Source organism: Typopeltis vanoorti, chromosome 4 (genome assembly GCF_054136105.1).
Source record: "Typopeltis vanoorti isolate ZY-2024b chromosome 4, IOZ_Tvanoo_1.0, whole genome shotgun sequence".
In the NCBI taxonomy this organism is placed as follows: Eukaryota; Metazoa; Arthropoda; class Arachnida; order Uropygi; family Thelyphonidae; genus Typopeltis; species Typopeltis vanoorti.
The window spans coordinates 84,825,974-84,953,955 of NC_143552.1; the positions used below are offsets into that span (position 1 = coordinate 84,825,974).

At 34.5% G+C, this 127,982-nt stretch overlaps 1 protein-coding gene across 2 annotated transcripts; it reads left to right on the forward strand.

The window, feature by feature from the left end:
- The first annotated feature begins 7,870 nt into the window (after nucleotides 1-7,870).
- On the forward strand, nucleotides 7,871-112,935 carry LOC150107467 (potassium voltage-gated channel protein Shaw-like). 2 transcript variants are annotated; one of them, XM_090391316.1, is made up of 5 exons: nucleotides 7,871-8,301; nucleotides 31,016-31,659; nucleotides 49,549-50,464; nucleotides 95,628-95,840; nucleotides 112,026-112,935. In XM_090391316.1, the coding sequence occupies exons 2-5, from the start codon at nucleotides 31,147-31,149 to the stop codon at nucleotides 112,202-112,204; spliced, it is 1,821 nt and encodes a 606-aa protein (XP_090247442.1). In that variant the 5' UTR covers nucleotides 7,871-8,301; nucleotides 31,016-31,146; the 3' UTR covers nucleotides 112,205-112,935. The 2 variants fall into 2 exon arrangements, with proteins under 2 accessions (XP_090247442.1, XP_090247443.1); XM_090391317.1 differs by having other exon boundaries at nucleotides 95,628-95,827; nucleotides 112,026-112,225.
- The last annotated feature ends 15,047 nt before the right edge of the window (nucleotides 112,936-127,982 follow it).

Here is a 127,982-nt window from a genome sequence, read left to right on the forward strand (position 1 = left end):
AAGACAGCTAATAGAAAAGATGATAGAGTACAACCAAAGTTGCTATATAAATTTCATAGACTTTCATCAGGCATTTGATTAAATCCGTAGAAGAGAAATATGGGAAACTATGAAAGAATTTGGAATTCCCAATAAAACTATAAGAATAATAAAGAATCTATACGAGAAATCTGAAAGTGCAGTACGAGTGGAGGAAATCTTAACCAACTGGTTCCACACAGAGAGTGGAATAAGACAGGGATGCAATCTCTCAGCAGACCTGTTTAATCTTACACTGGAAGAAGCGACCAGTAAGGTCTTACACAAAGAAGACTCAGGAATCAAAATATATGGGGAAAATAAAAAAAATGTAAAATTTTTCAGACGACATTGCCTTGCTTGCAATCACGGAAGAAGATCTATAACGAATTTCTGATAAAATAAAGGAAGAATGTATAAAATTTGGAATAAACCTAAATGTAGACCAAACAAAAATTATGTAAATGGGAAAAAGAAACAGCAGTCTGAAAATTGCAATTGATAGTAAGAATCTAGAGCAAGTAAAAAACTTCACCTACCTCGGAGGAGTAATTGAGTACAACGGTGAAATAACAAAAGATATAAACAGACGTCTGTTTATATCTTTTGGGTTCCAAACTTTTGGACGACTAAATAAAATATGGAAGTCAAGCGACATCAAACAAGTAATAAAAGTAAGCATCTATGAGACAATGGTCCCCCAATACTTCTCTATGGAAGTGAATGCCGGAATCTCAAAAAACGCTGATGATAAAAAAATTATTAACTACTGAAATGGAATGGCTAAGAAGATTACTTGGAGTATCTTTGCTGGATAGACTAAGAAATGAAAATATATGGAAACGACTAAAACACGAAATTACAATAATAGACGAAATACAAGAAAGAAGACTGCGATGGCTTGGTCATGTGACCAAAATGGACACAGAAAGGTTACCAACTAAAGCTCTGTATACAACGATGGAAGGTAAAAGATCCAAAGGGCGGCTCAGAATTCGATGACTAGACAAAATAAAAGAGGACCTGAAAACGAAATCACAACAAGCGACATCAAGCTGGACAGAATTGTTCAGACACCCCAGAGACAGACAGAAATGGAAAGAGCTTATTTTCGGCCTCATCATCATCTACATAGATGATTGAAGGTAGAAGAAGAAGCAGTTCACCATTGCTTTCCTCAACTTCCCCAATTTTATCCGGACTCGGGACTGCATTTGGGAGGCACGTATTCATGACTGTAATCCATGTGTATTCACGGGGCCGGTTTACCTGTTGGGTGGGGACGAAAAATTCCAGTTTTCGCGTGAAACCCGCCACCTCCGTATGAGACCGGCTAACTCACCTTTAGTCAAAAAATAAATGCTCCTCACTTGATGGACGGGAATCGAATCTAGGCCTTTCCGAACCAAAGGGTTTCGTCTGTACTGACTGAGCTACGGAGGCACCTTTTATACAGTAGACAGCCGTTATTTTTAAAATATATCCAAAGCTACAGTTTTGAAATACATAGCTTTTTTGTAGGGGAAAAGATGGTCCCTGATCATCTCCTTAAATACAACACTGTATGATAAAAAAATTCTGTGCGTTTAACTTAATAAAGTTCTAGAAGTAGGTGAGATACATTTCGCCATATTAAACGAATTTAGGAGAGAGATATTCAGACCCGTTTAGCTTTAATCATATGAGTTCAACTGGGTGTCGGGAAAATTCCAAACGTTACCTCCAATCCATTTAAGGAGTATGGAAAAGTGAAATGAGAAACTACAGGCCTATAATTCTAACATCCGTAATGGATTAAATAACGGAGTTCTCTCTTAAGGATAGCCTACAGGCGCATTTACATGTCAATAACGTTACACGCGAATACAACAAGACAGTTTGATCACTGGAACCTGCAAGAGCTAGTTCTGATGATCAAACGTAATTTAATTGTAGTGAAACATTCGATAATGTGCAGCACATTTATCTTGTTTGCAAATTTAGGAAATATGGCATTAAGAAAGGAGCAGTTTAAGTAATTAGAAGAATGATTAAAAGAGCGCTGACAAAGCGTAAGAGTGAACGATCATGTTTTCGATAACTAGCATTGCTTTATAGATAACTGATGCTCATCAATGATTAAATCATCAATGGGATGATTAAATTAAAAGTGTATAATGCAGTTATCATTGAAAACAAAGGTCTATTGCTTCAGGTGGATCTAACAGCGTATTTCATTAATATTCATATAATCTTCATAATAATCAAAATTTATATTTTGCACGTACAGTTTTATCTATGAAGGGTTAGAAACCTTTCATGGATAAAATTGCAACAAGAACTACAAATGGGATTTCTTTCGTTATTCTTGAAGAGCTTTGCGATTAGATATTAAGATGCAATTATTCTCCTCTATAAAAGAAGATTAGAAGATTTAGAGAATTGTATTCGCGTTTGGAATCACTATTTGAAAGGAATCACTATCAGAAAAAAAGATATGCTCGAGAAAGTAGAGGAGAGCGACAAGAATGATATCTGGAATAAATAGCTACCGTAACTACTTTGTATAAGAGAACGACTTCTTAACTTTAGCACAGTCGTGAGGACGTAGCTACATTTGCCTTTCTGTTAAGAAAAAAAAAAACACTGAGCTCAAATCTCGTCTAAGATGCGAGGAAACAGTATAAAGGTTTAAAAGTGAGTTAGCTAGTCTCGTATGAGAGGTGCTTTTATTTTCGTCCTGGAAACTCCGGTTTTTCATTCCAGAAAAAATGACTTGGAAAATCCACCCAATTACCCCGTCATCAGCCTATAAATACAGCTTCATTTCTTTCGGTTCATTTTGATTTCACTGAAATTATAGAGGAAGCAACTAAATCTGTAAGGGTAGTGTACTGTGTCTATTAATTGCAAGGGGTTCGAGTTTATTTTCTTTTTCAGAGTTTGCAGGAGACAAAATGCTACAAACTTTGTTTTGCGACTGACCAAACTCAGATGCAGTAGAATTACGTTACATCGGAGATGATACCATCCGACCAAACTCTTATGACGGACGACTTCGATTTTATATTTTACAGACTTCAGCAGCAAGACGAATATGAGGTAAGTAACTAAAATTTAATAAAGCTGTTACAGAAAAGAATAAATAAAATTACTAACGCATTTTATATTTGTCCAACAGGTTTTTATGGAATACAAAATTGTAAACAAATTAAGGGCGACTTCAGGTTAAACTTAATCAAAATTCTTTTAGTGAAAGAGTAATCACACTGAAATTAACTACTGAATAAGGATTGTAGCAGTGCCGGATTAAGAGGCGGGTTGATCGGGCATCCGACCAGGGCGTACAAACGTAGGTGTCAACACTAAGGTCGGCACCAGGGCCTTAGAGCCTGCGCTCCTTCCAAAAATAATGAAAATAATGATTCAAATTCAAAAATGACAGTTTACTTCCGTAAAACATCAATTCGACGTTAGAAACTTTGTAAGTTTTAAAAGCAAGCAATTTGCAGAATGTCGTTCCAAATACGTGGGTCGCATTGAGAATTTTGCTGACAATTGCTATAACGGTAGCAACAGCTGAAAGAAGTTTTAGCAAATTAAAACTTATCAAAACATATTTGCGATCTACAATGGGGAGTGAGAGTTTAACTTCTTTTGCCTTGTTATTTATTGAAAATTGGCATTTTCAATAGATAACAAAATAATAAAAGCTTTCGCAGATTTAAAATAAAATAAAAATATATCTAAATTATAATTGATTAAATTAAAATTAGAGTGTAAAATCAATAATTTTGGTTTGTAGTCATTTTTATTTGTTTCTTTTTTATGTCGTATACCTGAGTGAATAAAAATGATAAGTACAAATAATGAAGTTATGAAATTAAATTTGAAAAAATAATTATACTTAGAAAGTACTTAGGTATATATATATATATATATATATATATATATATATATACAGTATATATAAACCTAGGGGCATCACACACGGAGTCTGCCTGTGGCGCGAAATTATCTTGGTCCGTCACTGATTGCAGCAGCAGCAACAATTTAAAGAAATTCAAGTAGATCTTAGACAATATTTCAAATAATTGAAATTGAAATTTTTTTTTTTATCAATACAGTAATTTTATTTTGTATGATTTTGTTTATCTCTGTACAATCGTTTTATTGTTAATGATCGCTTGATTTATTTACTTTACTTCGGTGCAGGACTTTTATTGTGAATGGCTGCATGAGCCCATCAGAGATATTTGAGAATTTGTTGTGTTCTGACATCGATGCCGTTATTAGCTCTGTTTACCTATATCTGATAAAATACTAAAAGTGTTCTTTGTAGTCGAATAAGTTATTCAACATGAATCAAACAGGTATCACTCTATTCATTACAAACAACTTGTTACGATATTTTTTTATCAAAATCTAGAACGCTAAAATGAGTAAAACGTTTAACAAAAACCATTTAAGTCCTTCTCACTGTTGTCAAAACAAAGTACATGTATTTCCTTAGCCAGGGTGAGAAAATAGCCTAAATATACGTTGACGATTTTTCCCCATCACTTCCACAGATTTCTCATCGGAATAAACATATCTATGGATATTGAAGATATTTGTACCTTACTCCTTTCGATGAGCTGACAAACACAAGCTAAAGCGTGTTGAATTCAAGGAATTTGGATCGTCGAATAGACGTAGGCTTTTTCTGATTATATTCTAATTCTGTTGCTATCCTTTCTTGTTATTTCATTCGCTGAACGATGGCAATGGGATTTTAATTGTCTTATGAATACTTCTTCAACGCCTTTTATTATCAGCAAGAATTCCGGACAATTTAAAATTTGACAAATTTTATGAAGTCATACAGATCATGACTAAGAAATTCATTAACTCTGCATATTTAATATGCATGACTGAATAGTAGCAGAGTTCTGAAGGTGACTTATATTCTTATATCCTCGTATGTTCGTTCTTGTAGTTATATTATATTACATTATATTCATGCAGTTATACAATTATGCAGATATTATTTTGGAATCGAAGCAGTGGATATTGAAGATATTTGTACCTTACTCCAAGTGTATAAAAATCTAAAGCGCGAATCGTAATGTGTGGAGATTTCGATTAAACTACTAGTAGAAAACTCAGAAAGCTTAGATAAACATGGCAAGTTGTCTAGTAAAAAGTCACTCTAACCAGACCCGACAGTATACATTAATTTTTTGGACTGAATCGATCTGGTCATTAAGATCTCTAGTACTCATGTAACACGCAATTAAGTGGTCGGAATTTACTATTCTCAAGTAATATTACGTTTGTAGGAAGCCAAGTAACTTGGCTCTGACTGGCCAACCAGCCTAACACGAAAGCGAAGATGGGGTATGTACGAGTATAACTAAATATGTACTTACTTTTTAACTTCTTGTAAGAAAGCTTAAAATTTATATTAAGGAAGATGTATCACAAAACTCTCATATGCAATAATTTCATTAGGCAGACCCAGGCATTTTATAGACCCTTGCACTCTCTCTAATCGATCAACATGACGGACTACATGTTTAGTTTGATTATTGAGACAGATGCAACGTAATATTTCCATGGTAACAATAAGTTTTACTTTTAACAGTTGGATAATAAAACACGCACTGAAATGCTCATTACAAATGACCTGTGTTAGAATAAGCTCTAATTCTTTTGAATTCAGTGGCGATATTTTAGTATCAACGCTTTGTTTTTTTAGCCTTTGTCTCATTTTAGGTAATCATATCTTTATCTTTATGTGGTAGATGAATTTTTTTTCTCTTGGTTTGAGACCATCACCCTGTTTATTAAGTGCTGAAATTGCTTTAAAATGTTTCACGTTTGGTCTCTAGAGTGGCACCTTGTCTAATTCTTGGTCTATCCACATTGCTAAAATACGCTACTACAACGTTTTTTAAGAAACACTACCATAAAATATACAGTTTCCAGTTTTACTATTAGTTTGTTCGACTTCCTGTTTTAACTTTATTTACATGTTTATTTGTTGGCTTATTAGTTTGTTTTCTTTTCATTTGTACTCAGTTTCATTTTATAGTATTGCTTTTCCTTATACTTTCTAAACTTTCTGATGCATCTTAAAAAATGCACGCGCACGCACGCACGCACGCACACACACACACACACACACACACACACACACACACACACACACACACACACACACACACACACACACACACACACACACACACACACACACACAGCGAAATTCAAATATAGAACGTCTGGTGGAAGTATCAGCGAACATCTTACCACTTAGCTAAGGGAGTCACACTTATTTCATTCTTGATGACATGACAAACTCAGGCAAACTTTTTGTTTCCATGAAAACACGTAATATTACGTCAGATCTGTCTTACTCAAACGAAACTCTCGTATACAGTCGATTCTCACTGCAAATAAACACCTATAAAAAACCCATTCATAATTCCCCCCCCCCCCTCCCCAATTCTATACTAAAAGAAATTCAGTGACAACAAACTGTCCACTGGAACAAAATCTCTCCGTGATTCCTCAGTCTAAATTATGAGTAAGCAAGGTTACAATGGCCGACGCGTTAAACATTATATTTCTAAATTGGATGTGAAGACATGAAATAGTATTCTGCATGTTAATAATATATATAATTAAGTCCATATGAGAGTACATACCGCATTGTTTGACAGGTAACTGTCATCCCACATAATTAAACGGAATTCATGTTTTGTGAAATTTGTGTGTGTGTGTGTGTGTGTGTGTGTGTGTGTGTGTGTGTGTGTGTGTGTGTGTGTGTGTGTGTGTGTGTGTGTGTGTGTGTGTGTGTGTGTGTGTGTTGAAAGTTTTCAATTACCCTGTGATCCAATTTATTTTCTGTTCCCTGAATTAGAATCATTATCTCAAATTCAGGAAATTACAGATATAATTAAAAACATCCCCCCCCCAAAAGAAACCGTTTGTATTTAATTCCTTTTGTACTTAATTCCTACAAACATTCATTTTATTCTTTGTCTGATATCCTTTTATTTGTGAATTATGTGAAGCAAATCTCAACCCATCAATGCACAATAAAAACCTAAATCCAATTTTAAGAAGAAGGGTTTTCCTGTGTGTGCTCCTATATTTCCGTTTTTCTTAATACTACACAGTTTATGGGTTTAAGGGAGCTGTACAGGAAATGGGAAGTGATCACCGGGATTCAATGTACGTCGGAGTCTCTGTTAGCTTCTTTTGTAACATACCTTAGCATTAATGAGGAGAAAAAGATCCACAAAAGAAAGCCTTTGTTAGACGGAAAGCTTTCGCATTTCTAGAAGGAACTTCTCTAATAGTGTCTTAACAACAGATGATGATTAATTGACTGTTCCTCTTCCTTCCTTGTGTCATCCGATGGGGGAAGGGGGGAGAGACGCAACTTCCTGTGCGTTCACGTTTAGTGAAAATATAAAATAACACCGTAGCTAATTATGAAGTTCTTTCGACGCATCTACCATCTTTTAATTACCGTTTCAGCACAAGTCATATGCCGATGTACTTTTCCTCGGCGCTTTGTGGGATTCTGTATCTCCGCTTCCAACTGCAGATCTCTGTTTCCTTAGCAACGTAGCCTGGTTGTCGTGTGTGCGCACGCGACAACCGCAGAACACAGGGAAGGGAAATATCGAGCGTCATTCAAGCGAGTCCGTGAGCCACTCATTGAGCCTCTATCCTCCTACGTCACCTAGCAAAGGGTGATGCTGTGACCTACGTGCGATCTCTGTTGGCTGTTTGGGGTTGCTCTACCGTTGGCCCTGTGGCGGAAACGGCACAGCATCTTTAAGTACAGCTTGTTGCAGTGTGAGTCAGTACTTGCGTAATGACTTTTACCTGATTTTTCTTGTGCCTTGAAAGATAAAAAGAGTACTTTGGGGGCAAAACTAAAACAGCGGTGAAGAGAATCTCTGTGCGTGCGTGCGTGTGTGTTTTTTTCTCTCCGAACGATTGTTTCTTTGTATTCCCGCTCTTCTTTAACTGTCATAAGCTACGTATAAGGAAATATCAAAGAGAAAAGGGGCAAAAAAAATGCAAAGTTGCTGGAATATTAAGCTGTAAGAACAGGATTTCAGTGAGTGAACGGAGTAGATGACGGAAGACCTGCGCTCAGCATCTTTAGCTGACAACCAGGATGAAAGAAGCCGAATGCAGCGTCCATGGAGATGCAGCTTCTGTGGCCATTACAGGCTTGGTCTACAACCACCTGTATCTCAGCTGCACTGGTAGCTGTGTGGGATTGATTTAAAAGAAACGGTAAGTTTTTTCTAAAAGCGTTTTCTATTAATTCGTTATTGTAATATGGCTACCGGAATAATGAGGATGTTTGGAAAAAGGCTGCCGTAGACAATACTAAAATATGAAAACCTCCTATTCTTCCCTCTCTCCCCCCTATGGTTGATGAATCGGCACTGCCTAGACGTAAAATACGTTTTCGACTAATACAACGCATCTGGATGAAAGGTCATCGACGACATTACGCTGCAAAACTCCTTTACTTGTTGCTCCCTCAAGCAAAATGGCGATCTTGAAGAAAGTGAACCTAATAAACTAAAGATATTTCTCAAGAAAAGCCTCTTGACAGCAGACGTCTTTGAGAAGCGTCCAAATATACGAGAGCCAGGTTTGTGGACATTTCTTCAAGATTTCAGTATAGTAGACAGCCCGGTAGTTCTACGCTATTCCACATTTGCAACAAAAAGAATAATACTGCCTGTATTTACCATCATATCGTCCAATACCCGACACGTTTATGAGATGTTTTCTGCAACTGCAATATAACTATAATAGCCAATCGTTCAAGATGGGCATTTGGAAAGCGATGTAAACACAAAAAGTAATCTCTGCTTCTAGATGCTAATTTCCGCCAAGAAAAACAGAAAATAAGAAAACAACACACACACACACACACACACACACACACACACACACACACACACACACACACACACACACACACACACACACACACACACACACACACATCATTTCATGTGTTTAGAAGACAACATGGCTTTATTTTCCGTATTCAAAAACAGTGCTCTCAATTCCACTCCACTCTCTTTTCTATTCTTTCTATTATTATAATTTGCTTTCAGTGCACCTTCTTTATGTAATTTACCAACCCCTTAAAAATGCGATCTTGTATAAATTTCTATTTTAGCGTGAGTTTAGAAACTCAGTACAAAAAATGGAACGTATATCGACATTTATGATCAATATTTTCACAAATTTGAAAGGTTCACATCTATAATAGACCTCTTAGCTATAAAAAAATACGAACTATATGGCACAGATTGATCACTGAATACTTAAAAATAAAAGCCGTGTTAAAGGTTAAGTCTATAAGTTGCATTTGAACCTAAAAAAAAAAAAACATAATGATTCCATAGTAAACCAAGTAAATAAATAGAGAGACTAATAAAGTAAAGAAGGTTGAACTATCCTCATGCATACTCTTGACGGCCTCACCACCAAGGTCATAGGTGTCGATCTTAATGCAGTTGATTAGAATAATGAAGAGGCAAGTAAGGCAAGCATACTGTCTATGATAATTGTATGAGTTTCCATTCGGTTTGTCTCTTTCGATTTTTCATAAGGAAAAGATCTCCATCACGCAATTCAGCTTCAGTGGCAAAGCTCACATAGCGGTTCCTTCTTTCCTAGATGAAATTCGAATTAAGGTGTTTCCAACGGAAGGACAAATGAATAATATTGTCCAATGGTCTTATTCATGGACGTGGAAATTGAAACTAGACTGTGCGAAAACGCAACTGGCCCACCTAACTAAAGGATGCCTAATGATGTACCAAAGCAACCGCTTACAAAGCAGCCTGTAACGCTATGATATTAGCAAACGTTATCTGCCCATTATATCCATTGAATCGAATAATCTAGATATCAGTTCAATCAACGGTGGTTATAGTGGTCATCGTTAAATAAATCTCCTTGATGCTAAGTATTATGGATATTTATTTAATTCTGTAGCGTATAATATCGTATTATTTAGTTAAAATTTGGTAATAAACTGGGTTGAGAGCAATAAAATTAACCGAACTTGACAAGTTTTTAAAAACATATGCTATAAAGTGTCTTCTATATTTACTATTCATGAGTACATTGTACTGTGAAACTAGTTTTAAGAAAAGATTTATTGATAGTATACCACCCAAATGCACGTATGCATGAATGCACCAATAACCTTATAAAACACCTATTCAGATTGAAAATACCAGTTCTAGAATCTTGTCTCGGATAACTGCGCTCGCATGTTTTTGTTTCTCATGCAGAAAACAACGTCATACTTGCAAGTGAAAATATCATGAAGAATTAACAATTACCGATACAAATAATACTACCATTTACTGATAACAATATCCTGATGACCAAGACATATACTGAACAGCACAACAAGGGCTATGATGGAGCACTTCTTTCAGACATCAGAATTGCTGTGAGAGAGTGAAAATAAGCTTCCAAATACCAATGATACAAAAGAACGATCCTATTTATACTTAATAAATTTATTTTATCTCCAATCTCCATATATTGCACAAATTAAATGCGAGTGATATATAAAAATGTATATTCCCATCGATTTGAGGAGAGATAGTTTTTGTCAAATTGGAGGAACACACACACACACACACACACACACACACACACACACACACACACACACACACACACACACACACACACACACACACACACACACACACACACACACACACACACAATGTTTTAACAGAGTACAAATGAAAGTTTCCCCCTGTGACGAGAAGTACTATCAAGAAGGTACTCTTAGTGCAATGGGAGATTCGAACCATATATTTTCTATCAAGAACTACGAGCTTTTTGAGTAAGTTATGGGCTATTCTGAAACAGAAGGTTTTTTCTTTTGCTTTCCATATTTAAAAAATGCTATTACTATAGTCATATTTCTGTTAAATGCTGGTAATCAATGAATCTACAAGCAGAAGTGTTGTGAAGATTGCTGAACTTTTGCACAACTTTGTTAATTAAAAGAGATTTATCTGATATATATCATTAATGTTTATGTTTGTGATCTACTGATAAATCGCTCTTGAAACCCGTTTCATAGCAAATTTGTATCAATAAATAATAAATATAGAAACAGTTGTCGGAATGACTTTTAAAACTTGTCAAGTTCCGTTCATTTTTTGTTGAGATTAATGAAGTTATTACCAAAATGTTACACTATAATAATACAATACGAAAGTATATTCATTCGTGATTACTCTTAGCGTTGACATTTGTAGGTGATAAGATATTTATCGTAGAATTATTAATTACTTGTGTATAATCTAAAGGTTATTGTTTTTAATGATTAGCCCTTGTTAAGTCGTTGGTATATTATACGTTCAGTATACATGTATAATGAATTTTTTATTTAACTTCCTAACCATGGGTGGTTGTAATTAATCATAGTGGATATTAGTACCGAGGTTAGGCTAAAGAATTTTTTCTATTCTTTATCAATTTTATATTTTTTGGTATTTTTATTTTATTTTTACTCAGTCTGGAAACCCTGTTCAAAAGACCAAACATGGAACTTTTATAAGCCGCTTTCGCCCTCCTATAAGCTAAGCAGTGGTCTGACAACTGGTGATGATATTCAGATGAACTAAGTTATAGCCGTCGAAAGGTTTGAATGATCCTTATCTTTCTTGACTTTTCGTAATTGTGAAATTACTTCACATCGCAATAATACAGTCCTATCTCACTACAGTGAAATTGTAGGGACACACGAGTAGTCCCTTATAGTGCACTAATTCTGCTTCACCCCAACTCTTCCGGTGAGCCATTTTTTTGTCTTTTCTTTCGTTCTCTGCCAAGTTAATTTAGGCCATCCCCTTTTCCTTTTTTCCTTCTGAGATTCATGTTTAAGCCACCTCTAGGAATCACTCTGCTGTTCATTCTCAGGGTGTGTCCAATTCCATTTCCATCTGCGTTTTTTTTTTTAATTCACCCCTGATACGTTTTTGCTCAGTCAGATTATATAAGTCATTGTTTGTTATACGTTGGACAAAAAAAATATATATTTTTTAAATATTTTACGCCTACACTTTGTTTGAAAGCTATTCAACTCAGCTTCCTATTGTGGATCATTTTCCATCTCACTGATTCATATAATAATATGAAATTAACATTGTTACTGAAGGAGTTTGTTTCGGTTTTATTACAACATTTGGATAATTTCCATATATTATTTAATTTTTTAGCTTTTGTCAATATTTGCATTATATCCCTGTGAGTTCTGCCTTCAGTATCAACATTAGCTCCCAAGTATGTAAAATTCTTAACTTCTTCTACTGCATATTGATCAATTTTTGTTTCTTTGTGGTATGTTCTGTTCAATATAAGAATATTTGTTTTAATTATGTTTATTTTAAGACCAAAATTTTCACCTATTTTATTCAAGGTTTGCGAGTTTGCTTGTACGTTGGTGTATTTTGATGATATCAAGACTATGCATAATATAGACCTTCCAACTCGATACAGGATCTCATTTCATGCCTCTTCTTACGTCCGTAACTTTTCTCATACTCCAGTCAAGGCCACATTAAACAGTAAATTAAACATTGCACAACCCTATCTCACACTGGTCTGAGATTTTTTCAAACTCGTTCTGATATTGTTTGCTGTGTAATCATACAACTTTTATTTCCTTTATACATTTATTTTATTATTCTCACAATTGTTACGCAGTAGCATACAAATAACTGTATTTGTATGCTACAAAAATATCCGTTTCTATGAAAAAGTAGCTGTTTTTGCATATTTGATCTTATTAAGAAGAAGCCAGAGATTTCTTATAATTTCATTTAAATTAATTTTCTTTATTTCAAATGATTATTCTGATCAACAGACATAAAAATAAAAATATATATCATATTATAGATTTTGTTAAATAAGGCAAAAACCATCCAAGACCTGTGCAATCACTTATAACTAATACACCATAAGAGCAACATTACTAAAAATAAAGTTCATTCATACTGATGTCGAGCTTCAATCTTCAGTGCTTTTTAATTTCACCTTTTTAGCTCTGCATTAGTAAAACGTTAGTGAACTGTGGAATCATTATGTACAAAAGGTCTCTCAATATACGGATGTTTGCTGGGTTTTAGGACCTAGATATAGACTGGGCCATTCTCAATATGGGCTTCAGTTGCTCTTATAAATGGTTGAACGATTTCATTCCATTTCTCTTACAATCTGCTTAAAACTATATCGTTGAAATAGCGGTTAGATTCATGGAACCTAATCAAAGCTAAGTGGTCCTTTCCGACTGCAAGTGATAACAAACGACTTCAATTGTCTTCTAGCTTACTAGAATATTGGCTAAAATATAATATAAAATATTTTAATACATTAACAGATGGCGGATGCCAAGTGCCTTGATTATGCACTTGGCATCCGCCAAGTGCCTAATCAAGGGTCAAATTTTCTTAGGGTCAAATCGAAAAGGAATGCAGAATAGTCGGCACATGAGTGTGAAGTGAATACTTCTTATATCATTTCTCAACAGACATAAACTTTATCCAGTTTTCTTTCATCTAATTATAAATATCATAATCCATTTCTTTTGCTTTTCAGAACTCTCTCACACAAAGTATTCAGACTACTTCGTGCGAGAATAGACTATTCAGAATACTCTACACTTTCTTTACAAGCCAAGCTGGTTAATAGCAATATCACTTTCGCAGTAAAGTTTTGTCAACTACTTGCCTAATAAACCATCGTTCATTCTTCTTTATTTCACTCACTTGAACCACCTTTGCCTACTGTGAGTAAGAGAGATTAACTATCAATAAAAATAAAATGAAATCAACCCATTTCACTGAAGTCAATCTTGGATCTTCAGAGAGAATTCAAACGAAATTTCGTTAGGTTCTGGCTGTAATAAATGACTCTGTCCTCAGAAGCAAAAAACGAATAATAACGTTTTTTGTCTTTTCATGGTTTTTGAAATTACCGTATCGAAACAGGTATTTGATTATTTCCATATTAACTTCATCATTGCAACAATTAAACTTAGAGGAATTTTTGTTCTTAATTTTGTCAAAAAAAAAACTGGCCCATTTGAAACCAAAAATTGAACGATCAATTTTGGTAGAATATCTGCTTGCTAATTGTCATTAGATTCCATCCAATCATAACGGAATTTAAACAAAAAAACAACAAAAAAATAAACATCATTCAGTTGCTTAAGAAATTTTCATAAAGTTACCAAATACAGCGCTTCAATTAAACCCGTTCGGTTATACGAGATAAATACTACATTTTAGCGAAACACACGTGTGATTCAATTTGATTTCGGTTTATAAACAAAGATAAGAACTGTTTACGATATGAAATTCATGGAGCTTAAGAACCAAATTCTGATATTAAATGGTATAAATGCTTCTCACAAAACGTATTTCGTAAAATTTCGATGTCTTATCAATGGTTGTACTGTTTAGAATACATTTCAGTTATTAGTCCATTGCAGAATAAAAATATGCTTTGTGTGAATGTCGTTTATAATCTAATATCAGAATTTGTACAGTTTGGGCAAATTTGGATGAATCAGAAGAAACTCTTTTCTTTTTGATTATATAGCTTTCAATCTTCGTCTAAATATTTTCAAAAATTAATTTGTGTTTACTGAACAATAAATAGAAATTGGCTATTAGAAATCCAATTGCAACTATTGTAAGTAAATGATATATAAATTTTGCTTTTTTTTCAGAGTTGCCAATTTTACTGGAATCTTTGAAAACTTCAATGTAAACGTTAACGTTTTGATTAACGCCAACTTAATCCGATGGCGACCACACGCACAACATTATGGAACCCTCAAGACAGCTGTGTATCTTAAAATATTTTGATTAATTCTGAAAATACACAGTTTGATATGACACGAGGAACTTGTAATTATTTGGCATCGTCTGTGACTTAATTGATCTCGGAGTTTGGTCGTAAACAAACACAGTGGTTCCCTTCACATCTGACCTTCTCAAAATGACCCTCATAACTCGAACTCATTTCCGGGGAACGAATAAATATAGTGAAGCGGACAGAGAGAGAGAGAGAGAGATTTCAAATCTGTTTCAATTTCCTTTAACTAAATACTTGGAAATATTTATGCGCAGAAAGATTATATTCGATCTTCTACATTCTCTCTCTCTCTCTCTTTCTCTCATGTATGAATTTAACAGTTGTAGTTCTAAAAGGTAAAACTTTAAAGTCAGCTTAATCTTAATTAACATTATCATCTATAGTTTTAATTCGTAGTTTACATTTTTTTTCTCCTTCGGCACTTTCAAAACTGCCCAAAGTACTCTCATCTTCGTAATAGTAATTTAGTCTAATATATGTGTAGTAGATAATCCCATATCTGTTCCAGGTTATGCGTTATGGGACTTTATTATCTTCTACACATGTGTGGACAGACTTATGTGTTCGTCGAACATGTTGTTTATTATTTTAACGGTATAATAGAACACAGAAACTAAGTAAATAATTGATTTATTAACTTGATGCTGATATTTCGCTGGTATTATAACCAGCATCTTCAGAGCACAAAAACACTGTTTGTCACAATACGCGAGACTAAAACAACATGGTGTACATTAACAAAATTGTAGCAGCAACACAAAGACTAGAGTCCTGATTTTGGCGCCCTCTATCTGAAAAAAAAAAAAAAAAAAAAAAAAAAAACGCTATCATATATTGCTAGAGTCCTAGCAATATATGATAGCGTTAGTCCTAGAAAAGTGCTAGAAAAACTAGCACTTTTCTAGGACTCTAGCAATATATGATAGCGTTTTTTTTTTTTTTTTTTTTTTTTTTTTCAGATAGAGGGCGCCAAAATCAGGACTCTAGTCTTTGTGTTGCTGCTACAATTTTGTTAATGTACACCATGTTGTTTTAGTCTCGCGTATTGTGACAAACAGTGTTTTTGTGCTCTGAAGATGCTGGTTATAATACCAGCGAAATATCAGCATCAAGTTAATAAATCAATTATTTACTTAGTTTCTGTGTTCTATTATACCGTTAAAATAATAAACAACAATATCTTCTACACAATTTAGACCAAAGCCTGCTTTCCACAGAATTTGATTCTTGTTGAAACCGTGGTTTAGATTTCAAATTCAAGAAATGAAGATCATGAAGTTCATTTTACCTTAACCTTGACAAAAATTCTTTCATTGTTTTTCTTATGTTGTGATTTGTGCATATTTCGTCTTATTAATTTTTGCATTAGTCTATATTTTGCAAAAATTGAAAAGCATTTATTTCTCTAAATAAAATTTTCGCAGACTTCTGTTAATATAATATATATATATATATATATATATATATATATATATATATATATATATATATATAAATTTTGATGCATGCACGCACGCACACACATACACATACTGAATAATACATCTTGCGTGCATACCCACTATCATATTATCCATCCTGCAAACCGTGAGTTTAAATCCAACAATGACACGAATATGATGAACATACTTCCTTGCTTTCGGAGGCCTGAAATAGTTTAAAAAGTTCCATGTTGGGAGTGTAGATAACAGCAGGATTATTCCCATGTGTGCAAATTAATGTATTTATTAAACGAGATATAAGAAATGGTGTTTGACAATTTATTATTTTTTATAATAAAAACAAAGTAAAAGTAAATCGAAAAAGTAAATAATATATATCTACTGAAGAGCCAGTTTATTTACTTTTATCAATGATATTGATCAAGAGCTTCACTGGTGTGACGTTATTTTTCAACTGTCAGTCAGTTTACTCAGTAGGAGGTTAAATATTTCTGGACGATCAGACAAGCCTTCAATTTGTTCTTTCGATATTGCATTTTTTTATTTTCTTCTGCAGTGAAACTATGAAATATTTCGACATCTCTTCTTGTTTGTGTGATGTCCATATTTGCTTCTATATTTCAATAAATGATCAAAAATAATTGCATTACAAACCCATAATTGTTATTTTTTCTTGGATTCCTTGTGGATAATCCGTGTACGTAATAATAATAATAAGAAGAAGAAGAAGAAGAGGAAGAAGAATATGCTAACGAATCTATATTCTTAATACTGGGGATAGGTTTTAGCTTTTTCCATCAAAAGCATTTGTTGAGTCTGTTTCATTGATTATTTAGGCAAGCATAAAGAATCCCGAAGGGAATTTCCCCGAATCTATCTGCCCCGCAGCACACTGCTCGGAGCTTCATATCAGAGTGAAAGTGTAAGAAATCGAAGTTGTAAAAATCTGATCAAAATTGCTGTAGGCAGTTAAGCGAGGCCGTTTGCGAAGTCCAAGAAAAATATTAAATGGAGTTGTTAGAGTTTAGAATAAACGTCAAACTTCAAAATTAAATTCCATAAACTTCTGGTGCCAAAATGATTTCTAATATCGTATCTGCCTAAAGTAAAACTTTCAGTCTAAGTGACATACAAACGTGTTATCACTCTTAAAACAGGGGGAAAATGTATACCAAGCAATTGTTTTCTGAAATGAAGTTAATCAGATCCAGGAAATGATAAGCTAGTTTGAAAATGATTTACAAATGGCATTGTTCATGGGATGCCACCTTAAGTTTATCAGCATCAGACATTTTTAAGGTAATAATTCTAATGATTTTCAATCCCTTGAGTAATCTCTCTACATTATAAAAAATAACGGTTTGTTTGTTGACTAAGACGACATGGCGTTATGCTTCTATATTCCGAGAACAGCAGCAGTAGTTCTCTATGCATATATACCAGGTAGAAGAGGATGCTACGAACTAAGCAACTCGCCGAAGCAGTTAAGTGTCAAGGTTAACAAGAACCGAAAGCTTTACTGATAACGTTGTATCATCTTGGCGTGCAATGCATCGTGCTTTTATATTCTTAAACGAGATTACCCTTACTAAGACATATGCACAAGTCTAACTGTCCTGTTTTATGAAGTCCACTTTCAATTATGCTTAGAAGTTCCGACTTTTTATTCCTAAAAAAAAACCCTATCAGGTAACACAACTACCATTCATCCCATTCTTCCAAATGGCCTATCAATTTTTCGTCCACCAAATGGCATTTAAGCACTCATTTATTCAGTGTCAGCGAATGTCTAATCTGGATTCTTCTTTCTAAGATTTGACTCGTATCTCTCTTATCCTATTAAGTATCTTATTGTGTATATTAGTCCTTAAGTTCTGCAAGATCATTATAAACAGTTCATCACTGGATTAATCAATGAAGATTTTATCCTATGAAATTACTCAAACAATACAGTCATCTTCCTTAGTGAATGGGTTCAATTCCATAGATTCAACTGGCAGAATATTTTCTACCAACTATGGTTAGTGCACACCATAAATATAAAGAAGCTGTGCAGATTCCCATAGGTCAATTAGAATTCACGATACCAGTTGATTGGAAAAACCTTTCGAATTCCATCTAGAAAACAAAGAACCGTTTAAGATTTCCAACTGAAGGTCACCAACTGGTTCTAAATAAGGATGTTGAAGATGTTTTCTGCTCGGAAACTCGGGTTTCTTTTCTTTCAAATAAGACTACCTGGGAATATACACAACTGACAAGCATAGTAGACAGCATTAATCGTCCTGTTAGTGCATTAATTAGGATTCTATATAGCCAGATAACTTTTCCATGGTGGGCCATGGGCATAACACGTTCATGAGAAGATGAGATGATATTTTAGGCTTGTAAATACCATGACATTAAAATATACAATAAAAATAATTCTTATAATTATAATATTCTAAATCAATTTCTAAAATATCACGTTTCTTAGAAAAAAATAAACAATATATATTTTTTTATGAAAAAGTTCATTAAATTATATTTAAGTTTTATATTTAACATATTTTTTCATAATCATTGCTTATTGTTTGTGAATGTACAGAAACGAACCACTTTTTCTCCGCTTTGTACATATGTACGTATTATGGTAAAAATTGAATCATCTTCGTCAGTTTTTATGGTCCACAGTGGTCTTCGGTTTCTTTAAATATACTTTTGATGATCAAATAATTAAAAAAAAGATGAGTCATTTCTACCTGTAGTATACTGTTTTACATTTCGAAAAGATCTCCCTAACGGCTAAAAATTTAATTGCAAACAATGCAGTGTTGTGTTTATGCCTTGTATATTGCATATGGAATTTATACAGTTAGTTCAAATGTTGTGCAAACTGCTGCTTAGTCTTCATTTTTTATTAATTTTAATGATATTGCCTAATATATCTTACAGTATCTCCAAAAGTTTAGATTGTTTTGGAGTAATGACTAAAACGGCCTCGTCTACTCCTTATAAGGGAATAAAAGACGTTAGCTGATTTTTTTTTCGATGCCTTAGGATTAATAGAACCCTAAAGTAAAATAAAACCTTAAACTAGGAATAAAGAACAGCTTTGAAATCTATGGATTACATTGTGCTAGTCTCGACACAGGTAAGATATTCCTGTTTGTTTTCAGTGGGAAATACAGTAAAATGATAGTAATAATAATTCCTAGTTTCGGGAATTATTTTCCCTGTATAAAGAGTACAGATATATTTTTAAATATTATTGACTTACTCAAAAACATTTCGAGTTTTAAAAAAAAAAAAACTTTCGGACCACTTCTTGCAGTCCACTACAATGTTGAAGATTACGAATAGCAAAAACATTGTTCCTATGGGCAACCACACTTGACAAAATACGTACGTAGAAAAACTCTGACAATACAATAAATCCATGTCAGATCACGTTAAGACATCCACTTGAGAAATAACCGAAGGATGGCATGTATCATACAAAAGATTTCAAACAACGGACATCACAGAAGTTTTTGTCTGCTCACATAAATACACACACACACACAAACATTATTGATTTGCTTTATAATAATAATCGTCTTCCCTTTTCTCTATATTAAGGAAAACTGTAAGAATTTCACAGTATAACAGATCGCTTAATTGATTTTTTTATTGGCAAACAGTCGATTTTAAGATTCTTTGATAGGATAAGATTGTGATATCTGTGATAGGCGAATATTCAAGAACATCCAAGTTGGATATTTTGAGAATCCCTATTTAAGATCGACTACTAATCCGACCTTTGATTACTATTTAAATTATAAAATTCACTAGGATCTGTTATTACACGTGTAAAGACAGGAAGATGAACTTATTGTTTCGAAAAGTATTTTAATGAATGAATAACAAAGGTTTATTGTTATACCTAATATTTACATAATACAATTAAACCATATTATTATATTTTCTATTAAAATAAAAATTCATCACAGAATGCTTACATTCGTTTCTTCCATTGCACATAACAATATTGATATGAATAACAATGTGTTAGTAGAAGTCGCTAATATTTATTAAATACATATTTTCCAATGTTTGTCATATAAGAATATGTTTGCAGGTGTAACTAAGATACATAATGCTTAATAATAATAATAATAATAATAATAATAATAATAATAATAGTTTGTAACAGATGGTTACATATTTGATTAAATCAGTATTAACATATGCAATTTTTAGTGGACATATTATGAAAGTGCCGGAGTAATTTTTTCTCTCTTTTTTCAGAAATAAATATGCCTATTCATTAGAGTAAGTTCTGTATATTTAAGTCAGGTTTCATTTTAGCTTTAATAATTGACAATTTTACCTGCAGAAGAGAAATAGATTTCGAAATATGACTAGTTTAGTATGAGGCATTATTTATTACTAGTTATTGAGTACATCGTTACAAAGCGCCCTCTTTAGTACACATTGATGATAAGTGACTTAAATCATATTTGTTCAATAGATCTGGGACGCAGAAATGCCTCGTTTATTTACCATATCAATTAGTTGAATTACTTATGTGTGCTGTATTCTGAGGTCTGATTAGGTATGGAACGGTTATTGTAGTCTGATATTTTCTAAAAATGTGATATCTTGTATGATATTGAATGAATTTTTTTCCATGCTTAATTATAAGTCTTGTCTTATGAGGATTATATGTTGATATTCTTGCATGAAAGTCTACTAAGAAGTTCACCACATAGTCTTCCGCTAATGAAAATCTTCAATATATTTTAACTTCGTTTTAGGAAGGTTGCAGGATTGAGTGTCTAATGTATAACGCAAGTAAAGAATTATATGTTCAATGGATCACTGTTGTGTTGAAAAGGGCAAGCAGTTCAACCCACTGCGCTATCACCATGGCAATCGGATAAAATTTCTCAGCTGTACAAATGATTGACAATGCGATTTCATTTAGAAACCAGATCACACTTAATGTAATCGCATGACTGCATTTAGCGGGAGCTGCTTTCTTTGGTGTGGAGGCTTGCTGGCATATACGTTCTCTAGTCAACAAGGTGTGGGTTCGAATCGTACCGTTCACATGTGAATGTCCTTAAGTATTCAAGGAGCTTCATTGCTCATGTAAAATTACTCTTGTTATTGGAAGCCTAAAGTGGCATAAAATGTTTTATGATTAGCCTCTAGAGGAGGAGGAGAACTAGATTATGATTAAGACGAAATTCATATTTTAAATATATTCTGATTGGTTAATTAATCGGAACGGTTAATATGTTTATCGGAACGGTTAATCGGAACGGTTAATAAAGATGAACGGTTATCAGTTTTGTATCTAATGGAAAAAAACAAAAAATAAGTAAATTGAAATATAACTTAAGAGATTTATAATGGGACTTTGTATAATGGGAAAGAATGATATTTTAATAAGGATATTTTTTTCATCTTTAAATTGTGTTAAAACCTATAAATATAGGTTTTAACACAATTTAACACAAAAATAGATAATACAATACTAGAACAAGTAAACACTTTCAGATACTTGGGATGTGATCTATCATACGAAGAAGAAAAAGACATAGACACTAAAATATCAAACTTTGTCAAAGTAAATGGCATAATAAACAATGTATTTAAGCCATCCCTGGTACAAAAACACACTAGAATCAGACTATATAATGTCTTGTCAAAACCAACTCTACTATACGGAAGCGAAACATGGACCATGAAAAGGAAAGATGAAAAACGAATTCAAACAGCAGAAATGAAGTTCCTCAGAAAAACAGCTGGATATACCAAGTGGGACCACAAAACAAATGAAGAAATCTTACAATCCCTAAAAATCAAACCAATTAATTACTACATAAGACAGTATAAACAAAAATGGCTAGAACATTTAAATCGAATGGACAACAGCAGACTACCAAAAATATTATACAGATACAAAATAAGTGGAAAAAGAAGAATCGGAAGACCAAGAAAGAGATGGCATGAGACCGGAACAGGCCACATGGCCTATATTCCATGATAGGAGGAAGAAGAAGAAGAAGATTACTCTAATGTATAAATTAGCAAATGAATATCCTGCAAATTATAGCAGTACTAAATTATACAAAACTTGAACGAGTTGTCTCACAAGTTGTTGCTGCTGTATGCACTATACGGAGATAGCTCCCTCAAAGGTGGCTCAAGTTGTACTGTTTCACATTTGTTTTTCTTTTGTTGGTTTTAAAGTAGAATTTTATTCCATTTTAAGAAACTCATATGCACACGTATCCATGTACACATATATCTACTGTTTTCGTATCACGTAGCCAACCATTTGTACATTTGTACTAAAACAGCTAGATTTCTGAAAGTATGAATACAAATTATTAACTGTATTATTATTATTATTATTATTATTATTATTATTATTATTATTATTATTATTATCATTATTATTATTATTATTATTATTATTACGTGACATCTCCAGGGAGTCCAAGGACTCATCGTGGGAGGGCACTCTTCTACTGTATCTGTACTGTATCTCCTGGGTTGAATAGAAATATGTAGATCGTTATGGAGAGGGGAGAAAAACCTTTATGGATCAACCGGCATGCATTTTTTTTCCAGCATAATATTCGATTATCTTCATTTTGTTTCTCAGCTAAATGAATTCACGGAAGTAAATAGGTAAATAAAAATAAAAAAAAATCAAATTATATAAATGATTCGGGATTGGTAAACAATGACGACAGCGTCTCTTTCTATGAAACTTCAAAAATGAATAAAAGGGGAGGTTAATACCTTATTCAGAATATCGGTGGTGATGGAAATGTGTTGCTCGCAAGAAATCGCTTTACTTCGAAATCAAAGAAGAGTACTTTAAGTATCCAACTTGCCTAGCAATATCCATAACGTCATTCTTCTAGTATATACTATTGCTTCTGTATTAGATGTATACAGCCAGCCAGCCTAAGCAATATAATAAACATAGTTTTCAGTGATAACTCGAATCACTCCTTTTTTGTTTGCTAGAATATAATATACGTCATTCCGTGTTTAATACAAGAACAGAAATATAGCGCAGACGTGCTTAAGTGTGTGTATGAGAACTTCTCAATCAGTATTCGTGATAGCAAAGTAACGCTTATAGAAAGTTGCACCCTTATCGAAGATGAACCCTGCCATCTCCAAAGCAAATCGCTCACAGGTCGAAAAACTAATCGGTGAAGAATTTCGAAAATATCGTGGCATTCAAGAAAGTGCGAACGCCATAATACTAAGAGAAAGGTAAGAAAAGTATTAGACAACGTAAAATAATAGAGTAATATTTTACTCTATTATTTGACGTTGTTAGAGTAAAATGCCAAGAGATGTCATATAGTGAGTACTGAGAAAGGAGAAAATAAATTAATATTAGTAGGTTAGGTAGCGTTTGTTTAAAGATTATACTAAACCCAAGAACTTTGAATCAAGTTGATTGTGTTGGTTGTGCGTGCGTTCGTCTGATCTCTGGACTGTTTGCATGTTTTGTTGAATGACAAACTAAGATTCTAAAGTAAAAGATTTGCAAACCTGACTAACTCACCTTTAGATGAAACTATTTAAATGTTCCTCCTTCTATTATGACAAGAATCAAACTCAAGTCTTGGGAATCAAAGACGGTATGCTGAGGCGCTGGTACTTGTAGCAAAGGCATGGCGTGAAGATACAAACATATTCTTCCAAATAAACAAAATTTGATTTCAAATTTCTCGATTATTCGAATTTTTAATTGCGCATCGTTTATTTTATTTTAAATGTTCTAAATTTTAAAGCTAAATATTTTTGATTTATATATTCCTTGACCTTTCGTCGTATTTTTCCCAGAAATGTTTTTTTTTTTTTTTTGCAGTCGTCTTCAATCGACCACTTGATAACCCATTTCTGCTTATTTCACTTTACACGTTAATTAATATTAAAAATCTTTTAACATTTTCCCCCATTAGCTATATTTTTGTTACTTAATGTTATATAAAGATAAAAAGCATTGTGAATGTTTTCGAAGTCTACAATAACATCTTTTTTGCCAATACTCTTCTTTTTGAGTGTCTGACATTGTAAATGTCATTGTTAGTTTTACTCAGACGAACGGAAATGAATGTCGTTCAATATTTACCGTCTTCCTTAAAATCTCATCTGCTATTCTTTCCTTGATCTTTAGCGAATTAGTGTTTTGTTCTGTTAGTGTTATAGATCTACCATTTCAGTACCTCAAATCTACTTGTTTGTTTGTACTTAAACAAACTGAAGTTATTATATTTTTTCTGAAATGGAAAAAATTAAGTAGTTTACAACAGTTTTATTGTGTCATATTTAAATGGTATACTCGAAATTCTGAAACTGTTAAAATCTAATAAAGAAGAATGTATTTTTGAAGCACATCATTCTGGCTCAATATGTAATTCTGACTGTAGATGGATCTACTCGAACAGACATTTGAAGTAGGCGAACTGTTCCTGGATCTCGTTGCATTAGTAAAGGGAGAAAAAACTAGACAAACAACAATTAAATTACATTTTAGGTTCATTCTTCTGATAAGAAAGAAATTAGGTTGCTTTTAAGCTCTGATAACCGTGTATGCGACCATATTGACTAGAATGTACAATATTATACAGTACAACCTAGTGACCTAATTCCTGTCCTATAATCTGTCTAGAATAGACGAACAGAACTACCGGATGAGACGTTCTTCTGTTTTAGAAGCGGACGTGTGGCAGGAAATAGTTCAGCCTACTACGAAACTGCTCATATCAGAAGGTTCGGTAAATTTAAACCGGCTAACATGAGCTCTGAGGCGAAATAGATCACTTTTTAAGAACATGCGATCACTAAGAAGGTTGGTTTTGCCTCTGCCTACAGAGGTTTGCCTCTGTAGTCAGAGAGAGTCAGACATTCACCTTTTGTTTGCAAAGAACCTCACTTCGAATTCTGTATATAAGCAGAGGAACTTTTATAAGAACTTGTCCTTATAAACGTTTCTTGCATTCTAGTAAGAAAGGACTGTTTTTTAAATGGAAACTCAGTTTTTCATTCTGAAAAACTGAGTTTCCATTTGCAAACAGACAAACCAATGAAATTAGCAAATATCATGCGCTAATCTCGCATTATGCATATTATAATACACTAATCTCAATCCTAGTTGCAAAACAGGCTTGAGAATTTGTTAGAGGAGACAAGGGCGGACTGCTTCTGTTTTGATGATGAGGAATGAGGAATCTTTCATGAAAGTATAGCCAAACCTCTTCCCAACGGATAATAATTTAAGAAAAGGTCGACTTTAAAATGTCAAATGAATTATTAATGACAACCTGCATATTCCCGATGGGCATCGTTATGTTTAGTAACAAGGAAGTCACCATCTAGTATGCGAAGCTAAATTAACTTTTGTATAATGAAAGTAATACTTTAGAACTTTCGGGACTTAATTCACATAATCCAGGTTAAGAAAGGATCATATAGGATAACGACGATAATATTACCTCAAAATTTCTTTTCCTAATCTCACTCATACTGCGTTTGTTGAAAACTTTGTTTTCATTCTTATATAATAACTCACATGAGCATTCTTTAGGGTTGGGAAGGAGGGGACAAGTTACTATGATGTTGCAGTGTAGCAGTATTTAGAATTTCATTACAAAGAAATGCGTCTTATCATTCTAATTTCAGAATGAAATGACTACAGAATAAAGTCTCAAAGGATGAAGGATCCCGAGAAATAAGATACAGACCAACAATATAAGAAACTGAAGAATAGAAAAATATGCTTTTAAATAAGCGACATTCTAAATATATGAAAGATTTTACATACTTTTTATACATTTAATTCACCCTGCTGCCGAACAACTGAAGAATTTAACTCAGAGAGAGAGAGAGAGAGAGAGAGAGAGAGAGAGAGAGCAGAATGTTTTAGTTTCAAAAATTTATGCAGCACTATTTAATATTTTCTATTTTATTTAAAATACAAAGTATCTTAGCACACAAGGATAATTATTTTAAATGTACATCATTCCATTAAACCTCATACACTAATTATTGATTACGTTTTAGAAGTGTTTCGAATGTTTTCGATGGCTTACCGAATTAAAAAAACATTCAGTAATAGTTGCCTTGGTTTTGTAATACTAAGTTCCTTTTAATAAAAAGAAGTGAAAAACATTTTAAAGATCTTTTCTCCGTCATTTACAATTTACACATCAATCAATAATTTTCATTTGCGAAAAACATAACATTCAAACTTGAGACGGAGATGTAAGTATTCTGGATTTTTACGTGATCTCTCAGAGGAGCAACGACTTTCAAAAATAGTGACATGTGTGTCACGTCAGTGGAAGACTAGACCCTTCGGAGTTGATGCCTCAAGTATTGTTACAATATCGAAGTAACTCAAAATGGAGATTTAGTACTTCGTAAAACTTCCATCCTTTTTCTAACTTTTAAATATAAAGTTATATATATATTTATATATATATGTTTTTAAAGTGTATAAAATAAATATTTGTTATATTCTTATTAATGATATTATTCGTTGTTGTTTTTAAGCTCTTTCTTTATTCTTTCACAATAAATTCATAAAGTAATAATAAAATATCGTTGTTAGTACGACTGTTTGTCTTAAGGAGTTCTATTGAGTGGTCACGTGAGGATATGTACAGACATACTTAAGCACATGTGTTTTTTTTATGTAAGAAAAAGACTGATCTATAAGTACTTCCATTGAACAAGAAGTGGAAAATAGAAAAATAAAAGACGAAACGGTGTGCAGTAGATGTCGCTGTTGCCTTGTAAGGTTAAAAGAGCAAAAATACCGTTCACAATTTTTCCATGACGTCTTCATGTGTCTAATAAAAACAAGCAAGTTTAAAAGTGCGCCTTCTATATAAGCAGACCTTGGTTAAAATAGGTAAAGGTGCATCTCATATATACTAAGGGTCTTTGTTCACATCGGAAGTTTTATTGGAATACTATTTTTATCTTGAAGCACTGAATCTTTTGAGATCCCTTCGTGTGCTGGTTTGTCTCGTGTTACGCCACCCCCCCTAGGAGACTCAAGACAAAATAAACACATCACTCTCCATGACTGCTTCCTTAGCACTTTCTTTACCACATCAGCCTTCTTAATGTAAATATACTCTAACACTTGAGGAAGTCGTGGAATCTGTGTCGTCTTTCCTGTGCAGAGAAAAAAAAAATGGAAATTATAGCAGTACTGGTTTCCATAGAAACGAGAAGTGGCCACTTGAAAAATGTTTGTAGAAAGTTAAAGTCCCATTAACCCTAACACGAGAGATTTAACAGTTAGTGTTCTCAAAGATCATTAAATTAAAAGAATTAAATGGGTTAAAAAAATGCGCATATATTTAACAAGTCCCAAATCAGTTTGATATATCTGTTTTCCTATTATTTCGTACTATAATTGCTTTTAGTTTGTATCCAAGCATCGGATTTCACGTTTAGATAATGATCAGAGAGAACCATTATAACAATATTGTATAGTATTTTGTAAATAAATTATTAAAATATATAATTTTGTATCCATAAATTTATCGGATTTTTATTTATTTCATAAGATGGAAAGTTCTCTTATATTTTAGGATAATCCTCAAGTAATTGTAATCATAAACAGTAGAACGTCTTTTATTATATTCATAAAATACATGCAGCAGTATATTGTAATAACCTTCGGTTTTATAGACGTAATCTGAGCTTGTAAATATCGGGAGAGTCAACTCCGGATTAAATAGAAAAGTTTGAAGACTCACTAGGCTAGAAATAGAAGCCAATAACGTGTTCAAGCTATTATGTGTGCTCCTGATGAGTTAATAATGAAACAGATGGAATTAAGTGGAACAAAATAAGGATCTAGCTATCGATTACGAATATTGCAGAATAGGGAATTTAGAAAAAGAAAAGGAGAAATAGAGCAGTTAGAAAAATGGGTGCACGAGGAAGTTGTGCATTTTTCATTTGAGTTTTTTCGAATTCAATTGTATTATACCATTCGTAAGAATAGATAGTTTTCTTCACGTCCAAATAGCATTTTGATTTCAGTTCCTTTGTTATAAAAATCTGATACAAAAGTCCACTGTCTTCCACCCTCTTTTGCATCAAAACGATTTTCTGACACTGAAGAAAGTTTTTTTTTTTTTTTAATCTGTTGCCATCTTATTTCTCTAACTTAGTAGGATCTGGGGGGGGGGGGGAATCATCCGATCTCTGAGCTCATTTTAATCCTGATCATTCTAGTTAAAACGCATTGATTACTTTGTATGAGCTACGCTAATTGTAATGCAGATAAAGTTATCCAAACTCATCCTAAATAAAGGTTATTTCTAAAAATAGTGTCAAAATTCAATTAAGCTGGTAAAGTTTTTAACCAAGCCTATTTGACCTCCGCTCCAACCTTGAAACTTGTAAGGCGCGTTAACTTCACTCTTTATAACTATCATAATACAGCTATCACTCCCTAGAGAAGTCACGACGAAACAGTTAACAGTTATTCGTACTAATTTGTATTTGCGGCATATCTTGTTTTAAAAGATCTATTCTTGCAGGCGATAATAAATCCTTAACACCATCTTTATTAAATTCGCGGAAGCCTCTTACAAAACAACAATATATTGTTGCACGTGTTGCAGTCGGAAGTTCTGAATTTCCGTGTGACATTTCTCTAGGGCTTCTTAAGTGAAGCTGAGCTAAACTGTCTCAGACAAGAGTTAGCAGGATTTGTATCTCGGAAACGAAGGCTATCTTGCTTGAGGCAGGATAAAAGTCAGAAAAGTCATCCGGTGGACACCTAAATGACATATGTCTTTAGCTGTCTTGTCAGTAATAATCCACCAAACTTCGTATTTTACACTTTTCTTCTCGAAATACAGAATCTAAACTCACTACCAATACTTCCCGAAATAAGATCCACCCTGTATCAAACAATTTAACTTGTATACGTTATACCATTTAATAACTTTCGTATATTTTAAAACTCTTTAATGTTAGCTAAAGCACCGTATGATTTGACAAAATCTCTTTGCAATTACAACTGCGATTAAGATCTTGTTCCAGCAAACGAAAAACAAGAAAAAACTGCACAAAAGTTCTTCACCTGCTTTTCACGCTTTGTACACTCCAGTGGTAATGGCGCTAATGAAGGGAATTTAGTTTAGTTGGGTGAATAAGAACGAAATAATTAACCTTTTAATGATTGTTTTCAATTTCAGCGATGTATTATTCTTTTCTTGTTCATAACTTGAGACTGAGCTAATTCTATGAGCTAATTCACACAGAAACTTTGTCACAAGAGGACAAAAAAGCCGTTTATTTGGAAGTGGCAAAGGGAAAATTTTAAGGCGTCTGTGCTGTGTTTGTTATGAATCATTGTCTATTCATAAGGAAAAACAGACATTTCCAATTCTTCTGGGAGACTTTTATTCAATCCAAAAACACCCCTTCCCCTTACGTCTCAGACTGAATCTTTGCTTTATATGACTCCCACCCACCAAATGATGAAAACCTATCGTTCATTAGTAACATAAATGGGCAACGGCTAAATACTCATGTTAGCATCTCAGATACATAATTTTTGTAACCTTTACAATCCTCTGCTGCCCAAGTAGGTGTCGAAATCACACAGCATGGTAATAAAATGCATCTGCTGCCTAAAGATAGTCACAAATATCCATGCCTGTAGTGGGATTAGATCCTACCACCAATTGTTTGGACTAGAAAAACCTTACTCAATCAGGCCGGCTAACTTACCTAATCGTTTTTATTTATGTCATTTACTGCAACTAAGAAAGCATAAGCCAGAACATTCTATTAACCGTGGGTATTATTTGTTCGGTTATCTGGATTCGAATTATGGAAAATAACTGAATTGAGAAGGATGATATCCTTGTGCTTAACGAACGATAATTTCGAAAGATGTAAATTTGACTCGGGTCCAATCCTGATGCTCATTCCTTCAGTCTACGCAATCACGATTTGGCTATTTTACACAATGCGACGGTGAACATCCTAAATTTTTTTGCCGTTTTATTTCTCGAATAGAATTACAAATTATTACAATTTCAACGAAGGATTTTAAAAAAAGTCTTCGATGATGATTATTGTTTTTCACACAAGAAATTTAAGTATAAAATATAACACTCTTACATGTATAATTTGTTTCTTCGTTAACCTTTCATGGTAGATTGAACTGTAACCATTCATATTAATGAGAACTTCCTTCCCAACGGATCGGCTACTTGGAAAAACATTGAAAATAAAGAAATACAGCTTCAGTAAACATGACTACAAAGTCGATCTCTTTACCGCTTTAAGAATGGTTCATTATTTATGAATCCTTCAATATATTGAATGGATATCAGGATATTTCGAAGATGGATGACGTCCTTCACTCGTATGCTGTTTGGTAGACTCAAACATTAATAATACTTGGAATGAATAAATATTTTAAAATGATTTAGCCAATATGCTGATTCGATATTTGTATTAATAGTTCATTGTAAAGTGTAATCTACTTTTTTTTTACTTCTTTCTCATGATGTATTTATTCAAGTGTAGACTTCTGTAATGAGATGTTTATACTCTTCTTTCTGTTCCGGCAGATGTGAGATGTGGCGTTTATCCGAGCCATGAGGATGGACAGCAGAGCACACGACACTTCCCCAAAGTGTAGATCGTATAGTACTCGCCTCTCTATTCCGTCAGTACGTCGACTTCACGGATCTGTGCGGAAATGAATCTGGACGCTGAAAACCGAGTGGTGCTTAATGTCGGAGGAATCCGTCATGAAACTTATAAGGCGACTCTAAAGAAAATTCCAGCCACCAGGTTGTCTCGCCTTACAGAAGCCTTAGCGAACTACGATCCTGTGTTGAACGAGTACTTTTTTGATCGTCATCCAGGAGTTTTCGGTCAAGTCCTTAATTACTATCGCACAGGAAAGCTGCACTATCCTATTGATGTGTGTGGTCCGCTCTTCGAGGAAGAACTCGAGTTCTGGGGACTCGATGCCAATCAAGTGGAGCCATGTTGTTGGATGACGTACACTCAGCATCGTGACACCCAGGAAACGCTTGCGGTTCTCGATAGGCTTGATCTGGATACGGAAAAACCAAGTGACGAGGAAATCGCCATGAAGTTTGGGATGGAAGAAGAATATTTAGCGGGAACACTAAGCTGGTGGCAGAGGATTAAGCCTAAAATTTGGTCGCTGTTTGACGAACCATATTCTTCCACTGGAGCCAAGGTGAGATTTACATGCGTGGCAACAAGTTTTATTTTATTTTTCTCAGTTTATGTTCTATTTATTCATTCCCATCAAACAAATACATATGACGTCATTACTGTCGTCAATAAATCTTAATTACAACACAAATCTCGTTAAATTTATTGTAACATTTACAATAAATCAAGATTCGTAATCTTTGATAACATCGTTTGTATTATTGCCAAGTGTGTAATCAAAGTTGTTGCTCACATGTACTTGTTCTCTTTGCAATCATTTGGACATTTTATTCGTTTAAGATTAGATTATTAAATGAGGAGAGTCAGTATTAAGATAGAAAATAATTATAAAGAGAATTGCCACTGTTAGGCTTTTAACTACTTGAATTCTTTATTTATAATGCAAATTAAATTTCTCTCTTGTAGCTCATATAACGAACATGGATTCTGTACAGAAAGATGAATGCATAAAGTGTGTGGGGGGGATACACTGAAAATTAATAATACTGAGAATACAGACTTTTAAATAATTGTATAATTTTTAGAAGAAGTGGCATAAATTTGCGTAACAGTATATGTGAATTGTTAGTCAGAAACGGATGTTAAGATCATATTTTAGACATAACATAGCATATACAAATTTTTCTGCTAACCTCACTTTCCTTGTTGAAATATTTCAAAGGAAGGCTGGCAAAAGCCAGTATTTTTTTCAAAGCTTACCTTCCTGGTTGGAAGTTCTCTGTAGAGCAACTGTAGTAACTGCTATAGTGGTGAGCTTGGAAAGACCAAAGTTCTATTCTCTGATATCATGAAAGGAACGTATAAATGTTCCTGGGGGTAACGAGATGTTATGAGAGTTTTTTAGTTAAAAATTAGTTCGCCAGTCTCACACAACACTAGTGTGATTTTTCTTCCCTTCGTGACATGTGACCGAAGGACCTTTAGCTCTAAGCTTGACACGTTATATTCATCGATAAAATCATCCATTAGCAGCTCTTGTATATTAAGATAACATGAACTCTGTTCAGAAACGGAAGCATACGTTTCGGTTGATTTTTATCTTATCATATAACAGCGCCCTGATAAAAGGATGCGTTGTTTGTAGATATGAAAGACTTGAAACGAAAACAGTAACTTCTAAAATATGCCATTAGGTATTTTGCGAAAACTACTTCTATTTACTCTGATACTCCAGTAAACTTTGGTTGGAATTTTTATTAAAAATTGTGTTTATCTCAAATTAGACTTAAATCGGGCCATTTTAGCAGCAAAACTAAAAAAAAAAAAAAATAGATGAGGTAATACGAAGTTTCGTTTTGTATTTCTAATATTCCAACGTGTACTTTTTATTGCAATGTATAAATTTAAGAAATGGATTTAAAACATTCTATTTTAGTACGACATTAAGTATAATAATTTAACAGTTGAAGTAAATTGAATAAGTACATCGAAATTTGGACAAGAAAATACCAATTGAGAGTATCAAAAGAGGTTCTTAAAATCATTCTTGTTTTCTATTGCTCAAGTTACAAAGTTATACTTTTAAAGGTCATTAATCACTGCTATTCTCGCCAATAATACTTTATTATTGGTTTAAGTAACGTGGTTTTGTAAGGCAGCAAGCATTAGATGGTGAGGTGATGGTAGAAGATAAAGTGGGAAAAGATCTGCAAGCATAAAAAAAGGTTTAGTTTGCAAAACCACTCCATGTTGGTGTATAGCGCACAGTAACTGAACCAAGAGACGTAATAAAATTTGACATTTAGAGTGTACACTAGAATTGGTTCATTGGTGTCAAGCAGATTATTTCAGTTGCCAAATTAGACAAAACAAAATTATGCTGAAAAGTCCGACTGTATCATAATGAAGACATAATCACAAACTTTATGATTATGCCGTTTCCTTACTAGCAGTCATCATATGAACTGATAAATAGATACTCTTGACTTGCTTCGAATTATTTTGCCTCATTTCGCCGCTAAAATGGCCCAGTTTAAACTATAACTGAGAGGACACCACATTTTGGCCAATAAATTTTCAATGAAATCTATCCGTCTAGAGTAAAGTTATTATATGCAAATGCATGAATAAAAAAACAATGTAATACACGAGTATGGTTCGCATTATTTGAAAATTATCTAATTCAGGTAGAATATTAAAGACAAAATTTTGAAAAGTATTTCGTGCTTATTTGATTAAAGGAAATTTATGTGATAAGAAAAAAATGAAACAGGGTTCGTCTACTAAGCTAAATTTAGGAAACGCCGTATTGTGAATTTATTTTTTTATTTATCAAATTTTTTATCTTCGAGAAATTTTGCGAAAAACCGTATTTCTAAATTTTAGCACAACAAGCAAACAAACACATATTATATTAGACTTAGTGTGTGAAGTGAGTCATTAGATACAAAACGAAGAGAGCGGTGCGAAGCTTTCAATGATTCACAAAGAGAGATGGGAATGGAGATCATTATTTTCCCACCAGATGGAAATAATAATAATTACCGTTCTTCTCGTATCTGAGTTGTTTGCTTAACCTTGTGGCTTAAATAACTCTAATCGTTGTTTACTTTTAGAAAAAAAAGATGTTCATCACTCGCCAAATGGCCTTCTACGATTGTTTATTCTTCTGTGTTCATCATTATGACGACATCGACCGATGATGTTATAATGATGAACCCAGCTCGTAGTCTTAAAGCTCCTCCCACTTGCAGAATGATTATTTCCATCACGTTTTTTTTTTTGGGGGGGGGGGATACAGTACTGTACTTGATATTTACATCATGTACCAGCCATGTAGATTTCTACATTCTTCATTGGAATCACATCAACAGAATACGCCTAAATGAAGCATGACAGACAGGTTGTGTATTATTAATAACAATAGAAATAATCACACAGACTACAATGATGATCAATGCTTAGACTTAAGTTATTAGGTTTGATTAAGCAGCAGTAAAATTTGAATTATCATTTAGCACCAAATGAATGTTTTATATTAATTCTAGTATTGTTTAGGAAACTAATAATCTGATAATGTGGCTAAAATTGCATATACTCCCACCCGAATTAACAGGACAGTTACTATCATTCTGATAGAATGCTACTGGTGCTCGTGTGTGTGTGTGTGTATTCATTTTTATGGAAGGAAAAACTCCTGACCCCGTGTACGACTTAATTCGTGTAACACTTAGCGTTGCATGTAAATTCACCCGTCACCCCTAGTAAAAATGCTTTTCACCATCTTATTCGTGTAACACTTTAGCGTTGCATGTAAATTCACCCGTCACCCTAGTAAAAATGCTTTTCACCATCTTATGCACCACTCCCTTTTCTCAAATTTCAAGGAAGGCCTCTAGTTCTTGCCACTGCCTCTTGTTACTACGGCAGATGAATACCTCTCTGCCGCTCAAACGTCTCAATCATATCATCCATTCGCCTTCTGTTCTGCCTAACCTGCATTACATGACTTCAACCTGTCCTCATAAACAACATTCCACAGTCCTGAAATCATTTTGTCAGCCGCCTCTTCGCCCTCTCCAAAGTGGCCTAATTATGACCTTAGACAATGGAATCACTACAATTTTATCTCTGATGATTAATGTTCTTAATGTTACAACAATCCACTACGTTGTCTTTAATACCTTTGCAACATGCCGCTTCACCACAAGATCCTGTGCTTCCTCTGCTTCCTGCAGTACACTTCTACATAGAGAGTAAGCAGTGTTCCATCTACAGATGACAAAATTCAAAGCTTATGCTTAGCGACGTTCAACTTCTCAGTTCATCCGCCCACATTTTCAGCATATGGAGATCCTCCTGAAATGGTTGATTAGGGAAATGAATACACTGTCCTCTCACAGCACTACATTCAATAATTTTTCCCCGCTTCGGGTCATCTGCAAACAACTGAATATCCCCCTGAATTCTGGTGACTATATCGTTGATATAAAGGTTGAAAAGTAGGGATCCCAGCAGAAAGTCCTGTGGAACTCCACTGGTAACTTTCTTTTTCTCTGATATTATTGCTCCGTACACAACCGTTTAATATCTATCAGCCAGCCAACCAGCAATCCACTTCAGCAACTTCATCAACAAACCCATACGTTACAGTTGCATTACTGTATTTAATTAACTATCAGGTGACCCCTTCTGTTCTCTCGCTGCTTTTTCTATTTTTTGCTGCAGATGGAACTTTTTCTTTTAAATGGGAGATGAATTTCTTCACTCGGTGTGAGTCCAGCCCACTTATTAATACAAGCCTGAAGTTCTTGAAGAGATAAAAATATACAAAATTTAATAAAACAAAATAGGGAAAAAATCCTTTGCCAACCATAGTACAAATGTATTATCGGATTACAACCTTCTGTATGCCCGATTACATTAAAAAAAAGATAAAGTTTCTTCAAATTCCACCGTCTCCTATAAATCTGTTCCTATATTATTCACATGTTTAGTTTCCCTTCGTTATTAAAAGAAAACATGATCTTGCAAGCGACTTTTTTTGTCATGTTCCAAGCAACTCTTCTTGTGCGTTTTTTTTATTAATTTGTTTATATTTGTCTTCATTCTGCATTGATATCAGAAGAAACGGGAATTTGAGTTGAATATTCATATAATCTTTATTTCGATATAGATTTCTGATATAGATATGTACTCTTTTCTTATAGATTTCGAATACTATCGTTTTGGAGGATGTAGTTTATTTTCCGTTTTTTTGCTCTTTTCACTGGAATCGAGTCGTATTTATGTTTTTCATCTTGCGTACATGTTTTTTTTTTTTTGAGATTACCGGAAAAATGGTCTCAGTATATGTTTTTCTACAAACTGTTGTGTCTCTTACTTCTGACGAGAACATTTTGGTCACGCGTATATAATCTCTTATTGATCATAATCCACTGGACTGCGATCAATAAAAAATTCCCACGTATATTTCTGGGTATCTTTTTATTCGGAAAAAAAAATTATTCATAAAATTACGGAAAATTTCTGTCTCAGCTTATAGGCAGTTTGATTTCAATGTTGTTCTCCGTATTTGCATACAACCTGTGGCATGTTTTAATTTCCACCTTCCATTCTAATAACATTGATTATCAAATAATTTTATTACAAAACTTCAACTTTTCTGAATGGTTTCATTGGTTACTCCTTCTTTAGGGGCAAATATTCTCATTATTCTAAAAACCTCTTCCGAAATGCATTCTTATACTTGCTAACTTTCATAAGTGGAAGTGTAGCTATTAATTCTGGTCTTCCATTTTGATCTAACATTATAGTTATCGAACGTCTTCTTTTATTCTGCTCTGCTGTGTTTACATCATTATTAGGTCTTCATAGTCTATACGTTCCTTCATTTTTCCCTCCTAAGTTTCAATTATTATTGCTGTATTACTTTTCTCTTTTAACACCTTGTTCCTAGATAAATCCTAAACATTCCAAGTGGCAACATTTGAATATTCATTATTCCGAATTATTGGCTATATTCTTTCTGTTGTTGGTTCAAAAATCCATCCTCACCACAACAAAATAGAGAAACCATCGAATGAATACATCGCCATTTCAGGATGTGGATTTTGAGCGTAAAAAATTATATGCTCAAATTATGTTTATTACGTAAAATAATTTTACGTAATAAACATAAAAATGAATTTATTTTATACTTTGCTCGATGGTTGCAAGACGTCCTAATATATGTATAGGATTGTCCTGTGCATGCCTCTTTTTGTAATTTTCCGCAAATATTCTTTCCGAGGATAAACTTCTATAGCACGAATTTGACCATTCTAAAGCAGTGCTGAGCAGTGAATCAAATTGCATCGAATAAGGAAGGCTTGGTCCCTGAAAATTCATTTTAATTCGATTGTGGTTATAGTGAGGTTTATTTATTCTTTTATGTTTCCCACTGGATAACACCACCAGGGGCGGCTCGTGCATAGGCACTGCGGAACTGCAGCACCCCCAATTTTTCTCGATAAATAAATATATTTATTAATTTACTTATATTTGCTTGTAATGTTTAATTTTATCATCAACAATCCTATACAATTCTCTTATTTTGTATAAAAAAAAATAATAAAAATCCATCTTGTAGCACTTAGGAGGGCGAAGGACGCTAGCAGCACTGTGTTTACCACAGTGTCATATTGCTACGCGCGCAAGCATATGAACGTCATAGTGAGATGCGAGCTATTAGCGTAATGCGGCACTGTCCGTCGCGCAGTTCCACTGTTGTTTATATGAAGTTTGCGCCTGTAGTAGAGTGTTCGTAGTGCTTATCGTGTTTACTCTGTCTCTTTAAATATTTGGACATTACAATTAAAGACATAACATTTGTTTTAGTTTTTATTTTAGAACATTATTATGGATTCTATTTTTAAATAATTTTGAATTATACTAAACTGTATAATTGTGTCGATAATACACAATATGTTTTCATGAAACAAAACAAGAAAAATATATTTTATTTTTAAGTAATTTTGAATTATACCAAACTGTATAATTTTATCGATAATAAACATTATTTTTTCATGTTTATTTTTTTTTAAATTTTTACCATAATTTTGATATTTTATCCAAACACGTATACACTGTACTTACAGTGTGTATGTATATTTCGAAAGTTGCAGCATCCCCACGATTTCAAGCCACGAGCCGCCACTGAACACCACTCAAAAAAAGTTTGGAAACCTATAAGCATGTTAGTACAGGAAGATTACATAAACTTGGCGATATACTTCGGAGTTTCTTTAAGACATCCAAATATGCTGATCTCACACCAATTAACGAAATAAATATATTTGATATTATATTACTTTAATAAAATGTAGAATTCTTAAATGATATTTCGATTCATTAATAATTCTTCAGTACTATTGAAGTATTCAGTACATTTTTAAATGCCGCTCAGTCCTGTATCATCTGAACAAAATCGGTGGCTTATAAACCAAGGAGATCTCATTTTAATGTCCATAAAGGCGGACTGTTCATTTATAACCGAATTTGCTGCAACCCTAGGGTTAAGAAAGAATGATTATAGAATTAAGGAAACATCACTCACTAAGAAAAAATTAAAAATAAACTCAAACTACAGAAGCATTTCATTCACCGTTTAGTTATCATTTTACAAGTAGTAACATAAAGCCAATGCATATATTTGGATATAAAACTAAACCATTTGACAATGATAATAGCAAGTAAAAGCTACACTAGAAGCATTGTGATAGTGTGAAGGTTAGAATCGATTTATTCATGCTTGCTACACAGAATGGTAATGATAACGAGGTCGGATGAGAGGAAAATTAACATATATGTCTGCTCTAGTTCCGCATAAAACTGTAGTTTGATCATTAATTATGAAATTAATTTAAAGGAAAAGTGACTAAGAATAAATACTTTATTTCTGTCATGTGCAGAGTACTGAAATGCCGTAAAAATAAAGGAGTGCCGAACAGGATTTTTTTATCGAAATGTTATCACATTCACAGTTCATCCTTTCAAATACGTAACAATTAACTTATTTAAAAAACAAGTCGGAAAATAAGTCATGATCATATCAGCAGAGAACCATATTTATTCACAAATTAGTTGGAGTTAAGTTCTTACTAGTTACTTTCTGTTATGAGAGAATACTCGGCTCAATAATAAGAATTATCGCTAACATGCGCGACACGTCAATTTATTAGTTGAGGTATAGGGTGCCCGATTTTCCGACATCATTCCAAAAAATCAGTTTTATAGAATTCAGTTTTGAGGACTTTGCAAAAGTGTCCTATTTCAAGAGAGAAGGCGATTGAGTTCATTATATTCATCTTTGAGATCTCTCAACCTCTTTAGCTTTCCTCACTTCGCATCTTTGTTCATAAGTTTCCTGATAACAACTCCAGATGATCCTTCTCCAAGACTCCGAAGCACTTCTGATGGTTTAACCTTTGATCTTTGATCGGTGTAACAGATGCTGAAGTAACCACGTGGCTGTGATCTTGAATCCGAAAAGAAGGAACAAGCAGAAATAACACGCACGCACGCACGCACGCACGCGCGCACCAATATATGGACTCTTTTCCTATCCATTTTAATTCAGAATAACGTCTTGTAAAACTCTATTTTTAGTAAACGAAAGAAAACAGAATGTAAAATAATAACTTTGCAATTAAATAACACGATGAATTAATGTTTGCGTACGTATGCCCTATGTGTATACTCGAATTTAAGTATAAAACAATTCCTCTTTAAATTTCAACAACCTCTTAGTACTGCTTTTTGCAAGAAGCATACATCCTAGATAATTTTCTGGAAATTCATGAGATTTTTTGCAGTTAAGAACATAAAACAAACTGTAATTTTGGAAGAACATTTAGAAAAACAAATTAGAACATAAAATTAAATCGAATACAAAAATGGAATATTATTTAAAAATAGTTCATGTATTTTTTGTATTTTGTGTATTTTTTGTGAAATACGTTTGCATTTCAATATTTCATATACACATACCGGCAACTGAATTAGAAACTGTGCACAAATCAGTAGTTTGCGATGGGTTATTTTTCCACTGATTAAACACCAAGAATATCTCATCTTTTGAGAAACCAGTCAGCTCTGCTGTTTTTAAAATCGTTCCTCCCAGACTGGAACCCCATAAGTCCTTTATTGAACTCCGAAAGACTCTTTATTTTTCCCATTGCAATCAACAATATTGACGATTACTGACCAGCAGCATTCTTAAATAGTTGCCTAGAACACGTGGTGATGCACGTGAACAAGTGTTTCGCATATCCATTGCGCGTAAGTGATGTTTACGCACATCTGCATAAAGGTTTCCAATTCAGTGGCCGGTAGGTGTGTTAGGTACGAAGAAATGTTTGTGAATAGCAGAATGACTAGTTAACATACTTTCTAACTCATTTAATTTATCTTTCATTTAATCATTTTTTATTTTAAATAAACAGTTTTCTAGTTTAACAATGCTTGTTGAATCAATTATTTTCTTCATTTTATGTCTCAAATTTCATGTAACAGAACTAAACTAAACTTGTTCGGTATTTCGGCCTAAACTGCATTGGCCTATTTCAGTCAAATATTCGAACACAGATTCAAAGGATTTTCATGCAAATTTTCACCTTTTTCTAAATTGATTAAATACGTTTTGAGAATAAGATTTTAAGATCGACAAGAAATTGAACAAGAGAGAGAAAGAAGAAAAAAAAAAAAATATATATATATATATACATATAAGAAAAATCTTGGCAAACAGGTGTCACGATAACAGTCATATTTTAGCATCATGAAATTAATTTCTGGCTTATCTAATCACCCCTTTCTTTATTGTGTGTGTGTGTGTGTGTGTGTGTGTGTGTGTGTGTGTGTGTGTGTGTGTGTGTGTGTGTGTGTGTGTGTGTGTGTGTGTGTGTGTGTGTGTGTGTGTGTGTGTGTGTGTTTTGAAAATCAGGCGGATAAATACTGGTATGTAAGCCCAAATTTTTTCCAATGCCGTAACATAAGATCCACTTTATTATCGTAAGAGAGAGATTATCATGAGTGAAGAGGAGTTTGCGTTTAATATTCTTTCTCTTCCTTTAAAAAAAAAAGTTCTTTGCTGGAGTTAAAACTTTCATTGTTATATTCGAATCTCTAACATATTAAGACAGTTTAAGGAGCTTCAGTCGTTATTGACGAAGGCCTTTGGTAGGAAAGACCTGGGTTCGATTCCCTTCTTGTGACGCGAGGAACCATTATCAGGTCTTTTCAACTAAAGGTGACTTAGCCGGTCTCACGTGGACACATTTTTCTCCCAGAAACTCGGGTTTTTCGTCCCTCAAAACAAGCAAACGATCCGGCTCCCACACTTATCCACAGACATAGAACACTTTGAGGAATGATGGTCGCCGGCTAGGAAGTAATAATTTCTGACCAAAACCTCAGCGCAAATCCAAATGCCAACACTGATATCCTGGATACTCTCATACGCCAACAACCATTTAATCCATTCTCCTCATAACTCTTGGTCCATCATTAATATTGTATGGTTGTTTTTCATTGAAAATCCAAACAGATTAGTAAAGCAGAGATACATATTCGGCACATGATTTTTTGTTCCTTTCCAAATCACTAACATCTAAAATCGGTCATTTTCTCTTAACCCATTTAATTAGTTCTCTAATTCACATTCAGAATAATGAAGAGAGCCGCACGACTGAATTTCTTGCTGCTTAACACTGTAACCGCCACACTTACATGAAAAAAAGCAGTCTGGCTTGTTTTACAGTCTATAACACTTGTAACATGTGACATAATAATAATAATAATAATAATAATAATAATAATAATAATAATAATAATAATAATAATAAATTAAAGAAACGAGATATTCAAACACATCTGAGCACAGGGGGAGAGCTCTAACAGACGTTATTACAAGCAAAGATCTGACGTTTGTAAACGTCTTCACACCATGTCCATTCATTTAAAATTTAAAAACGATTTAATTGTTTTTAAATTTCCACTGCAATCTTACAAGTCACAAAAAGAAAATGAAATTACAATAATGTAATGTTTCGATATAATTACTGAATAATTCACGATAAAAGATTTCAAAAAACAATGAAGAGAGTACATAATCGATAAATGGAGAGATAATCCATTTTTTCATCAATAAAATGATTAAGGAGTTTTAAGAGATGTAAAACGTATTATTATTATTGTTGCTGTTGTTGTTATTGACCATTCACTTACTGACTTAAGTCCATCTATGTTAGCAACAGTATAGCTACTAGTATTTGCAAGCATGCAACATGACATTAATCTTGTCCCCAGCTGGCTTACTGCACACGACACACATACCCACACACACACAGGCACGCTGTGTAGTCAAGTTAATAATATCCAAAAGCTCACAGACCTCTTCTGTGAAACCAAGTATGTTACAATCCAACATCCATTCTCCTGTACGCGTGATACTAATTCCATTAAAACTAAGTATAACTCAGATTAACAGAATAACTGACTTCATCTTGATTCTCATCTAAACTGGATTATTAACATACACTATATACAGTTGAAACTCTGGATAACACAAGTAATATATATATATATATATAAAATACAGAACTAAACTGATTATAATTACTGCAGCATAAATAGCAAAGCCAAAACAGCATAAATTCCCGAAAAGAAAGGGAAGATAGCAACTTTTATTGGTTCCAGTAACAGAACATAAAATCTCTTCTTCTCCTTTTTTTGGTTTTGCATATCTTTATGCGCTCATCCTTCCAAGCACCCTTGGATTTCCTAATCGTTATTCCCGAATATAATGGCTAGCCCTAATGGTTAGTTTTTCAGATTTGAGGTCTCTTATTGGACTACATATGGTCACTCCTGTATCATATAGGGTTTGGGGAGTGAGGTCTCTGCTGGAAGAATAAGTAGTGGTATCGCAGCTCTCCTTTCCGCACAAAATTAGTAACACAGATATCCATATTAACGATTTAGTTCTAACCCGCAGTCTCCTGGTTGGAGAGTAGGTGCGCTATCCATTCAGCCAACCAGGTCGGCGATTAGCTCTATGTCTATGGCATATTTGTATGTCAATTACGTGGTCTTCTAGCCAGTTTTGCGGGATCAATTCGTCTGGTCTACTTCGGTATGGACCGGCTAACTCACCTTTAGTTGAAAAGCCCTGGTGAAAGTTATTCGCGTCTAAGACGGGATTCGAACCAAAGTTTAATCCAACCGAAGGGCATCGCCGAAACTATCTGAGTTACGGAGACTCAGAACATAAAATATTTAAAATAAAATACATAGGTTACGACACGGTTATGTTAAAATACTACTTTATTCCCCGACTATAGAATAACAGAACAGCCTATCAGATAATAAAACCCAAGGCAACACACTACTTTATATATAAATATAACAATGAATATGGAAAAGCAGTCCGGACCTTATATATAACCATCATAATCCACAAACTGCCATTCGATAAGAGAAACCTAATTCTCTATAGATAACGGAAAAATGACATCATGGGAATACTCTGACAAGAGAGAAATTTGTAGAATATAACTTGCAAAAAAGTCTCTAATGCTTACACGAGGAAAAAAAAAACACGATGTCCAATGCATCACGGCATTAGCCTATGCATGTGTGTCACGCATGTATGGATATGAGATAATTAGCGTGTATGTAGATGAGCGTGCGTGTGCATGTGTGTGTATGCGCGCGTGCCTATACGGGAATTCCTGAAAACAAAACAAGAAGGATATATGAATTAAAATATATTCCTAACTTGACGTTAATATTTCAAACCTTATCCAAACTCATCCTCCAATTAACTTAAACCTGACATGCAAAGTTTTATTATTGACGTTTTACCAGTGATCTAATTTGGCATTTTCAAGGCACCCAAAATTTGTACTGTACACTCTAAACTGAGACACAATGAAATAATCTTGAAATAGTCTTGAGATGATGTAAATGACAAATGAAGCTGAAATGCAGTACATAGTCGTCCCTACGTGACAAGACGATCTTTCACTTGTTTTCTGATATGGCTAAATGTATGATGAATGCCACATCTCGTTCAAAGGCTGCCATTAGCTCAACAACAAATTATTAATGTTTTGAAAAACTTGCAACTTCCAGGAATAGTCTTTGAGATTTAAATCATGCTTTGTGTGGTAACTTTTATCATTCTATTTAATGAAAGAGTCAAATTCGGTTACATGCTGAGCTAGCTCAGATTTTTCATGTTGCACATCACTGGTATTCTTTTTTTTTCCTGGAAAGGATGATTTGTTTGTCAATAGGAATAAATGCAAACAATTATTCGACTCCAGGCACATCTCTTCCTATCATCACGTGTCTTAGTTGAGAGTGTACTTTTTTTTTGTTTTGGAGCACTGAAAATGACAACATTGCAAATACTATATAAATTACCAAGTGAACAATTACAAATCTCTTGTAAAACGTTGGCTGTTTACTTGGTAACTTCTTAAATTATTTTTTATCATGTTCTACCATGTACTTCGTTCATTATAAAATTGAAAAAGTATATCATTCTAGAGCACGAAATTTTATACACTAATATTAAGCATTCATCTATTTTTACCTTCGAAGAAATGCTTGTTAGCCAATCTCATAAGGAACTGATAGGGTTCCCGTCCTGGAAAGTAGGAAAGTCTTTTATCCCATCAAAACAAGAAGACTAGCGAATGAGGATGCGCCATTAATAGACATAGCCGCATAGCCTTATTTGATTTGGCTGCTGTTCCAATCTTCATTACACAGTACATTTAAAAACTGGGCCAACGGATCCTTTTGTTACTGGGCATTCACTTAACATTGGAGTAGCAGGAGGCCGCTACTTGGCACCACACAAATGATCTTGAATGATTCTAATATGTAGCTCTCTCTCTCTCTCTCTCTCTCTCTCTTGTTGTCGAAGATGCACTGGTTTTCATCTGTGCGATATTCCCTTCCAAGTCGTCTTTCCATAGCCTTACATTCTTTTCCTGTCCACACACACACACACACACACACACACACACACACACACACACACACACACACACACACACACACACACACACACACACACACGGTCTTGAACGATTCTCTCATCCAGTTGTCTAATACAAATAATCTTAGTGATATTTTTTTAAACCTGCCTATCAAGCATTAACAATCGCTGAAAATAACAGCCAACAGGCTTTACTTCGGCGAAGTTAAATTATTCAAAATTAAGTGGATATTGAATACCACATTATTTCTTAGCCGAATAAGAAACTCAGAGAATAGAAAATCTAATCTAAGAGTTTCATGCCGAATATAGAAAACTATATAAAGTTCGGCGAGTCCAAGCGTAAGCCAACATCTGGTAGTGCAATGCAAGGGCAACTCGTAGTAAAGGTGGAGCAAGCTCCGATCACTGTTCTTAGTATTTTCTCATAATGTAAAACGCGGCTCCTAGGAGATGTATTACTGTTCTACATTATGAGAGAAGGTCACTACCCAGACTGGTTTCGACCTTTTTTGAGGTGTTTTTAAGTAAAGACCTCTCTACAAATTAGGCGATCCCCAGACCACTCCCTACGAGCGACCGGAGGACCGTCCAACTCAGCGTTGTTCCACTCAGTGACAGGCTCACCCAGTCACCTAGAAGAACTTCTCAGCGTTAGCCCTACCCAGCGGCAGGCTCACCCCACCACTAGACAGGGTCATAATCTCAGCGGTGGTTCCACTTAGAGACAGGCAAAAACCTACCCAAGCAGAGCTTCTCATGCATCCAGGAAAACGAACTCATCAGTGAGGAAATAGACCTAGATGTAATACCAAGGTTTCAATAGTCAGAGCTTGTAGCTTTACTGTGCGAGTTGCGAAAAGGTGCATAAATACAATTACTGAAAATAATATAGTTTTCTTTATATAAACTTTATATAGTTTTCTATATTCAGCATGAAACTCTTAGATTACATTTTCTATCTCTGAGTTTCTTATTCGGCTAAGAAATAATGTGGTATTCAATATCCACTTAATTTTGCATAATTAACAATCGCTATTGTAATGATATTCCCATTTTTGTTTCTGTCAGAATGTTCTTACGTTTGAAGAATTGTTAATAATTCTTGAATATTACACTACATTTAAATAAACTGGCGTAAACAGTGTATTTCGATGCGATTCTAAATAAGTTTTTCTTACTTCACTACTTCACATCAGAGTTTTATTGTTTGTTTTTGGAACAATATATTGTACAAGTGGACTGCCAGATGCATTTTCTGAACAAAAAGATGACTGTCAGAGCGAACTGTCCTAAAAACTTTCTCTGTCTTCATTTTCTTTAGGTTTATAGCACTTCACGTCAGTGCTTGTATTCAATAGAAAAGACTGTAGTTTAAAACCACCTTCTCAATTATCGAATTGAGAAGCGAAGAGAAAGAGAGTGAGAAATAACGTCTCAGATACAATAAGAATCGTTTCTTTCATTATCTCAGGACACAAAATTAACCAACAGTATGTTATCTTAGCCCTACAAAAGACATCTTCTTTCACCGAACAATTAATTGTAAAACTTCTTAAGATGTCAACTAAAAGATTCTCCGAACTTGCCACAATAAAACCTGAATGCACTGTTGGAAAAGTGCAAATTCTCAGTTGGTTGCCATATCAACCAATGACGTCACCATGAAAAGATTGTTTGTTGTCCCATGAAAGGCGAAGGATAAGAGATCAGATAACTGCTATGTTTGAACTTATGAAAGTGTGCACACGGATTAGTACGATCCTGTTTTGTGAGCACTAATAGGTTTCGGAGAAACGCCACGTAGTATGTTTTAGACATCACTATGAGTAAAATATTCATAATAGGTCAGTACACGTTTATTACAAGTAGTTTCCTGTGATTCTCAAGTGGGATAATTAATTAATGAAGGAAGGGAAAAAATCAAGGTGCAGTGAGGGCAAAATCGAAGAAGGGTTAAGAAAAAAGACGTATAAAAACATGGAGAAATGCGAAAGTAGACCGGAAGCTCCAGGTTGGCTGACTGGCTTTTCATAATAAAAGAATATTAGGAATAGAAGTGGAAAACGAATCTCGTTATAATAAGAATAAAATCAACACAAAATGTAAATGAAGATGAATAGAAAAGAGGCACAGAATAAATGCATGAGAAAAGTAAGATGCGTTAAAGTGGATGACGACCGTCCTTTACTTGCCCTTCTTTTTTTGGAAAGAAGGACAATTAAAGAAATTTGACCCGCGAATAATCGTGGCAAGCATAAAAACTAAGAAATCTTAGTTTTATTTCACTATTTTAAAAAGATAGTTGTATAACGTCTCTTTTCGTCTAAAGGTGAGTTAGCCGGTCTCATACAGAGGTCGAGGATTTTTTTCAGCAAAAAATCTGTTTTTTCGTCCCTCAAAACCCCGTGAACACACACACACACACACACACACACACACACACACACACACAAGCACCTACAGATATAAGACACTCCCGGAATAAGGATTAACCAACCTATTCCGTGGAATTTCGGTTTCGAACGCCTGCACGGTGAAAGTGTGGGTCTACGCGTGAGCGTAAATCAGGAGGAGGATAATGTCTGTTTATGAAGAATTAAATTAATGAATTAATTTCATTAATGAATTAATGAATTTAATGTAAATGAAGATGAATTAACATATAATAAAGAAGAATTAATGCCTGTAGTTCATGAAGAATTAAAAAGATTAAAATGATGAAATTATTTTTCTTTAAATTGTTTCCGATGGTGCCAATTAAATGGGAACTTTGCAGCATATTATTACTTGAGCAACTCTGTAAACAGGATGTCACTGGTTGTAATTTTTTTTAAAGTGAAAATAAGAAATGATTAGTTAACTAAGATCGCAATTTACGTTAATTTTCGAGGTAAAATTTCCTCTGCAGATTTAAATTTATTAGTTTAGAGTTTTCATTGAACTTCATTTTAAACTTGCTGAGTTGGTTGGAGGAGTGGACAACATATCTTCTCTACAACCAGTAGGTTGTGGGTTCCGATCATACTGTGTACGTAGATGGGAGATCAATTTCATCCTCATTCACTGTTAGATTCTCCTTATTGGAGACCTGAAGTGGCATGAAAAAGTTCTGTATTTGGTCTCTAAGCAGGATGATTTCTAGATTGCCCAAACTTAGCCCACCCACGGTATTAAAAGTAATTTACTGAAGGTTTACAATCTTTCGTTGATAGGATTTACATTAAAAATATCCGTAGACAAAATGGAGGTAGAAAGAAAGCCATGAGTTACTCTTGAACATCCAAATGATCCACTTACAAACAGCATCGAAAATATTTATATATTTTGTTGAGTATTATTGACGCCAAATGCTATATGTAAAGAGAAAATATCGTCTACACGCAGTCTATTCATTCTATCTAGACATCAATCCTTTTCTGGCTGAATGGATTTTCTTGAAATATGACATTCAAAATTCTTAGAAAAAAATTGAGAAGCCATTTCAGTTTTCTTTCAGTCGTAGAGGGAGCACACATACACGAATGCATAGAAAGCGAATATTAGGATGACCTCCCTCTAGTTACATGAAAGTTAACAAAACTTTGTATTTAGAATACATGCAATAATTTTGGTTTCAATCAGATTATTTCTAATAGCAAATCGATTCGAACTGAAATTCTGTCTTAGATTGACAGAATTTAATATTTGATGTTAGGATCTCTTCCAAAATTTCGGTAGAATCAACTTAATTTTGGTTTTCGGCTAGGCCAAAATTAGGCAAAAGAAAAGAAAGTATGTAAGGTACATAAACAGAAAAGTGTTAATATTTAATAAAGGCACTAATACTTTTGATATGCTTGTTGCATTTTTATGAAAGTACCAGTACTCTACAGAACTCTTTAAGTAACTTATGTTTGTTTAGACGGATGGATACGGTTTTTTTTTTTAAATTTTTTTTTTAAAGTTCGAAACTAACAAATGAAAGATATTTCTTTTCGTTGGTATCCTTTTTTCTATTGGTAAAATGATTCCAATTGAAGCGAATCTTTTAATGGCAAAAATAAAATTATACGTACATTGCATTTGCTAAAAACTGCTGTCAGTTCAATTGTTATGATAATTAAAAGCGTTGTTTTTTTTAGATTATGCTTTTGTGAAACGTATATTTTTATGATTGTCTGTAATTTATTCACTAACTCTTACCTAGTAATTACATCACCCATACTTTATTGACGTTTGCCAATTCTGTTACTTTCTTCCAAACCCTTTATGATTACTGTCTTGATTATTTGTATAATTCTATATAAATCAGTAAATCATATTGAAAACACCCTTTCCATGACTTTGGTATATTTATGTTATATATATGAATGTAAATTGCCGAGAATAAAAAGGAATCTGTGTTGTCCTTTTCAGATCATCGGGGTGGCTTCTGTTTTCTTCATCTGTGTCTCCATCCTCTCATTCTGCCTCAAAACCCACCCTAATATGCGTGTTCCTGTCATCCGAAACATCACAGTGAAGACTTCCCAGAGCACTATGGCTTGGACGTTAGATAAGATGCAGACCAATCCACACGAAGCATTTTTTTACATCGAATGTGTTTGCAATGCCTGGTTCACCTTTGAAATTTCCATACGCTTCATTGCCTGTCCCCGGAAGTTGGAATTTGTTCGGGGAGCTGTGAACATTATCGACTTTACTGCTACTCTTTCCTTTTACATCGACCTAGCACTGCAGAAGTTTGCTTCCCACCTCGAAAATGCAGATATTCTTGAGTTCTTCAGTATTATTAGGATTATGAGGCTTTTCAAATTAACTCGGCATTCTGCTGGATTAAAGATTTTGATTCAGACTTTCAAAGCCAGTGCGGGAGAACTAATTCTTTTGGTATTTTTCCTGGTGCTTGGGATCGTAATATTCGCCAGTCTAGTTTACTATGCAGAAAGGATCCAGTCCAATCCCAACAATGACTTCAACAGCATTCCTTTAGGATTGTGGTGGGCATTGGTCACTATGACAACAGTCGGATACGGTGATATGGCACCTAAAACGTACGCGGGGATGTTTGTGGGAGCTCTTTGCGCACTAGCTGGTGTGCTTACCATTGCACTGCCAGTTCCTGTTATCGTATCAAATTTTGCCATGTTCTATTCGCACACCCAAGCAAGAGCTAAACTTCCAAAGAAAAGAAGACGTGTCTTACCAGTAGAACAGCCACGAGGAGGATTGCGAGGACGTGGTGGAACTCCTGCTGGGAGAGTTGATCCAACAGGAAGGAGATTGAATGCCTTGAAACAAAACCCTAAGGAACCCATGTCGCCAAAACTAGGTAAGTTATCTTAGAACGGTTCAATTCCCTTTTGGTTTCGTTTACGAAATTCTATTCTATTTTCAAATTTATGATCACTTTTTTTGTAATTATTATTGAATGATGCCAAATTTAGTTGTCTTCCCTAATTTATACGACTCCAAATTGAATCCGTACTTTTGGCATGTGCAGTGGTGTGATTATCGTTCGCTAAATATCACAATGCGGAAGAAAGCTTAGTGGACCAAATGAAAAGACTAAAAGAACTTAATGAAAAGGGCTGTTAATAATGTGTGTAGTAGAATTCATGAGAATATAGTGACTGTCTGTTTCTCGTGATATTCGCCATCACTGTGATTTTTTTTTCTTTTGGAACTAATTAAAAATGATCAAAAAGAAATCATGATTAAATCTAGATGGCAGTGATTTCCCGAGCACCTGGATTTTTTTTTTCCTTTCAGAGAAGTGAAACTTGATTCTGACTAAAGAGACAAGTATGTATACTTGGGAGTAAAGTAATGAAGTTGCAGAGATATCGTGCCAAAATATAAGCATTAAAAAGAAATATGAATTCAATGTAATTTTAAGATTCCTAGATTTTGTTCTATATTCTGCGTATTTATATGTAGTAAATTTGTCGTTTGATCCTACGCGAAATAGTAAGATATATCGTGCGGCAACACCATGCATGCTTTGACCGTTTTAGGATTTTGAGACACTGTAACATTTTTTATATTATTATTAAAAGCGAATTTTAGTAATTCAATAAAGCTCTTTGAATTGGTGAATTGTTACCTAGTTATCCCACTAGATAACCACCCAACACGCACGCACGCACACACACATAAAAAAAAAGTAAAAGTAATGGTGGTGAATCTATCTCAGACAAAAGTAAAACTAGTGAATGTAAGACTTGACGGATTTAAACAACAGATTTGATTAGCTTCGTTATGAGCTTTCCAAAACTGATCATGGTCATCCAACTGCTTCCAGGTTCCCATTATATATTGTGTAATTTAATAATGAATTTAATTAATTCACTAAATATCTACTTTTTTATCACCTGTATTTTTAGTTGACCGAACAGCTTCCTAGTTGTTGTCAACATGACCAAGAATAATTAGGTGGTAAGCAGCTAACTTAAAATTACCTCTAAGCTTAATATTTAACTTTGAGTTTTATCAACATCACACATAATTAGAACCTACTAAAACGAACCAAATAGCTATTGTGAATTTTGAGGCACACCTAACAAAAAATATACTTGATTTCTGATTTCTGAAATATTTTTGATTTTTGAAATATTTACACAATTACAACAATCATCTTTAATGACATTCCAACTTGTGATTTTTTGAAAATTCTGCACTAAGTGCTGCATATGTGATTCATTTTCTACATTGCATTTCAATTAAAATTTTGATAATAATACTTTTTTCATCTACATTTACAACACGTATTCTTCTAATATTAACAATGAAGATTACACGGAATTTTTGAATAATGGATAATAATAATAATAATATGATAATGTCTCAGATAAATTACATACATATGATTATTATAGATGATTATTACAGACTTTTTTAAATGTTTACACATTATGTATAAAATAACAATTTTTCTATTTTCATCGTACAGAGTATTTACATATTTACAAGTAGTGCATATTACACTTGATGCTCTGTACATTATACTGCACGCAGTTTAAGGCACATTAATATTTTTTTTCTTTGGATACAAATTCATATATATATTCATATATATATGAATATCTCTGTATTACTAAAATCTTGGTATTTCTAGCCTGGCTCCCACTGATGAGATTTCGACAGGGGTCGGAACTGGTGGGGGCTGGCCTTGAGAGGCTCTGCTTGGGGATAGGTTTTTGCCTGTCTGAGTAGGGCCACCGCTGAGATTATGGCTCTAGCTGGTGGTGGAGTGAGCCTGCCACTGGGTAGAGCCAACGCTGAGAAGTTCTTTTCGGTGACGGAGTGAGCCTGTCACTGAGTGAAACAACGCTGAGGTTGGACGGTCTTTCGGCCAATATAGAGTGGTCTAGGAATAGTCCTAATTTTTAGAGAGGTCTTTACTTAAATAAAGGTCGAAACCGGTAGTTCCGGCACGGCCGAAAAGCACTTTCTTCGGAATATGAGCGGTTCTGCTCGGTGGTGGTGGTGGTGGGTGGAAGGTCATCACTGAGTGGAGCCAACGCTGAGATGGACGGTCTTTCGCCCACAATTGAGTGGCCTAGGGATCGTCCGAATTCTTAGAGACGGCTTTACTTATTCATAAGGTCGAAACCGGTCTGGGTAGTGGCCCCTTGCCTTTAATACAAAGCATCATACATCTCCTCCAGGAGATGTGCTTTGCATTAAGGGTAAAGATTAAGATTAGTGATCAGAGCTTATTCTACTTTTACCATGAGTTGCTTTGGTCTTGCACTACGTGCAGGATCAGCTAGACTTGCAACACTTGCAGGCGCAAACTTGACTTGTTTGTCTGTTTGCTTACTTGGGAAATGGAGTAAAACCAGGTTTAAAATAGCTTGGTATGTTTAACATATATATATATATATATATATATATATATATATATATATATATATATATATATATATATATATATATATATATATATATATATATATATATATATATATATATATATATATATACGATATGTGTTTCTGTTGTCTCGATAGGTGATGTTGAAGTAATTCCTTAGTAGTATTGTGTAGTGTTTCAGATGAATAATAATTTTTTTGACAGTATGACTATTTTATACACACCAGAAAACATTCTTCATACTGAATGATTTCAGGCAACTTTATTCCATTCACATAGTGTATGTTTAGATACAGAGGAAAACAGAGACTTGAGGTTAGAACATAGTCTGTTATCTAAACGTCATTCCGTGCTGGAATAAATTAACCTAAAAGGCAATATCTATATTTCTGGGAGGAGTCAGTGCACCTCTATATAGAGAAGAGTTTCGCAAGAATAATGCACTGACTTCAAACAGAAACCCCCAAGTGCTATACAATAAACTTGGAAATGTTCACTACTTTTAATGGTTCATTTCTGCTTTCGCTTAAAATTTCCACTTCCTACAGTTTATTAATAGACACAACTTACTGGCTTACAGTACAAAGACGAACAGGAGAAAATGAAGTTTCGTGAATCATGCAATCTATCAATATTAGGACACCAAAAAAATGCAGATAATACAATAAATGTATAAAAATGTTTATAACTATTTTATACATCTTCCCCCCCCCCCATTTCTTGGACATGTTTTATTTACTTTCCCCCAGAATGGTGACATCGTTTCAAAGCTCTTGCTAGAATATAAACGGTTAAAAAAATATAACAATAATACTAATAATAATACACAGGCACCTCCATGGAGTCCGTAGACTCATCTCGGGAAGTCCATTTTAAAAACATTAATTATCAGTACCTGTACAATACTGTCTTATTTTGCCTTGAAATCATTTAACCACAGATCACACCCAACTGACTCTGGCAATCTATTCCATTCATTCACCACTCTCCAAGAAACAATTCTATTCTTCACTCCCTTGCTAACCACACTCTTACTCAATTTCCATGGATGACCTCTAGTTTTCCTCATATTATTCATGTACTGAAATATTTATTCTACATCAATCATTTTAAGTCTCCCCCATAATCGATCAGCCAGCTTCTGTAATCACAAATATTTAATCTCTCTTCATACTGAGCATCACAGACCTGCCACCACCATCTTAGTCACTCGCTTCTCTATCCGCTCCACCTCATCCACATCTGCAAGAAAAGCCGAGCGATCAGATCTGTGTGCAGTAATCTAGATAAAGACCTATCAAAGCCTTATAAAAAAGGAACAATAATAACCCGCTTATCTCTGCATGGCAGGATTTTCTTCAATAATCAGGTAATTCGATGAGCTGCTTTAGCCACTTTTCCAATATGCCCACTGAACTTCAACTTTCTATCCAACAACACCCCCAAATCCATGGCTTCATCAATTTCCTGGAGTACAGTTCCATCAATATAGTATACAGCTGGCAACCTTTTTACTCCAAAATCCAAAATGAATAACCTTACACTTTGCCACATTAGATTAATATCCATTCATCTTTGCCCATACTGTCAGTCTATTTAAATCATCCTATAAAATATCAACATCATCTTTAGTGACTATTGCTCTACCTAATTTTGCATCGTCTGCAAACAATAGAATATTTCTTTACAGACAATTTCCTGTATCATTAATAACAAATTAAATCGTAGTGGCTCAAAATACAGAACCCTGCAGCAGGCCACTAGTTTCATGCCTTCTACAGGATTCTGCTCCTGTATAAACTACTGTATGATATCTCTCTAACAACAATCCTCTTATCCACATAACCTACCTCATGTCCATACCCATTTCATGTAATTTATGTATCAGGATATCTGTCAGTGTAGTCATTACCTTTATCCAACTCAGTTGTCACTTTATAAAAAATAAGTAAGTTACTGAAGAATAACCTACTCTTCATAAAGCCATTCTACCCCCATACTATATCCCATTCCTGAATTTTGTCTTCAACCAACTTTCAATACTTTGGCCACCACTCCTGAAATGCTAATTGATTGATGATATGATGCCTCGGTCTTGAACCATCTTTATTCAATGGAACTATTTTCGCCTCCTTCCATTGTAGTGGGAATGCCTCTACCTAAGCTGAAACTCAAATTAAACAGTCTAATCAAAGGCAATAATACGATCTGATATCCGTCCAAACTCATAGCTGTATTCATAACCAGATTCTGTAATATCCTATGCACTTCGATTTCTTCTATCCTTACTTCCATATTAATCCCTGTCATATCGATTACTGTAGTATCTTCACCCTGGATGATACCCTTTCAAAATGATCCCTCAATAATTCAACTAGTTCGTCTGCTTCCATCATCTCTCAACCATTGGTATTCTTCAAAATCTTTTTACTGCGGCCATTCTTTCTTTTACTTGTCACATATCGAAAGAACGTTTTCGGATTACTCTTGGACTTGCTGATCACCTCTATTTATGAATCTCTTTCACGCGCTTCTCTTTCTTTTTAACTGCTGCTTACCGCTGTAACTCATCCATTTAATTTCCAGTTTACTGATTCTCTTAAATCCTGGTATACAGTCAGCTATTTTATGGTACCGCTCCAAGCAATTTTCTAAGTTTCTTGTAGTTCCCGGATTTTAATTCGACATGAAACCCTTCTTTACCAAAAATTCCACATGCTTAGTCACCTCCCAGGTCAAAGGGGGATGATCGCTCTCATTGATTGGCGACAATATATCCATTTTAGTTATAAAATAGCTTTTATAAATCAAATAATGCTGTGAGCAAAAAACGTTTTATAGTAATCCCAACCACGAAAGGTTTTGTTCATCCTATAGTACATTAGAAGCCTGGATGAAGATAAAGTTGATAAGAAAGAAACATGTTAACATTGAATTTGAGCACCGGCAGACGGTATCCTTTAGGAAATATATACATAGGTAAACTGTTGCAAAAGACAGTAATAAAATGAATGAATAAAGAGGAAAAAAACTGTATTATTCTTCAAGGGTGTCCCATTTATCATGTACTCATGAATCTTGAACTGTTAAAGAAAGCTCAAGTGAGATCACTGTCATAGTTTCGAACATCCGTCGAGGCAACTATGGCTGTGGGGTATAAGTGTCGTGTGTCTCTCAACTCCGTGTGTCTGCAGTATGGTTTTTCTTGGTTTTAAAATAAAATTGAGTTATCAGCCTGCATTGAGGTATATTTTATAATTTCGAGTCAGTTTTCCTTCTGGACTTCATAGCTATAAATATAGTGAAGAGCTCACACGTGTGGAGCTAGTTTCCTTGTATTTTAGTCTGTGCTCTCTTTTATATATTTCAAACACTTCATGCTGCTATAATTAGTTGCTTGAGTGCAATGTTCATCATCAAATGCATTACGCCCAGGTGTTTCCATGACGGCAATGATATTTGCTTCACTTGTAGCACTAAATAATTTATGTTTTTTTGGCGTAGCTATAAAAATATACATTTCCTTTCTTTCACTAAAATTTATATGTTGTGTTATTTCAGCAATCTGGCATATTAAAAAAAAATTCACCATGAAGTACAAACCATCTGACTAAACAAAAAAGGAAGTGAAAAATGGACAAATAAACACGCAGCCAAATTACTGATAAATATAATGACAAAGCTAACTAATAATTAAGGAAATGACAGCGTATACTAGAAATATAAATTAAATAAACGTTAATATATACTTTCCGATATTTCGGCAAACGTCACGTTGCCATCTTCTTGGGAACTTAATACAAAGACAAGTATACACAAGTACTACATAACAGCAAATGAGAATCGAAGCTAGGAAGCTAACGTTTTCCTAAAGTACTCGCCACAGAATAAGATGGAAGAAAACCACAGTAATACACCGCAGCAAGTTCAAGTATGAAAGACTATTCATGGAATCAGCCTCAGCCCTTAGGAACATGCCAAACCTCAACAAATTTGGATGCATGAGACTGCCCCAAATTTGGGAAACATTTATCAGAAGAACTTCAGCCCAAAGGCCAAGAACTACCAATATAGTCCACCAGGGGGCACCATCAGGACTTTAGGAAAACGTTAGCTTCCTAGCTTCGGTTCTCATTTGCTGTTATGTAGTACTTGTGTGCACTTGTCTTTGTATTAAGTTCCCAAGAAGATGGCAACGTGACGTTTGCCGAAATATCGGAAAGTAAATATTAAAGTTTATTTAATTTATATTTCTAGTATACGCTGTTATTTCCTTAATTATTAGTTATCATGTTTAACCAGCGTATAAGCCTCTCTACAAGAATAATTACAAAGCAAAAACGTAATTATCTTTTGGCCCACTTAATGTTCTTTGATGGAAATCTAAAAAGACCGCTTTTAAAAAGAGTAATTTTTATTTACTTATTATTATTATTTTTACCAGGAACCATCTATCTTCAGAGAGAGAGAGAGAGAGAGGGAAAGAGAGAGAGCACTGATTTTTAAAGTTATTTTCAGTGCTATTAATAATTATATTCAGTGCATGTAATTTCATAATTAACCATGGTTAAAAACACGAGATGATATAATATGACAGCCCCAATGTTCAAAACCTGTTAAACGTACTGCAAATATCCTCTGCATTGTTTATTATTTATTTATTTACTTTTGCAAAATAGTGTAACATTTTTAGAGTTATTTTTAATTCTAATAATAATAATAATTATAATTATAATTATAATTATAATTATAATTATTATTGTTATTATTATTATTTATTTATTTATTTATTTATTTATTACTAGAAAAAGATTTAGAAAATATAAAAGCCAGCTTGGTAGATCTTGTCCAAGAACTATTTGATAAACAGAATAAACAAATAACAAAAAAAATTAGCGAATATGAAGAGTTTGTTAAATTTAATAATTCAAAAGTCGAAGAAGTCTTACAAACGGTAAAAGACATTAAAACCTGCATTAATGCACTAGCTCACAGGCAGCACAAATTGATAAAAGACACATCGGAAAAATTCCGTCAAGAATTTAATTCGCTGAAACTACAATACGAAGTTTTAAACCAACAACAACATGAAGAAGACCTTGTCATAAACGGTCTTCCAGAAACTGAATCCAAAGAAAATCTCAGAGACGTAGTTTTAAAGTTTTAATGTCATGCAATTGACATCCCCCTACAGCATAATGATATTCAGACCATAAATCGGATTCCCAGGAAGAACAAAAAACAAGACTTGCCACAACCCGCACCAATAATAATCCGTCTGACAAGCAAGGCTACAAGAGACAATCTCATAAAAGCCAGCAGACTGAAAAAATCAGTAGTAAAGGATTTAAATGCATCGCAAGACAATACGCCAATCTTTCTATCTGAGTATTTAACACCTTTCAATCAGAATCTTTTGAACCAAGCAAGAAAAGAAAAAAAAACAGAAAAAAGTATAAATTTGTTTGGATCAAAGACTGCAAAATATTCTTGAGAAAGTCACAGACTTTAAAGTCTATACAAATAAAAAGCTCGAAAGATATAGATAGGTTGCCAGAGTGAAATAAAAGACTTCAACTTAGTTCAATAAGAAGATCTCAACATAACAAAAATGAATGTGAACCATCAGATTACCAGAATCCATCAGTAATTGTACTTTCGAATCGCTTTATGTATGGAAACAACACAAAGTACAAGCAGGCGGTCTCTCAATCTTGCATATTAACATCATAAGCATCCGAAAACATTGGTTATTGTTACAGGCTTATCTGAGGAATTACACTGATATTATTGATATATTGATTCGAACAGAAATATCAAAGATGGCATAACTAATGACGAAGCGACTGCTTTCCAAATTCCAGGCTTCCAACTACATAGATCATTCCGCCAAACAAAAAGATGGGGTGGAATATTAATATTTATCAAGCAAAAATTAATAGCAAAAGAAACGGCCTATCAGTTTGAGCATGCTGAAATCCTTTGCCTCGAAATCACTAATACCACCAATAGACAGCACCCCATAATACTTAATGCTATTTACAGGCCACCAAAACTAAAAATGATAAAATTCTTGCACGAACTCAATTGCTAGCTTTCACGCCAAGAAATATGCTCAACCGAATACCTAATGATAATTGGCGACATAAACATAAATATTGCAAACGAAAACCAGAACAACACTGTACAATACCTAGACACGCTATCCATGTATAATCTAATACCAACAATAACATCATGAACTAGAGAAGAAATATTCGGAAATACTATCACTGCCTCCTGTCTAGATCATATAAACGTCCGAGCACCACCAAACTGTTACTCTGCATCAGTCATAAAGTGCAAAGTAGCAGACCATTACTTCACCGCTCTAAACCTGCACACCAAGAAAATATCCATGCAATGTCCCACAGAAAACAATAATATACGAAGAAATAGTCAACCACGAAATAAGAAAAACAGACTGGGAACACCTGACATCAGATTCAGCAGATATCTTATACAACAACATTAAACTTACACTGTAGGAAATATATAAGAAAGCTACAAAGAAAGTCAGAATTCGTTCAAACACAACACAAAATCCTTGGATAACACAAAACTTAATCCTAGAAATACACAGAAAGGACGCTTTATGGAAAGAATTAAAGATATATCCAAATAACAGCTTTAAAAACTGAATATAAGATAACAAGGAATCGCCTTAAAACACAAATCAGAAATGCAAAAAGAAGCTACTACAGAGACAAAATAACCTCTGCACAAAACAACATGAAACAAACCTGGCATCTGATCAATGAGATGCTAGATTGTGTTCCCAACGCCACCGCCTCCGAAACCATAAAACACAGCTTCATGAAAAACGCAAAACCTATCCAACAACTAGCAAATGACTTTAACCAATACTTTGCAGACTCCACCCAAGAACTGCACAGAAATATTCCCCCAATCACAAAACATGACCCTCCACTTGGACCACAATCAAAACAGACATTATGGTTCCCAACCATAAAAGAAGCAGAACTTCTCTCAGCAATACATCAAATCAAACTAAACAAAGGCCCAGGAATTGATGATATAAGACCTAAAGATATAAATCAACGTGCAACTAGTTTAAGTCCTATCCTACTAAAATTAATAAATAAAATATTTAAAACAGGACAGATACCAAGTATGCTAAAGATCGCCATAATCACACCCATATACAAACATGGAAAAAAGAAATTTAATCAGCAATTACAGACCCATAGCAACATCACCAATTATCAATTAAATTATGGAACGGATCATACTGAAGAAACTCACAGCATACACAGAGACCTTTCATATTATCCCCAAAACACAATATGGTTTTCAGAAAAATAAGGGACCAACATCTCTCTTGGAAGACTTTACAGACATAATTAATACCGCCTTAGACAAAAACAAAATTGCCATGGTAGTCTTTATTGATCTAACTAAAGCATTCGTTACACTCGCAGATCAAGTCTTGTTAGAAAAGCTGAGGCATGTTGGAATAGATGGGCCTCTTCACAGGCGGTTTACAAATTACCTTCAAAATAGAAAGCATATCACACCTATCGGGTCGAACCGAAGTAGAGAGCTACCAGTAACCTGTGGAGTACCACAGGGAGCTGTACTCTCCCCAACTCTATTCAACATTTACACGCACGATATTAATCACCTACCACTCAAAGGTAAGATATTCCAATACGCAACGATACAGCAATAATATCCATCCATAATAACGCAAGCATAGCCCAAACTAATATGCAACATGACATAAATCTGATCATAGACTGGCTCACGAAAAACTCCATACACCTAAACTCAAAAAAGACAAAATTAATGATATTCAGAAATCCACTGACTCGACCAGTTGATAGCAAATATATAACCATCCAACATCAACTTTCCAACATAAAAAACACACAGAACAGCAAAACCACTACAATCATTCAGGTTGAAACAATACGATACCTTGGAATTTACTTCGATGCAGATATGAACTGGAATAGCCACATAAACCATCTACACAACAAACTCCGAACAATAAGTGGCAAACTCTACAGGTTAAAAGACATAGTTCCCATACTCCTAAAAACACTAATATACAAAGCACTAAGATACGCTATAGCAACGTATGCTTTCTGTGCACCCTACAAATTAAATAGATTAATGTCGCTACAGTACAAAATGATAAAACTGATCTTTTGGGAACAAAGAGAAAATAGCGACTTTATATATACTGCAATGTCAGAACACAAAATACTGACAGCAAAACATTTATGTTGATATGCAGCTTTGCTAAAACATTATTTCGATGCCAACTACAGGACAGTCAGAAATACATACCACATAACAAGACCTCAGACAACTAATTATATCACATATAAATACAATAATCACTACAGAAAGGCCACGCGAAACTTCTACATCCCAGACATGATAAACAAATTACCTTTTGAATACAGAAATCTTACAAACTACAATAGCCTGAAAAGAGCTCTAAGGACATACTACGAACAAAAAACACGCACCCAAAATACCATACAAACTTAATGAAACACAATATATTCGTGTTCAGGTTTCCAGTTCAGCGACGCATCAATACATTCCAAGTTAGTGTGTGTGTGTGTGTGTGTGTGTGTGTGTGTGTGTGTGTGTGTGTGTGTGTGTGTGTGTGTGTGTTTTGATCGTTCTGTCTTGATCGTTCGCATTCATTTTTGTTGTGGTCTTCTTTTTGAACTAATTAGGAGACTTTTTTTTTTACTGTGGCAGTCTCTCTTCTGAGCTTTTAATTTGTATCGGCTTTGAAGTTTGTGACTTCCTCAAGAATATCTTGGCATCTCTTATCCACAAAAATTGGTATTTTTTTCTGTTTATGCTTTTCTTGCTTGGTATAACAGATTCTGGTTGAATGGTGTTAAATATTCGGATAGGAAGATTGGTGTATTGCCTTGCAATGCGTTCAAGTCCTTGGCAACTGGACTTGAACGCATTGCAAGTCGTGGCAAAAAAACAAGACTTGCCACGAACGACCATGTTTTTATTCTTGTCAAAAAACAAGACAAAAAACAAGTCTTGTTTTTTGCTCTTCCTAGGAATCCGATTTATGGTCTGAATGTGTTGAGCTGTAGGGGAATATCAATTGCATGGCCTAATTTTAAAACTACGTCTCTGAAGTTTTCTGTAGGTGCAGTTTCAGGAAGACCATTTATGACAAGATCTTCTTTATGTTGTTGCTGATTTGATATGATAGAAGTGTTCCAAACGGTAAAAGACATTAAAATCAGCATTAACGATTTTAATGTCTTTTACTGTTTGGAACACTTCTATCACTGCTAAATTATTATATTTGACCAAATCTTCATATTCGCTAGATTTTTTTGTTATTTGTTCGTACTGTTTGTCAAAGAGTTCTTGCACAAGATCTACTAAGCTGGATTTTATAGTCTTTAGACCGTTTTTTATTAGTATATTTAAGGAGTTCAAATTATAGGACTCACCTGTATTTTTTTGTCTGTTCAGTTCGTCGCCTGATTTTGCCTCTAATCGGCTGCGTTGTAGGTTGCCTTAGGTTTGTTTCTTTGTTCTCCCTGCAGAGTAGGCACTTCCATTACTCGCGTGTTGCATTGGATTTATGTTGCCAGGTTGTTTTTGAAAGGCCGGCACATGTAAAGTGTAGAATCCTACTGCATTTCCTACAGGTTATATGATTTCCATCGGACGATAAATGCTTCAGGCATTTGATGCACTTCATGACTCACCTTTCTTCCCCTGACCAACTGTAGTGTGATTATAAAGATGGATGGCGACGTTTGTTCTTAGCTCGTTGTTGACCACGGTTCTCTCTGTTTGCTTTTCAGCACTTCAATTTGGTTTCTTCTTAGCCGATTTCGGCGAATTTTATATCACTGTCTTCGGCGTGACAAGTAGAATTATTTGGGAACAGTTTGAAATTAAAAACAGGAGTTGGAACCACTTTAAAACTAAAACGGGAGATGCGATATCACTGTGCGCCCGCTCGTATGCCTACACAGCGCCCTCTGATCAATAATAATAATAATAATAATAATAATAATAATAATAATAATAATAATAATATTATTATTATTATTATTATTATTATTATTATTATTATTATTATTATTATTATTATTATTTTATTTATTTATTTTTTTAAAATCTGTGATAACATTTTATTTATCATATCATACAGAGTATTTACATGTATACAATAAAGCATACTATTATATTTTCTGCTCAGTACAAAATGCAGATTACAGTGATTTTTTTAAAATGTAAATGTACATAATTTTTTTTTCAATATCAATATCGTAGCTTATTACAATACAGCCTATTTACATATACACATTTTTTATATCAATATCTTCATTATTATTATACACTGTACTGACTGTTTTGTTACATAATAATAATAATAATAATAATAATAATAATAATAATAATAATAATAATAATAATAATAACATTTATTGATTTTTTATTGATTTCTGAAATATTTACACAATTACAACAATCATCTTTAGTGACATTCCAACTCGTAATTTTTACAAAAATTCAGCACTAAGTGCTGCATATGTGATTCATTTTCTACATTGCATTTAACATTAACATTAACATTAACATTTCTGGCTAGATGGGTGAAGCAAAATTGCTTTTCATATTCCCCTTTGTCTTGTAATGGAAGAACTTTGAATGGAGTGTTTGTGAGCTATATGCTCGCCCATTGAGGGCAGTGAAGTTAGTTGCGTTCAGCTGAACTTAAAATAGATTTTGGTCTTTTAAATTTGTAGATTTCTTCTTCATTATATTCCGAAGCTTCCTTGATTAACGGGTTTGGATGGTTACTTGTCTTGGTAAAGAACTTCTCAGCTAGATTTATGAGAAAGGAAGAGATATAAGGGATATTAACTTCTCTATGGATCTGGGTGTTTCTTATGAACCAGGGGGCATCCAGAATCATCCTCAGACACTTATTCTGTAATCTCTGAAGTTTTAGAATGTTAAAATTTGCGGTGTGGCTCCAAGCTGGGGATGCGTAAGTGATAACCGGTCTAATTACCATCTTGTAAATTGTTAATTTTGTTTGCATGTCCAGTTTACTTTGTCTGTTGATCATAGGGTAGAGCTGTGCTAAGATGTTGGATGTCTTTGAGGAAATGTAACTAATATGTTTGCTGAATAGGAGTTTACTATCAAGAATCACTCCAAGATATTTAACTTCAGTCTGCCATGGAATCTTTACTCCCAATAAATAAATATCCTCCATGGTATGGATTTTCTTTCTAGTAAACAGTATGGCTGAGCTTTTCTGGGGGTTAACTTGGATCCTCTAGTCTGCCATCCACTTTTCTAAAGTGTGTATGCTATTTTGTAGTCTTTTAGTTGCCAGTTTCGGACTCAGTGAACTTGACATCAGTGCAATATCATCAGCATATAATGCAGTGAATGTTGTTCTTGGGTTCAGAGGGATGCCTGCTACATAGATTGAAAACAGTAGAGGTGCCAGAAGAGATCCTTGAGGTACGCCTGCGGAGATCCTGCGTCTGGTCGAAACCGTTTCGCCTACCCTGACCTGCATGTATCTGTCTTTCAGATAAGAATGTACTACCTTTATTAGTCTGACTGGGAAATTAAATTTTATCAGTTTGTAGAGAAGACCTTGATGCCATACTTTATCAAACGCCTTCTCTGCGTCGATGAAGATGGCAGCTGTTTTGAGTTTCCAGTTGAAACCTTTAGTAATGATTTCTATCAGCCGGTGCACTTGTTGGGCTGTACTATGGGCCCTATGGAAGCCGAACTGTTCGTTAGGCAAAATTCCTAACTTATCTGTTTCTGCTTGGAATCTTGAGAGGATCACTTTCTCTGTTACCTTTCCGAGGCTGGATAATAGGCTTATGGGTCTGTAGCTTTCAGGAAGGTGAGCATTTTTTCCTGGCTTCTTCAGTGGTATGATTGTGGCTGTTTTCCATGTAGAAGCGAAATGCTGGAATCTAAAGATAGCATTTGTAATGTTGACGAGATGGACTATGGCCTTTCTTGGAAGTAGTTTTACTATTCTGTTAGTTATGCCATCCGGTCCTGGAGCTTTTCTATTGTTTAGATGGGAGATGATATTTATCATTTCTGTTGGATTTGTAGGAGTGATATGTCCTGAGTTGACAATGTTCTGTCTTAAGGTTGACCTAACATGACGATGAATCTTTTACATAAGGTTGATATTTAAATTAGTATACGATGGGTTGCACTGAGATTCCAGGTTATGTAATAGTGCTTCAGCTTTCTCTTCATCTTTGTGAACTGTCCCTTTCTTGGTTTGGATAGGGGGTATGAGTTGCTTTTTGGTGCGGATTGCTCTTAAGAATTTCCATACAGAATGATCTTCAGTATTGATGTTAGCCAATTTGGTTTCCCATTGATGGTTTCTGTGTTTTTGAAGAGCTTCTCGGACCTGCCTGTTAGATTATTCAATACTTTTTTATCTTGTGGGGCTCTGGTATTGTGGTATCTCTTCCTGGCTCTATTTTTTGCTCAGATTAGGTCCATGATTTCTTCAGGGATACGGTTTGTTGGGTTGAAGACAGTTGATTGTCTGACTGATTCAATTGCTTTCTGAATTTGTATGGTTAAGTTATTTATTGCTGTGTCAATCTCTTCCTTTTTACTGATATTGGGTACTGGACCAATATGATCGGGAAGAACCTTGGCTAACTTGTCCCATGGTATGAATGTGTGCAGAGGAGAGAATTGATCTGATGAACCTAGATTGAGCACTATGGGACTGTGGTCAGAAGATAATTCGTTGACTGATTCCAATTTGAATTGGTATCTTAAATTTTTAAAAATGACAATGTCCAGCACATCCGAGCCACCCGAAGGGCTGAAATGGGTGGGCTCAGTAGGGCCGGCGACTACAACAGAGTTGAGCATTGCATAGTTGAAAAGTGTGTGGCCTTTGGTGTTAGTAGATGAGCTGTACCAAGATGTGTGTTTCGAGTTGAAGTCTCCTGCTATTATTATGGAGTCATTTGGACCAAGTACGGAGTCTAGATCTGTTGTCAGCAGAGGAATGCTTGGAGGGTTATATGCAGTATAGATCTTCGGACTCCCAGCATTGAAGGTATGTACCTCCACACCAGTCACCTCCAGGTTTACTGTTTTGGGCTTGTCTATTGTGTTATGATTCAAATAACTCTTTATATATATGGCTGTGCCTCCACCTCTTGTGCCAATTCTGTCGTTTCTGTACATAGCGTATCCACGGATTTTTGGGTTATTAGCTGGTCTTAGGTGTGTTTCACCAATCAAGATGATATCAGCACTGAGACGAGTTGAAAGTTCTTGTAGTTCCAAAATCTTGTTCATCAATCCATTTGCATTCCATGCTATTATCTTAAGAGCTTTTGGTTTGAATTTATTATTCATGACAGATGGCTGTTATAATGTTTTGAGTGCTTTGCAGGAATCCCTTTCTGGAAGATGTTGAGGAGCATGTCTTGCTGAATTCTTGCAGCAAAGTGGCAAGTGAGGTTGCTAAAACGGATGTTATGTTGGAGCTTTCTAGCTCGAGAGATGTAGGAGGCTTAGCTCTTGCAGCCTCAGCATATGTTTTGGTCATGGTTGTTCCTTCTTGTGAGGAAGAAGGCAAGGTGTTTCGGACTGGAAGACGATTTGTTTGGTTGCTTAAAACGTCTTTACGTGGCGGAACAAGATTGACTTTTGTTGGTCTTCGGTTTTTTGGATTGGAAAGGCATCCCTTGTAGTTGGCGGGATGAGGTCCTCTGCAGTTTGCACAGCATGCTTGAGTTGTACGAGGTTTGGTGAAAGAGATGGTCTGGTGTCCCACGCCGCACTTCAAGCACCTGTAGGCTGCCTTACATAATTTTTGGGCATGTCCAAATCTTTGGCATCTATGACACTGACCTGCAGATGCTCTTTTCCTTAGAGGCTCAGTTGTAATTTTGAGACCGCATACTACAGTCAGTTCATAGATCTGCTTTTGTGTGTTGTTTATTTCCACAAGCACCAAAGGCATTGGCCTTTTATCTGCTCTGAGCATTCTACTCACTTTAACTGGGGACAGGCCCTGTCTGGAGAGATCAGTGGACACATCTTCAGGAGTGATACCGTCAGCTATCCCACGTAGAACAACTTTCAGGTTCTTTTCACTAGGTAAAGTGAAGGTGTGGTATGGGACGCTAGCTTTGTCCAGAAATCTGGTCATCTGTCTGTAATCCGAGACTGTAGAGGGTTGTATTTTAACTCCCTCATCTGTATTTTTAGCCCATGAGAATGAGATGTTTTGCTCTCTTAGGGCTGATGAGATAGGGATCCATTTTTCTTTATCCCTTAATATGACTGGTGGTATCTTTTCTTTAGGACCATTGTGTGCTTTTATCCCTGATGTTTTGGGTTCTTCCACATTGGTGGAGATTTTCCTCTTCTTTTTCACCAATTGGAACTCTATATCAGTTTCCAAGGTATGATGTCTGCTGTCTTGGGATGTAGCATCTTCCATACTCGGGGGATGTGCTAAATCTGATTGCGTCTGAGTTATGGGCTCTTCACTCATATCAACCATATTATCCTCTGTGACTGCTGTGGGAGGAAATGTGTCAAAGAGCTTGGCTTTTCCTAGCCAATTATCACTCAGCAGCTTTCCCAGTCTGAGGAATTCAAAGTAAACTTCCTCGAATTTGGCCTCATTTAGAAGTTTTGCCATGACAATATTCGGAAATAAGTCACGAATGGAGAAAGAGTAGAGATTGCTCAAGTGTTCCGAGCAGGTAAAGATAATCCTGTGGACTTTTGAGGGTCCACTAGCAAATCCCGTAGACACACTAAGGTGTCTACCAGCAATAAGATGTGGCGATATAAAATACAACAATGGCGATACTAGCGGCAGTAGGCCTAGCGTATCGCCCTTGTAAATTCAATAGACTTACCTGGATAAACCAGTATAGAAAATAAAGTGCCTGTTTATGGCAGCAAGTAATTAACTGATATTATTAATGAATAAGCATAAATCTCTAAAAACATATCAGTCAAATTCACAATTCACCATCGAAAATACACGACACGAAACACTAACACGCGAGCCGCCATCTTACTTCTGTTGATAATAATACTTTTTTCATCTACATTTACAATCAGGTGTTCTTCTAATATTAACAATGAAGATTACACGGAATTTTTGAATAATGGATAATAATAATAATATGATAATGTCTCAGATAAATTACATACATATGATTATTATAGATGATTATTACAGACATTTTTTGCATGTTTACACATTATGTATAAAATAACAATTTTTCAATTTTCATCGTACAGAGTATTTACATATTTACAATTAGTGCATATTACACTTGATGCTCTCACATTATACTGTATGCAGTTTAACGCACAATATTTCTTCTCAATATTTTTTTTTCTTTGAATACAAATTCATATACTTTTTTTATTTATATCTGTATCTTAATTATTATTATTATACACCGTACTAACTGTTTTGTATCAGAATTTAGTCTGATTATGAGGATTACTTCGAAGCTTGGGTTAGCTTTTATGAAGAGAGTGGGATTAGCCTTCACTATTTATGTTGTTTTACTGTTTATGCATGGGATGTAGGCATTGAATGCTGCTGATTTGTGATGTGTATATTAGTGTTAATGGTATATTAACTTTGTTGGTATATTTTCCAGAGTTCGTGTTTTAATGTTCTGTAGTTGTCTGTGTTTTAAATACTTGGTAGGTTGTTGAGTAGCGTGGGTATCTGATGTGATATCACCAAAGAACCATATGAGTTGCTGAAGGGATGTAGAGAGTTGTTGCGGGTGGTATTATACATTGCGTTTCTGTTGTTTCGATAGGTGGTGTTGAAGTAATTCCTTCGTAGTATAATGCAGTGTTTCAGATTTTTAATGCTCAGGATTCTGTGTATCACCATGCTCGTCGGATATCGGTTGTGTGTATAAGGTGTCCAAGTCACTTTGACAATTTTCCTATGTAATATTTCTAATTTTGTTACGCGGTTGTTTGATGTGTTTACATAGACTATTATACCGTATCTGAGTAGGAATTCGCAGACACGGTGACATAGGATTTTTTTATGTTATATGGAATTTACTTGGAATGTCTTTTACTTGGAAGAGTTTTGCTGCGATGATCCGGAGTTTGGTGTGTAGGTATTCTATATGTTTTGTCCATTTAAGGTGGCAATCTATGTAAAGATCAAGGTTTTTTCATGTGTTACAGGTTTGAATTCGGGACATTGGCAGGTTTTTTTGTTGTTAATGCAGCGGTATGTGTGACAGTGTATCGATAGTGGTGCGGGGCGCATGATTCTTAGGTTGTATATTATCAACATCTGTGTTTTGGTGCCATCGATTACAATTGCGTCTTGGTATAAGTGTGTTGTGATTTCATTTAGGTCTTGTTGTGCTTTGGAGAGGGTCATGTTGTTGTTGTCTGTGTGGATTACTAGTACTGCGGTGTCATCTGCGTACTGAAATATTTGACTTCTTATGGCCAGGTTATGAACATCGTTTATGTATATGTAATATTTTTTTTAACTGTAATAGCATTTTGTTTATCATGATACAGGATATTTGCATATATACAATAAAGCATACTATTACAATTTCTGTTCGGTACAAAAGGTAGAGTACAGTGATTTTTTTTTAAATATAAATGTACATTTTTTTTTTAAATATAAATGTACATTTTTTTTTCAGTATCAATATCATTGCTTATTTTTATACAGCCTATATACATATACACAATTAATAATAATTATTATAATAATAATTGTTTATTTTGTTTCCTTGGGAGGCATTTTTGATTTCTTCCTCGAAGCTTTGCAGAGCTTATCTGAGGAAGATAATAGTTGGCGGTGGTTTCATGGTTATGTTTCTATACCGGTTGCAAGCCAGATGTTGATTTGACTGTTTGTTGGTATGTGCTTGGAAGACTTCAACTGCTATTACACAGTTTAACTTTTTTTTGCGAGTAGAGCTGGATTTGGACATGTTTTCTGTTTGTTTGTATCCTTGTAGTGGTGTTTTGTGAGGGGTTTGTCATAGTGTGTGTGTGTGTGTGTGTGTGTGTGTGTGTGTGTGTGTGTGTGTGTGTGTGTGTGTGTGTGTGTGTGTGTGTGTGTGTGTGTGTGTGTGTGTGTGTGTGTGTGTGTGTGTGTGTGTGTTAGGGGAAGAGAGAGAGAGAGAGAGAGAGGGAAACAGGAATTTCTCTAATTTTCATTCTCGCCATAATATTTATATAGCGCCTGTTTCAGCTCTCTGTATGTCCCTAGGTTTCTGTCGTCGAACGGCAATTTGTTTATCATATCAGGTACATAAAAGTTTGGGGTGGCTTTGCCGTAGTGATTATTGTACTTATATGTTATGTAGTTTGTTGACTGTGGTCTTGTTATCTGGTATGTCATTCTGGTTACTCTATAGGTTGGGCTGTGAAACACTTATGCCATTACACAGTCATGTTTTAACATGACTGTGTAATGGCATAAGTGTTTCACCTTAAATATTTTATGTTCTGTCCGTGCTGCCTGCATAAGTGTGAGTTGTTTCTAGAATATCAGTTTTACCAATTTATATTGCAACCATTGTAACCTATTAAGTGTGTAGTCTGCACAGAATGCATATGATGTGATTGCATATTTTGAAATGTTTTCACATAATGCTTTATAGATTGGTATTTTTGTGTGTGTCGGGGCAATGTCTTTTAATCGGTATAGTTTGCTTGCTGTGTGTAGTATCCTAAGCTTGGTGTGTAGTAGTTTGTATGGCTATTCCAACTTTGATCAGCATCGAAGAGTCCGAGGTAGCGTATTGTTTTCACCTGTGTGATGGTTGTGGTTTTAGATTCAGCACTTTGTGTATAGGAGGATGAATGTCGGATAGTGAGGTATTTGTTTCTATGGGAAGGGTTTGGGGGGGGGGGGGTTTGAATATCATTAGTTTTTCCAGGGTTTATATATATGCCATTTGTGGTTAACCAGTTAGTGATTTGATTTATGTCGTGTTGCACATTTGTGTAAGCGATATTTGCATTGTTGTGAATGAATAGTATGGCCGTGTCGTCTGCGTACTGGAAGATTTTACTTTTTAGGGGGAGTTGGCTTATGCCTATATGTGTGTGTCTATGTTAAATAGAATGGGAGATAGGACAGCTCCTTGCGATACTCCACAGGTTACGTTACCTCTTTGCTGTATGCTGATCCTATACGTGTGATGTGCTTCCTGTTTTTCATGTATGCTTTAAACCACTGGAGTAGACGACCTCCGATTCCGATATGCGTTAGTTTCGTTAACAAGGTTTTGTGTGTTAGTGTGTCAAATGCTTTTGTTAGGTCAATGAATACCACTAATGTTATTCTGTTTTTATCCAATGCAGCGTTCATTAGGTCTATGAAATCTTCCAGAGGAGTGTTGCTGGTCCTTTATTTTTTTGAAAGCCATGTTGTGTTTTGGGTATGATTAGAAACTATTCAACGTATGTGGAGAGTTTGCATTGCACGATGCGCTCCATGATACTTATAATGCTTCTTTTTCCATGTTTGTATATGGGTGTGATTAATGCAGTCTTTAGTGTTTCAGGTATGTGTCCGTTCCGAAGATTTTATTTAACTGTTTTTGTATAACTGAACATAGGTTGATTGAGTGTTTCTTGATGTATTTTGGTCTAATTCCGTCTATCCCCGGTCCTTTGTTAGGGTTAATTTGTTGAATTGCAAGTGATAGTTCTTCTTTTGTTATTGTGGGTAACCACATCGACTGGGTCGCTCGTGGACCTAGTGGAGAATGTTCGTTTGTGTGAGGAAAGGTTGTTTCTTGTAGTTTTTGGACAGGGTTCACGAAGTGCTGATTAAAGTTGTTTGCCAACTGTTTGAGGGATTTGGGGTCGCAAGCAAAGCTCTGTTTTATTGTTTCTGAGACAGTGGTTCTGTGTATATTGTCCAGCATTTCATTAATGCCAAGTTTCCTTTGTGTCGTTCTGAGCTGTTAATTTGTTGCGGTAGTAGTTTCTTTTTGCCGTTCTAATCTGTGTTGTTAGGAGATTCCATTTCTGTATTCAGCTTGTAAAGCGATATTGTTTGGCAACTTCGTAAGTTGTTTCCATAGGGCATGTTTTCTTTGTATGTATGTTAATATGATCTGTTATCCATCGATTCTGTTTCGTTTGGGAGCGTATTTTTATTTTTGTTAATGCTTTGTTATATATTTTATTAAATGCAAGGCTAAGATTATTATATACAGCTTCAGCAGAGTCTAAAGATGCAATCTGCATCCAGTTTGTTTTTCTGATTTCGTCGTTTACTATTGTTTCGTTTAGAATGCTATAATACTGTTTTGTAGTCAGTGAGTTTTATGGGTTCTGGTTCAGTGTGTAACTGTAATGCTGTGAAATAATGGTCTGCCAGTTGCATGTTATGACGACTGCTGTGTGGCTGTTTGGAGGGGTGTGTATATTGATATGATCAATACAGGTTGAGGTTGTTGTATTTCCGACTATCTCTTCTCGTGTACACGACTGTATGGATGGGTTATGTTATATGCTGATAAGAGGTCTAGGTATTGTTCTGTGTTGTTATTTATGTTCCTAATGTTTCTATTCATGTCTCCTATTATTATCAAGTATTCTGAGGTGCCTTCTTTCGTGGTTGAAAGCCATCTGTTTAGTTCATCTAGAAAATTTGTGGTGCTTAATTTGGGTGGTCTGTATATTGCATTTAATATAAAGGAGTTTCTTGTTTGATTTTAATTTCTATGCATATGTTTTTCTGCGTATTCTAATTCAGTGGCGCACTCAGGATTTAATCGTGGGGGGGGGGGGGGAGTTGAGTAGACGATTTACGAATACACACTACGCATTGCATACGACCTATGACTCAGCATCTGCAGTGATCGCCAATACATGACAAATAGTGTAGAAATAGAAGACAAAACATAAATTTAAAAAAATCAATTTTAATTAGGAAAAGATTTTTGGAAATTTTTCTAGTGTCTATTTCCTTTTTCTTTTTTTTGGGGGGGGGCACCTTGGCCCCCTCCCTGAGTGCACCACTGTTCTAATTTATAGTTTATTTATGTTACTTCTAGTTTATGTTTGGTAAATATTATTATACCACCGCTTCGTTTAGTTTGTCTGCAGTGTTTGTGTTGTTGGAAGTGTGGCATTTGGTAGATGATTGCCTCTTCGTTTGTCGTTGATACTTCAGTCAGTATTAAAATGTCTATGTTGTCTATATCTTCCTCCAGATAAGCTTGCAAGGTCAGTCAGTATTTTTGAAAACTTCTGATGTTGATGTGGAGAATAGATAGTCCTTTTTTGGAGACTTGTTTCCATTCTGTTATTGATTTCAGAATGTGACAATTATCATGTTCCGGAGTGATTACATCTGCTTGATGGTCTGCATTCAATTTGGTTGGTGTGTTGTTTCTTCTTTACGAGTCATCAGTATTCCTTTTAATGTGGGGATAATAATAATAATAATAATAATAATAATAATAAAGCAGTGTTGTTAAATTAAATAAATATTCTTTACTTTGCAACGTTGCAGTGCTCAAACATTTCAAACTTTAAGGTCATTTGTAATAAAGTGCACTGATCACCACAGCATCTTTGATTAGGGTGAAAGCAACTTAGTCAACTTTAATGCTTCCAAAACATACTTTTGCTTGCTTTCTGGCAAAAAAGAACTCAAATCTTCTCCACTTACTTTTGATAATGCTCAGCTCAACAATCAGTACGAAATATCTCTTTTCTCCAACTGACTCTTACTCCAAACCTTTCCTGATACAATCATATCACTTACGGTATATAACATCATCATCAGCTTCCAAAAATACTTCGTATCCTTTCCCGTTCAAGACGGTACTTCTCTGCTGAACAGTATAAATCCCAATTCCAACCAACATTGGAATACTGCTCTCGTGTTTGTTTGTTTGTTTGTGATGGTGCATCTAAGACCTCCTTAAAAATTCTTGATGCTGTTCAAAAAAAAAAAGGCAGTTCGGTTGATTAATGACACACACACACACACACACACACACACACACACACACACACACACACACACACACACATATATATATATATGCCCAGTTTGGTGTAACATGCTTTATGTTCATCTCTGTTGTCCGTCTGACAACAGAATCTACCAAAATATCAGTAATAAATTCATAAAACAATTCAAATCTCTCAAAAGAAAAGGACTGATAGCAGGTATAAGATGGTATGAAAATAGTAATTTAAGTATAAACAAAAGACTGCAGACAAGCATATCACAGTTGAAATCAAGCTGACACGAATTAGCATTACTTTTGCTCTTATAACAGAAAGTACAAAAGTTCTGATATCATTTTAGGTGCTTTTCTGAAAACATATAAGCATCTATGAGTTGCATTTTTGTTTGTTAGTACGTACCAAATTATCCTTAGTGCTGAATGACAGATTTTAATTAAACCGAATATTTGAAATCCCTATATATAATTGTCAGTTCATCTCAGGTGTTTTTTTTTTCCAAATAAATCATTTTAGAGGAAAATTATTCAAAATGAAAATTATGTCTATGGTTCATATGCCAAAAAAAAACTCTAGGTTCGATTGCCATTATAATTAATGGTATTATTACAAGAGAATGTTATTGCGAAAGCACATTTTTTATAATTATTCACGATAATTTCTATACATGTTTTTAAATGCTTCTGTTTTTAGCAGGCACTAATTCTGTATCACTGCAAAGAAATAGCAAAAATCAAATAATCACTAATCACTAGACATAAACCTACTTTATTTTTGCTAGTTTTAAAATAAAAATAAATGCGTTAAAAAAAATTAAAAACTCGATACCATTGAGTTTAGAAATGAAAAATTGAGAAATGAAAAGATAATACAAAGGTTTGAGATCCGCTAACTAAACAAGAAAAACAGAAAAGTAGAATTATTTATTTCCAACGGTTGAAAGTCCAATTAATCTCAACAAATTGAAATAAAAGTGTTGTGCCTGCTTTTTCTGATGAGTATTTGTGAAGTTAGACTAATTCGAAACCTGTCAAAGAGATTGAAAAGCATGAATGTAGCATGCAATGTAGCAGTTAAATTTCAAATGTTTAGAATTCCGACCGAACATTTTATTTCAGTTAGATGACTGTCGTTTAAAAACAAACATTTTCAGCACAGTAATTGATAAAAATAGTGGTGATAGAGTGTTTTAAAACATACAGGGAAAACAATTTAAACGAAGGTTTAAATTGCATATATCAAGTGAAAGCAGACGAAATTGAAGATGAAATAGCCAATTACGTGTGTATCCAAGCAGACGAAATATCTCTCACACTATTGGTTCATTATACTACGCCAATGAGAATGTATTATGTAGAAAAGTTCACTTTTTCTGAAATAGAAGACAAGTCAGGAGAATTGATAGCCTCGGTTCTGTAGGAAAGAAAAGTTTGCTGATTAGACCAAGTCATCTGTAAACAGTAAGAAATAAATAAAAACGGAGCATGAAATCGTGTTATATTTTTTATATAATAGGCTACATACTATCAATATTATTTAAGTAGCATTTCTAACAATTGCGAATACTTGAGAAAATTTTGAAAATAACTTATTGTGATATTTAATGATGAAGAGAGTCAGAAAGAATGGATCTATTAAAAAAAAAAAAAAAGGAAAGAAACTTTCTCTAACAAATGAAATCATATGAAGGAATTTAAAAAAAAAATCGTTGATGCAAGATATTCTGAATTACACTCGCTCTTATTATTTTCTGTTGTTTTACATGTGTATGTAATGTAAAACAACAATAAAAACAACAACAATAAAGTAATGGAAAATTCGTCTTCTAGAAAATGAAAAAAAAGAAAAGGATCTCTCTTCAGATTTGCATGAATACTCAATAGTGTGAAAAAATATATGACATTATCGTGCAAGTTTTTCATGGGATAGTATATATGTACCATTATATAAGTGCAGTACAAGTCATAGGATTAAGTTGATTGCAATTAATTTTTAAATTTCGTATTGGTTTTGAAGAGAGTTGTATATATTGTTAAGAGACGGCGCCATTTGCATAATGCTATATTTCATACAAAAATCTCATTTGTGTCTATATTTAATAGAGCATAAATTATATAGCATATTTCAGTAGTTTTTATGTTTCTCTAATTTATAGCTGCCGAGTTTCTTTTCATGAGTAGTCAGGTAAAGCATTTACGTAGCATGAAATCATTGATTCAAAGTTTTTCATCCGGAAAAAGAAATCACTGAGTTATTTTTTAAGCTAAAATAAAAAAGATTGGAAAGCATTCACTGAGCCAAATTTACCTTGTTTCCGTTATTCCATTAAAGTGCATATTGTTAGCAATCTCAGATGTATCGAGTGCTTGGCTAATTGTAATTTAATTTTATCTTTTTATGTATCAGTATTTCTTTTATGCTGTTCGTAGATAAGAATTTTGGAAGTTGTTTATAATTTACATCGAGGCTAAGATTTTGAGGGGAGTAGATTATGTCTAAATTTTATGCATTCATACGCTAGCCTGTTTTGCGAAGGAAAAATCTCGAAGGAACTAGTCAACTCATCTACTTCTTAAAATATCTAAAAAACATTCCTTGCGTCTAGTTGACGTAGTTAAGAATGACTAACGAAGTTTCAGTTTTGTAGGATGATGAAGTTTAGATAGAATGTGATGTTAGTCAGGTAAATTGAGTTCCAGGGAAATCATGCACTCAGAATGTAAAATCTTTTATTAAATCCCACTCACCCCACCCTTCGTATGATCACCTTTAATGTTATCAGAAAGAAAGAGAGAGCGAGAGCGAGAAAGAACGCTGATTTGTTTGGAAGAAAGGAATAGATATTGTCTGCGACAAAGACAATATCATTATTGGGCGATTACTGTTTATCTAATGATAGTTAAATAATCTGAGATAAATAATAACGGCCAAAAAAAAAACAGTATAGAAATGATCCGAGACAACAATTATAAAAATGCATATTTCACAGGAAGTGGTGATATTCAATATTGCAACGATTGAATCAGTTGAGGAGTATGTAGTATAGGCCTTAACGCATACATGTGTATCATTTGATCTAATTTTGCCACTAAAATGCTTGAATTAAAATTAAAATTTGAAAGGATGGACAAAATCTGAGTACGCAGCATTCTAAAGAGAGAGAGAGAGAGAGAGAGAGAGAAAATCGATGACATGTTCTTGAATCGATGTAGCCTTTTCTGTAAGGGGCTCAATAAACTGTCACTGCAGTAGCCCATTAAAGGACAGTATGATGAGGATAAGAATAAATAAACAGAGCAGCTGCTCCTCTATTTGAAAGCTAGTGCCAGCAACAGCCTCGGATGAGCAAAAGAGGAGCGCTACTTTCTGATCGATTGTTTTGTTGTGTCTTCTTATAGACAAATAGACTAGACATTCATCTGTGTGCAGATAAAGAAAAAACGTAGCTAAAGAAAATGAAATTTTTAATCTCTTTCTTTCTTTTTTTTTTGACAACATAATTGATTTCTCTGTCTAGAAAGTAGTTTGCCCAAATATCATACAATAAATGATCCATCATGTCAGAGATAAATGTATAAAGGTTCAACGTTTAACAAAGTGCACTCTTTTTTGAGTTAATAGAAATAATGATAATATGTTAAAATACTATTTTATACAAACAGTATTGTCAAGATGATACATACATCGAGCCTACAAATACCTCCATCAAATTAGGCCTTGTCACCTTTCAGTTATGTGGAGAACCACGTCGTGCAGTAAATTGATAAGCCAAAATACAGATCGGAAGATTTTCTTGAGATTGCGCAGGTAGTAGTAGTAGTAGTAATCGTAGCAATGGTAATCGGTAGAATTAGCTATGCTCGAAAGAATCTAAATTCTAGATTATTGTTTTTCATACCTTAGTAACTTTTAACTCCGTCTCCCCCTTTTTTTTTCGACTTCAAGATCTCTTTTTAAAAAATTATCAGACCTCCAAAATGCAATAGTTATATTTTTATTTTATATATAAAAAAAGAAAAACATAATAATGCTTAAAATTTATATACGAATTTTTTTTAACTGTAATAACGTTTTGTTTATCATCATACAGAGTAATACATACAATAAAGTATACTGTAGAAAGTATTTTACCTTGGGTATAATAAATATTAAAGGTTTAAAATAGCTTGGTATTTTTAACAATAAAGTATACTATTTTACATTTTCTGTTCAGTACAAATGTAGAGTACAGTAATTTCGTTAAGTATAAATGTACATAATTTTTTTTTTCAATATCAATATCATAGCTTATTATTATACAGCCTATTTACATACACACAATTTTTTTAACATATCAGTATCTTCTTTATTGTTATACACCTTACTGGCTGTTTTGTTATATAATCTGCATTCTTTGATTATAAGGATTACGTGTAGATGAGTGAGGCGATTTAATTCCACCTACTTCGAAGCTATGATTAGCTTTTATGAAAAGAGTGGGATTAGCCTTCACTATTTATGTTGTTGTTACTGTTTATGGATGGGATGCAGGCATTGGATGCTGGTGATTTGTGATGTGTATCTTAATGTTAATGATATATTAACTTTGTTGGTATATTTTTCAGAGTTCGTGTTTTAATATTCTGTAGTTATCTATGTAAATACCTTCATTACACATTGTACTTCTGTAAAAGTTCTGTTGTTTGGTGTGTGTTATTTTTTCTAGAATTTTTGAATATAAATACACTGTCGTTAATGTAAGGTGATAATAATAGATGAATTAAATATAATTTTTATAAAAATTGTATAACAACTATTTTATTGTATTTATTGTACTTTATAAAAACCATGATAAAAATAATACATCTACATTTGCATTCATATTTTACTGGGGATGACAACTATAAACGGCATTATTTCATATACAGTTCTTGAAAGTTCTGATAAACACCTAGAACAAAATGATATTAAAGCAATGATACCCACAAGCAAGGGCATACTAGTAGCAGAGTTATGAAGGTAACTTATATGTTCTTATATTCTTATATCCTCGTATATTCTTTCTTGTGGTTATATCATTGTTTTAATATCATATGTTAAGTCAGTGGTCCTATGTTGTTTTAAGTATTAAAAAAAGCTAAAATATTATTTTTGTGTTAAAAGTTTTAAAAAAAACATTAAAATTTCTTTCTTTTACATAACTCGCGAAATTTCTGTTCTCTGTGGATCCACCCCAGAGATCTACAAGACACATTTTGAGAAATGCTACTCAGATGACATCAACAGCAGAATCATAATGATGAAGATATTAGGAAGGAATTTGCAGTTCTAAGCATTCGGGAATGTGTACAGAGTTAGTGTAGGTCTGGTGACTTAAAACGAATGGTAGTGTATTTATTCTAGAGTAATATATATACACTATTTGGAGGTTTAATGTTGTCACTACGATTTAAAACTTCCATACCATCCATGTACCACAGCGCATGCATGTGTGTGATAATGGAGGATGGAGACAGCAGCTTTCATGACTGAGTTAACAGTGATAGAAAACATTATGTGTATGTTCTTTATTATGAGTGAAAGAGCGTATGGGCAGGTACAGTTTTTTTTTTATTGGTTTGTAAATTATGTTACAGCAAGGTTCTTTAACTTGAAAACAGTGTTGATTTTAAACTATTTTCAAACGATAGATGGTTTGTGTTGTTTAGATAATTTTGTTGTGTTTTACCAGAAGGTGACGTAAAGGACCTGGTCTCTTCCTCAGGTAGACAGATCATCTGCCTTTCTAAAACCTGTTGTTTCTCAAGCATCTCAGCATCGAGATCTGTTTAGAATAATCATTCATGGGAGACTAAAGTAACAGTACCGTAGGTCTTGCAATCCTTTACCTTACCCTTTTTTGTGCAGCAAAATCTACACAGACTCTTTCTTCCATATACTGGAGATCAATCTATGAAACGCTCTTGTGCCCTTGATCCTCTGTGGAATTAATTAGCATTTCATGGATTTTCTTTATGGGGGAGGATTATTGCTAATATCTCCATAATTCCATAATTATTCTTGCAAATTCCGGCTATCCTTCGGGTTTCTCTTTCTAAATTTTCTTAAACTTTCTAAATTAGTACAGCCATCTATAGACCACCAAAGACAAAACATGACGACAATGACGGATGTGTGTCACCCTGGTAAAATTCCAACATACATTATCTGAAAAACATCATCCACAATTCCATAGGCAAACCAAAACTCCATGTGATATCACAGAGAGACATATGTTTCCCAGAAATTTCGAAACACATAACGTCACGATTGCCTATCTCTAAATATCACCCACAATGCTATACGCAAACCTAACAGACAACGTGATGTCCCTGACAGAGCGGGGGGGAGGGGCAGCGGAATTCCAAACATTCCAAAATTTATCTTATTACTATCCATCACCCATAATGCCATACGCAAATCATTTATTTATCAACAACTCATAACAACACACATCCAGGACATTGACGTCGCTTCTCCTTTCACCCTATCCCTATTTGGTTCATAGTGTCCCACCAATCACGACACGAATGCTTATCCACTAATATATCTCCCTTTTCCATTCAAAACAATAACGTCACTTATTTACAACTAACAATAACATCACTTATTTACAACTAACAAATTACGTCACTTATATTCATCTGATAATAACAAACATTCACGTCACGATACCTTATCTTATCTTGATGTGGTTAAAAATGTCATCACCAATCGCGACACGATTTCTTATCCACTAATATATATTCCTTTCCATTCAAAACAGTAACGTCACTTATTTACAACTAACAAATGACATCACTTATTTTCATCTGATAACAACAAACATTCACGTCACGATTCCTTATCTCATCTTGATCTTAATATTGTTCAAACTGCCCCACCAATCACGACACGAATCATTATCTCTAAAATCACCCACAATTCCATATGCGAACCAAAACACAAGAACCGACGTCACTGACACATATGCCCCCAGGGAAATTCCAAACATCCAAACTCATGACGTCACACACAATGACGTCTTCAAATGAACAACCACTCACTTCACGATTCCTAGTGCATCCCATTCTACTACCATCAGCAGACAATTGAATATGTACTGTCAGATCCTTCCTAACATCATTAATGTACAGACTGAACAACTATGGTCCAAATACCGATCCCTGGGGTACACCACTGATTACAACTGAGTACCTGTTCGTCAACCATCCACTTTATCTAAATCATGAATTTATTTTCCGATCCCATATTCTGCAGCTTATGCAAAGCCTTTCGTGTGACACTTCAGATGCCTTATCCATTACCTTTATCTGACTCAGTAGCCCTAAAATTATTATAAAATATAAGGAACTTGCTTAGGCAAGACCTCCCTTTAGTAAACAGCTGCTATTCTTTGCAAAGTATGGCTTTTCTATCAACCCATTTCTGTATGCTAGTTCTCATCAACTTCTTTAAAATCCTCACCACCACTCCAGAGATACCAAGTGGGTAGTTAAAACGCATCAGCTTTTGTACTACCCTTATTCATCAGGACCATGACCATCACATCATATCTTCTTTCCATTCCTGTGGCATCTTTCTTGAGCTAAGACTTAAATTATACAAACATAGCAAGAGGTTAGCCCGTTTGACTGAACTTTCTTTTAGCATACATGCTGATATCCTATTTCTCCCTAATGTCGAATTATTATGCAACAGCTCTGGAACCTCTTTCTCAATGCACCTCTATTTCTTCACCCAATGTAGTGGTGGCATGCGCCATGTTACATACGAGTTAATCGTACACCTAGTTAATAGATTGTAGCGAAGTGAGTACTCATTATTTGAGTACTCAAATAATGAGTACTCACTATTTGAACAACTGCATCTGTTTTTGGCATAAAACCATCTGCATTCATTATTCTTTCATATTCATGTTTTTTTCTTTTACTTGTAGCATAAATAACAGTAAAATTCTTTTGGATTGCCTTTAGCCTGCAAAGCCAATTTCTTTACATATTTCGGCTTAGCTTTCCGTACAATACTCGTATCTTTTTCTATCCTGCGCTTTATGTATTTCTTAAATTCCGTCATTCTCACGATATTCCTTTCACATCATCTTGTTATATCTCCTGCTTGATAATGTTACATAGGTATTTCACTCCCACCCCATTTGTTCGCCGAATTCTAGGGACTATTCGGTTCACTATTCTATAATCATACATGTTAAAAGTATTAAAAATTAACTAAATATACCGCTGATAAATATTTCACTGCACAGCATTCATGTAACAACTTCTTCAGCTTTTTAACCTGCTAGACTTTTCACTTGTTAGAGACGAAGAGTTTTAGTTCTTAAAAAGAGAAGAAGTAAACTTTAATTGATTCGCATCATTCGGAATGGACAAGTGAGATAAGCATAAGAATTAACCCATTTATCCATTATTTTAATTACTTCTAAATTCGATTTTATAGCATTCATTTATGAGTAATTTTTGCGCTGATATTTTGCACCAAATTTTTTTAATATTCTTTATGGACCTTTTTATTTATAAAAAATTGAAATAAGTCCAACAAAAGAAACATAAGATGAGCCCTACAATCATATATGTGAAATCGCCATTAACACAAAACTGTACATAACTATTCAAATTAAGTGGGTATTGAATCCAACATTATTTCAAAGCCGAATACAGAAACTACAAGAGTTTCGTGCCGAATATAGAAACTATAAAAGTTTCGGCGAATCCAAGCGTAAGCAAATCTTTCATGATAGGGGCAACTACGAGTTTCCCCTGTCATGAAAGATTTGCTTACGCTTGGATCCGCCGAAACTTTTATAGTTTCTATGTAGTTGTCCCTGTCACCAAAGATTTGCTTACTTTTGGATCCGCCGAAACGTTTATAGTTTCTATATTCGGCACGAAACTCTTGTAGTTTCTGTATTCGGCTTTGAAATAATGTTGATTCAATATCCCCTTAATTTGAATATTTTTTCATCGCCAAAGTGAAGCCTTTTGGCTCTCTGTTTTTTCAGTTTTCTGTACATAACTATTTCCGTCAGCATGGAACGCGTAGTGTGAGAGTTTAGAAAATACCAGTTTACATAAGAGTCAACTCTATTTGACATTGAAACTGCAGGAATCCCCCAGCATCTATTGGTATCAGAAAGTGGAGGCTGTAGAATGAACTATATGAACATGAAATGGTATCTTTTATAATAGCTCATCCTTCTTTGACCAAAAAAAAAGCAGTATTCTCTTTATATCCTCTTTACGTAGTTACAATAATCACTTCTTAATATAAAATGTATATGTATTCAAATGAATTTCAATCCACTTTTTTTTTAAATAAAAATAAAAAATTCCCAAACATACATAGCATCACAAAAAGGTAAGGAATGAAAACAAGTGAAAGTACAGTGCGGTTAATAATTTTTGATTGATTTATTATTATCTTATAACAATTTACTGACCGACTTCATAAAGAAGTTAAAGATTACAGTAAGTTTAGCTTGTAAACAGTTGAATAAGACAGTATTGCATTTTATTAGAGTCTGTCATTTTTATTTTTCTCGATGTAAGAACCAAATATCAAAATCAAAGTTATGAATTCGAAAAACTGAAATTTTCGGGAAGCAAGACTCCGTCTATGAAGCGGTGTATAAAGTGCGAGGCAAGCGGTGAAGATAATATTAGGTTTATTTGCAAACACCGCTTAGAAATAGCTAGATTAAAGCAAATATTACAGATAGTATAACAGTTATGTCTGGAAGCAGTGAGATGAAAGCTTATTTAGATATCGGATTAGTTGATGGTAGATCACATAAATATGGAAATTGTTTCACTAAAGATAATTATTTGAGAGTAGGTAGCGATGCAGTGACTGAGTTATTCAGCGAATTGATAAATTCAGGAGAGAAAGAGAGAGAGAGAGATTTAGTATGATAAGTGTTTCTTGAATGGAAGCGACAAATCTTGGTATAGATAATTCTAGTCATAATTCGTTGAAAATAGCTGAATTTTGATTGGAGAATGTGATGAGGAGAGAAATTCTAATAAGAAGGATCCCATGCTTGACTGTGTATTAGACACAGATTTCTCTACTCAAAGAGTTGAGTGCTTTTCCACTTCTGTATTGGACCCACTGAGTTAGCGGGTTTAACACAGAAGTGGAAGGGTTTGTTTTATCCTCTGAAAATCGGATTTTTCATCTCGCAAAAACACGAAAGTAGACAGAAGAAGACATAAATAACAGATGTAATATACATTTACTCAGTAATCGGAAACAAACAAACAAAAAAAAACTTTAAGTTTTGGTATTAGAATCTCTGGCCATTCTATAAGCGATATTTGGAATACTAATATATGTGGGGTAGATCATAAGAATGTTTTCCGAGTATGCTTGCCTGGAACTCAAGTAAGTGACATAAATAAAACTATTTGTCATTCCATGTTTACACCTTTCTCATATCCAAACGTCACTGGCGTAACAACAATAAATACCTCGTGGCATCATTCTCCTCCAACCCCTACCTGGATGACCAAGGTGAAAATCCCTTTTCACTGTAGGACGAACAGCTCACTTCGCCTCCTCTTTTGCTAGAACGATATCAAGAAAATCTTTAATATCGTGCATATCAACACATCTTCCGATTCTGATAGTATTCCCAAAATTGTGGTTAAAATTTATACCCAAGAATTACCCCAAACAATCAACACCGCCTTTTCTATATTTCATACTATTCAAGAATTCGGTATATTCCATAAAAGAGATAAAAGTCATAAATCAAACTATTGCATAGAGGAAAGTTTTCGGAATTTCCTGGCCAAAATTTAAAAAAAAATTATTTTTGTGAAAATCAATTTTGTAATTGCTTATTGAAAAGAATATATATCTATATGTCTATTTTTATCCCGATGAAGGAACTCATAGGGATAATGAAGGAACTCATAGGGATAAAAACTCATAGGGCCTCCGAATGCATATGAGCTGCCTTTGTGCAAACTTTAACCTCCCCCCGAAAGTCAATGATAGTAATTAAAAACGGAAACATTTTTATAATTATAATATATATTTATTATGGTAATAAGTACAAGAGTAATCACAGAAAACAAAACAAGGAAGTCACATATGAAACGTAAAGTATATAATTATATGTATAACAAAATAATTTTGGATCATATGTACATAATAAATACATAAGTTTATAAATATAATCACATCATGAATGACATCACTTATCTTATAAAATCACAAAACTTATACCCTTCGTGCTTTTAATGCCACAAAATTCTTAATTAATTTATCCAGTCTAAACTATCCACAATATCATTTTCAATAGATATTATAAACAAATCTGTTAAATGTTCTTGGGTTAGGATTGATCGGAAATAAATTTTAATTATTTTGAGTTTCGAGAAACTTTTTTCCCCTGAAGCCAATGATACTTGTAGTGTTAGATTAATTCTTAAAACAACTGAAATATTCGGAAACGTATCATGTAAATTGTTCTCATATATGAAGTTCACCAAATCGTGACGAGATAGATCTTTTTTTTTACTAAACATTGTTAAGTTTCGAATTCCTCGAAAAGGACGTTGCCATCAATATCACGATCATTTGGTTTTTTATCGTTGCTTAATTTCAAGTGTAAATCTTTGCAATATTTTAAGATATCTCTTCCTCCTTCCATTATTTCAATGCGTTGACATTATGGATGATTTTAAATATTTTATTATTCTCTCTTAACAACATAAACCTTTCAATTAGAGATGATAGAGTACTGTCTAATATCGCATAAAAGGGTTCAACATGAGTAGACTAAATCTTTCCTTTCTTTTCTAAATGTGATGCTCATGCATTCAAGAATTTATCTAAGAAACCATCCAATTTTTGTTCGATTTGAAAATTCTTTGCTCTTCTTTTCCTGTATTGGACTCTGGACAAAGTTTTTTTTTTCTTATAATTTTCTTTTTTTTGACATCTACAATTCAATATTTAAAATGTAAATATAATTATTAATTTTTATGAATTTTCATGACGGGTCGGGTTATATATAAATAAATAAATTAATTAATTGATAAACAATATTTGAAATCAATATTAAACATATTAATTTCTTAAGCACTATGCTACATCCTTTTACAATATAATAAATATCACATACCCTTAGGATTATATTCGCAGGCTTCTCTAGAAAAACAGTCAATTTAAATATACGTAAGATCACGCAAGATACAATAGCACAATGACAATACCAGAAGCGTGCAACCACGGCTGTACTATGTCTAAATGAATACAGGCTGGATACATCATACGGACATTTTATATATAATTCTGGGATTCTTTAAATGGTGACATAAAAATAAATTTTATTATACATATGATCAATCAAAATGCTGTCCCTTGGATTAGCCGCCCTTGTGCGGTGAACAACTTGCACAACTACTCGAAGCGGCCCTGAACTCCTGCCATTCAAGAAAGATTACCTGAGTCATTCAAAGTTGCACTTTTAAGAATAACCCTATGATCAGTCACCATTTTCATTTTCCAAACTATGAAGTGTATGTTCAATAGAGTGGTCATTTTTTTTTTTTTTTTTTGTGCATAGTACCGTTTTTGAAATGTCCAACACTTCTGGAGGTAGATGTATGCATTTTTTAGATTTCTAGAAATTTGGAAATATTGGAAAAGATGTGATAAATATCCTCCCTTTGCCTACTTGAACTGAAGGTTGTTGTTTGTACTACGTGTGCTTTTCTATCAATTAATACTGTGTTTACTTGATAATATTTGAAAACCTGGCTGAAAATATTTTTAAATAACATAGTCTACTTGGCATTATAATTCAGTCATAGAAACTAGTTGTTCGTTGAAGATTAAAATAAATAAATAAATAAATAATAGATTAATAATAATAATAATAATAATAATAATAATAATAATAATAATAATAATAATAAACAGGACTTTGCAATTCTTAGCATTTTGAATGTTCGGATTCCTCGGAATTTATTTTTTACGCTATTCTGGAATTATTATTACGAGCAAAATGCATATTTTAGAACATAAGGTTATGTTCAATAGCCTTATGTTCTAAAACTTGTACACCAGGGGTCTTCAACGCATGGCCCACGGGCCACCTGTGACCCGCCGAACTCTTTGCCGTGGCCCGCCGGCCATTTTGAAAAAAAAAAAAAAACTACTTAACATTAAAATGCGATTAAATAAAAAATAATTTCAATGAAGCCCGTGGGCCACTAAGCTATACGGTGGTATTTATAATTGTGAGATGCTTTCCAGATTCACAGGAATGCTGTGCATTTGATACTTTCCTTATATAAAATCCTATAAAAATAAATATTAAATAGACATGCTTCTTCAGCCATCTACCAGCGCCAAGCGGCACTTAAGTACTAGTACTAACATCGCAGGTAGATGGCTGAAGCAGTAGTTCGTTCGATTGCGATGTCTAGTGCCTTCCAGATACATCTCGAATGTTCTCGATAATTCGTTATTTCATATAAATACACGAGGATCTCATCCACAGTCAGTCGTGAATAGTGTGATATTCGTGTAAAAGCGCACGCAGGTTCGTCGTGTCAGCGATAGCCTATTGTGGATTAATAACGCCAGACCTGTTTCATTAGTGTGAGACATATTTAGTGGATAATAACCGTTACACAGCCATTTTGGATCATTTTTTGGGTTCACCTTCAATCACTATGCGTCTACGAGTAAAAAGCGTAAATCAAGTGATTCTTGTCGGTTTTTTAATGAAAAGTGGACCAATTTGTACTTTTTTGTGCCGATCGACGATAAGCCAGTGTGTTTAATTTGTTGTGAGTCAGTGCCAGTATCAAAAGAATACAATATAAAACGACACTATGAGACAAAGCATGCATCCAATTTCGATCACCTTCAAGAGCGGCTTCGTGTGGACAAAGTGAACCGTCTCCAAATTGATTTAAAATGCCAGCAGGATACGTTTAAAAGACAGAGGGAAGATAGCGAATCGTGCGTCAAAGTAAGTTATGTAATAGCTTAAAAAATTGCTAAAAAATCAAAAGCCTTCTTAGACAGCGAGTTTGTGAAAGAGTGTCTCATCGCTGTTGGGGTTATTCTGTGCCCAAATAAAAGGAAGTGTTTTAAAAAACGAGTTTTTCTGGGGTAACTGTAGCACGAAGAACTCGCCAATGACATTGAAGGAACTTTAAAAAAACGGTCACCCGAATTTACGTCATATTCACTTGCTTTAGATGAGAGCACAGATTTGAAGGATACAACACAACTGGCTGTCTTTTCTGTGGCATTGATCAACAATTCAATGTGGCAGAACTCCTAGCGCTCGTACCTATGAAGGGAACAACGAAAGGCACTGATATTCTTGAAGCCGCCAAGAAAACGCTCCAGCGTTTCGACCTCAGCTTAACCAACCTCGAAGGGGTGGTAACTGATGCCCCCCCCCATTATGGTGGGAGGGAACGAAGGGTTTGTTGCGCTGCTACGGAAAGAACCGGAACTAGAAGGAAAATATTTCGTCCATTACCACTGTTTAATCCACCAGGAGAATTTGTGCGCGAAAACTATTGGATTTGAGAAGGTCATAAAAGTTATTGCGACTGTCGTCAAGATTATTAGGGCAAGAGGATTGAATCATCGTCAATTCCAAGAGTGTTTGACCCAAGGGTGCGAAGAGGATCACGGCGATGTGGATTATTATAGTGATGTGCGTTGGTTGAGCGGAGGGAAGATTCTTAAAAGAGTCTTTGACTTAAGGAGAGAAATACAGAAGTTCGTGAAAACCAAGGGGAATCCGATTGCGAAATTCAACGATCTGAAGTGAATGACAGACTTTGCCTTTGTGACCGACATCTCGTGGTATATGAATGACCTAAATACGCGGCTACAATCCAAAGATCAACTGGTGCACATCTGTTTGATCACATCAAAGCTTTTGTGGCCAAGCTTAAACTTTGGGAGGCACAACTCGCAAAAAAAAGACTTAACTCATTTTCAGCTTCTTGCTGAGTCCAACTGTTCATCTCTTGAAGAATACGTTACCAAATTAGCCATGTCGCGAAGTGAGTTCGAAGAGAGATTTAGTGATTTTCGTTACTAACAGTCTTCTTTAGATTTATTTTCAATGCCATTCAGTGTCAATGTTGCCAAAATGCTAGGCTCAGTACAAAGAGCGGCTTGAACTCCAAAACAACTCTTTTTGAGAGAAAAATTATTCAATGTGCCCTTGCTTGCATTTTACAAAGACTACATTTTTGAGTACGCATTCCCTAATCTTCGTGGGCATGCTTTGAAGATGTGCGCTTTGTTAGGATGAACTGCTCACATACTTATGTGAGCAGTTATTCTCCAGAATGAAGCATGTGAAATCCAAGACAAGAACTCAGATAACGGACCAACATCTTGATAATTCTCTGCGCATAGCGACTTCCAACATTGATGCCAACATCGAAAAGCTGGTCAAGGCAAAACATTGCCAGTTGCCCATTGACATTGTAAAAAATGAATGTTTTCTTCATTAAATTATCTTTTTTCAAGTATTGATTGTATTTACTTATCATGAACCCGATTCCTACCTACGCTCTTAAAGCTGAGTTTGTTTATTTTTATAGGATTTTATGTAAAGTATCAAATGCGCAGAGTTCTTTGTGAATCTAGAAAGCATCTTACAATTCTAAATACGGCAGTATAGCTTAGTGGCCCGCGGGCTCCACTGAAATTTTTAATGCGGCCCGCACTGTCTGAAAGGTTGAAGACCCTTTCAGACAGTACACTGTTCTCCAAAACCTAAGGACGAACACTATTTCTGGAGATTACAGCGAAACTTCAGACGAATCAGTTTGTAGCAATTTGGATAACTGAAGTTTTCGAGTAAAAAAAAAGGGGGGGGGGGATACACATCCAAATTTTTGAATCGCGCGCAAAGGGATCACACGTGGCAGCAATCAACAGAATAAAAGGCAAAAGACTGCGCTAAGCAAATTGTGCTTGAAGGAAGCTCTTTTTGTGAAGGAATAAAGTTGCAACCTTGGATGTCTTGTAATGTCTCAAAGAGACATGCAATACAAATCTAGATGATTTCATCCGGGAAAGAATTATTGAAGAGCTTGAGAATGCCACAGAATTACTGATATTGCCAAAGAGAGAGTTTGGAATCTTACATAGTTGTAGCCAGACTCTGGGCAGCATTTCAAACCAATGGGATGTACCCCAGATGTTTGCTAAGAGGTCGCCTTCGCTCTCTTCCCCGGAGCATGAAGACAGATTTTTCATTATAACAACAAAATGTAATTGACGCGCCACGGCAGGTCAACTTGCAAGTCGGCTCCATTCAAGCACAGGTACGCGGATGTCTGGACAAATTGTGGCAGGACATCTTCGATGCGTCCCTTTATCCCCAGCTTATCGTAGAGCACGTTTTCAGTGATGTTGTAGATATAAAAATTGGACAAGACATCAATGGACTAATGTACTATATAGCAGATGAGAGTTGTTTTAGGCTTTCCTCCGATTCTAGACGACACTAGATCTGGCGTGAAGTTCGTGCTGCTTACCATCTCAAGAATGTTCTTGAAAGGGACAGATACCGCACTGTTAAGGTCATGGTGTGGTGAGGCATTATGCTTAATTGATACACCCAGTCACAGGTGTGTCACCTGTGACTGCTGAAATTCTCGCAACGAAGTTCTTCAAAGTCATGTTCGATTGTTCCTTAGAGCTGCAGGCAAAAAATTCATTTTATGAATGACACTGCCACAGCACATCGCATTCAGTGGAGATACTTATGGAGATCGAGGATATTAATCGAATCGAGTGGCTAGCACGCTCCCCAGATCTCAATCCCATAGAACGTCTGGGACGCAATACGGAAACGATTGCTGCCCTGAAATTCCCCTCCAGAAAACAAACAAGGCGTTATCCTTGTTCTGAAGAAGGAGTGTACTAGTTTGCCTCAAGAAATCCTGTACGACGTTGTGAGCTGCATCGCAGTTCGAGGTGGACATATTGCATATCGAAATGTCTCTCCACATAGTTTTCCTGTAAGCACTGTACATTAATTCCTTAACTACGTCCTTTGGAAATTTGTAACTTTTGTCAAAAACATATTGCAATTTAATTTGTAAGAAATGTATAACACATTTTTGTGTAATATAATTTTTTATTATGCTGGTAATAAATTTATGTTGACATTTGGCTGTAGTCATGAAAATTTTTTCATATACAGATAAAAATATAGTTCGTCCTTAGCGTTTTGGACACTAGAGACGTATGTATATAGACCATTAAATACTGGTCTACATACATGCTTATTTTATAAATGTTTAATATATTACGTATGTGTAGAAAAAGAATGTTGTTATAAAAGTTTGCTTATAGTAAAATTTCATTGTAAATTATAAAAGCAAAATAAAAATTCGCTGTAGTATGAAATTCTTCACCTACAAAGTGAAGGTATACAACTTCTTGAGCATAATGAGAACTATTTTAATTTTGAAAAATTGGGAACTGATTACAGTTTAGGGCAGTCTGAGGAGAAACAAAAATTTCAGAACTAAGGTTTTTCTGATGCCGACATTTTAACTAGTACAATTGTCGTGTATAAACCCAATACAGCAGAAATTAAGATTGTTTGGCAAAATCCTCGCCCATCGTCGCAAGACATTGTAGGTTAATGTATCTTCACGAAACCACAGATTATACAGTTAGAGAAGTAATACATCGACAATCACATTAAAAAAGTAGTACCAATAAAACTTTTAGCAAATGGCAAAACACTTATTATAAATTATTGAATGTTATTTAACATGATAGCTGTAAAACTTTGCAATGCTATTACAGCTGCAACTTCTCACAAATGTATCTAGAAACAACTACAAATCTTGAATATATAGCCTAGGTGATACGAAATGATACTGACATGAATTTTTGTACTTTCAAACCTTGCGTAGGTGGATAAGATTTTTTGAATGTCTAATCCATTTGTCTTATAAAATTAAACATTAATAAATGGCAGATTTAAAACAATAGCGACAAGATAAAATATGGAGTAAATAAGAATTCAAAGAAAAGATAGGCTTCCCATTAATATACCAAAATCCGGCTATGGGTGCAGTAAAGATGGTAATACTGATGAATTATTTTTTTCGAAAAGGCGGAAATGTCATCAGAAATCGCTGGGATTGTCCTAAATTTAATAAAACGTTTATACGTTTAATGCCAAGTGCTCTCCAGTGGCACCAGTAGAACAAAATTTAGGAATCATGTGTTAAAACGGTTAAAACGTTTGTACCTAAAAAATCCATGTTACTTTATATCTACTACTTTACACAAGATAGTTATTCATGGGTCAAAGTGTAATTGAGAACATTATATGCAATGGACATATGGCCAAAAGAGGCACCTGAAGCAAGAAATAAAGACATTAAGAAATATAGAGAAGGATTTCTAGGAAGTGTTCAAGAGCTAAAAATGTAGAGGATATTTTCAAAATATTTCTTGTGTCATCCGAATCCTACATTTCCAGTATTCGATAATTATCAAGAAAGAAAAGTGTTTCTCCAAGAAGGACAATTTATGAGAGCAACAACTCTGAACATTGAAGAGTTTCTAGGTTGTTACAAGAAGGAGAGGAAGAAGGCAGTGAAGATTAAGATAGAGAAAACGAAGAAGAAGAAGAAATGGAAAATCTACAATTTCATGTAAATAATATAAAAGTATAAATATCTTTAAATATATTCTAATATTCAAGAAACTGCCCTTTAACTTTGATAATATTTCTCATTTAAAGTGACGTACAATTTTCGTTTGATATTTAATAACAGCATTGAAAATAATTTTGGCAGGAAATTCTCAAAATTTCCTTCAGGATATCATCTGATTACCATCACTTCAGTTATCTATAAATTAATTACGATTATCATCACTTTCACCACTAGGAGACCCAACAACTATTTATTAACTGCCAATATGGATTCAGCAAATCTCCTAACATTATCATTTGGACACAAAGCATGAAAAAGTTTGAAATAAACTCCGGTCACTTGACATTTCCAGAGCATTTCATCAGTTCTGGCACAGAGAGGCCTGTTTAACAAATTATCATATTATGGATTGCCTTCTTCTCTTTGTAAACTGGTCACCACATTGCCTTCTGCCTAATTGCTACGGGTCATATTTGATCGCTTCTCTTCATATTTCCTACTTATGTCAGAGTATCCCAGAGTTCTATACTACTTTCATCGACTCTGTTCCTATGTACATAAGTGCCCTTCTCAGTTCTCATCACTAATCTCGAATCCTATTCATAGATTTACTGATAATAGATGACAGTACATTTCATTCTTTTCTTCGTTTGATAAACCTTGTAGTGCAGAATCATTTGAAATTATCAATATCGTTCATAACCAACGCTTTAAACTCTGATCTCCTTGCTATTCTTCAGTGAGCCGAAGATAAACTTGTGAGGTTCAATGCTCCAAAAATGCAGTTTTCTCTTATTTCCCTCAAGAAAGATGCCATTCACTTCCTATTTCTATTAATAATATTAAAATCTCCAAACAAGACTAGATTTCTTTTCTTAGGCTGACTTTCACCACCAGCCTTTCACGGCAAAAACACATTTCGGCCACCCGAGCTTTATATTTTCACACTATTTCCAGAATAGCCAAGTATTTTGTACTTTTTCCCACGTTTTTTCTCATATACATAAACGGTATCTTTATGTGACTGATCTCAAATCCTATCCATAGTTTCTCTGAACTCCTCTGAACGAATGGACTAAACTCCATTCGCCTTCATTTGGTAAGCCTTGTAGTGCTCAAAGATTCCAATTACTAATATATTCGGAATGTTTAAACATCATTGATCTCTTTGCCATCTTCCAATGAGGAATATTTTGTGAATTTTAATGCTACAAATCCAAATGTGAGAAATACAACAGGACACAGTCCTGCCTTTTTCGAACAAAAGAACTTACTTCATTTCTCCACTTCCTTTTGATAATATTCATATCTCTGGGCAAGAGGCCGAATTTCTCCTCTTGGAATGACTTATACCTCTAACCTTTGCTTGCACAAACGCATTATCACAATCATCATCATCATCATCATCATCATTCTCATCTGCCTTAGGTTGATTGAGATGCTCACTCTTAGTGCGTACAGACGTAGCGAACCCGAGGTACTCAATACTGGATTTGGTCTTATATACCTATAGACTGGTCCTACCCTACTTTTATTTTTTCTTTTCCCCTTTTTTGCTTCTCCTCTCCCAATGCTACTAGAAGACTGGAGGATATGGGTTATCTTTCCTTTCATTTTTTTAAATTTTCTTTCTTACAGTAAGAGGAATAACGGTGAACGGTTTCCAAATAAAAATAGCATACTCGTTCTTATTAACGGAAATACGGAATATCATTCAAAGTATACTTTGAATGATATCTCGTTCTTGTATGCTAATGCAGCATGCGCTTATGGTATAAACGAATAACTGGAGAAGTTAAGCCTCATATTCTGAGAATTTCTTAATCATGGCTTAACGAGGCAGTTCTTTTTGAAATCAAAACATAATAATAATTATAATGGTGACAGAAGACTAGGGAAAGAAAGAGGGGACAGCTCACAATTTAAAGCTTCTCTAATTAGAGAAGATTTAAATTATGACATCGATAATACAATGAAGTTCTGTTGGGAAGGGGAGAAGTTAGGGATAAGTGGTTTTTAATAAGCATAAAGTCCTTACGGTTGACGATGAGAGTGTTATCATGGTGAAGGAAGTAGTGATAATAGATAATATTACGGGCTAGTTGGGTAAAGACATAAGGAAAAGTAAAGTATTTTAATGGAGAGATTAAATCTGAGAAATATAGAAAGATAAATGATACAGATGAAAATTCAATGGGCAGTGATTCGGATTAAGGAAAGCGTAATACTTGCTACAACCGATTTACTGAATGTTTAAATTTCTCGGCTGTTTGCGGAGGCGAATGATAATTATTACGATAATAATAATGATGTTAAAGTCCTTTCAGGGAACAAACTTTCCTATCAGTAAATGTTCCCCATGCCTTATCACCGTCCAGCATTTGAAATCATTCCCATTTGATAATTCTGAGAATATTTGAATGTCCCTCAGAAATTCAAGCATTGAAACAACTGCAAACTTCTGTAAGTTCGGAATGGGTGTAGTGTTGTAATTCCATTCTGAATATCTATATATTATACCTGTTCCTACTTATCTGTGTTTAGTCTAATGTATCAAGTAGGATATGTCTGATTATTTTCAGAGCATTGCGTAGAATATGACGTATTATGATGTATATATGATGCACAAGTTAAACTTTACATGTCAAACATAATGTTATGTGTATTGTTACCACGTACTACACATGGATTCAAAGAAATCAGACGATAATAAAAAGACTGTAAATTAATAAACATAAATAGTAAGCTATGTATTGAAAAATTAATATCTGCTTATCATCTGGTTTGACACAAATATTTATTTGTTCAATTTAACAGGTAATAAAGAAGAATCTTTGCCAATGCTCATGCAAAATCATTCTGAGAATAAAGAAGAGAACACTGCACCCCCTGCCCCAGCACTACCTCCTCCAAAAAGCAGACGGCAAAGTGCAATAGAAAAAGCTGCCAGACTAATAGATCTAGGCTCCTCCGTGTCCCCAGCTTCTGCTGATCCTGGAGGATCTTCCAACCAAACAGTAAAAACCACTGGTTTGTTCCAGTTTTTCATGTTTGTTTTTTGTTACGCTCAACTATAAAGTGATGTACAACACACACATACACACACACACACACACACACACGCACGCACGCACGCTTCATTCAATGATTTCATTTTCAGCCGTTTATTTATAGTATATTTCAATTTATAAATTTATCATTTGTATATTTTTGATGCCTTATTTTTTTATATATGTTAATTATTTGATGATATTTCTCTTCAAGTTTCTGTTTGTTTGTGCTTAGATAAAAATAAGGATGAAAAGAAAAACATATTTTCTTGTCAAAAAAAAAATACTTATCGTATAGTTTTAAAATTCATATATTATTGCTTAAACTAAAATCAAACTGTAATATGAAATATTAATACAGTAGAAAGGAAATAAAATACACTTTAACCAGAATGTGAACATAATTAATGTTAACAACACATTTAAAGAACTTTTGTCGCTCTACAACAGTGAAGAGTTTTATTTGATTAACTAAAGCATACGTGCTCTTATCTTATCCTTCCATATTTCCATAGCAACACTAGATTCTGTTTTCAGATCACAGGAAGCATATGGCAGAAGTATCTGTGTGTCTTTCCATTTTGAGAAATTAGTGATCATTTGGAATTTCCAGACGAAGTACTAAGATTATAAGGCGAGAATATTATATCTGTCAGTTATGTGCGTTCGCTTGGCAGGTTTATCTGCTTTGTAAAATGAAGAAAACCCTGATTTTTGGGAAGATAAAAAGACTTCGATCTTGTTCTCCTTTTTTCCCCCTCATATTCCATCAAGAACACCGAAAGCTATAAATATTCTTCATCGGTTCCTTAACCTTTCTATTAATGATAGTTCAGTCAAACATTTCTTGTATTCTGTTAAAGTCGATTGCGTCCGTATATTTAGAACGGCATGGCTTTCTCTTCTTTTGTAGGTTCTATTCCAAGACTGTATGAAAGATTTTTTCTTAAAAAAGATCATGACAGATGATATATTATTGTGTGCATAAGTCCAGTACACCTAAATTTTCCTTTTTTTTTCTAGAATTTCAGTTTAACGTTTTGTTAGTTTATTTTTTTTTCAGGAGGTCTTAATTACTAATAATTTGGGAATCATCTTATTCTAAACATACTCTGCAAAGATCGGTTCATGTATGTTTGTAACTTTCTTCATATCTTCATTTTGCAATCAACCACGTTTCACATCCATATGACAGAACTGATAAGATACAAGCATTATTTTTAATTTTCCATAATCTACTAAGTTTGGAATATGTACCCACTTTTGAATATTGATATCAACATCTCTTGCTGTTCCTCCATCTGCAGAAGAAATATGGAGATAAGTAAAATGTGAAACAGATCCGATTTTTTTTTTTTTCATTTTCAATTATACTCAATACATTGTCTTTATCATTGATTGTCATTTTTATTTTCGTTTTGTTTGTATTTATTTTTAAACCAATTTCAATTAATGGTCCTCTAATGCGCTTTAGTTTATTTTCGATATTTACGTGTCTGGGAGCTTGAGGATATGCATAGACTAAATAACCCAGGATATTAGGTATGCTCGTGTTATTTCTCTGGTATCTCATTTCACAGTCTGTTCTTCAACATACAAGTGTAAATAATAATATGAGTATGCACAAGTATAAGTACGAATAATAACAAAAATATTAAACATCCTTTTACGCTAGATGGTTTGGAAAGGTTATACCAACTATTATCCGTCATTCAAAAACACCTACCAGCAACTAGAATTTATTATAACCTTGCTTTATAAGGTTTATTATTTTCTGTGGCAGATCTTTATTCTGGAATGCAATCTACACACAGTCTCCAGAAATCAATGTCGAAATAAAGGAAAATTAAACTCACTACAATGTTCAATATTTCCACCAACTAAAGCTTTTTTTTTTTTGTTGTAAGAATAAAGTACATTACCCCCCTTACCGCTCATTATGGATCAAATATGCTTCGTATCCATCATATATTTCAATTTGATATCAATGGTATTACAATTTTAATATGCACTTTGCATCCATGATAACCTTGACGTCTATAAACATCTTGGCCGGTAGCGTGGGGCGGGCTAAAGATTTTTCAATTTTTTTATTAATTTTTTACATAGTCCAGAAACCCTGCTGTAGAAACCAAGCATGGAACTTTTTCAAGCCCCTTCAGGAGGATGATTATTGACTTACCTCTGGATGGGTGCTTGATGGAAGGACATCGATTACGACAGCCTTGGCTGAACAAAGGAAATGGCTTTAATGTTACACCATTCAGTTGATGGAGCTGTATTAAAAGAATCTAAGCACGTTTTCCCTCTCAGCATCAATGGATCAAAGATGGAACTCACTTCCTGCCTGGTTTTAAATATGTACATTTAATTAGGACAAGAATCGATGCTCGCTCTGTCGACTTTAGCTCGTATAACTCGGGAAAGTAGTGATGACAAGAACTGCGGAGCAGACTGTCAGAGTATAGAAACTTAGCCTCATGTTGCTCAATGTGGTTATCTCACACTTGGAACATATCTCAGAAGACACTGCAATAGTGAGAGATTTGTAGAGAATAGGTTGAAGAACAGCAGAATAGTTTGGGTAATAGCAGTAGAACCCCACTGTAGGACTAACATTGGATTAAGGAAGCCTGACCTTGTAGCAAAGAGACGAGAAAAGTTAGTCAATATTGACGTACAAGATGTAGATGATGGGCGACTACTCACTACCCTCCATCGTGAGAAAGTTGCTTATTATGCTGAAAACCAAGACTTGGTACGGCTACTTCAGGGAAAAACATCACATAGTACCAAAATTTACCTCTGCAACTGTATCTTTTAAAGATGTATGGTGTCAGCAGATTTATATGGATTTATCAAGCTTTGGACTCTCTCTCTCTCTCTCTCTCTCTCTCTCTCTCTCTCTCTCTCTCTCTCGGGCGTGCTGATTTCAAGATACTCGCTTTGCGTGCCTTGAAAGGCACACTGGCAGTCTAGTGGGCTTACCAGACAATGACTTTTAGAATTCCCAGGTCCGGAGTTGGACAACACAAGATATTGTTGGGGCCTAGGCCTCTTCTGGTCCTACATGTGGGACCATAGTATGTAGCGCTATTTCAATGCGATGTTAGAAAATAAATAAATGCCCGATAAGCAGTTTGGTGGTCATTCCGAGCGATGAAATTTATCTCCCACCTAAAGATAGTCATAAACATCCGTGCCCACGAAGAATTCGAACACGCAATCGGTTAGTTAGAGACCAGATACACTACTTGGCCAACCAAGATCGGCAAATTTTTAGTCTTAAGGTATTAATACGGTCAATACAAGATCTACTGATTTAAAATCACACGATTGTCTTCTCATGCCTTCAGTTAAGTTATTCAAGATTCTTGAAAGGACATCCATTCAAAATATTTTTGCTAATCAAAGATAACAAGTTTATGCTTCCCCCTCCTATTGCAATTTCTTTAGTATTTTTACAGTTATTCCAGTTTTTATGAAACCTCTCTTTTCCCCAAATATCTTGGAATAGTAGAAAGAGCATATCTGTAGTAGCTATGAAGTCAGTTCCAATAACTTCCGCGGTGAACGCATTTATTCTGCAGCCTTTACATTTTCATTCCTTTAATTTTATATCCTTTTTATTCATATTCTTTTGATTCCTTTTATTTTTATATCTCTTCTTTTTTTGTTTTTTTACCATTTGTATTCTATAGCTTCTGTTAATTAACCTTTGAGTGCAGTGTTGTCACAGTCTTAGTGCTTCGCCTGGTAATTCCAACTAATCACAGTGGACCACTCTGCCATATGCTGTCGGTGGGATATGCAAACAGCACCTATTTTGACTATAGGAACGACACAGGAACAACTTTATTGTTATAGAGCGATATCGTTACTTCAAACATGTTAAATTAATTATATTTACATTTTACTGATTACTTTAACAGTAAAAGCCTGTTTATTTCGTTTGTACTGTATTAATATTTTGTAATTCGGTTATCATTTTATCTTATTTGAATTTTATAACTACAATAAGTATATTATGCTTGCAAAGAGACTATCTTTTTCTCATCCTTATTTTATTCGAAAACATAAGCAAACAGAAATTTTAAAAATACCATATTTTTTCGCCTCATAAGACGCACCTTTGTATTGGACGCATCACATTTTTCATTTCGAATTTTTGAAAATGAAATATTCTTTACAATATAAGACGCACGAATTATGCATCAATTGCTTATTTTAAATTTTAATACATGTATTATCCGTTTATTTGCCTTGATATTTTCGTTTTTGCACGCATGCATCAATCATTTCTTATCATAAATCTAAAGACCATGATGGCGAACCTGCAAAATCGAATTTTGTTCATTGAATAATTATTTTTGTAGATACGCAGCAACCCGATCTTCTTTGATCCGTTATCCAAGTTTATAATTCATTTTCAATTTCTGGCCAATTTTGCATTATTTTTTTTTCTGCGGAGATTATGTTTTTTAGAATTTACTTTTATGAATTGCTGCTGTTGTTTCTTCCAAGTTTGTGCCATTTTTTCTGTAAGCGGAAACCCAAACTGCCACTGTGCTGCCCTACTGCCATACTGTTTTTGCGTACTTAATCAAAAAAATAAATATAATAATGTATTGATTACTAGTTTAAATGTTTGACCGTTAACGACGGCGTAGCTGTTCAAACTGATCACTCATTACCGACAAACGATGACGCACCGTAACTGCAGATACATAAAAAAGACATCAGTGTACAAGATGCACTGGTTTATAAGGCGCATTCGGCTTACAGGACGCAAAGTTTCACTACAAATATGTAAATCGACTTTCAAGAGAACAAAATAGGTGATATTTAACATGCTACTCGAGCCGAAACTCTAGCAAAAATCATATAGTATTAAATTACACACACACACACACACACTTAAAATTTTTCCATAAAGTGTCACATTAAAGAAGTTAAGACGTTTAGTTTATGTATTAGATAAGAGGATTAAGAATGACTAGGACCTATTCCTACTTTGCATTAAGCAGATTAAGATACTGACGAGGTGGTCAGTCTTGATGAATAAATAAAGCGTATGTACTTCCTGGTTGTCAAAATATAAAAGGAATTTATACTGTATTTGCGTTCAGTCATAAGTTGCCCTCAAGGATCTTTACTGGTCCCAATTCTGTTCTCGATATTTATGACAAATATTCCACACAACCCAGTGTCATCTATCTTGACCCCTCTACGCTGATGACACAGCGATACTAACCAGATCTCTTCACCCACACCTAGTCAACAAAAAACTCCAAGAAATCCTACAAATATTAGAAAAATGTTTATCCAATTGGAGATTGCAAGTAAACCCCTTGAAGATCATAGCCGTGCTCTTCTTCAGAAGAACAGTATCTCCTACAGGGGACATCTTCCTGTTTAACACCAAAATTCCTTGGAAAACAGAAGTCAGATACCTTGGTGTACTGCTGGACAATAGATTACCTTCAACCACCACATCAAGGACTCGTGTGCAAAGGCATCAAAAGCCATTGTCCTGCTCTATCCCCTAATTAACAGAATTTTAAGTAAATTAATTACACACAAGAATTACACACCAGAATCAAACTGCTCCTCTACCATATGACTGGGGAAGGAGTGTTCAGGTTCGATTCCCGTCGAAGACGTGAGGAATTTGAGGATCTGCCATAGTCAAGTTAGCCGATCTCCTCTACAAACTGATGATTCGCCCTATAATCGCATATGCTTCGCTACCATGGAGCCATACCCCCGATACTAATATCCTCAAACTGTAGCGAGTGAAAAACAAGTGCCTACGTATGATTCTGAACTCCCCATGGTTTGTCAGAGATGTTCAACTTCATCGGACACCGACATCCCTTATATCTACATGCCTTCAGTCTCTTGCAGCAAAGTATTTCCTAAAAACGCCTACACATCTCCCAATCTACTGGTGCAACAAGCTGCTGACTATGATGAAACGGATCTCTACAAACACAAAAGGCCTAAAGAAGCCATCCTAATTTCAAGAAAATCTATAATCCCCTTGCCGGTCTGCGCGGTTAGTCTAGTGGCTTTGCGCTACGCAACCATATGACTGGGGAAGGAGTGTCCAGGTTCGATTCCCGTCGAAGACGTGAGGAATTTGAGGATCTGCCATAGCCAAGTTAGCCGGTCTTGGTCGCGGGCAGTAGGGTTTTTTCCGTCAGTTTATCTGGCGTTTTTCATCCCGCAAGCAGGCAAATCGGCCCCGTGAACATACGCCTCTACAGCCAAAAATATATCCCCCCCCCAAGCGGCAGACTAGGCGACAGGTCGGTTGGGAGTGGTACCAACAAGAAGTCGCATCTAAGTAACACGCGGACCCTGAAGAGGAAGCGGAAACAACGCGTAGTGAAAGAAGAACTATAATCCCTTGCCCTCTCAGGGCAAGCATATTGCTCATAAACTTTTTCCTTCACTGTATACATCTCAGACAGCGGGAATATATAAAGCATCTTGCTTCACCATTGGAGTCAGTAAAGTTGAAGTTGAAGTCATAAGTTGATTCTATGCCTTCAAATCATGAGCAAAATTTTCTTCATTCGATTATATTTGAATCTTATATGACTAATTTTCTGAAATATTTTCTTCAGAAAATATTATATTTTATATGCACGCAATTTAAGCCTTGTTAGTTTAAGCTTCATAGTATTATCTATTGACACAGTTCGGAAAATATTTTCCAGTAAAAGAGATTGTGACTCAATGAAGAGTCTCTAAAAATATTCTACTGCCTATAAGTCCCTTAACTTCAGTTGTTGCTTTTTTTAGTGGGGGGGGGGTCTTATGAAAAGCATTAGAGCCTTTATTTTATTATTTTTTTTTTTTGCCAATTAAAGAAATTGTGAACTAAGGAAGGCATCTTTGGATGTACTGTATTTCAACGTCCGTTTGATGCTCACCTTCCTCTTATGTCGAAAAAATAAAATAAAATAAAAGCTTCCTCTAATGTCCTCCATAATGGCACAAGAATAATTTTCTGAAATCTCTAGAATGCTGAGCTCATTCCTCTCTACCTTATCAAACGGACAATTGACATACTGTGTAGGTTACTGCCAGGGAAAATTTAATGCGTCAAAGTAGAGGCATTGCCGAATTTAAATGATATCATAAAATCGAAGCATGAAGCGAACAAAAGATTACCTTCAGATATATTAGCGCGCCACAAGATTTCTTCTTGTATAAAGTACTCTAGGCCTGACTAAGCCTGCTAACATTCACTTAGATGAGAAGGAAATGGGTGACAGTTATAGTTTGCTCTCGTAATATATAGCATTAACGCTCTTATTGTTGTCTAGAAAGATTAACTATTATAATTATAAATCAGTTGGTCAGTTGATCAGCTGTAGATCAATTGGTCTAACAATGCCCATTTTGTAGGAAAGACCTAGGTTCGAATTCTGTCTACGACGCGAAGAACCTTTATCATGTTTTAATCTAAAGGTGAGTTAGCAGGTCTCGTACAGGGATGGAAGGATGGGGGGGGGAGTGCATGCTACTCGGCCAGAAGAGCACATAATACACAGACACAGGACACTACGGGAATAAAGATATTTCGTCAGATCTGGTTTCAAACACCTACATGGTACAATGTGAATCTATATGTAAACGTAAATCAGGAAGGACTCATCAGATGATCTGGGTGCTCTTAATGTAAGGTCCTGAAGATCTCTGTTATTCATGTACACAAAGTTAATCTAGTAGATGCACTTTTTTATTTTCTCGAGTAATTTGATATGTGTTTATTATAGAGAAAAAAAAATTAGAATTATGCATGATTGTTCTCTGTGTGATCCATACATGGCGTTGGCATTCATATTTTGTCCAAAGAGATTTGACTTTTTGGGGCTAACATAAGTTGCTGATCAAGTCCTCGCTGGAAATGACAAGTATTAGGTGGAGATCCAAAACAATGATGAGAGAGGTGCCAAAATTCACAGCGAGAACGCAGAGTCTAAACAGCTCCGAGGATTCACCCTGATTTTTTTATATACAAAGAGAGGGAAAGAGAAATTTGAGGGAAAGAGAAAAAATAATAATAATAAAATCTTGTACAACACCAACAGTCTGGAAAATTTGACAATTTGGGTAAAAGGCTTCTCTTCATCATCGACAAACGTTCATTATCTCATCATCATGTCCTATGGGTGCACATAGGACTTTTTGCATATCAGCTAATTGCTTTGGAAATTTGAGGATTATTCAGTTGAAATTATAAAAATATACACAGGTAGTATCTATTTCCCTATTTCGTTACATTTCGCTACTATTTCCTTGTTCCGTTAAAGATAGTATCGTGTGTCGACGGTAGGCTATTGAATTAGTAGAATTATACCTGATAATGGATCAACTAACTCTTGGCATAATGCTCAGCACGTCCAACGAACGTGTAGGATTATTTACACTGTTCTGTGTAAACATTCCTGCAGGGAGTTTACACTTAACAGTGTTTGGAGAGTACCGAAAATGGTCCAGTAAAGTCAAACATTCAGCCAACAGCAGTCGTGGGATAGAAAACAAGTTGTTGATGGGTTTAACAGAAAAACAACAGGTCACTTTGTCATAAAGGAGCAGGTGTAAAGCGACAAACGACTTCACAGAATTCCACTTCTGTCGGTTAGAAACAAGTAGGTTTTCAGCGGGCTAACAGTTGCTCCATATGACGAAACCTGATTCGTTTGCTCCACGCAAACGGTAGGATTGCAGTATGGTGACAATTGAAGGAATGGTTGAATCGATTGTGCCAGATGACGATAATGCAGATGACAATAATATATATATATATATAATTATTATTATTAAAAATAAGTAATTCATCCATCCTTTAGCAATAATTTAAAAAGAAGCGTACTGAAAATATGAATAATGATATCCACGCGTAATATGAAACTTCTGTTCAAAATTTTATTCGAAATAGTGTTAATTATAAAGCTTGCTTCGGAGCTAATCCACTTTTTAACCAGCCGTAAGGTATTCCAAGATCGGAGGTTGCTAGCTTCCTAACTTGTGATAACGTCTTAAGCGTTGGAAAGTTCACTCATTCATATCAGTTTCGTTACTTATCCTGTGTTCGTTATAGTACATAATGAAAATTCAGAAACTAGTGCTAGAACCAATTCCGCCTTCAATGTAATTGAGTATATTGACATCGAATGATGCCGAAATGTTAAATCTACAGACTCGTTTAATAGATGTCAAAGAAATTATTATTAAAAGTGAAAATATACATTTTGAAATTTAACTAATAAAGTTTAAAAATGTTAAAATGCTTAATATTTTTCTCGGTGTTTTTTTCCCCCCAATTTTTATAAGAGGTTACTTCCCCGTGCTTTTTCTGATTTTTCTGATGAACCGACAGAGGTGCCAGTACTTTCTACTTGACGCACGCACACACACACACACACACACACGCACACACACACACACACACACACACACACACACACACACACACACACACACACACACACAGTTATGTACTAAAAGTAGTAAAATCTGTATAATTATTATTGGGGGTGGGATAAGCGTTAAATAATATGAAAGCACTGCTATAAAGATCAAATATGATATTTTTTCCTTCTACTTGAAACCTTTATTAAGCAAGGTGGTGGTTGGTGGTCATCAAGCGCCGAGAATTGTCTGTCATCTTAAGACAGACACAAACATTCAACTCCATGGTGGGATTCAAAAATGCAACTGGTTGTGGGAGAGCGTTTAAGCTAATCTCTCTCTCTCTCTCTCTCTCTCTCTCTCTCTCTCTCTCTCTCTCTCTCTCTCTCTCTCTGCCACCCACTCAGGAAAAGATATGATATTATATGGAAATGTTGTTTTTATAGGAAATCCTATTAGCTACAACTAAGCATACTTCGCTGAATTCTTGTGCAGTCAGTTGAGTAATTCATTTAGAATACTCTACTGCAATAATCCTGGGTTTTACAACAAACACTAGTGATTAAATTTAGACTTATAATTAGCTGGATTAATATATTATGAGTGTGTTTGGTTTTTCAGTGTGCATTCTTATTTCAGTTTATCTGTATACAAAAAGAAAGTGTGCAGTTTAAGACGGAGACGGGTGAGGAAATGGAGATCCCTTCGCTAACGTCTGAAATTGGCTAATGTAGCTTCTGTTGTATTGTGGAGTGTTGTCTAAAATCGATTGCTTAACGTCGGACTACGAGCGTATGTGTTCTCTGCGTTAACGGCAGATCGTAGATTGAAGGAAAATGGGGAACGTATAGAATACTGTGGCCACGTCACGCTACTTACTTCTTCAAACGTATCTGGCAATTGATTTTCCAAGTTATTTTGAACAATTTCGACTTGAAATAGTCGAAGTAATGTCTCTGCATTAATAGTAGTAAGATCGTCATATTATACACAGTGGGATTAAAACATAAATTATATTGAACTTGAGAGAAATGATGTTTCTGAACCACTATAAATGATTTATAAAACAGAACAGTATTAATCTAATAAATTAGCAGTTCATCATTAACAAAAAATGACGCGTTCTCTTAATTTTTTAAACTATTAGTTAACACTCCAACCAAAACGCACTCCAAATGCGATTTTTCAAGCTGAAACATGCATAGCCTGAACGAATTTGAAATTTTTTTGAAATAATTCAAACCCAAGTAAATATATATCCCTTTGACATAAACATGGTGTATGCAAAGTCTTCCAACGAAGCTTATTTCTGTACTATTATATTAAGCATTAGCTTTGTTTTATGTAATCTAACGATTTTTAGAATACTGAGAAAAAATCGAAAAAGTGTTAATAAGTTCAGAAACTGTAACTGAAAAAATGAATACTTAAATAAAATCAGATGATTTTAATCTCCATCAACGCCATCTCTCACCCACCACAACTAGTATTTTTTTGTCTGTGAATTGCGTGTGTTCTGAAGGGCCGATTTGTCTGTATGTGGGATGAAAAACCCGAGTTTCCGGAAGAAAAAACCCTGTTGCCTCCGTATGAGATCGACTAACTCACCTTCGATTGAAATCGTCAGATAAAGATTCCTCCCGTCGCGACGAGAATCGAACTTAGGCCTATTCCAATTGAAGGGCGCAATGTACCGTCGTTCTTCCAATTGCGCTACGGAGGGGACAATTTATGAATCATTTATGAATAATATAAAAGAATTATCATATTCGTCTATTCTCCCAAGGGTTATACCAGATATTATGGTGATCCATCACAATTAACATCAATAGAACAGGAAATGAATTAAAGAACAAAATATAAAAAAATAAGAAACAAATAAGGAGAATGATAAATGAACAAAAGAAAAGAGAAGAGAAAAAACGTGTCAGTATATAAATACATGATTTATAGACACAAAATGGGAAAAATATATTACTAAATTATAGGAAAACGAAGAAGAAATAAAACGTTTAACATATAAACTTGAAATAGAAAATCAGCTAGAATTAATAGCGTTTATTATCATTATTATTAATAGTAGTAGTAGTAATCTTCAGGGAGTAAGGGATTCATCTAGGATGGTGTAATTCCTTGGTACCTATCATATATCTCCTTAAAACAATTCACCGAAAATGCACTCACAATATTCACTGGCAATTATTTCATTCACCGACTACACGCCATGAAAGGCATCTAGACTCAGACTCACATTCTTCCTGACTGTGCCCTTACCCTGTTTCCAAGAATGACTTCGAACTCTTCTCCCGCACCTGCGCTGAAGTGCAAATTTCTCCCATATTTATAATGTAAGAATCCCTTACTATCGTGTATGTTTCTGTCATATCCCCTCCTCCCCCCTTCTATTTCCTCAGACTTTGATTACTATACTTCTTCATTCCATTTTTTATATGCAAAGCTCCACAAGCCAGATATTGTTTTTTAAGCCTGTACTGGACCTTTCCGACTGTTTTTTCATCTCCATAAAACCCAGATAACCAAATCCGATTGCAGTAGTCCAAATGTGGACTACCGTGCTCGTATTTGGAGAATAACTTCCCTATTACTACAAAGTTAGTGTTCTTTTCAGAGAAATGCGATGTGTTAACCTTGCCTCTAATATTGCCTCTAAACTTTAATTAACTGTCCACCATTATCACTGGTATCTAGTTTCATCGATTTCATTTACTCAGTGTAAATGAAATAATGTTTTCAGTCCAAAATGCATAACCTTGTACTTAGCGACATTAAGTTGATATTGGTGAACATTTACTCATAGAATCAGTCTGTTCAAGTCGGCCCGCATGGATTCTGTATCAAAAATGTCCCTTATTACACAACCGAATTCAACTTTGCGTCATCCGCATATAATTTAATGTTATTACTCTCCAGACCATTCGAAATGTCATTAATATATAAGAAACAGGAACGATCCTATTTCTTGATAGTTTCCTGTAGTACTCCATTAGTCACTTCATTCTCTTAGATTCAGCTCTTCCATATATATATCATTGTCTCGGATATCAAAAAATGATATGGAGAAACTGAATCCATGCCACAAGCCTATTTTGCATACCCATCTTTTGAGGTCGTATAAATAACCTCCTGTATGGAATTCTTTCAAATTCCTTGGCAAGCTTAAAAAAATTATTATATATACATTCCTCTTATCCAACTCCGCAGTCATTCTGTTGTAAAAAGCGAATAGATTAACACAGCAAGATCTACTTTAAAAAAAAAAAAATTGTAATTGCTCTATAAAAAAATCAAAGTGTTATCTGGATGAAATTTCTCACCTACCTCTTAATAACTACTCCAGAGATACAGATTGGTCTAAATGGCTGAAACAATTCTAGCTCAAAAGTGTATTATGGAATTATCTTATTCTTCTGCTGAGAAGGATAAGATAATTTCAAATTAAAACCAAATTAAAGGCACAGAAAACTCTTCACAACATTCCTTTAACACCGATTTCCTCGATGAGTCTAAGGACTCCCTGGAGTTACCCGTAATAATAATAATAATAATAATAATAATAATAATAATAATAATAACACATGTGCCGCTATTTCATCCAAACCTACTGCTATGCATTAAACGCTTGAAATATTAAAAACATCTCTAATTCTTCCACCTCTATCTTTTCATCTTGATCTATCTCAGTCCGGAGACCTAATGAGTTCTGTGAGGAATGTATATGTATACATTAACAAAGTAGTTTCTTAATAACCCAGCTCTTTTCATTGCATTCGACACTTTCCTACCGTCAGTATTTACTAAAGTTATCCAATCATGACTATTCTTCTTCTTCCTGCTACTCTCTACATAGCAAAAGAATTCTCTAAAATTTCCATGAAGCTGTTCAGTTAGCTTCTTTTTATATTCTGATTTCATCTTCCTCGCCATGGTTGCCACTTACATTGACTCTGCTTTATACTGCCAATGACTGTTCAAGACGATTCACACGATATGGGCTCCATAACATTTCATCAGGGCCTCTAGCTCCGGTATGGAATGAGTCCTTTGGTTTGATACACCTGGGTTTAAATCCCGTGTACGACATGGACAATCTTCATGTGCTTTTCATCTGAACGTAAGTTAGCCGGTCTCATATGGAGATAGTAAGTTTCTTACTCTCGGAAACTCGAATTTTACATCAAGCAAACCGGTCCTTGTACACACACAATCTACAGACATAAATTCAATGGCAAGCAGGCTACATTAAACTTAAAACCCTTAATTAGGGGACTCAACCTATCTTCAATTGACGAAAATGGATGGATGGAACTTTTTATAGCTCATGCTTTAAGATTTTATTTACCGTTTCATACCCTTGTGGTTAATTCTCCTAACTCTAAGGATGCAGTCAGCTCTAGTTTTTAAAAAATGCAACTCAGCGATAAAATATAGCGGATTTATCACTCTCTTGACAATTTAGCGAATCAAAATTAATTCCTTCGCTCTTAGATACTCTGTTATTAATAGAATATGACAATACCGATGTTTTAAACGATAATAAAATTTGAAAGTAAAAATTATCTAGGAATACATTTACTATTTATTATCTTAAATAAGCACAGAAATAATTAAAGAAGAATTAGAACTTAAACAAAATTATAATGATAAATAATAATAATTCTGTTAGTGGAGATTATGTAGTGAAAAGATATCGAGCTGGAATCGAACCAGAGACATATGGATGTTTGATACATTCACCTGCAGTCCACCGCTCTGCCAATTGAGCTATCGACAGGTGCGAGTTAACGTCGTTATGACGTTTTATGTAATATAACGTTATGTAATATGTAATTTAAAACATATTACATGTTTTAAACACAAAAGATTACTATTTAAACTACAAGAGTACCTCCATCGTTCAGACGGTTTCAATGAAGCCCGTTTGGTATGAAAGACATGGGTTCGAATCTTGTCTAGGACGCGAAGAACCTTTATCTAGGCTTTACAAGTGAGTTATCCGGTCTCATACAGTTAGAAGAGAGTTTTTCTCCTAGAAACTTGGGTTTTTCATCCCGAATACAGTAAAAATAGCCAGAAGAACACACGCAATTGACATATAAAGCACACCTATGGACACATGGCTGACCACCTTATCCTGGAATCATTGTTACGAAATCTAAAGATACCTGAGACGGTTATGGGCGCTTAAGAGCCGTTAAGAACCGTAGAAGAAGAGAAGAATGTGCACTTTTAATATGAAACATAAGAAATAGAGACAACGATAATTGCAAAATAAGTTCTAAATTGGAACGAAGTCGAAAAATATTAGAACGGGTAATAAAACATAAATGTCTAAGAATAGCAAGTGAACAACGAAAACATACGCAAAAGTAATAATAATATCTAAAAGCTATAAGAATGAAATCATAGAAAAAATAAATATCTAGTAATAATACTACTAATAATAAACACGAATAACAATATATAAATCAGTAGTTTGATCAATATTAGCATCAAAATAACAAACATACAGTACAGCACAAAATCCGATGTGTACATTAAAAATACAACAACGTGGGGGATGAAAATGAAAAAAAAAAAAAATGACAGAATAAAAAAAAAAAATGAAAAAAAAAATTAGGCAAATTATAACCAATAAACGAAGAGACAATAATGGATTCGGCATATAAATAAAACCAGTGATAAATTTGTAATTTCAGCAGACCGAACACACACACACACACACACACACACACACACACACACACACACACACACACACAAATAAATAAATAATAATAAATAACTACTACCACTAATAATAATAATAGTAAATTCAAAAATCATTTAATTAGAGTTTACTTAAATTATGCGATTTCTTAAAATATGTGTAATATTTATTATTTTTGCAGAGCATTATTTTATTTTCATGTCATAGTCTCTATGTTATTGATCGATAAAAAGTATATATATATATATATATATATATATATATATATTTTTTTTTTTTTTTTTTTGGAAAATTAAAAAAAAAAAAACATTATTAAATTATTTCCAAGCGGAATCGTTTCTTGCGTTTTGATACCGCTGCTTAAAAGAAAGAAAGAAAGAAAAGCTTTTCGAATATTTCAACTCCTGCTTCTTCCGTTTTTCATAGGTTTAAAACTTGTGCTTCGATTATCCGAAAGAAACGAGTCAAATGAAAAATGGAGCAAAGACCATATGCATATTATTATTAACTTAACCAGTTTTTCCAACCATGTAAAGGATTAGCAAATCCACAATGTATCTAAACTACAGGTTTGATATGACGAAGATATCAAATACGATGAATAAATGAACAAGTCAAGATTTAAAAGATTTAAATGTATGAATGAAATAAAATGTAGCAAATATATAATATTTTATAAATAAAATAAATGTATGTATTTAAATTGAATTTGATTATTAAATCTATTATGTGTGTCTTATGATACGTAAGACGCAATTTATTTTACAAATATTTTATCTCGCTATAGAAGAAAATTCTGTAATTATAGACGTTCAAAATAACCAAAATTATAAACACGTATACTAAAATTATGGATCGTACCTATTTTGCTACGTTTTACGTTTCCACTACTGTTTTCTATAGCGAACACTTTAATATGGAATCCTTCGTTTTGATGTTCATTTCCATCGATCTGAAATAGCACCTGTTTTCTGAACTAAATGATTAATGCCTTTTATCTTGTTTCAGGTGATGTCACTTCGCTGGAAAAAGAGCAGAATTCAACTAAATCAGGAACTGTAGTCGCAGGTGGACAACACAATTCTGCAGGAAATTTAATTCATTTCAATGAAGCAGCATCTGCTAAGTCGCCTTCCTCAAAACAGACATCCTCCACTAGTGGGATCACAAAAATAGACACCACGTAACTATCCCATGGACTGTAGTTATGATAGTTTGCACGAACCTCATGGGAAGTTAACAGGGTAATAAACTGTACCACTTCTAAAACGAAGTTGATATCATTTGCTTACGGCGAAGCCAATGAAGCAAAGCCTGAACTAAGAAAGGCGATTGGGATCTCAGAGCTTCTGAAGAGATTAATTTTTATTTGTTTGTTTGTTGTTGTTGTTATTATTATTGTTGTAAATTAAAGCAGTTACAGCGGTGCTACAGGTGACTATATCGCAAAAAATATTTCTTCTTTGGGGAAAAACGGCAAGTTTTAGAGCTTGGGACCAATGCCCCATTGCAGAAAGCTAAAACTTGTCATTGCAGGGTTTACCGGTCTAGTTACCAACAATACATATATAAAGAGAAATTTTTTTATTGTGAATATGTTCCTATATTGTACGTACATACTGTTGTTATGGCACAGATCAATGTTAACACGGTATAATATTTGTGAAGTATTCCCTCCCCCCCTCCCCATCACGTGACTTTGCAAATTTGTAAATGCTTTGGAAATCATATAGTAGCGACCTAGAGCTTTTATTTTTCACGAAAAGTTTAAATTTTACTCGAAAAATTCTTTGATCATATATATAAAAAAAAAAGAACTTTGGTTTATCCTGTCCTATGTATTTAAATGTAAACGCTGTTATGAATTTCTGTACTCCAAGTACGGATAAAGCCATATTTTATTCATTCAAGAACTCGTCTTTTTTGCACTAATATATTTTAATAAAATAAGATGATTTATCCTCACTTTGTGTCATTGTTATATATTAATACCAAAACTTTCCGACAGGAGTGTTGTGTGCGAAATTTTTACCATACACCCTTCAAAAAAAAAAAAAAAAGTGCATTTGTAAGTATACTTTTTTTACACATTTTTAATACCTTTAATAAAGATTTATTTAATAAATATCTATTTAATAAAGATTTGAAATGATGGTATAACAACTACGACAGTGTTACGTCATAATGACGTCTTCCTGAAGTACTCACTGACTTTGAACTCGTCTCCGTGTACTTTGAAGTAAGAAATTCTGTGGGTGATAGTTATTATTATTATTATTATTATTATTATTATTCCTGATACCTCCAAGGAGTCCGAAGACTCATCGCGGGAGGACATCTTCAACTGTCTCTACACCTTACCTCTACTACGAATCAACGCCATCTACCGCCCACCTCCAACACCACCACAACTAGTAATTTCTAATAGTAGTAGTTTCTAATACTAGTAGTTTCTAATAATACTATTATTCTTTTTTTATAGTAATTTTAAACTATCATCATTGTACAATAGCTAAAATAATACTAAATAAATAAAGAAACATTATCAGCGTTTCAACAAACTTAACTAACGTTATCAAGAAAATCTTTAAATTATGCAGGTAATGGATTTTAAATTTAAAACGTCCACACTAAACGAAGTGTGAATGATAAGTACAGAACGAAAGAGGATATGAAAGTATTATTTGAAGAGGTGAATAAAAAGAGTTAAGAGAGCGAATATTGAAATTTTATTCCCATCTTCTGACAAAAAGAAATGGGAACGAAGTTGCATGATAGCGAATGATCAATTTATCGGCTGCGTAAGTGGAATAATGTGAAATTCATAGATGTATGGAATGAATATGATGGAAGAAAAGAATCATATATGAATGATGGGATACATTTAAATACATTCGGAGTTCAGTGTTTGAAGAGAAAGCGTTGCTCAAAGAAGTGGTATAGAGCTGGAACAAGTTTTTTTCCTTCTTCTTTTTCATAATGCTACCAGGAAGTAATATATTTTCTACACGTTCCATTGCACACAATGCGTATATTACACGTAGCTTTAAATAACTGATTAATATCTATATTAAATTTACGTTTACATTTTTGTATCAATATTCATATTTCCGTTCATATTTTTGCATCTCTCTATTCCTACATTTACATCCATATTTATATTTATATTTTTATATCTACATATATTTGCACTAAATAATCCATCCATTCTCGGTAATTTATGTTACATTACAACGACAGGAAGTTGATCTTATTGGCAAAATGAAATAATTCTGAGTAATACATTTCGATAAGTATATGTTTTGACACTGGCCACTCGTCTCCAGAAGTTGCATTAGGAGCATCCGGATGAAGTCCAGTAGCTGACAGTCATGGAGTAAGTAATCGAGAGTCTGTTGAAGGTGTGGACAACAAACACATAATGGCGATTCCAGAATATAGAATCTGTGTAGGTAGTGCCTTAATTTTCCATGTCCCGTTAGTAGCATGATTTAACCTGGAGAGTTGGAGTGAATTTTCAGTCGGAGTCTCATTCTGATACTTGGCAAGAATTCAATTTTTTATTTATTTATTTATTTTTTTTTTTGTTGTTGATCCGTTTTTAGATACTTTCCATTCTTCTTCATCTTCCCACAAGTTTAGGCTTATTTCTTCTACAAGTGTTTTTTATAGCAGATTTTGAGTTTTTGGTAACTTGTTTCTAGCCCATCATTAGCCAGCTGATCTGCTCTCTTCTTTCCTGCTACCTCAGTATGCACCCTCACTTAGCAGAACTCGATTTCCCATCCCTCAAGAGGGAAATTCTATCCAGACTTCTTGTCTACTCTATTAACGCTAGATGGTTGTTCTGGTATTTTATGCCTTCTATAGTGCTTCTACTGTCACTGTAAATTGTTGCGGTCTTTTGTTGAGAGGTGTTGAGATCTAAATTTCCGGAGATATGTAAGTGAATAAACCATATCAAGTTGTTCTGATTGATTGTTGGACAGAGGGGATGCAATCTAGAACAACGTTCTTGTATAATGAATTGTCTAATATACAATGCAAGAACGACCGACGTTTCCTTCTGTTTTGCTTCCGTCAGTGTATATGTATGTGTATGTGCGTGAGAGAGTGGGACTTCAAACGATGAGTCTCTTGACTCCATTATATGATTCCACAAAATAATACGGAATTCTTCACATTCAGAGATTTCCTTCTCCTTAATATATGTTTTCTTTGCTGAACGAGGCTACCTATCACTTACTGCTTAGGAAAGCGGAAATTCGAAGCAATTTGGATCAATGTTGGCATTTTCGTTATATCTTCCGGAAGTGACTTCATATATAAGAGAGAATTCTTGCATTTTAAGGCAGATCAGTGTTAGGCTAGCAATAACGCAAGCTGCCTCGAAATATATCGTCCTATATCCTTTAATTATTCGTATGGCTATAAAGCGTTGAATTGAACTCTGTTTAACTTTTGTCGGTTTTTTCTTAGATTTTAGGGCATCTTTCCAAGCGGGTGCAGCATAAGATAGCAATGGTAGTACAGCTCCGGTATATATTGTTTTCAGCGCTCGGTGGCCTAATATCCCCACTTTATCCTTGCATGCTTAGCTAGAAGGTTTACTATTATAAGTTTTTTTTTTTTTTTTTTTTTTTCCCGGCAACATATAAGATGTGCTTGTTTAAGGTAAATTTTGCACCTATTATTCTCCTAGGTATTTTAGCTCAGCTTCCTCTTGAACTTCCCTGTTTAGGAAGACCATTACAGGTTATTTTGATTTTTTACGTGAGATGTGGAGCACTGGACTTTTTGGTGCTATTGAAAGAGAGTTTTTCTCCAGCACTCACTTAGCAATTTTAAAGAGTTCTTCATTGGATGTTACTTCTAACGGAGCAGTCACATCACCGAATCGTTATCATCGACGAAAGTAATGACTTTTGGTTCAGTAGTGAGAGGAAGTCTTAATAGCGAGTCGTACTGAATGTTCCAGAAACCTGGTCGGCAGGAACCTTGCGCACTCTTTCGTTACGGCTGTGGTTTTTAATGTGTCATGTTGTTCTTCTGTCTGTAAAATATTTTTTGTGAGGTAAATTAACTTTTTTTGTTTTTGGCTGGCCACCACGCAGCATCGAAGGCTCTTTGTGCATCGAGTAAGATCAGTAGTAAGTTTTTTGCTTTTTTTTTTGCTCTTCTGTGAACTCTTTAACTTCCATAATTGCTTCTACTTTGCTTGAGTGAGGTCTAAATGCATACTGATTGTTGCTTAATGGATCTTTCGAATAGACCAAATGCATTAATCTGTTTATTTGGCTTGTATTTGCTAATTTCGTAGGATGTTTCTTTTCCTGGTTTGATTATGGATACAATATTAGAGCATTTCATAATAAAGGAAATCGCCTTCTTATGCATTCGTTTTAACTGTTGTTATGAATTCGGAGAATTCGTAATAACTGCAGTTTCTGCTGTTTTTAGTGTAAGACTATTTGTTTTCTTAATAGTTGATAAAATACGTGTTGCTTTATTCTTCCTTGCTGATAATTTATATATACAGTTCCAAGGATTCGATGCAGTAAATAGTACAGTATTTGTTCCATGGTTCTGTTTTCGCATTTGTAATTTGTTCTGTCATCTACTATGTCTTAAATCTTGATTGTTGTGGGTTCTTTGATATAGTCATATAAGTGCATTTACACGTTTTCTTAGGACTTCGTCATTCCACCAAGATGCTGATTTTCTTCCATCGATGTTTATCTTAGGTGTTTTGAGTGTTCGGTCGCAGGATTTTTTTCAGAGGTGATGAAAGTGCAGAAGCAAGGAAGTCTATATTGGCTTGTGCTGATGCCCAGATAGCTAAGTTCTTGTATAAGCTAAGCTGTTGTTCGCTGTCACAGTGAAGTGACGCTCTGAGATTAGGCATGCAAATTCTCTTTTCAATGCTTTTGCAAATGTATCTAGATTGAGTTTGTCACTGAAGTCACCTCATGTTTTTGCTTAAAGTTACTGCAGTGATTTGTCTCGTATATTCCGTTTAAAGGTTTGTTACTGGTAATAAAACTTAATATGTAATGATCAGAACAACTTTCTTCTTCCTCGCATCTCCATTTAGAAATCCGAGGTAAAATAACGTCGTTTGCTATGGTCATCTCAATGAAGCTGCTTCCGTTGGTATTTTTAAACGATGGATTTTTACTAGAGCCTCCGTAGCTCACTCAGTATAGACCAAGCCCTTTTGTCGGAAAGACCTGGGTTCGATTCCCGTCAGTGATGTGACGAACCTTTATCTGATGAGTTAGGTGAGTTAGCCAGTCTCATACGGAGGTGGGGGGGTTCACCCGGAAACTCAGGTTTTTCATCCCCAAGAACAGGCAAACCAGCCCCGTGAACACACTACAGACATAGGACACGTTCAGGAATAAGGAGTAACCAACCTATTCCGTAGGATTTCGGTTCCGAATACCTACACAGTAAAATGTGTAGGTCTACGCGTGAGCGTAAATTAGGAGTATTACTGTCGTCCTTTAGAATGTGTAGGGAATTTGATGCTAAAAACCCTTCCAGATTTGTACCTCTATTGTTTGTGCTCTCGTTAAACCATAAAACCTATCTATTCCAAGAATTAAGCCGTTGTGATTGATGGTAAAATCCATGATGTTGCCCATTTTATCAAAGTCGCCACTATAATAGTTTAGATACATACTCGCAGCAAAGGTTTTAATTCCGCGGTTACGTAATTTCAATAAATACCTAGTACTCATTTGCTATACTGAGAATTTAATATTGCCTCGTCTCAGTGGTGACCACAAGTACTGCAGCTCTCTCTTTGTTTCTAATCCGTTGAAAAATATTTCATACTTAGCTGGAAAGCCACATATTCCGTTTCTTCTGTTTATGAATTCTCTTAAGTTACATACAGCCTTGGTAGAGCGTTGAGGATTTATTTGAAGACAACCAGGAAAGCAGTGCTGTTCTGCTAACTTTATGATGACTTTCCATAAGCTATGATTTGAATTTTTAGCTGTCTGTAATAGTTATATGTCATGCAGTCTTTGCTTAGTGCCATGTGTTTGCAGTCGTTTTTGGTTTTGGCAAGCCTGTTGTCATTTTGGAAATTTATACAGTTCATCACAGACTCATTTCGTGGGATCTTGCTGAGCTTTGTATTCCAGAGAGCGAAACAGAAAGGTGGTTTTTCTCCTACAGTCGTGTATGATGGTGGAACGTATTGTAGTTATATCACCTCATAACGCTTAGGTAGTCTGCGCAATGGCAAATTCTCCACAGCATTTTAACACCGGTTTTCAACAATTTTGTCCTCACCATTGGATCGACTTCAATAACTAAGTTTCTCTAGTTCGTTTTTTTTTCTCGTCATGATGAACTTCTGTGTGATCTCTGTATCCCCATCGAAGAGATATTCGTTCTGGAAGCGTAATTAGTCCATTGCATTGTTCGTATCGATTTCGATGGGAATATCATCAGAGACGGCGCTAGGGTCATTGGCGCCCGCATGCAATTTCTATCTAAGCGCCCCTGTAACGATCCGGGAGTGTGTGCTTCTTTTACGATAATAAAAATTTTAATTATTTGAAATTTCTTAAATAAATTTTGACGGAACAGCCACACGTTGGTTCGCTAAATGTAACGAATTGAGGGTGTTGGCTAGGCAGGATAATCGTTAAAAACCAGAATATTCAAAAAATTCTCAAAAGTTAAAGCAAATTTTGATAAAGCCACTTCACTTTAATCATTGAATATAATGATACAGGGATTATAGCCTTCTCACCAACCCGAATCGCTAACAAAATTAAAATGAATTTTAATTAAAGTTAAAATTTATTTGAACTAAAGTTTAAAAAATTCTTGCATTTTACAAGTTACTAAATTTTTAGTAACTTGTAAAAATTTTTGATAACACTGGCCAACACAATTTTTGCTGACTTTTATATGAGACTTGTTTTTTACTGATTTGGGTGCGCTGGTTTCAAATATCAAACCCATTTTTCTCTATCACGTCAGGTTTTTCCTCTATGGTATTTTCTTTTTGCTAATTTGTAAGTTTTTGATAGTTTTAAGGAGGCAGTACTATTTAGAGGATCAAAACAAATCGATTTTTTAATATTATTTTCTGAAAGTATGTACTTTTTAAAATCTGTTCCTAACTTTTTATCAAGAAATTCGAAAAATCCCCGAAGATATGGCCTTTTATTCAAAGCGGTGCACAGATCAGAATCGGAGCGCTCAACGCTCTCGCTTGTTAGTAAACGTCCTTTATAAATTGGTACGGCTATTTCATTGGAATGAGCAACTGGCCGAATTGCTGAGTCGAGATTTGGATACACAATTTTTTTCTTATTCTTCTTGTTATAACCAGAAGTCTGAACTAAACAAAAATAGCAATCATCTACGTGATTTTTCGGTTCACACCAACTCATTGGAATGCCAAAAGCTAATTTTTGGCGTTTTCCCTTGCTCCACTGTCGTAAATTTTCTACACATGACTTACACACTTTATTTGGAGCCCATGACTTGTCCTGATCTGCAATTTTTACGTCAAAGTATGCAAAGTACACTTTCTTAACGAAATCAGTGATATTTGTCCTTTGACTGGGAACAGTAAAGCTGCCACAAATGTAGCAGAAGGAATCTACACTATTGACGCAATTTCGAGTAGTAGACATGATGTATTTTCTTCACTGCCGACTAACATGCAATTAACAAGACAAAAAAAACCAGAGACTTTATTGAAACGTTATAAGCACTCATCATACTTTCACGATCGATTAACGATTGCCTGATTTCGATTGTTCTTTGTCCGCTATGACGCATATAGCATTCGTTTGTTTTAGGCAGTTGTCATCGCCTACTTTTCATCACCTAAATGTATTAGGTCGGTTATCGGCCTCTCTCGAATTCAAAGCACCAGTACGTGCCGTTGCAGGTTCTTATGCATTTATTCGTTTACTAACAAGCGAGAGCGGTAAGCGCTCCGATTCTGATCTGCGCACCGCTTTGAATAATAGGCTATATCTTCGGGAATTTTTCGAATTTCTTGATAAAAAGTTAGGAACAGATTTTTAAAAGTAAATACTTTCAGTAAATAATATTGAAAAACCGATTTTTTTGATCCTCTAAATAGTACTGCCTCCTTAAAACTATCAAAAACTTACAAATTAGCAAAAAGAAAATGCCATAGAGGAAGAACCTGACGTTTTTCCTCTATGAGAGAAAAATGGGTTTGATATTTGAAATCAGCGCACCCAAATTAGTAAAAAAACAAGTGTCAGATCATAATCAGCAGAATTTTTTTTTTTGTTGGCCAGTGTAATTTTTATAAGTGGAACGATCTTTTAGAAAAATAAAAGAAACTCAAAATAGATGAGAAAATAAGAAAAGAATTCAGAAATAATTAGAGCATTTAATATAAGTATTCAAAAAATGACATCTTTACAGAATAACAGAAAATAAATTAAATTACATAAATATACTTGAAATTTTTTTTATTAAAATTTCAAGGTTTTTGATTTGATATTCACAAAATTAGAAATAATGGTCTTAACGTTTAATTCCGCACATATATCATTTTCAATAGCTATTAACGCCAAACTAACAAGCCTTTTTTGTGACATACTTGTTCTTAAGTAGGTTTTAATCAATTTCAACTTGGAAAAGGAACGTTCACCGCTCGCTACACTAACAGGTAAGGTTAATAGTATTCTTAAAGCAACTGAAAAGTTAGGGAAAGATAAATTATTGGACACAATAAAATTAAGAATATCGAATGGGCTTTTGAATATTTAAATTAACCTTCCGAAAAATATCCCGGAAAGCACATAACTCGCCATATAGTTCAATTGCATTTACGACTTTATTGTCGCCGTCCTTCAAGAGAATCTCTAAATCGTCACAATTTTTTCGTCAATCTTCGTTATTAATTTATAGTAATCTATACAAGAAATTAAAATTATTATGTTTTTAATTGTTCAAAACGTTCTATTAATGAACACATTGCAACGTCTATAAGTGTATAAAACACATTCACTCTAAATTTATCTTCTGGCGATTGTGGTGTTTCGTCATGACACTCGTAGTCAAATTGTCGTGTCTTCATTCGTCGTCAAACTTCCGTACCAGTTTTAAATTCTTTTCTCCATCCACCTCTTCACTCAGTTCTTTTGCCGTTTTTAGAACTCCTTTAAAATTTGTATCTGATCGATACTCTTGTAAGAATATTTTTAAGCTTTCGATAGATTCTAAAGTGTAATGTTCATATTTTTGTCTTGAAGCATTTTACTCAAAGGGTTTATTCTGTTAAGTAAATCATGCCAAGTTATAAGAGAGCAAATAAATTTGTAGCCCTTTATTTTAGCACATAATATTTGTGCTTCATGCTGAATTTCTTTATTAAAATTTTCATTATTTAAACTTTCAAAAAGTGCATCATAAATTTTTCCTAACTTATATCGTAGAGGGCGGATTGCATTAATTTTAGTTTTACATCGCATTTCTGATGGCTGTTTCAATGTTAGTATTTTTACAAACTTTAAAAGGATTGCCCAACGTTTGTAAGAGAATGAAAAGAATTTTATATTTCTTGAATAATTGCAAAAAAACTAATTGTATCTGCATTCACTTTGGCTGCATCGTTAATGATTAAATTTAGAGTATGAGCAGTACATGGCACGTAAAACGCTCGAGGATTTTTGTCCAAAAGCAAATTTTGGAGCCCATATTTTTTTCCTTTCATATTTGCCCCATTTTCATACCCTTGACGTCGCATATCTTCAATGGGAATGTTCCATTTTTCCAGTTGTTCTATTATTGTTGCACATAAACGACGTCCGTTCGAATCTGATATACCTAAAATGTTTTCCCTGATCTTGACAATTCCATTGTCACAGGAAACAAAGCGAATAATAATGGTCATTTGTTCTGTTTTATTTGCATCAGGTGTGCAGTCTAAAATTATGGAATAATATTTAGATTTTCGAATTGATAATAAAATTGTATCCCTGATTGCGTTACTTAAAGTTTCCAATATTTCATTTTGACTGTCTTTATTCAAATGGCCCTATTGTATTCGTTGTAGGGCCCTTTCAATGAGTTTCCATAACGGGATCAAACATAGCAAACAGTTCGACTAATTTTAAAAAATTGCCGTTACTCCTTTCATATGTAATTTATCAGATGATCCGCGAAAAGCTAAATTTCGACTACCAAGGAATTTTATAATTTTAATCAAGCGTTCTAAAACACTCGTCCAATGTTTCTTTTCCATTTCATACATGCTTTGAGTCTGGCAATCAAGTTTTTTTTTTTTTTTTTTTTTAATTTTTATCAAGTTCCTTCCATTTAAAGAAATTTTTCATGTGAGTTAAACTAGTCTCATGTCTATGTAAAGTTTTTCTCCAATCGTTATAACCTACAAGACTCAGTAGGTGATTCAGCTGATTTAGTAGGTGCGACAAGTTTGCAACAAAAGCAAAAAACAGAATTTAAAGTTTCGGAATAAATGAGCCATGTTCTTGGCACGAGCTCATGTTTTCCATTTTTCTATTATAATGTGTCGCCAAATTTACGACCATATGTAGTATCTCTGGGATGTATTATATTTCTCTTTTGAACAGGCCCCATTTCAATTAAAACAGCTCGTGATGTTTCATCAGTATTTCCCCATTCACCTGGATCTTATAAATTTAGAGATGCAATGTGTTAGATTGGTGGCCAACTACAACTAAATCTTGTTGTAGTTGACTAAATCCTATTTTTCACTTAAATCATGTTCAATAGTTGCAATAGTACCTTCATGCAAACTGGATGATGTGCACAGTTCTTCAACTCTGATTTCTGATGTATCAAGTTGGTTACAATCTGCATCAGAATATTTTAATATTTTAAAGATCCCCCAGTTTGTTTCTTAATATCTCTTCTTTCACTGCATAACGCTTACGATTTTGTGCACCGAATAACTTTTTTTTTTTTAATTTTTGATTCCATTTCTATTTTATACCCACAAGAAATTATTACACAACACGACACAGAGACGAAATAATAGTCGGCACTGCGCTACTGTCAGTAGCCTACTGAGATGCATACCATATGACTAGTTAACTAGCAACAAATGTTTTGTACGAAAATTTATTTCTGCGGATAAAAACCGTTCATCGTTTCACTTTAGATTGCGGTAGACACATTCTGCAGGCAAGCATTTAGCCTGCTCTAGCTGCAAATTGTAAACAGCCATGGCTGATCAAAGAGGTAGCAATATACATTTTCAAAAAAAATTTATTCGGTGTATCCATCCTTATTTATTTGAATATTGATTACTCTAAGAATTTTTTTTTTATGATAAAAATTTTGTTTCTTAAAAATTAACTTTTGAACCACTCCATTGTGGCGGCACCCCCATCGTAGCGACGCCCGCTTCTGCCGGCCCTGAATATCATATATAATTAGCCTTGGAAGATATTTCTTACTAGGATTTGCTACTAACGCATCTTTGCATTCTTTAATAAATCAAGTGGGTGTTCAAAAACTCACTGACACGAAGAAACAGGGAAGTTACTCTCCCCCTTTATAAGGTTTCGTTACGTGTGAACTCTTATGCTCACATGCTGACATCTTTGGCCTGGTAAATAGAGTATCTATTCTGTAACCATCAGGTAGTGGGTTCAAACTCACAGCAGGGATTTTTGCATATCATGAGGTAGAAAGGAATTTCCCCATCAACCACTGTGTAAGACCATTTTGCTTATGGACGACCTGAATGGTCTGAAACAGTTCCTTGTATGGTCTCTAGAGCTGTTTTTTGGAGTATTTATCCAATAATCTATTCAGAGTACTAAAATAATTAAAATAACGGTTTGATCCCTGGGATACTGGGAATGAGGACGTTATTGCAAGGATTCAGAGGAGACCGACCTTTATGGTATCATGCCTCTGGAATACTTTCTATGATGGTTGATTGAATGTTTGTGGATTAATTCGTTCGTAGGCAGAGGAGAGTCGATATAATAGAAAAGCGCATAAGTTGAAGTTCTATAAAATTGGTATTGGTGGAATTTTTAAATAGACTACAACAAGAATGGAATTTAGTAACTTTATGGTTAATGAGAATGCAAGGCTTACTTTTTTTTTTTTTTTTTTGCTAGGCGCTTTGAAGGGTTGTGAACAGGTGGAATGAATTGCACGACGGTAGTTGTGGCTAGGATGAGACACACGACTCTTTGGATACCACTAAGATGCCTAAAGCAAAGTGGACTTGTGTAGAAGAAAAATCTACTTTGCTATAAAGAACTGTAACACAAGATAATGCAGTGCAATTGTTTGTATATATAAATCCGATTACTGCACTTTCTTTTTTTTTTGTATTCTACTCTATTTCACTGACATGTGAAACTTTTCACTCCAACTTTTTTTTGTTTGATTTTGTTTTCTTTTATGTTAATGTTAATAAAACCACAACGTAACAAATATGCTGTATACAAGTCTAGAGCAAAGTGAACTTGTGAAGAAGAAAAATCTACTTTGTTATAAAGAACTGTAACATAAGACAATGCACAGTGTAATTCTGTATATATAAATCCGATTACTGCACTTTCTTTTTGGTAATCCACTCCAACTCTTTTTGTTTTGTTTTCCCTGCCTCACACGAAACTAGCGAACGAATAGATGAATGGCAGAAGAATTACTTGTTTTAGGGCTTGGTTTCATTGCACATGATAAAATTTGTAGCTCCTTGCGGAAGAGATCTCAAAGCAATACCTTTATTGTGTTATGCCTCTGCTGAAGACACATCGAACCAAGGCCGCCCCTTCTCCCTTATTTTTCGTCTAGTTTATGCCAACTTTGCCGCCCCATGCAAATGCACGTCTTGCACCGTCGGTAGACCGGTCCTGCATCGAACAGTCTCATTACATTTTGTTCTGTTAAATAATGTATATCCAAGTGTCGATCGACATTATATTTGGTTTGTAAATAAAAGTAGATTGTGTTGTTCAATTCTCTAAGCATTAATTCTAAAACGAAATCAACCACCTCCTTTATGTAGAGTTTTTGATATCTTAATTTGTTAGGTGTGCAATGGAAACATTTCCTGATACGTTAAATTGTGAACCATAAAATTGGTATAAAAAGTGTTTAGTTATTTCACTGTCTTACTATTTATGAAATTTACAATTCAGAATACTCAAAAATGATTCCAATGAAATGAGTACTAATACTATTACATCACATTTCTAAGAAGCCCAAGGACTAATCGATGGAGGGCATAAATCAATGTTGTGAGAGATTTTCAGCTTTGAGTAATTGCTGGATTACAATAACCAATCCAGACTATATGGCAACTATTCATGCCATCATTCGACATAAATGAAGCCAAACACACCTGTGAATTCAATTACGTTCTTCTTTCAGAGATATGGATGTTTCTGATGCTCTGTGGAAATACTAATGGTGGTGGCGGCCAGTAGATGGCGTTAGTGGATTGAGTGGTGGAGACAGAGTTGTAGAGTAGGTGCCCTACTTCAATGAGTCTTTGGACTCCCTGGAGGTGTCACAATAATAATAATAATATCGAAGATTTCTTGTGATATCTTTTCCAAGTCTATAAACCTTAAATGAAGATAAGCTGATCTTGAAAATCTGTTCTTAAAAAACTATCTGTGAAAGTTTCTCTCAAAGTTTTTATTGCCTTCTAGTGTTATGACAAAATGGAAAACTATAGGGAGGTTCACCTATATTCCATTTTGTTTTTTTTGTTAGAGGCAAGTGTTATGAGGGATATGGGATATACTTCAATCATTTGAAATTTGATTTTCTGTCTGTTGTAATGCTTTTATATCTCAATAATTATTCATATCTAATATCATTCTCCGTCTTTTACATTTCAAAAATTTAACGGTCTTTTCTACTTTCAATACTGAAAGGTACTTGTGAGCATATTTTTAATGAATATATTCAACCACTGCTTTGTTGTGCTATTTGAGTTGAAACAACTAAGACAGCAGTATTATGCTTGATTGTGTATTCTTCTGGCAAGTTTTCATCTTTTATACAGCATGACAAAAAAAAAAAAAAAAACAGTACTGAATTTTGACACCCATTTACTCCATTATTGTAGTTACTCAGTACTTTTTTTATGTGCCCTACTGTAGAATGAAAAATTCAAGTTGTCTTCTATGAGGAAATAGCTGATCTAATAAGAGGGAGCAGGCTAACTTATCTTCATTTGTTGTTAGCATATGAAGGTATCCAGGATACCAGTGTTGGCATATTTATACAAGATAAGATATTAGTCAGAAGCTACCACTTCCTAGCCAGAGTACAGTGCAGGCTATCATTTTCTGAAGTGTTCTATGTTTTCAGGTACATTTGTTCCCAATGTACTGTTTTTGAGGGATGAAAAACCAGTTTCAGAGGAAACCGCCATCTTTGCATTAGCCCAACAAACTCACCTTTAGTTGAAAAGTTGGATCAAGACTTGTATCACTGAGAGGCATCAAACTAGGTCTTTGGAAGGAGGTCTTTTTAAAATAATCTTCAACCTAACAGTTGAAGATTTACTTCTTTATATCTAGCTCTAAAGATAATCACAATAAGAAATTAATTCTTTGTCACTATTTTGAATTATTTCCACAGTTATTCTGTTGTTTGATACATTATTTTGTGACATTTTTTTACTCTGAGAATTCTAATTTGAAATTCAGCAAAATATATTTATTTTGCTGAATTTCAAATTGTAAGTCAATCTTTTAAATAATTAAAATGAATTTTCTCTCCACAGAGCAAACCCTCACTTTTTAAACATCAGCATTAAGCTGGTGAGAAATGCAAAATAGTTTGACATCGGGTTCAGTTTGGGAAAAATATACTAAGACGCAAGGTGGATATAGATGCTTAAGTGTATAGCTTTAATATTTTTGAATAAATTTTAATTTGCTGCATGTCAGTATATAAGATGATAATATTGAAGTAAATAATAATAATAAAAATTGCTGAAATTAGGGTTGTCTTATGCTCCCAGTATGAAATCTGACCCTTTCAAATTGGCAATGGAAAAGCATCAAGCAACTGCCTAGTCCCTATGGTAATGTACTGTGTATGAGTGTTGTGTTGTGTTGGACACATACTGTGTCCAAATAAGCTTCTGGCTTGAATGTAAGTCAATGACTATTTTTTTGTTTTTGTGTGTGTGTGTTGTCATGGTATTATGGGCACCTGGGGCACATGATACTGTCAAAGCACAACAGTAGTAGTCTTAACACTTTCCAATAAAACTTAGTTTTTCTTGTCGGTAGATTATCAACAAGGTTATATTGTTAAAATAAGGAAAATGTGCAATAAGTTTATTAAAAATACCACAAAATTTTACACTTTAAAATTTTTAAAACACTCTCTTATTACTGCTGTTTATTTTTATAATTTCAAGATACCATAAGACCGCACATGGCTCCAACCTCTACATGAAGGAAATATGAAGCTTGGCTTAAGCTGAAAGTTGTAGCATACTCCAAGGAGCACAACTATGCTGTTGCACAAGAATACAGCACGAGAGAGAGATAGAGAAAGAAAGAACCGTAAGAGAGACTGGAATTTAAAGGAAGGCATATTAAGGAGTATCCTTAGGAGAAATTTTTCAATAAGGAGAAGTGCTCATTAGCTGAATTTAGAGAATCATTTAGAACTTTTGCTTCCCAAACTTGTGGATGTAAAGGCCCCTTTGGAAAAATTAAAATATTTCACGGTCCCCATCAAAAAAAAAAAAAAAAATCGTAATACAGACATATGTTATTATAATATTTATTGTATTTATATTCAATACAAATCATACACAGCGAATCAAAAATCAAATGCAAATATATTTTTAGCATCTTACGTAAATACACAATTTGACACGGCACACTTCATTATTTCACGGCCCACCTCAATAAAACTAATGGCCCCCAAAGGGGTTGTGGCCCACAGTTTGGGAAGTGCTGA

Excerpts from the sequence above, each read along its gene's own strand:
- LOC150107467 (XM_090391316.1), top strand. The coding sequence starts at position 31,147 with ATGAATCTGGACGCTGAAAACCGAGTGGTGCTTAATGTCGGAGGAATC. Across the intron at positions 31,660-49,548 it reads ATTCTTCCACTGGAGCCAAG|ATCATCGGGGTGGCTTCTGT; the intron begins GTGAGATTTACA and ends TGTCCTTTTCAG. Across the intron at positions 95,841-112,025 it reads CCAAACAGTAAAAACCACTG|GTGATGTCACTTCGCTGGAA; the intron begins GTTTGTTCCAGT and ends ATCTTGTTTCAG.